At 37.7% G+C, this 144,179-nt stretch overlaps 2 protein-coding genes across 11 annotated transcripts; one reads left to right on the top strand and one right to left on the bottom strand.

Annotated features, from left to right (window-relative positions):
• Positions 1 to 1,915: 1,915 nt before the first annotated feature.
• Positions 1,916 to 66,234, bottom strand: HSF2 (heat shock transcription factor 2). 10 transcript variants are annotated; one of them, XM_054722369.1, is made up of 15 exons: positions 65,961 to 66,023; positions 59,764 to 59,930; positions 53,733 to 53,841; positions 53,450 to 53,577; positions 52,471 to 52,595; positions 50,637 to 50,712; positions 47,123 to 47,184; positions 44,845 to 44,932; positions 42,286 to 42,434; positions 41,627 to 41,866; positions 40,868 to 40,973; positions 35,900 to 35,953; positions 33,826 to 33,910; positions 33,237 to 33,410; positions 29,002 to 29,894 (listed from the first exon to the last, which is right to left on the bottom strand). In XM_054722369.1, the coding sequence occupies exons 3-15, from the start codon at positions 53,761 to 53,763 to the stop codon at positions 29,734 to 29,736; spliced, it is 1,479 nt and encodes a 492-aa protein (XP_054578344.1). In that variant the 5' UTR covers positions 53,764 to 53,841; positions 59,764 to 59,930; positions 65,961 to 66,023; the 3' UTR covers positions 29,002 to 29,733. The 10 variants fall into 10 exon arrangements, with proteins under 10 accessions (XP_054578341.1, XP_054578342.1, XP_054578343.1 ...); XM_054722366.1 differs by lacking the exons at positions 29,002 to 29,894; positions 59,764 to 59,930 and adding an exon at positions 1,916 to 2,269 and having other exon boundaries at positions 65,961 to 66,128; XM_054722367.1 differs by lacking the exons at positions 29,002 to 29,894; positions 59,764 to 59,930 and adding an exon at positions 3,915 to 3,951 and having other exon boundaries at positions 65,961 to 66,128.
• Positions 7,789 to 28,664, top strand: SERINC1 (serine incorporator 1). Its single transcript, XM_008138745.3, has 10 exons — positions 7,789 to 7,916; positions 14,311 to 14,472; positions 17,127 to 17,296; positions 21,602 to 21,681; positions 21,908 to 22,045; positions 23,503 to 23,672; positions 23,778 to 23,868; positions 25,126 to 25,270; positions 25,375 to 25,605; positions 27,109 to 28,664. The coding sequence occupies exons 1-10, from the start codon at positions 7,878 to 7,880 to the stop codon at positions 27,242 to 27,244; spliced, it is 1,362 nt and encodes a 453-aa protein (XP_008136967.1). The 5' UTR covers positions 7,789 to 7,877; the 3' UTR covers positions 27,245 to 28,664.
• Positions 66,235 to 144,179: the final 77,945 nt, after the last annotated feature.

Consider the following 144,179-nt stretch of genomic DNA (forward strand, 5'->3'; position numbering starts at 1 on the left):
TGAATAGTGTCTACATGTGACCTGTATAACTATAACTGTCAGAAAACTGTGTTCTAAATTGAAATGGAGTGATAAGTACCATAAATATTTGATTTCCTTTCTCCTCTTATTCTCTATGTATGCTTTCCATCTTGATGTCAGATGACCATTCTGGGAAGAGTAGGATGAGATTTCACATTTGTTAAGAGATGTATTTTTTTTTATTTTTAATGCTTCAGAAATGTTCAAGAAGTCATGAGGTCAGCCATTGAAAGTCTATAAAACACTGCCTAATTATAAAAGCTTTTTAAATCCTCACCATAAGTCTCAATAAAGGTTATTTTCATATTTAAAATTCAGTGTGAATTTATTTTTTGATCAGGAAATGAACTGAGAGTTGTCTTTAAGCTTCTATAATTCCCAGGTGTGTTTCTAATTTATTAGAGTCATGTCAGAACAGGTCTGTTGGAATTAAATTACCTTTGTCTTTCTTTACAACACATTTCCAAACCTGGGAGAAAAGAGATTCAATAAAATACCAGCAACAAGGTCCCTAGTCTCTAAAATATGAATAGTAAATAAAATGTTCTAAAGGTACACACAGATCTATTTTATGGATTTAGTTTTGTTATTCACTGGTCTAAATCTGACCTTTATGCATAAAAAGTAAATAAAAAAATAGCACAAGGCCATAGTCATAATCCCTTCTTCCCGGCATCTGTACAGCATTTATTCTGAGCCCTCCTGTAACACTCGCTACATCCTACAACCTACATTGTATTGTCTAAGTCTTATCTCCCATGCTACAACACAACTCTTTAAGAATGGCATATTCTCTTATTTATCTTTTTATTTATTTATATATTTTTATTGATTTCAGAGAGGAAGGGAGAGGGAGAGAGAGAGATAGAAACATCAATGATGAGAGAACTATCCTCTCTCTGATGTTATTTTAAAATCAGACTAAACTGATATAGCTACATGACATTTCATTTAGTGGATATTAAAACATAAAATTATTCATCATTCTTTTATGGTGAGGCATAAAGGTTGTTGCAAACCACATTGAGCTGTGAAATCCCCAGTTTATTTGAAATGCTGTGAGTCATTTTGAGGATAGAAGTGTGCCCAGCAATTTCTTAATAAGACCAGATCTCAAAATGTAGGTTTTAGCATATATTATACCCAACTAAGGAATCTTTGTGTTATCCACAGCTCTGAAGTGTGAGACACTGGGGGTCCTCAGATATTATTATTCTCCTAATTTTCTATCTTTACCACCCCAAAACTGACCTTCTCAAGAAGAGGAAACAGTTTGCAACTTTCAGCAGCCGAAGACCTACACTGCCTCAGTTCCTTTCTAGTAGACACTACGTCACCCCATAGTTAAGTGTGAGTGAGCCTTTAAGAGAAGACTTCCTTCCTGTTCCTGGGACTTCCCCACCCACAGATGATACCCCTTGACTATAGACATGGCCAACCAGGGTGATTGCTCTAGGCCAAATGCCCACAAAGGTATCCTTATTCAAAATGTTAGGATGCATTTCTTATAATTCTTTTTTTTTAATTATTTTATTGATTTTTTACAGAAAGAGAGAGGGATAGAGAGCTAGAAACATATGAGAGAGAAACATCGATCAGCTGCCTGCACACCCCCCACTGGGGATGTCCCACAACCAAGGTACATGCCCTTGATCGAACCCGGGACCCTTGAGTCCGCAGGCCGACGCTCTTCCACTGAGCCAAACCGGTCTCGGCTAATTCTTTTTAATGGAAATATTTTCTAGAACTGATACCAGAGCTGATTACCAATTATACCTGATAATTAAGTAGAAGCATTTCATATATTTTTCAAGTAATGTTTTAATAACATAATTTTCCACTGAATTTTATCTGCAAAGACAACTTTTAAAACAATATAAAGGAAATTACAGTTCAAGGCATTAGGGTGTCCAGTTCCCAAGCCCTCGGAAGCCTGTCAGTTGACCCAAAGTGCCAAATGCAGTCAGTACCAGTGTTTTATAGATATTAGTCCAGTTAACCTTCACATTAAAAACTTGACTGGTATCATGACTCTTCTTTTGAAAATGAGGAAACCCAGGCTTAGACCACTTAAGAAAGTTTCTCCAAGTGCCACTGCTAAAGGGTGCAAGGGCTTAAACCTAGATATGCCTTAATTTCCAAGTCCTGATGCTTACCCTCTTCTCAGTTTGCCTCTCCTACGTCCAGACAGTGCAGCTTTCTTGAAAAGGACAACCATCAGCAGGTACAGCAGGAATAATAGAAGAGTCTAAAAAGAGGAAGAAGGCATCATGTTGAAAGATTTGTGGATCTTTTAACCAAACAAATTGTGGTTGGAATACAGGCTCTGCCATCATTACATACATGGGCATGGAAGATCATGGAGTCAAAATCTGAGAATCGTCATTGTAATAATTAACTGCATAATCAAATCAAACTTTACTAATAAAAAACTAGTAAAGAACAAAAAGCAAATATTTTTTGAATAGTGATTCTATAAGATAAGTTCATAATTGAATATTTTTTTAGGAAAGAAAAAGGAAGCAGTCAATGATTTACACAGAATGTTTAAAAACTAAATTTTAAATTGGGTACTAGTAGTCAAAACTTAGTATCTGGTAAGTGAACTTCCTACCTAGATTATAAAAGTCCCTAAAGATAAGGTTAATTAAATTTTCATTTTACAAAGAAAGACCAAACTGGCTCAAAGACATAACTTAATTAAAAATAGATATCTATATCTTCCAAACATTTATTGAGGAATAAAACACACACACACAGCAACACAGATCTGATTGAGCCTTTCAAATTTATGGGGGGCGGGGAGACAAAGAAGGAGTTTATTGAGGGTATTATATAAATTGTCACTGAAGCTGCGTCTCTTTTCACAAAAGAAGAGTTAACCATTTGAATGCATTAGAGTAATTATGAAAGTTCTGGTTGAGGTATTATATGTGTGTTGAAGGAGAGGGCATTCCTAATCTGGAGAAACTGAATGAATGTTCACCAAACTCTTTTGTTGGCATGTGGTACTCTAAATATTTCTCCTCTACCCCAGGACATAATCAATAACCTTATAAATTAATTCAGGATTCTCAATCTTAAACATTCTGACTCATGTTGCAAGTGTCTTAACATATAGTTTCAAGGTAAAATTTGAACATCTACTAGTATATAGAACAAAACTCTTATTTGGAATTGAAATACTTATTTAAATATTAATATATGCAGAATCAACAACTGATTTTTAGAATAGTCAGCTATTTATTTTCTCAGACAAGATATTGGTTTTATTTATATAAGAGCTACCATATTTATTGGTTGGCACATATAATGCCTACACAAATCTCTCAAGCATAATGCCAGATTTTTATGAAGCTTTCATTCTGACTTTAACTACAGAAGGAAGGTCAAGCTGTGAAAGTCAAAAGAATTTATGACATTGTTCCACTACCAAGGCCAACAGAAGAGGGTATTATTGAAGAAGAACTGAAAAGCTCTTAAAGAATAAAAAGATCAATCCATTTGCAACAACTAACACTGGCCGCAAGCATTTTGGGGAAGGAATAAATGCATTTGAAAAATCTTATTTTACTTGTAAGTAAATATTAAATTAAAAATCCCCTGGGGGTTTTGAAAACGACAAATAACAGATAAGATGTACCTATAATGATGGAATTATTGGCAATCACACTTTGGGTGAAGTGTTTTGTTATTCACTTACATAATGCTCACAATCAAGCTTTATTCTTCCAGTTGTTTATCTTTCTGCTTCTCTCCTCAATGATTGAAAGCATCTCATGCGTTTTGTTGTCAAAACAACCATACTTTTCTGCAAGACTTGCTTCCTTCTCCACATCTCTTTAATCCCAATTTCCTCAATCAAGACTTCTAGAATAGAGGATGATTTGAATGCTGTGAACCTTTAAATTGTCTTGATATCCCTATAAGCTAAGAAGAAAAGTTTTTAAATTCTTCAAGGTTGCAAGGTATTTCTTAGTTAAAAATTCGTGGCAACTCATATTTCTGGCTTTCTAAAAGTTCTAATTCATGGCAACTCGTATTTCTGACTTTTTAAGTTAAATTCCAAAACAAGCCATAGATTCAGTTTTGTTTCCAAGAAAGTCACTTGTTCTACCGTAGCACATATAAAGGTGGTCAAATGTTTTTAGGTCCCATTCAGTAGACAAATGAAGTTATGCGGAGATGTTTCATCATAATATACCACATATAATCCTTTTATCACTGAGGAAGAAAAAATAAAAAATGAAATTTTGCTTTGTGAGCTAGAGTTCAACTTAATATTATTTTGCATTAAAGCTCTTTTATTTTATTGGCATTTAGGGGAGGGGGGAAGAGGTAGGAAGGAAACCCTACTGATTTTCTCAATAGATAATATAGATTGCATTTCTCTACATTTGCTGATATTACAAGGTTTAGCAACAGCTATTCATTTAGGGCTGTCAACATAATTTTTTTAATAGAAAATAAGTCAATATGGGAAAAATTAAACATGATTTCCAGATTTTTAAAAAAATATATTTTATTGATTTCAGAGAGAAAGAGAGAGGGAGAGAGAGAAACATCAATGATGAGAGAGGGTCATTGATCGGCTGCCTCCAGCATGCCCCCTACTGGGGATGGATCATGCAACCCTGGCTGGGAATCAAACCATGACCTCCTGGTTCATGGGTCTATGCTCAACCACTGAACCACACCGGCCTAGTGCTAAACATATTTTAGCTAACTGCCCTTGAATGATACAAAATGTTCTGTAAATGCCATTAGCATTTCTTCAAGTAATCATTCTCAAGGATTATAAACTAGTATATTAAACATTAGAAACATTTGAATTCTCTACTCTGTTATTTACATGATGAGTACTTGCTTTTGTTCTCTAAATTTATATATGTTCTGCCTGAAATAAATATTATATTTTTGTAGTCATCTGCTTCACTAGTATAAACATATCTGATTGTCATGGGAATTACTGGTTCAGATTTGGGCAAAAAAAAAAATCTGTGTAGAAAGAAAATTGTTCACTTGCTATTTTAATCATTAAGATAATAATTTAAGAGAGTGTTTGTACCTTTAACATTATAGTTTCTTCTTCTTTTTTTTTTAATAAATACCCAAATCTGTCTTCACTGACATAGCTTGTCTTTAATCAGGATATGCTCTTCCAATTCTAAGTTTATACTGACCCCTATAGGTTATTGTGTTCTAATTTATTTCTGGTTTATTCTCACAGAACATAAGTTGAACAATATTTAAATATGTTTACATTTAGAATTTAATTATTTTAGGAGTAAAGCCATAAAATACTTTTCATAGGCCCTTTCTCTCCTTATATTTTATGACATTAACTATGCACAAATTTCAGCCATCCTAATGTAAGACAATTTATTTTGGAGACCCAAGATGTTTTAAACCACATCAGTTTCAATGTTGGTCTACTGAGGACAGGGGAAATAAGTAGCATAATTTCTAATTAACATGATTTCTGATTAACCTGATTCTTTTCCTCAAAACCTGTATTATTCTCACAATTTTCATAGCTATAGTCCATTAAGAGATTAACTTTAAAGTTTATGCAGAGATGTGTATAAAAGCAGAAAAGACTTACGACCAAAGTAAGTCTGATTTTAGCTACACTTGGTGGAGGGACACTGATTCTAGGTTAAACAGGGAACTTGTAATGTGGCGTGCAAGATTCTAAATCATTTCCTTATGGATGTGGATGAGGGATTACAGGAGAGGGCGAAAGGCTACAGACTACTCACTTCTGGACATAGGCATTTCCAGAAACAAGTAGTAGGGAAGGACTGGTCTCGACAATACAGAAAGGAGCGTGACCCCAGCAACCTGCCAAGGTATCAGTGAAAATTTACCTATGCAATAGGAACTCGATACGTATCATATGCTTCCTAAAATCGCCAACCTTGCATGAGATAGAAAACCGATTTCTTCCTAGCCTACTCCTAGAGTAGCTCAGGAGTAAATGTGTGGTAGTTCCAAAGGCCCAATGCCACGAACTCCAGAATGTTGGTTCCATATTCCTCTATCATCATAAACCCTTAATGAAGACTAGAGCGTTATTACAAGGTGTTGGTAACCAACTTTTAGAAAGATACTTCAGTATTCACACTTGTTCTGTAGAAAAACATCAGCCATGGACTATGCGATGTGAATTCAATAAGGAGCCCAGCTATATTTTTCTTAAACTTGTACTTTAATATGAGAATTGGGGGTAATAGAAATGATCTCCTTACTGATCAGACAGTAATTTCCAGAGTATTATAAAGCAGAGATGTGTTTTGACCTTTCTTTTGACTCGAAGCCAGGCATAGATTGCCATAGAAAATATAAAGCTAAATATTTTCTTGTACATCGAAGATATCGTTTTATTGCCATAGGGGTAAGTTGTGAAACCAAAATTATTATTTGGGTGTAGATATTCTCATATACTTATGAGAGTGATAGTCAAGTCTATATTTCAAAGTAATTTATTCAGTTTCATAAGGGTAAATTTTGTGCCTAAGTCTCCTGGGGATTATGTTGGTTTAATTTAACTTTTATGAATGCATTATTGAATTTTTTACTATTATCAGAATAAGCTTGATAATCGTGCTTTACATTTTTCTCCAGTTCTATTTGGGAGCTTTGATTCTTTGTTTAACCATGTGTGAGAATGAACCCAGACTGTTTTGAGGAAAACCTTAAGCCTATCTATAGAATTCTCTCAGCCCACTCTGTGCATGTCTATTCTGACTTGTGTCTTGGTCATACTCATGGATTTTCCTAAGATACTATTAATTTTGTATTTATTTGTTGGACTAGTGTACTGTTTTGTTTGCCATTGAATCCTTCGTACCTGAGGCCTAAGCACTAAATAATCAGTAGGAGGTAATTTTATGTTGCAATAAAAGATGCTGTTCCTGTAATTTCAGAAATTTAAAAGTATTGAGTGTGCAAACTTCTTTTAATATCTTCATAGGATAAAAAATTAAAATGCATGTCAACAGCATACAGACAGAAGTGATACACCCAAATGAATGGAAATATTACAATAAAACTTGTCCCAGGCAGTGGGCTGCAGGAATAAACTTAGAAGGTAAGGGGGGGAGGAGGCGCAATAGTGGAAAAATCAAAAAACAAAAATGAGAACTAAGTGGAGGTAGGAGGGATGAACATCGAGAAAGAGAAAACAGTCCTCCCAAATCGGTAAGAGGTTTCTCTAAAGGAGGAGAGCAGAACAGCAACCGCCACCTCAGTTCTACCCTTACCTAATACTCCAATAAAAAGTAAGTAAAGGTGAGTTTTCCGCCCATTGCCTTCTTAATGTGGCAAGCTACCGTCTGCCCTACCTTAGCCAGACGCTATCAAACCGGGGTATTATTATTATAAATAATTTTAAAGCCTACTTTTATTGCTTTCAGAGAGAGGGAGAGGGAGAGAGAGAAGCATCAACGATGTAAGGGAATCGTTGATGAGCTGCCTCCTGCAGGCCCTCTACCGGAGATGGATGGGCGTGGAGCCGGGACCTTTCAGTCTACCTGCAGACGCTCTACCCACTGAGCCCACTGGCTAGGGCTCCGGGTATTAGGACACCCCCCTGGGAAGAGCCGGCCCCCGGGGCCAGGGTTGCGCATGCGCAGTCTCAGCACCACGCTTCCCTCGGCCTCATTCTCCCCCCCCCCTCCGCCCCCACCCGGGCGGCAGAGGACGTGACGCCAGGAGGGGCGGGGCGTGACGCCAGGAGGGGCGGGGCTCGCTCTGCGCCGGAAGTGGCTCGCAGATCGTAAATAAGCCCGAAAAAGCGGGCGAGGCAGTGTCTCCATTTTGTTGGCATTTGCTGCGCCGGCGAGGCCGTGGCGATGGGGAGCGTCTTGGGGCTGTGCTCCATGGCGAGCTGGGTAAGGCGGAGGAGGGCAGCCTTCGGGGCGCTGGCGTGGGAGGCGGAGGGGAAAGGGACGTGGGTGGGCGAGGACCGGCGGGTACGTGGCACCCCACCCATCAGGGAGTGCCTGCCTTCCCCATCTTTCCTTTCTCTTTCTCCTGCTCCCGCCGACTCAGCTTCGGGCTCGGGTTCGGGCTCTGAGCCGCCCGGGTGGCCGCGGGGAGCGGAGGAGATGGGAAGGTGACTCCGGTGGGAGGAGTGAAGAGAGCTGATGGTCTCCCCCCCGCCCCCACCCGTCTGTCTTGAAAGCTGCTCCCCATTCTTCCAGGCCCCCCCCCCCCCCTTTTTTTTTCCCTGTCTGCCTAGGCCATCTCGACACAGATCCCAGGCCCTCTCCTTTCCGGGGTGCTCCGTCTCTCCGCGCATCCCTTCCCGGCGGCCCCACTGCAGCGCGGGCGGCCCCGGAGGCCTGGGGGCCGCTTTGTTCTGTCGCTCAGACCGGAGGGCCCGCTGTCGGGGCCGGCCGGGCCGGCACCATGATGTGCAATAGCGTTTTGAATTAAGTGGTCCTGTCATGCGACCGGGCCCTCGACCGTAATGGTGTGAAGGAATTCCCATACAGCACCGCTCCGGGGCCTCAGGTAGCTGGGAAGGCGGTCAGTGCTGCAGCATTCCATACCTCGCCTCTTTTGACAGAAAGCATTCTCGTGTAATCTGAAATTTATCACGCGTACTCTGCATTTTGATTGGAGTGCAGCGTTAAGAATGAAACCGTTTTTTTCATTTTAATGGCAAGATTTCTTGATCTAGGTGGTACAAATAAACTTTAGTTTAAAATAACCGCCCTCTCCCAAATAAAAAGTAAACAAAAAAACATTGATATTACAGTTAATAAAGATTATTTGTAATTTGGGGTGAGATATTTGGATTCAAATCATATTCCTTTAAATCTATGAGTTCTAATTTCCACTTCTAGCAATTGCTTGTCTGACTTCTCAAATTACTTCATTATGTACATTAGCCAGCATTTTATTTTGCTTTTTTTTTTTTTCATAAAGTTCTTATGAATTGAATTGTAAATGTTAAATTTTAATAAAATAGTAAGTGGAGGTTGTTACTCCAATACAGGTCGTTCTTGTAATTGGACAGGGAAACTAGGTGTATTTATTTATTTTTTTAATCTGGGTTAGGGAATTTACTTGTATCTATTGACTTTTATACAAGAGAGGCATATTTAGTGTAATAAAATGTATTACAAAATAGTAAATGATTATTATAAGATTGGGTGTTTTTTTTTTGGGGGGGGAGATATAGTGTAATTTGTTTCATAAAGTTAGATTTTGTCCACTTATCAAGTGGGCATTTTTTTTTGTATATAGGAAAGCTTTAAAAGGAGATGTTTTCCATTTTGTTCTCATCTCCAGATCAGTGATGAGCAAACTTGACCTAAAGGACAATTAACAGGTTAAAGAAACAAGTTTTAAGGATTCGTCATGTGTGTGTGTTTTAAGTCAGAAAGATAGTAGCTTTAGTGGACAGTGTGGGGGAAATGATATTCCTGTATATGTTTTTAAAATTCAGTTTTCCACCTTTGTTGACCACAATACTGTGATAGAATTGATACTGCCTTTGCAAGGTACATTGGAAAGATAGTAACAAAGGGGCAGTTTTCTTATCTTCTAGTGATTAGATCCCTGGCAGATAAAGAAGTTAGGTGGCCAAGGTTATTCAGGGTTCTAGATTATTGTGGCCAGTCTAGGACTGTATTCTGTAGTATGCCGTTCCCATCATCTCCTCCCTTCCCTTCCTGGCGCCTTTGTCTCTTTCTTCCTGAAGAGTTGTAATGCAGCTGCACAGCAATTAAAGGAGAATTTGCCTTTTAATATACACGTCCATTTCTTCCGTAGTCTTAACAGCCAATATGCTCATTTACCTAGAGGTTTAAGTATTCACATTATTAAATTAGATCAGTTAGTTAAGTAAAAATCCCTTTTTCATTTCTAAAGGGAACATGAGTATATTCATATATTCAGCCTGCCATCTTTAACCAGAATCCCTTTGTGTTATTTTTTTATATGTGGCCATGTGGCCCATATGTTTTATGACCGTAATTGCCACAGTTGCTTAGTCTTTGCGCTAAACTAGTCATTGTTAAAGTGTGTTCCTAGACCCAGTAGCATCACCAGACTGGGAAACTTATTGGAAACATTGACTACGGCTCAGCATCCTGTTTTAATAAGCCCTCCACTTAAGTGGATTCAAAGCTAAAAAGGATACCTTTTTACCATGGCTTCTCCCCAATTTTTGAAAAATCTTAATGTCATCTCCTAATAAACCAAATTTTGTCATATAAATTTTTCAAAAAAGGATCATGGATGCTGTAATCCCTGAATTCTTTCATATTTAAAAATGTCTGTTAAATTCTTGAGAGACATCGTGGATTGGTATAATGTACAGTTAACAAGGGGGGATGGTTAGGGGCACTGACTCCTATGCAGTTGAAACTCCAAGTATGACTTCGATTCCCCCAAAACTTAACTACCCTTGGTATCTGAAGGGGTTTGGTACCAGGACCCCTGCAGATACCAAAATTCATGGGTGCTCAAGTCCCCTGTATAAAATGTGAGTAAATACATGTAGTCAGCCCTTCCCATCCTTGGACTCCCAGCTGCAGATTAAAAATAGTATCAGGCATTTATTGAAAATAATCCATATATATGTGGACCAACACAGGTTAAACCCATTTGTTCAAGGGCCAACTGTATACTAATAAGTACTTTTTTCATGTATTTCATGTCCATATATTTCCTTTTTTTAAAAAATGTTCAAATGTTTTTGCCTTTTTTTTTTCTAATTAAGCTTGATAATTCCTTATATTATGGATACAAACGAGTTATTAGATACCTGATTTGTAAATACTACCTTTAAGTCTGTGGCTTGTCTTTCCATTCTCTTAATGCTGCCTTTTAAAGATTAGTTCTTAGTATTGATGAGGCCCAATTTATCAATTTTCTTTTTTTGTGGGTCACACTTAATTTTGATAAGCGTCTTGTAAGTCCTTTGGGATCTCCATGTAGAGGATTATGTGTGAATGGAGGCACTGTTATTTCTTACTTTCCAGTGTTTGTATCTTGTCTTTCTTTTTCTTGCCTTGTTATATTGGCTAGGACCTCCAATGTGAAGTTGAACACAAGTGGTGAGAACAGGTATCCTTGCCTTGTTTTGGATCTTAGGGGAAATCATTCAGATTTTCACTATGAAGTTTGGATGGCTATAGATTTTTCGTAAATGCCCTTTATCAAGTTGAGGATATGCTACTCCTTTGTAGAAAGCTATATTTGTTTATCATGGGAAGTGAATTTTGTAAAATATTTTTTTCTAAAATACTTTTTCTGTATCCATTGAGATGATCATTGTGTGTGTGTGTGTGTGTGTTGTGTATGTGTGTGTGTGTGTTTAGTCTGTTAATGTGGTGAATTGCATTGGTCAGTTTTCAAATGCTTAATCAGCCTTGCTTTTCCCTACTACATCCCATCTGATCAGTGTGTTATCATTTTTATATACTCTTTTTAAAGATTATGTTTTAGAATAGTTTTAGTTTCACAGAAATATTGAGAGGAAGATACAGAGATTTCCCATGTATTCCCTGTCCCCATGCATACATAGCCCTCCTGATTATCAACATTTTTCACCAGGTTGGTACATTTTTTACAATTAATGAACTTACATTGACATATTACAATCATCCAAAGTCTATAGTCTACATAAGGGTTAACTTTTGCTGTTGGACATTCTGTGGGTTTGGGCAAATATTTAATGACATATATCCACCATTATAGGAGCATGCAAAATAGATTTATTGCCCTAAAAATCCTCCTTGCCTTGCCTATTCATCCCTTCACCTATTCCCCAACCCCTGATTTTTTTTTTTTTTTACTGTCTCCAATTTTTTCCCTTTTCCTGAATATCATACAGTGGCAATCATATAGTATGTAGTCTTTTCAGATTAGTTTCTTTTATTTAGTAATATCCTCTTAAGATTTCTTCATGTCTTTTCATGGCTTGATAGCAATTTTTTTTTTAGCCCTGATTAATATTCCGTTGTCTGGATGTGCCACGTTTTATTTGTTCATTTACTTATTGAAGTACATCATGGTTACTTTCAAGTTTGGGCAATTATGAATAAAGCTGCTATAAACATAGGTATGGGAGGTTAGTTCAACAATGGAAAATCAATTAATGTAATCCATTACATCAGCAAGTTTTTAAAAATCACATTATCATGTCAGTAGATGCAGAAAACACATTTGACAAAATTCATACCCTTGTTCATGAAAACTCCCAATAAATTAGAAGTAGAGGGAACTTCTTCAACATGATAAAGAATATCAACAAAATACCTACAGCTAACATCATACTTAATGGTAAGAAGCTAAAATCTTTCTCAGAATCAGGTACAAGGCAAGAATGTTTCCTCTCACCACTTCTTTTTAACATGTCCTGGTAGTTCTAGCTAGTGCAATAAGACAAGAAAAGGAAATAAAAGATAAAAGGTATACAGATTAACAGATGACATTATCATCTACGTAGAAAATCCAAAAGAATAAAGATAAAAAACTGGATCTCCTAAGCAGTCATAGCAAGGTTGCAGTATACAAGGTTAATATAGAAAAGTATATCACTTTTCTATATACCAGCAGTTAAAAATGTGGTATTTGAAATTAAAAATACAATACCATTTACATTAGCATCCAAAAAAAAAAAAAAAAACCCACCAAAACTGAAGTACTTAGGTATAAATCTTCTAAGTACTTAGATACTTGCAAGATCGATATGAGGAAAACGACAAAACTCTGATGAGCAAAGTTTAAATGGACAGATACTCCATGTTCATAGATTAATAAGACTCATTATTGTTAAGATGTCAGTTTCTCAAATATGATCTATAGGTTCAGTGCAATCCCAGTCAAAATCCCAGGAAGTTATTGTTTGGATATTGACAAATTGATTCTAAAGTTTATATGGAGCTACAGAAGACGCAGAACAGCCAACTCAATATTGAAAACCAAAGCTGGAGGATTGACACTACCCAACTACATGACTTAGTATAAAGCTGTAGCAGTGATCAAGACAGTGTTGTGTTGGCAAAAGAATAGACAGATAAGTGGAACAGAATAGAGAGCCCAGAAATAGACCCATGTAAATATAGTCAGCTGATATTTACTGAACACAAGTGGTGAGAATAGGTATACTTGCCTTGAGAATCAGTAGGAAGAAGAAAATACTTGTCTTAAAAAAATACTCTTGGGCTTTATTCTTGGACATAGGTGAGTTACTTGAAGAGAATTTGATCTTTTTGGTATTTGCTTTTAGACTTTGTTAAGTGAGACTGGAGTGGCCTTTAGTTTATGGCTGATTTTTCCCCCCAATAATGAGTAAACCCTTATAACTCAATGCCTCATGGATTACAAGGATTTTTCTTTCTGGCTGGTGGGAATTGCAACTCCTCTTCCTGCCCCCCTTCCCAAGGGTAATTTATTCAAATGTATGCACCAATCAGTGCTCTCCTGAAGACTCAAGTTGAAGCCCCTGCAGATCTCCAGGGCTTATTTTGTGTAGTTTTCTCTAGGATTCTCCCCAGTGAAGCTGTCTCCATTTCCCTGAACTCTCAACTCAGACTGCTGGTCTCAGCCTGGATCGCATACCCTGCACTGGAAACTCCCCGCAGAAAGATGGGCCAATCAGAGAGCTCACATTGTTTCCTCTCTGAGAAATTACTATCCTGCATTGCAAATCTCTTGTTAATTGTCTGAAAATCATTGTTTCATTTCTTTTTTCCCTTGATTAAGGCACTGTTTCTCTGTCTTGGCCTGAGATTATGTGCAGCTACATTAGAGAGAGTTAGCTGGCCTCAGTTCATTTATCTTACTTTGCCTAATTATCACTACAACCAAATCGGAAGAGGGAAAAGATAAGGATACCAATTTACTTCTTTTCCTCTGGAGTATTTGAGACTTCTCAGAATTTTGTGAATTCACTAGGATGATTTCTGGGGAGCTGGAGATGGGCTTGTAATCATGAATATTTCATCCCCACCCTGTCAGTCCCCCCCTTTTTTGTTTTGTTTTAGCTAAACATTGATTGCTGCTGGTGATTTTTTCCCTTTGTTGTTTTAACTGATTTTATTCATTTTGCTTGACATAGGAGCAAGCACTTTTATGTTTGACTTTGTTCAATCTTTACCCAGATGATACTAAGTTTTATAATTTTCAGATAATACATGTGAGCCAAATACCTTTTATCCCTTGGTACTTCCCTTAACTTCAGTTCTTTTTCTTTTTTAATGGAAAGAATGTAAATTTCCCCTTTATCATTTTAAACTATTCTTATGTTTAATGTTCTTCTCTCAGATACCATGTTTGTGTGGCAGTGCCCCGTGTTTGCTGTGCCGATGCTGCCCTAGCGGAAACAACTCCACTATCACGAGGCTGATCTATGTGTTCTTCTTGTTTGTTGGAGTGTGTGTGGCTTGTGTAATGTTAATACCAGGAATGGAAGAACAACTGAATAAGGTTAGTATTTTTTTTTTAAATTAACTACACCTATAGTGTGTGTATGCATGAAACTGATTTTTTGTATTGGAAGGAGAATAATGTACAAAGTAAAATAATACATAATCTCAGTTTTTATTGCTCATAATCTTAGGAAAAACAGACAATATAGGCGTCTTATTAAATTCTGTGATGGTGATATAGAAAATGTGCTGTGCTAATAAGAGAAAATAAGTAATTCTAACCAAATAAATGCCAGTTTCAGCGGGTGTCAAGGAAAAGAGGCCATTCTGAGAATGAGTAGAACTTTTGTATTCAGAGATTGAAAAATCGGAACCTGAATGAAGATAAAGAGCTTTTTGAACCTAGTATGTTTTGGGAAGATCGATCTGATAATTAGAAGTCAAGCAATTGCGTGTAGAGGCTATTGCAGTGATTTAATGAGTGAGAGTATAGAGGTTCTGAAATAAGACTTTGATTGTAGAAATGACAAATCTGGATTTAAATATCGGCAGTGATAGGATTATAAATAATAGCAAGGTTCTGGTCTTAGACAGCTGGGATGAAACTGTTGCTGTTAACCCAGAAAAAAGTAATAAGAAGAAAGGGTGTTATATTTTTAAGATTTTTTTCATGGAGCCAGGTTGTAAAAAGCAATGAGGAAAACACAATTTATTATAGTTTGTGGCATGTTGACTTGGGAGTACTGAACTACATATGTGGAGAGAGAGAGAGAGAGAGAGAGAGAATCAGTAGGAAGTAGAAAATATAAGTATGTAACTTAAAAAAGAAAGAGGGTTGGTAGAGAAAAGGGAACCTCTGAAGAAACAGTGAAGAAAAGGAGAACCAAGAGCATGTACTGTTGTGCAGTCTTCAGAAAGAGAGTATTGGACAGCGAGTTCATGACTGGAAAAAGCAGTTTCTTCAGAGTGTTGGGTCTAGAGGGGAGTGGGAGGGGAATTAGTAGGCCATGAGGAAATTTATCCAGTGGGTATAAAATGCTGATTTGAGGAGTTTTATAGTGAAGATGGTAGTCTTAGCAGGAAACTGAGTTAAGGAAAGGATTTTTTTAGAATGGGGCGATTTAGTAATTTTTATTTTGAAGAGTAGTCACAGATAAGAGATCTCATCTGTGTGTGAGAGAGAAAGAGAGGGAGAGGGAGAAGAAGGTGATCAAGAGAGGAAATACAGAAGTTAGCTACCTTCCAAAGCAAGATGAATGATAATAGAACATTTGATGCTGAAAGAGAATATTAATGTCAGAGAACCTCCATTTCAAAGCATATAGTTGTATGCTTGGAGTTGGCTTTTTGGGGTGAGGAAAATATGGTAAGTTTGGATAATTAGATTATTATGATTTTGAAAGTAGCTGGCATCATAGCTGGATGCTCAGTTAATGTTATTTCAAGTCCTGTATATAAGCAAATCATGCCAAGAGATGTTCATATGATTTGTAATGGATCCAGTTGACAATGGTTATAATAGTTTAGTTGGTGGATGTTAATTCTTATCACCAAATATTTCTACTTCTCTGCTTTCTGAAGTTCATCAAAGATTTGTATTTCCTAGAGTACTTGTGATATGTAGGGTCATGTCCCTAGTACTGGTCAATGAGTTGTGAGTGGATATGATACACCTCAGCTTCTACTTGCTGATGTAAGATCTCCTTTTCTATTACAACATGTGCAACATTTGAGATGGTGGCTTCTCCAGCAGCCTGGATTCCTGAGTTGACTGCACGTGAGCAGGAAATACACCTTTGCTGTTTTAAGCTGATACTTTGGGGTTGTAACTGTACCAGCTTAACCTGACTAATATAGATGGCTGAAGTAACTTGATGGAAATTGGCCTAGTGGTGTGCAGCTCTAAGGGAGTGGGATATTTAAGGGTGCTAGTGAGTACATGTTGCAGATTATGGGTCAATACATATTGCCAAAAGTTTAAATTGGCTTGGAAAGGTAGGATTTAAACTAGACCAAGAAAGGGCTTATTGACTGTGTAGAAACTACCAAAAGGAAGTAGTGCCTTCTTAGCTTAAATGTAATTTTATATTCTTATGTATACAAATAGTGTGTATAGCTCTGAGGACTACCCCCATTTATTTCACTTAAAAAAATTTATTTTTTTTGTATTCTGATTCCAATGTGACTTTCCGAAATGGTCATCAGTCTTTTTCAAGATTCTAAGTTAAAAAATAAAATCACTGCCAGTGATTATGTTAATCTGGATTTATTAATTATCAGAAATACCAGTTGTTATTTACATAGCATTGTTTTTGAAAAGCCATTATTATTCTCTTTAGGGTTTAAAAACTTACTCAGTTGCTCTGTAATTCTTTAAACTTTTATTGATTCTATTTTTCTCTTCTTAAATAGGCAATTCAGTATATCACAGCAGAATGCAAGTTTTAAAAAATTCAGAATAAGTCTGCAAATCAAAATAAATATTCTCTTTAGGATTTGCATTTGTAGTTTATCATGTGCTCACATAAAGTGAAAAATGAATTAAACTTCTATCTATAAAAATGTTCCAGACTTATCTTGATTACATATTTAGTATTAACTGAAAAGCAAACTTTAATTTTCTAAATTTTTACTTAAAGTACTTGATTACATAAAAATTTTATTTTTACTTGAAAAAATTCTAGATCACAAACTCTTGTTTTGTTGTATTAGATTCCTGGATTTTGTGAGAATGAGAAAGGTGTCGTCCCTTGTAATATTCTGGTTGGCTACAAAGCTGTATACCGTTTGTGCTTTGGCTTGGCTATGTTCTATCTTCTGCTCTCTCTGTTGATGATCAAAGTGAAGAGCAGCAGTGATCCTAGAGCTGCAATACACAATGGGTAAGTTTTCTAATATAGCCAAATGCTGCTTAATGATGGGATACATTTCATTCTGAGAAATGTATTGTTAGGCGATTTCATTGTTGCGAACATCCATAGGGTGCACTTACACAAACCTATATAGTATAGCCTGCTATGCAACTAAGGTATATGATGTAGCCTATTCCCCTAGGCTATAAACCTGGATGGCATGTTTCTGTACTTATTAATACTGTAGGCAGTTGTACATAATGTTAAGTATTTGTGTATTTAAACAAATCTAAACAGAAAAAATATGGAATAAAAGATAAAAAATGGTACAATTAATCATGAATGCAGTTTGCAGGACTGGAGTTGCTCAAGGTGTCAGGGAGTGAGTAGTGAGTGAATGTGAAGGCCTAGGACAGTACTGTAGATAAACTTTATGAATACTGTACACTTAGGCTGCACTGAATGTAAAATAACACAAGATTAAATCAAACATGAGATAAAATGATGCAATCAAGAGACATGGTAAACATGAGAGATATGAGGCTGCTGCTGGCATAACAACAAACTGTTTTACAGGAAAACTTGTTTTTGTAAATAGAAAAGACTACACTCTAAAATAATGAAGAGTATAGCATTCCCTGAAACTAATATAATATTGTATGTCAACTATAATTAAAAAAAATATTTTTTAAAAAGTATATTATAGTAAATACTAGAGGCCTGGTGCACGAAATTTGTGCACGGGTAGGGTCCCTAGGCCTGGCTGGCAATCAGGACCTATCTATGGGGCGACTGGCAGGGTGATCAGGGGACCCCTCCTGGCACCGCCTTGGATGGCCTGGGGCCTGTGGGCTGGGGGCAGCTCTTGCGTTGAGCGTCTTCCCCCTGGTGGTCAGTGTGTGTCATAGCGACCAGTCATTCCACCGGTTGTTCTGCTGTTCGGTCAATGTGCATATTAGGCTTTTATTATATAGGCTATAAGCCAATAACAGTTCTCTATTAGCATTATCTAGTTTATGTGCTATACATGATTGTACTAATATGTGCTGTACTTTTATACGACTGACAGCATAATAGTTTTGTTTACACCAGCATTGCCACAAATACTTGAGTAATTTGTTGCACTACAACATTACCTCAGCTATAATGTTATTAGATTAGGCCATATGAATTTTTCTGCTCCATTATGATCTTATGGAACCACTGTCCTATAGGTTGTTGGTCTGTTGGTGACCTAAATGTTGTTACGTGATGCATGACTGTAAACTTCAATATAGAAGTCTGGGTAGCCTGTTGTCAGTAATTTTGAATCTATCTAAATAAACATTAAAGCCAAATAAACTTAAACAACTTATAGAATATTTTGTTATTCATGAATGACAAAGTAAGAATATCCTCTTGTCTACTGGAGAATGTCAGACTTTGGAAACATAAACATTAAATGTAAGCCTTCGGTCATTTATTAGTATAATCTCTGATTTCTGGTACTCTGTTTGAAAATGTTAAATTTTATTTCTTTTTTTCCCCCCCATAAGTTAAAAAATTTTTTGAGTATTTGCTATTGCTTATTTACTTACCAGGGAAATTAGTCTGTAGTTTTCTTTTCTCGGGGTTAGGGTGGCTTGCAGGCACTGACCGGGCTGGCCTTGAGCTGGCGGTGAGCTAGCTGGTCGTGGCCTCGGTGACGAGGCTTCCCCTGTGCCAGTTGGGGCTCTCCGGAGCAGATGGAGGTAGGAAACCTTACGGACCCCCCCACACTACGCAGAGTGGATGCGGCCACAGCGGTGATGGAAAGAACTTCGTGCTTTCTCTTCTGCCTCTATGCAGAATTTGATGCTGTGGTTGGATATTTCGAGGACATTATTGTGGAGTTCCAGTTATGACAGAGAAACTTTATGGACAACTACTACCAGGAGTTTGAAGACACAGAAGAGAATAAACTGGCCTACATACCTATTTTTAATGAATATATTTCTTTGGTAGAAAAGTATATTGATGAAGAGCTGCTGGAGCGGATTCCTGGATATAACATGGTGGCTTTCACAACAACTTTATAGCACCATAAAGACGAAGTGGCTGATGACATATTTGACATGCTACTGACATTGACCGACTTTCTGGCTTTTAAAGAAATATTTTTGGACTACAGAGCAGAAGAAGAAGCCTGGGGACTGGACTTACGCAATGGTTTAGTGGTAACTTCATTGTGCAAATCATCCTCTTTGCTGGCTTTCCAGAACAATCTGTGGCACTATGTCCCACCTCCAGGCAATGAGATTGTTCTGGAGAGCAGCAACCAAATATACTGGGAGAGGCGTCGGCTAATGACAGAAGAATACATCGTGGAAAGACTAGCTCTGTTCTGCCACTCTTCATTAATGTTAAGTATTAATGGGTCAAAAAAACTACCTGACTTTTCCTGGGACCTAGTTATCCTGAAAAGCCTTGTGTGTCAGTAGATACCTCTCCCAGGGGGCTTTGAGTCAGGCTCCTCTGGAGCAAGCCCACATCCAGCATTCCACCTGGGCGCCTTCCACAGCATACATGGTGGCATGTCAGCAACCACCATCACCAGCCCTCTTTGTTCCAGAAGGCTTTGCATGAATATTGGGCACTCAGAGCTTTTTATATGCATCAAAGTTTCAGTTCTCAATGGAGTTTTTGACTGTTGGGGAATGTTTATGTGGGTATTACTGAAGCCAGGCGCCTGCCTTGACATTTCTGGAGCTCCTATTATCACAGCTAATCTTGGCTGGGAATCAACTGAGAGGAGATTTTCTTGACCTAAAAGCTACATGTGAAAATCAATTCCTAGTCTTACATTTGCAGTCCTTGTATCATTATGTCTTCTGCTGATCCTAATGGAGTCCCACTGTTTCTAGAAATCTCTCTTAAGCATTTTTGAAAAAAACATTTTATAGATGAACTAGAGGCCCAATGCACGAAATTCGTGCAAGAGTAGGCCTCCCTTCCCCTGGCTGCCGACACCGGCTTCCCTCCGGCACCCGGGACCTGGGTTTCCCTCCAGCCGCCGCCAGGCACCAGGGACCTGGGCTTCTCTCGCAGCCCCAGCTTCATCCAGAAGGACATCTGGTCTAATTAGCATATTACGCTTTTATTATTATACTCAGACTATCCTAGTAGATATAATATTGGAACTTCCATGATTACTCCCTTAAAGATGAAGTGTTATGTGCTATGTGCTTTTTAAAAATATATATATTTTTTTTATTGATTTCCGAAAGGGAGAGGGAAAGAGAGGGATAGAAACATCAATGATGAGAATCATTGATCGGCTGCCTCTTGTGCATCCCACACGAGATTAATTCTACTACCCAGGCATGTACCCTGACCAGGAATTGAACTGTGACCCCTGGTTCATAGGTTGACGCTCAACCACTGAGCCATGCAGGCCAGGCTGTGCTGTGTGCTTTTTAAAGAAAAAATGCTTTTTTTTATTGTGGCACTCCTGTTTTACTGGGCACTGATGAATGTGTGCTTATGCTGAAAGTAGAGTAACAGGTATTCTTTTCTTATAGCATGTTAAGTGTTTGTACAGATTTGCTTAAAACCCTTTCTGTATAAATCAGTTCTTTGTTAGGTATTCTGTTAGGGTAGGGACTCTGCAATTCTTTCTTATCAAAACCTTTCTACTAAGACAGTATTCCACTGGCCTAGCTCAGCATGAGTTGAAATAGCAAACAGTTCTCCGGTCATCTGCTTTGATTTAGTACATTGGCTTAAGTAAAAATAAGAATCTGTACTGATTTTTCACTTGGCTGTTCTGGTTTTAAAAGATGAGCTACAGACTATGTGTTTTTGTACTGATAGTGGTGCTTATTACTTTTGTACTGTGAGTTAGAACAGCAACATCAAAGGCCCTGGCCAAGTAGCTCAGTTGGATTAGAGCTTGTCCTGATACACCAGGTTGCAGGTTTTATCTTGGGTCAGGGCACAAATGAGAAACAACTAATAATGAATACAAAAATAAGTGAAACAACAAATGTTTCCCCCCCCTCTCAAAAATCAATAAACTTACTTAGTTGTACAATGTACATTATATTTTCATATATTATTGCACTTACTACCTGTGAAATGGAACTGAGTCTCATTTTATTGTAACCAATTAAATATAAAAATATTTTCCTTAAAATTGTCCTAAAACAGTGTACATAGTAGTCTTCGCTTCTCATTCTCTGGGTATCATCAGAAAAAAATAGAACAGTAACATGAAGTATAGCTATTCTTCAAGGTGCTTTTGAAAGATTTTATATATGACATTATTTATTGAATGACTTGTTTATTAATAAAAAATCATATTTCCTATTCTTTTAGATTCTGGTTCTTTAAATTTACTGCAGCAATAGCAATTATTATTGGGGCTTTCTTCATTCCAGAAGGAACTTTTACAACTGGTAAGAAATACATATTTTTAAAATTGTGTGATATTGATATTTTTTAAAGAAAGTTAAAAATTGCCTGGAACTATAACTGTTTGTTTCTTTGTTTTGTTTTCCTTTTCTCCCAGTTGGCAAAATCAAAGCATTTATGTAAAATTGTATTTCCCCTTTTGTGTATTGTGATAGTGACAAATAATAAAACTGAACCTGCCACTCATTTGTATGTTTTTTTTCCTTTCAGTGTGGTTTTATGTAGGCATGGCGGGTGCCTTTTGTTTCATCCTCATACAGCTTGTCTTACTGATTGATTTTGCCCATTCATGGAATGAATCATGGGTTGAAAAAATGGAAGAAGGAAACTCAAGATGTTGGTATGCAGGTAAGTTTTTGTCGTACAGAATATCTTCAAGATAGCTTAATTTTGAAGATGGGAGCAGTATGGAGTTACCTCAAAAAAGTAAAAATGGAACTGCCTTATAGCCAAGCAATTCCATTGCTGGGAATTTATCTGAAGAATCCCAAAACACTAATTCAAAAGCATATATGCACCCCTATGTTCATTGCAGTGTTACAGTAGCCAAGATTTGGAAGCAGCCCAAGTTTACACAATAGAATATTACTCGGCTGTACAAAGGAGGAAAATTTTACTCTTTGTGACAGCATAGATGGACCTGGAGACCATTATGCTAAGTGAAATAAGCCAATCAGAGAAAGACAAATACTATAGTATGATTTCACTCATATGTGGACCGTAATGAACAAACCGAACTACCAAGCAAAACAGCTAGCAGACAGCCCTGATGGGTGGGTGAAGGGTGTTAGCGGAAGAGGGATTAAGCAAAAAAAAATTAAAAAAGAGAGAAAGAACTCATGGACACAGCCAATAGTGTGGAGATTATAGGGGGTAGAGTGGAAGAGGCTATAGGGGGGGATAAATGGTGATGGGGGAAAATAAAGATTAAAAAAACCTTAATATTCCCCTTCTAGTTGTTTTTCTTCTGTATTTTGAAAATAATTTTTAGCATATGTGACTTTTATAAGATCTGTTGATACAGTTACCACTTTCTCTTTGGTCTGACCCCACCGGTCTACAGCAGGTACACTGCCACAGTGGAGCAGACAGTTAAAAAAATATATATATATATTTATTTATTTATTTAATATATAATAACTATATTTATTATATATTTAAAATAAATATATAATAAATATATATATATTTTTAAACTGTCTGCTCCACTGTGGCAGTGTACCTGCTGTAGACCGGTATATGTATACATACATATTTTTGTATGTATAAGTATGTGTGTGTGTGTATGTATGTGTATGTGTGTGTGTATGTGTGTGTATATACACATATACACACACACACATACTTATACATACAAAAATATACATATATATATTATATATTGATTTCAGAGAGGGAGAGAGAGAGAGAAACATCAATGATGAGAGAGAATCATTGATCAGCTGCCTCCTGTACAACCCCACACTGGGAATCGAGCCTGTAACCTGGGCATGTGCCCTGACCTGGAATGGAACCGTGACCTCCTGGTGCATAGGTTGATGCTCAACCACTGAACCACACTGGCCGGGCTAGTTATCACTCTCTAAAACCAATCATATTAGTATGTTACTAACTTGAAAACATAATAGCAGTGAGCTATATGTAAACAGTATAAAATTATCCTGTAATAAAGTTCAGAATATTTCCTCCTTTTATAACCTGCATATTGCTCACAATGTTAGTTGCTTAAATAGAAGTAAAACAAGATTAGGCAGTTTCTAGTATTTGTGATAAAATCTAATTGTCCAATTATATTTCTTCCACAGCTTTGTTATCAGCTACAGCTCTGAATTATCTGCTGTCTTTAGTTGCTATCATCCTGTTCTTTGTTTACTATACTCATCCAGCCAGTTGTTCAGAAAACAAAGCATTCATCAGTGTCAACATGCTCCTCTGCCTTGGTGCTTCTGTAATGTCTATACTGCCAAAAATCCAAGTACGCTCTTTATATAACTAGTTTGTATGAAACTTCTACTTTTCCGAGTTTTTCTAAATCTTAGATGATGTTAGAATATTTATCTCCATTGCTTATTTCTTGTAGGAATCACAACCAAGATCTGGTTTATTACAGTCTTCAGTGATTACAGTTTACACAATGTATTTGACATGGTCTGCTATGACCAATGAACCAGGTATGTTTTGTTTGCTTGGGTTTCTTTTTTTTTAATCCTGCAACTTTTATTTTTTCCAGAGATGGTCATTTTGTGAAATTAAACTATTTAAAGATGAAGACAAATGCATTATTTCACTCATATGTGGAATGTAAAAACAACAAAAGAACAACAAACTCATAGAGACAGAAAACAGATTGGTGGTGACCAGAGAGCAGTGGGTGCTAGAGGGAGGGCAAATTGAGTAAAGGGGATCAGCTATTACGGTGGGTAGAGAAGACGATTATACTCCTAGAGGAATAGAGTGTGGAAATAATACCATTGCCATGTGTGATGTATTGCTATATCCTTTTTAGTTTCTTTCACTAACAGAATTATAAGAAATTACATGAACATGACAAGAAATATACCTAAATTGCACAGTTCATATGATAAATAGGAAGAAATAAAATATGGATTCAGTTGAAGAAATAAAATATTCAGTTGTAGACAGTACAGTTTTTTTTCACTGAAGATTTTTTTTATCTATTACTACCTTGCAAGTGAATATAATTGAGCTTTGTAATGAATCTCTTTTTTCATGGGAATAGAAGCCAATATATGTCATTTGAGGTGATAAAATGGTTGAGGAATTAGTTTTCTAAAAATAAAAACCACCACACAAACTTTTTGGAAACTTTACTGAATACTTTCCCAACCCTACTTCAATTTTATCTTAGAAGAGTTAAAAAACTGAATAGGCATCAGGTCATTATGGCTTAATGTATTGGCACAAAGCATTTGCTAGCATTCTAATAATTGGTATTATGTGTAAGCTATTTCTTTTATAACAATGTACTTTGACAGATTGATAAAATTCCTAGTCACTATTGATATATCACAATATAAAAAGCTAGTGAATTTTGGTGTAGAACACCTGAATTTCTAAGTCAGCTAGAGATTCATTTATACTTTGAGAGCTTACTAATATTTCTCAGCTCTGCCTGAGGTTGAAAATGAAATGACTTAAACTTTTCTAAGCACTGCTATAAAATTAACAGTATAAAACTTGGAAGGTTTCATTATTAATATAAATACAATTTGTCTTAAAATATTTTGTTGTTATTCTTGTGCCCTTTTTCAGAAAACCTTTTTGAATTTGTAAGGGTATAAAGAATTAAAAAGAACTACAATTATACCTTGAAAAATAATGTTTTAACTATTCTAACATTAATTCAGATTGGTGGTGGGTACTAAATTGAATACTCAATTAGGTTATAATCTTAATTTACATTGCAGAAACAAATTGCAACCCAAGTCTACTAAGCATAATTGGGTACAATACAACAAGAATTGTCCCAAAGGAGGGAGAGTCTGTCCAGTGGTGGCATGCTCAAGGAATTATAGGACTAATCCTCTTTTTATTGTGTGTGTTTTATTCAAGGTAAGAAAAATTATGGAATTATTTTAGACAAGAAGTCTGTTCATTTATAAATGATTTTTTAATGCCCTTTTTCTTCTCTCTTCCTAAACTGTCTTTCCATTCAGCATCCGTACTTCGAACAATAGTCAGGTAAATAAACTGACTCTAACAAGTGATGAATCAACATTAATAGAAGATGGTGGACCCAGAAATGATGGATCACTTGAGGATGGCGATGATGTTCACCGAGCTGTAGATAACGAAAGGGATGGGGTCACTTACAGTTACTCCTTCTTTCACTTCATGCTTTTCCTGGCTTCCCTTTACATCATGATGACCCTCACCAACTGGTACAGGTGCTTATCTTTCGTGAAACTTTGCATGTGGAAATTCTGATAGCTTTATCTTAATTCCATTGCAAAATATGGTCTGAAGTACTTTTTATCCTTCTGTGTATTTCAGAACTATAGCGAAATGAATATTGAGATTAGCGTGCGAAATGCACTTTCCTTCCGTGCTTTTGTGGTAACATTGAAATATTTCTAAATCTTGTAGAGATTAAAATATATCTTCATGAAACTAACACTTCCTATAGAAATACATGTTGGTAGTTAATCCAATAGCTTACTTTTTAAATTCCTGACAAAATACAGTAAAAGATATGTCTTCTGGTTTGTTCAAACCTTGTCATTAAGGCTTTAAAATTGAAGTGTGAATACATTAATGTAGATGGGTCCATAGAACCTCTTCAAAACGAATTTATGCTTTTTTTTATTACTTCAAAACTAATCCATAAATCTTTTTCTGATGAGAGGAAGGTAGCAATTTATATTATTTTATTTTTGAAAATTCAAATTTTGTCCAAATGATTACTGAAAGAATTGAACTAAGATTCAAGGTGAACTATGTTTTGGGCAGTTCTGTTTTTATTTTTTTTTTTAAATATATATTTTATTGACTTTTTACAGAGAGGAAGAGAGAGGGATAGAGAGTTAGAAACATCGATGAGAGAGAAACATCGATCAGCTGCCTCCTGCACACCCCCCACTGGGGATGTGCCCGCAACCAAGGTACATGCCCTTGACCGGAATCGAACCCGGGGACCCTTGAGTCCGCAGGCCGACGCTCTATCCACTGAGCCAAACCGGTTTTCGGCTGGGCAGTTCTGTTTTTAATAAATTTTAATGCATAATACCTTTAACTTGTAATAAGACTTTAAGTACCAGCAAAAAATTACTCTGCTTCATTTCTTTGAGAGCAGCCTTTACTGGCACTTACTATTGAAAAATGAACATTTAAAAAAATTTCTTAAAATTTGAAGTTGTAAGAATCCACGTAGTTCTCAGTAATTCACAGCTTTTGGCTCGCAGGTAATAAGAGTAAATGTTAAAGACTTTCTATCAAAAGTATCCTTGCTATGTTTCATTAACACAAAAATCAGCTAGGTTTGGGATGTATATCCTTCCCAGTCTTAAATCTGAGAGGGGGATGAGGGAGGAGTGAGTTCCCTGTATATACTTTGAACAGATTATATTCTTTGTCTTCTGTGTTATAACATCTTATCTAGAGGTTATGCTCCATTTCTCTGCTATGTCATAACCACTAAGCTAGAAATACACAGAAAGCCTCTGAGTGTTAATGTAAAATAACTACTTTAGATGCCTGTCTCTTACTCCTTTAAAGGAAATTACTGCTTTTTTAGCTTCACATTAAAGTTATTACGAAAAACAAGGCAACAGATTAGTCAGCAACTATCGTATCTCTTATCACAAACTGTATACAAAGAACACTTCTGACGTAATGAAGTAGCTTGATGGCTCATCATTCAACACTTCCTTTTTGTTTTCTTTGAATTTCAGGTATGAGCCTTCTCATGAGATGAAGAGTCAGTGGACAGCTGTCTGGGTGAAAATCTCTTCGAGTTGGATTGGCCTCGTACTCTATGTTTGGACACTGGTGGCACCACTTGTTCTTACAAATCGTGATTTTGACTGAACAGGACTTCCGGCATGAAAGTCCCAGTTTGATCATTGCTTATTGGAAATTAATAGTATTTCCAACTTTTGTAAAGTTGTGTATGTGTGTGCTTCCCATAAAATTTCTCCAGTGTTCTGGCATGAGATTTTGCTGCTTGCCATTTTATTCATTCTTGCCAAGTGCATTGATAGGTGTGTTAGAATGAATCACAGAGGTTTTATGAGTATGGTGGAAAGTTAAGAAAAGTGGACATTAGGTTCATCTTGTTCTGTACCTGTGAAAATAATAGCAAAAAGAAAACTTGACAATTTGATTTTTAAGTTGTTAGAACTTAAGCTGTCTTAGAAAGTAGAAAAGGAAGTGGCTGCCTTTTGAAATACTTGATGCCTTGCCTTACAGGAGATTTCAAAGAACATGGGCTATTTAAAAATTATGTAAACAAGTCACTTAAATGACACTCGTCTGAAAAATCTTTTCAGGTTTTTCCATTATATAAATATAGGGAACTTACAAAGGTGGGGAGTGTTTGAGGGACAATAGTGTAGGTTATGATGAAGATTGAGACAGAGACTTCAAAGAAACTCAGATTGGTGGTGAGTACTAAATTACTCACTTAGGTTATAATCTTCCTTGGGTAGAGACGGCCTTCCACACCAACATAGTGAACTTTGTTTTGGTCATTGTAAACACGTGTGAAAGTAAGGGGTTAGTGGAGATGCTGGGAACTCTGAAGGATTTAGACAAAGGTTTTGAAAAGGATAATCATGAATTAGAAGGAAGTTGGTGAAAATCACCTTGAAAGTTCATTTTGAAAATCAAAGGTGTTAAACTTTTGACAGGACAGCAAGAAACTGCAAATACTGGGCTTCAGTAGATTCTTAGACAAAATCTAGTCCAATCCTCCTGTTATAAAAATGAAGCAACTGAGGCACAGACTTAACTCAGATAGCTAATTAGTGGCAAAGCTGGGAAGTCTTAGCCAAAAATAGCTGACATTCAAAACTTATTTCTATTTAAAAAACCACATAATAGATTTTACACCTGAGTACTGGTGGGTAATTTATGTGATGTGGATTGCTGTTGTCCAGCTTGCCTTCTACTTTTAAACTGAGGTCACGAGAATGATGGAATGCTGTACAATAAACTGCTTATAGTATACTATACAGTTCAAAAAGTGTTTAAAATGCTTTGTATCTGCTGCCACCTAATTAATATATATAGGTTATTATAATCTTAAAAATCAAGCAGTATAACAGCCAATTAGAAACTTAGTTACTTGTGTCATTAGTGAGTATATTAATCTACCTTTACTTCTTTTAATATATTTATTTAAACAAAATATAACAATTCAACTTAATTCCCCATTATTCTGTATTGATATTGTGTTCCATGATTTAAATGACTGTATTCTCTCTCTAAATAAAAGAATTAAGAGGAAGTGTGCAGTGTATTAATTATCAGCTCAAATTTAGGTGACTTTAATACTCAGAACTGTGTTCCTCCTGTGTACAAAAGAACCTGGCACTAGAGGGTTAACTGACCATTTTCTCTCCTAAAAATTGTTTTAAAGGTGATATTTACTCTTTTTGTCCTCTGAAAGTAACCCCTAACATTAGATCTCAACGGTGATTAAAGTTGGGTTCTGCTGAAGAACTTTTAGGTGGACCAAGCTTAGTTTGGAGAATATTTTTAATTCACTTGATAGATAATTCTATACTTGCTGTATCCTCCAGGCATTTTTTTTTTTCCTAAGTTGCCATTTGATGCTTCTTTCTCTTATTCTTAGGATAGTATTTTTTTTAAATCCCTTACTAAAAAAAATAAATGCTCTATTCCATATGACTTAGTTTTATTACATTTTATTCAACTACTCATTTGAAATGGTCTGAGTTCCTCCAGTATTATACACAAAACAATGTCCACAAAACTCTTGGATGTTTACCCAGAAGAACTAACGTTCACACAAAAAATTACATAAATGTTCATAGGAGCTTTATTGGTACTAGCCCAACAGGTGAAGGTTTAAACACAGTGGTACATCTGTATCAGGGAATACTACTATTTTAACTATAAAAAGAGTGAACTATTGGTACAACTTGAATGGATCTCCAGGGCAATATGCTGGGTTATAAAAACTAATCCCAAATGGTCACATATGGTATTGCACTTATATAGCATGCTTGCAATAAAATTAGAGAAATGGAGAACAGGTTACTGGTTCCCCAGAGTCAGATATGAAGGGATACAGGAATCCTTATGGATGGGTTAAGTGTTTAGTTTTGTAAGAAATTGCCAAACTATTTTCCAGAGTGACAGTAGCATTTCATAGTCAAATCTTTGATATAGGAGTTTGGTTTCTTTGAATTTTTGCATTTGATATCACTTATTTTAGCTGTCCTGAGAGAAATGTGGTATCTCATTGTGGTTCAATTTGCCTTTCCCAAATGGCTAATGGACAATATCTTTTCATGTGCATATATGCCATCCATGTGTCCTCTCGTGAAATGTCAATTCATGTCTTTTTGGCCTTTTTCTAATTGGATTTTTTTAAATTTGTGTTTTTTGAGTTTCTTATATATTTTAGATACTTGTACTTTATCAGATATGCAGTTTGCAGATATTTTCTCCCAGTCTGTAGCTTTGTCTTTCCATCTTCTTAACAGGGTCTCTGCAGAGCAAAAGTGTTTAATTTTGATTTGATTTCATTATCCTTGTCTTGCTGTCCTATGGTCGACTTGTATTTGGCCAGTGTTATTTATACCTTTTAGTATTGCCCAGTGACATCTCTAAAAGCATCCTTATTTACTGGGCAAAAGCTGTTCTACTCCTTCACCCTTGATTTTCTAAGATATATATAGCATAAAGAGAGCTTCTGTTAATTTTTTAGTTAGTTATTAGAACCAACAGGACCTATGTATGGAAGTGGCTCACTAATTGCAAAGCTGATGAGTTCAAAATCTGTAGCTGGCAGACAAAAACACATAAACTGACGTGTATAAGGCAGTGGCGCCATGGGCCACTCAGGTTGTTTTTGAGAAGGCATGGAAGATATTGTTGAACCTTTGGGCTCATAGAAATGTTCCCTTTGAAATTCCAATCTAAGTTAAGGTTAATGGTGAAAAGTTAACATTGACAGCATGTACTTTGACATATGTTGAAAATGGCACTTCACCTCTGTAGTCTTTCCCAAAACCTATAACCCCAGTCTAACCATGAAAAAAAAACATCAAGTAACCCCAAATTGGGGACACTACAAAATACCAGGCACTGTTCCTCAAAACTGTCAAAGTCTAGCTTATTTGTATTGTAGTCTGTTTGATACCAATTTCTTGAAATAGGTTGATTTGCTCTATTGCCCAATGTGCAACCAGTTCTCAAAAAAAAAAAAAAATCATGTATGTTTGAAACAAAGGTCTAGGTGCTAATTCTTAAATGTAGGATTCTGTGCATGTTCATCAAAACGTCATACAGCAAAACCAACTTTATCATAGGCTAATAGATACAAACAAAAGTTAATCTGGCATATATCTGGTCACAAAAAAATCACCAAACTTCTAAATAAAGACCCAAAATACTTGTAGTATTACACATAGAAATGTGTTCTATACATGCATTTAAGAAAGATTAATAAAAACAAGGTAATTATTTTCTAGTCTGCCTATTCCAGTTCATGTGCAGGTGGTCAGAGGCCTATCACAGCAGTTCAGGGCTCAAGGTGGGAACCAAAGTTGGACAGGAAACTTCCATCATGGGGTACACTCACACCCACACCCACACTCACTCTACTGAGACAATTTATTGATAGTGATTAACCTCACGTGTACATCTTTGGGACATAGGAGGAAACGAGTCCTGGGGAAAATCCACGCAGACATGGAGAGAACATGCAAACTACACAGTGGTCCCAGCTGGGAATTGATTTCCTCATCAACGTTATAACGAAACAACAGTGAATGAAATATTGGAGGACCAGCTGTAGCAACATACCTTGAAAAAAAAAACGGTTAGCTCTCTGTAAGTTACAGGCTACCTCCTATTTTATCTCTTTGAGGTAAAAGTTGGAGGGGGATGGAGATGGGAGTTATCCTCTAAATTAACTGCTTCATGTGGTAATTTGTTTTCCAAGTAGTACACAGAGACTTTCTCTGGTAAACACAAACTAAATTATTTTTAAAGGAATCAGTTTCTAGATCTCCAATTTCCATGCGTACTTTCCTAAACTTGATCTGCCTGAAAAGATGCCTCAGGACCAGGCTTTATCCCCCTTAACAATTATTCTTTTCACATTAGACAAAACAACACATTTTATCTATTCTGAATCTTAAAATGTCAACTTAAAATTACTAAGGAATATAAAGTTTTCCAAAATCATTTTAGAATACTTCCACAGCTGCAAAATGTCCCCAAGGAGAAGAAACTTTATCATATTCCAGTGAGGAAGGGAAGAGAAAAAGAAAAGGTCTCTAAAGTTCTCTAAGTTTCTCAACTCTTTTCACCTGAAAACATCTAGAAAGCTTATGCAGAAAACTGATCTGAGGTCTTTAATTATTTCACTGAGATCCCATTGTCTGAGCCAAATATTTTATAATCTTCTAAGGAAGGGTTTTCTACTCCTCTGTGCTAGGCTTTACTATGAATTTTTGCATCATAGTAAGAAAAATTCCAAGGTAGCAAGAGACAGAATATGGCCAATAGGGAAGCCACCTGTGTAATAACTCATTAAGTAGCCCCATAAAATATTCAGGCACCACACTGCTTCCAGCCCCCTGCCTGATCTTCAAGATGGACTTCTCTTACATTAAGTGGCTATAATCCTCTGAGCACCTGTTCCAAAGAGACTGACCTGACTTTCTCTCAGAACAAAAATTATAGGCCCTTAGAGGCATCCAGTGATAATGTTCTTTACTCATTTGGAACAATGAGAGGCATAATTCTCTCAGTTCTTTATTAAAAACAGAAAGCAAGCCACTATAATTCTTAAAGAACTATAAAACATTAAGTTTAGAGACTTTATATTCCTCCCTTATTGCAATACAGTCTATCTTCTGAGAAGAGGCACAAAGATCATGATGTAACTCATATTAAGGACAACACAGTTTACAGTTTAAGTCTACTTCATATAAAAAGGGAAAAAATGGTTCATGTGGATGTCACCTCCAAAGAAGACACATAATAAACACTAGTATGCAACATTCATTATATTTATTTTACTAAATATTATGGTTCAAAAAAACAAACCAAAAACTTTTACTTAAAACTAGTCCAACTAGGTGGATTGGGCTGACACCATCCCATCCCCTTCTAGGTATACAGAACTGGAACCATATCAGACAGCAAGCACTCATGTATACTTTGCCTTTCCTGATGAACATGAATGAACTTCTCTGAACCAAGAGAGACAAATGAAGTTTTACAAGATACAGGCACTTTATGTTCCCAGTTTTAAAAATAAGCCAAGTGAAAAATACTTAGTAAAAGTAATTGGAACAGAGAAAGCTTTAGTTCTACCATTAATTTTAGTGACTTACACTCAATGCCAACAGACAGCATCAAACAAGTAAAACAAACAAAAATTTAACCTGGGTTAATGGGCATATATATAAAAAATAATTCAAATTTACTACCATCAGAAAAAAATGCCCATCTGAATCCAACTTAAAGATATGCAATAATGTGCATTAAATCTTGTGTACCTATAGAGCTGAGTAATATCTGAAAGCTTTGCAAGACTGTGTGGTTAGTGAGAAAAGCAAAAGGTGCTTTTGATTCCACAGTATCCAATTAAAACAAAACAAAGCAATTTACAAAAAAAAGGGTACCAAATAATATTTTAAAATAAATAGTTCATCATTTTGATGAATATATACATGTAGAGTCCACTTCTTGGGAATTTAGCTATCTAAAAGTGGCATATCACTATCCAGAGGCGCAGGAGCCAGTTCACATAAATAGAACAGTGTGGCTTCACTAGCTTCGGCTTCAGTCAACGGCTCCAGGCGAACAAGCTTACTTTGGGTCGGTTCTGGGTCCAGGCTGCTATCCAGAAGCTCATCAACTTCTATGGGCTTATCTACAGAGGACATAACTTCTGATGATGCTGTGCTCCCCTGTTCAACAGCAGAAGCAGGGTTCCCATCAAGGAATGCAAGAAGTGGAAAGGCAGTGTACTGGATAAGCTGTTTATCTATAACAAAGATTAGAAAAAAAGCACTTTTATCACCAGCTTATACAGAGTTCAAGATGTAAGTGGAAAATACAAAAACAGAGATCTACTTATGTGTAATCACTAACCCAACGAAATAAGGTATTTGTCAGTAAATTAAAAAATGTTCAAGTCAGAATAGTCTTTTATTCAACAAGAAATGAAGGTTCTTTCTAAAGTTAAATAGAAAATCCCCACACACAACTTAAATTTTAAGAACTATTACCTCACCAATTCAATTTTCTCTGTATTCTGGAGCCATTATGCAGAGAACTGAGATCAATATATCTGTGTTCAATTGTTAAGTATGGCAAGAAGTTCATTGGCATGCATTAGCTTCTATGTAGGACTTTTACTTTTGAAATTCTATAGAAATTAGTATTACATTTATACCTACCTGTTTTGGGTTTAGACTTTCTTCCCTCTTCTGAAACTGGCTGAACTACATTGTTCTTGGTAGTTTCTAATCCTTTATTCTCCGACTAAAAGAGAGAAAAATAACAAAAATACTTTTTCATATTTTATATGTTCCTGAAAAGAGCAAAAAATAAAAACAAACCTGTATGTGAATATTGGTATATTATCTGACATATATGGGAAGGGGGAGCATCAGGAAAGATGTACTAGAGAGAGAGATTTGAGTAGAAGTGTAACAAGACTGATTTAAAAAGCTATTGCTGTCATCAAGTGGATGAAACAAAGATCCTGAACTAGGATGACAATAGTATGAAAAGGAGGGAGCATTTCAACAGCAGAATACATAGAATTTGTCAAGGACAAAAGATGGGAATAAGTCAAAGATGGCTGGTTTCAAACTTCTAATAGAGAGATCACTCTTTAAACAAACCAATTTTAAAGTTTTCATTAAAAATGTATTACACATTTCATTCACAGAGTAAATGAACACATTTAGAATAGTTGAGGATAACATGATGACATCCTAAAACTATTTATCCCTGTATTTGGAAGCCTCACAGTTGAGGTGGTTCTTCATTTCCTTTATGTGGCTCTTTCAGTTCTTTTCTGTCATTTAAATTGCTTCTTTCAACCAGTGATGTCTTCTCTCCTTACATATGATTGTAAGGGAATTAAATCACTAATGCTGTTAAATTCTTCAGTGCTCTTTTCAAGGATATTCAAAGTGAGGTGTAGAGGTTCACAACTTCTCCTAAATAGCTGTAAATCCCAGATAGCTGGTGCTGGTTAGGTACATATGGTGTAACAAACACACTAATTCCAGTAATTCCCTGATATTCATTGTAAAATAAAGCAGTATGAGTTTCAGGATTCAGAAACAATAACAATGCCACAATATAATAACAACTTACACCTTTCCAAAAATTTACATTAAAATATTTTAGTTAGCATTCACAATAAATATTAAAGCAATAATACCATTATTTTTATACTTCCTAAAATAGGTATTTTCCAAGGATACCACTAAAACATATGAGAACCAGGATGACAAATGGGTTTCAGCTCCCATGCAGACTCTTATTCATTAGTAGGGGCCACTTAGATTCCTGTACTGAGAAGTATCCTGATTTATTAGGAAAGAACATTATAATTCATGTCACATAATATCTGTCATGAGCAAGGGAATAGCAGTTGATGTGTCATTGTTCTTGGTAGTTTCTAATCCTGGGTAATTTAGAGTTGAAAGAATTTGTGAACTTTGAATCAGAAATTATACATCACTTTGGATGATTTATGTTAGGGGTTGGCAAACTTTTTCTATAAAGGCCAGTTAGTAAATGTAAGTATATATATAAATGTGTTCTCTGTCTTAACTACTCAACTCTGTAATTTTCGTGCGAAATTAGCCATAGACAGTACATGAAAGAACAAGTGTGGCTGTGTTCCAATAAAACTTATTTACAAAAGCAGGCAGCATGCCAAAATTTGTCATGTGGACCATAGTTTGCCTAGATTTATGTTATAAGATCCTATGGACCATTTTAGCACTATGTTTCAGTAAATATGGTATTATTAAATGTTAGACCTTAAGTTGAATGAACCCATATCTTGCATTTACTTAGTGATGTGATATAGTGTTTACTTTTTGTATACAGTATGTCATTCTTTATTCTTGGATCTCCTCCCTATTCCGAAAACCAATACCTTAAATACAGTTAAACAGCAAAATGCATATTGCTCCAAAATATATAGAAAAATTAAATTTGAGTTCTAGATTAAGTTTCAAATAATTTAATCAAGTGATCTCCCAGCACTTTGAGGGCTAATTTCATACTAATAGTTAATGGCACTGATAGTTAAGTGCCAGTAAAAGTGGGTAATGATTCACCCCATAACCCAAAGCTAATTTTTCATCTGGAATTTTACTATCTTGATCACACATATTAGGTAATATAAAATGCTTTGTAACTGGGAGAGGTATTGCTCTATGCTTACTAAGACTTCTTAGAAATTCTTATAGCTATGGGTCCTGAGCAACATGAATTAAAACTTACTTTTGTATTATTGATGTAATCTGTGGGATTCATCTGCACAGAACTAGTGAAAAGCTGAAAGACCAAACAAGAAAGATGATAAGTTTAAAAAATATTAAAAAGCTAACTGTATTCAAAATTTTTATACAGCCATGTTGGGTGAAGAGATGTAGTTCCTTGCACTAGGAAGCTCCCATAGAGTAAAATAAGTTGGGAAGAGAAAAGCAGAAAGAAAAACAGAGCAAGCTAGCCCATGAATTAGACATTATAAAGAATCCTATCATATATAATAAAAGGCTAATATGCAAATCGACCGAACGGCGGAACAACTGGTCATTATGACGCACACTGACCACCAGGGGGCATGCACTCAATGCAGGAGCTGCCCCCTGGTGGTCAGTGCGCTCCCACAGGGGGAGCGCTGCTTAGCCAGAAGCCGGGCTCCGTGGCAGCACTAAGGATATCCCCCGAGGGCTCCTGGACTGTGAAATGGCGCAGGCTGGGCTGAGAAACCACCCCCCTCCAGTGCATGAATTTTGTGCACCGGACCTCTAGTTTCTCTATAAAACTATAAAGTAAAAACTTGAGACAAATGGTGATTTTCCACAGCTCCGTTCTCCTTCATTTCCTTAATTTTTCTTCTCCCTAAATGCCTTGGGCCTTAAGTGCCAACCAGGACTGGGTTCACTGCCCTGACACTATCTTCCCTGACTATTTGCTAATCATGTGATAAATTTATGGAATCTGTTCTATGATAGTGGCTCCTAGATTACAAATAGTATACCTCCTTGCTGGTTCTTTTCACCTCGCCTAGCAAGGGAAGCTATAAATGCTAAAATCACTGCTTACTGTACTCCTCAGGCCAGCCAGTTTATAGACATAACTTTTGTTTAAACCTTAAGTGTCAAAGTCATTCATTCCATAGGGATTTATTGACCATATAATAACATCATAAAGAATATAAAATGAATACACTGTTCCTGCTCTTCAGGAGCTTACAATCTAAAATACAAGAACAACAGCAAACAGAAACATATGATCATATACAATCCATCTACACTAATAAAAGAGCTTAAGTGCCAACAAAGATGGAGGGTTGATTTGCATACACAGGCGCTGAGCCGCCAGGGGCGGGACGCTTGTATTGTTGCCATGGCGACAACACAGGCATTCCGCACCACCCCAGCAGCTCTGGGCCTCTGGGCAGCATGGGAAGGCGGAAAGGCGGCTCTGGGCCAGAGAGAAGGCAGAAAGGCGGCCCGGCCAGAGCGAAGGTGGTGCCAGCAGCCAGGAGAAGGCAGGCCCATTCTTGCACGAATCTTCATGCACTGGGCCTCTAGTATTATAATAATAATGAAGCTCAAAAGTACCAAGGAGTTAAGAGAAGGAAAGAAGAAAAACACACAGACACAAACGTACACATACATACACAGAATAAACAAAAGGTCTGGATAAAGCTATGCAACATGTATTAGTCCCTGGGGAATGATTAATGACTTGGAAAGGAAGGAAGGAGAGCAACTACCAAGAAGATGACCAGTCCAAATAACACACAAGTTCTAAATTGAATAGTAAGTTGTGTACATAAGGTTCAAAAAGTAAAGCAAGGCCAGTCAGGGGATAAGACCACATTCTCTCCGCAGTAAGAAGTGGTCGGAGCAGTGACATTTGGCAATTTCAGCATTTCCAGAGAACACACCAAACGATTCACAGAATACAATGAAATGCAGAGGCCACAGGCAGGTTCCTCCTCTATCCTGTCTAGATACTGATTACTCTCAAAGTCCCACATTCATGGTAGACCTAAAGATATCCCAGCTCCTTCTTTTCTTTCATTAACTTTATCACCTATTGATCTTTGAAGAGGAAGAGACTCGGTTCCTTAACTTTTTGCACTCGGATGTCGAGTGTGACTCGACACAGTTAGCATTAAATCCCGAGTAGAAGAAAAAAGCGAGTGCAAAGGGTTAAGAGTAGATAGCTATAGGAGACTGCCAGTCTCTGCAGTTCAGCTTAGAGGCCTAACCAGATTTTGTCCCTAATGGGAGTGGCATCTAAAGAGGCCCAACAGTGAAAGATCCCCACTCATTCTTTGCCCCTCTCCTCCTACACATTGACTCAGGATTGCCTTCTTGTATTCCCAGCAGATGCATGGTCTGAACTAAAAAAAAAAGTAGGTCACAGAGGAGGAGCTGACATAGTTGGGTTGAATTCTATGGTCAGGCCTCTTCTGCTGACTCCACATGGGATCACTCATAAATGAACTTTGCAGAGAGAACCCATGAACTCTTCAGCATACTTATTTATGCCCTTATCATCTTTGCCATCTCAGAGAACAAGGCAACCTACACATGAATTTTTTTATTTATAACAATACAGCATAATTCAAGGATGAGATAATTAAGGTCTTGTTAAGAGAGCCAATATTAGAAACAAAAAGTAGGGATGCTTGTGAATGTTATTTTGGAAAATACTCCGGACTTGGTGAATGATGAGATAAAGATCAGGAAGCCAAGATGCCTCTGTGATTACTATCCTGGGTGAGTGAAGTGAAGTCTGGTACCACTACAGAAAACTAAAAAGCTAAAAAGGGTATCTAGTTTAGAGAATAAAGAAAAATTTGGTGTTAAACAGAATCTAAGGCAAGATCTTATGACTCTTAAAGGCATGGACTTAGAATTCAAGCAAGTTTACTTTAAAAAGTATTAAGAGCGCTAACTGGTTTGGCTCAGTGGATAGAGCGTCGGCCTTTGGACTGAAGGGTCCCAGGTTCGATTCCAGTCGAGGGCATGTACCTTGGTTGTGGCCACATCGCCAGTGTGAGGTGTGCAGGAGGCAGCTGATCGATGTTTCTCTCTCACTGATGTTTTTAACTCTCTATCCCTCTCTCTTCCTCTCTGTAAAAAATCAATAAAATATATTTAGGAAAAAAAAGTATTAAGAGCTGGAGATATACATTTGAGAGCAATTCTACAAGCATAAATCCTTCAGAGAGGAAGGACAGAAAAAGAAAACGAAGAGAAAATAAGAGGATAAAAGACTGAGTACCTTGGGGAAGACCCAAGTAGAAGTAGAAAACAGCAGGAAAAAGAACAGTTTTTGAGGAAATGGAGAATGTTTAAGGCGACAGGAGATAACAAAGGTCCCAGGGCTTCTAAAATCAACAGAACAAGTTCTGTTTCAGAAAATCAATAGTGTAAATAATAATGCTGCTAATTACTTATAATTCTTGTAACAGCCCTTCTGGGCATTAGCTACATTTTATTGATAGGGAAACTTGGAAAGAGAGCTTAATTTTTCCAAGGTTAATAATAACATAGCTAGTATAGTAAGTAACAGGAGCCAAAAGTAGAACCCAAATCTGATTTAAAACAAATGTTCTTCCACTAGCCCAGAGACCTTAATTAGGGTGGGGGGAAGGGGGGAGGCAGGAAATCACAGCCTACTTCCTATGGATAAACCAAGGCAGCACAAGCTTAGAGTAAATAAGACAATACAGGGTTTCAAATGAAATACAGAGTAAAAAAGAAGTAACACATATAGCCACTCATTTCTAAATGAGTGAAAGGATTAGAAAAGCAGAATGGTACATGAGCAGAGCAACATATCAAAATGCTTTTTAAGATGGGGAAGCATTAAAGGCAGATGGGAAAGATCAAGGATAGGGAGAGAAAAACAAAGATGCAGGGGGCAGATGTACAAATTGGCTTTAAAGAGCAAGTACTTTCTGTAAGATGAGATTCCACATCTTATGAGAGGACCAGGAAGAGGTGAATTATCCTTTGTGAATAGGAAATAGTTGGCTGGATGAAGTCTTGAGGACAAACTAGTATGATAAATGTTTCAAAGTTGAATTAAAATAACCTAGTTGAAGATTACAAGGATTTGTAGAGGTAATAGGATTTTCTTTTTTTCTTAGTGATCTGAGGGACAGATATTCTGGGAACCTGGATTCAGAGTGAGGATAAAGACTGATAGAATCAAGAAGGGAAGTCAAGTTACTGTTAACAAGTTGAAGTAGATCATTAACATGGATGTTGAATTCACTTAAGATGGTAACAAAAGGTCGGCATGGAAAAGAAGTCTTCAAAGAATATGAAATCCATCCTGAGAGGCACTGATTATTTGGAAAAGGTAATAAAGTCTTGTGACACACAGACTGATGAGTAGAGAGATAAGGTGGTCAATTAAGATTGAAGAGTAAGAAACAACTAATTCCTTTTAGCCTCATAGAGCTCTTAAAATGACAAGACTGTACACTCTTGATATGAGAGAAGCATTTTAAGGAGAAAAAATATGTCAAAACCTTCAAAAGGCAGAAATATGTTCACAACAGAAAATGAAAATGGGGAGAGAACCAGATTCATCTGGATGGGAGCAGGTCACAAAGGAAGCTTTAGGCAAGGGGAGGAGGAGTAATAGTTACACAAGGGACAGGAACAAGAAAGGTGGTTAGTGCCAGGAATGGTAGATGAGATTCACAAACCAGACAACACTGGAGTCAAGTTCATAGAGGTGGTAGTGGGGACTGAAGCAGGAGAACCTTAGGACACAGGACATAAACATTATAAAAATATAGCAAGTATAATACATTTGAATAGAAAACGTTCTCAAAGTTAGTAAGTGCCTTTATGGTGTTTCCTGGCCACATATCTCTATTAGTAACTTCCACCAATTTCTATTCAATGACAGTTTATTCTAAAGAAAACCATAATACAGCAACAAGTCCAGACAAGACTTAACAGTACTGCTGAACAGAGTTGATATGTTGTTACAGGGGGATTAACTGAACTATTTACAGATGGGTAGTGATTACCTTCCTTCATTGTCTTGAACCCATCTGTTCAATCTTTCTGATAAACAAAACCATTAATTTTTTAAAAAATGCAAAAACAAGTGTAGAATACAAGAAAATGATATACTGATTTATAAATAACATGCACAGACACACAAACTACCAGTACAGCTAAGATTATTCAAAGTACCTACATCAACCAGGAGATCTGGGTCTATGCTAAACTGTCTTCCAGACAGCATGGCTTGAAAGTCCTCTAAACTGCAATCAATACTGTCAAGATAATCCAACAGCTCAACCCTAAGGAAAAAGATTAAAAAAAAGAAATCAATTAGATTTTCCTGTTTTTATGTTTAAATTATATTGCAATCTAGCAAGGCAAAACATTTCCAGCAACTTTGGAATCCTTATCAATTCTTATCTTAGAGGTCCTATTCAGTATTTGGGATTCCTAAAAATTTGGTTAACCAAGAACTCACAGCACTTTTACATAAAACTTCAGTGTTTACAGAAAAAAAGATTTTGCAAAAACAGTCTGATTTCTTTCTTTCCTCTATATTATAAATTATTAAATGTTTAACCTCTTATTACTGGTCATTGCTACTAATTTCTATGTGTTTTTTAATGTTAAAAATAAGTCCCTTAATAGAGATATGTTATTCCATCACCCTGATATAAACACAAATACAATCACATATATTTTATGGACATTCAAAACAAATATTTCATTAAGAAAATCTGAGGAACTCCCAAGAAAATCCCAAGACTGCTCTTGGAATGATTAATTCCTTCTCAAAACAGCATTTGTGGAGGAGCTCAGCTCTGACCAAAACACAGAAAGGTAGACTACATGGGTTCATAATGTGAAAGGAAGGTCAATCAAAGAGAAATAGACTATATGAAGTAAACAAAGAAAGAAAATAAATTTAGACAACATCTAAATGAACACTCACTTTCCCAAAAGATTGATGTTATCATTTAAAATGGAATCCATCATGGTAACAGGATCATCTGCAGTCAGACTGGAGGAGCCATTTAGCTGGATGGCACTAGACATGAGAGGACTAGTACCATCACTGCCTGAACTTAGGGATTCTCTGGCTGGCTCATTCTGATCTCCACTCTGAATGACTGGTGCATATTCATCTTCATTGTCATCTTCAACAATGACAATATCAGGGTACTGGCTACAGCTATATCAGCAATAGGAGAAAGAACCAATTACAGACCAATTCAATAAATTAATTCTAACCATTCATTTTCCTTGGGAATTCTCTCCCCAAACCACTTATCAAAGGCTTAAATTTCTTGGGGGAGTATCTTGATCACAAATATTGATAGTTCATACGATATAAGACCACAAAGAATCAATTAAAGCTGCTTAGCTACAAAATTTAAAAAATCAGAATTCTCATTAGTTTTTTGTTGAGTCTTTTTGCTTGGAGGTGGGGTGGGGAGGGATATCTGGTTAAATAATTCAGCTTAATTTTTCAGTTTAATAACCCAAACATGAGTCAGATATTAGTTCATCAGAGAATAAAGTGGTTTTGGATTTAGCTCTTTGGTAAGAAAAGCAACTATTTTCATAAATGTTATTTCACAATCTCCTTACTTGGAGGGATCAGATATAATATCTTCATTAGTTTCTGGAATAACTGGGATATTTTCTTCATCTGCATTATCATCAGTAACATCATAAATGATGATGTCATCTGAAATCCGCTCCCTTGGTTTTAAACCTTCAGTCCTACTGTGTGGAACCTAAACAATCAGGGAGAAAAAAATACATAAAAAAATGAAATTGTATTAACTCCAAAACATTATTTAAAAATGCTAATTGAGAACCTACTATTTACTAAATGTTGACAATACAACAGTAAGCAAAACAGATATATTCTCTGCTCTTCTTGGACTTAAACACTAATTAGTATTAGTAGTGCAGAGGTATAAGGTATATTCTGTGCATTCTACTTAACTATTTTTTTAAAAAAGGACCTTGAAGATGGCATGCCTCAAAATGCTTGTATAAGAAAGAGCTTCAAATTTTGAAGTATATTTCTATACCCCAAAGCGAAAAAGTCAGGATTTCACCAGAAATTTTCAAGCATAAACCAGAAGGGCACTGTGCTATTTCAACTCAAGATACTCTGTTTGATACATATTTTATTCTTACTCATTAAATGGTTTCAAAATAGAAAAACAAAACCAAAAAACTTCAACTATTACACAGTTAAATAACAGCCTGGCATTTTAGTAATGATTATTTTTAAAAATAAGCTACAGTCAAACCATAGGTACATTAACAAAAAAGCATTCAATTCTTTAAAGCAAACTGAAGTCATTATAATGAAAAAAATCTATCAATTTTAACACTAGAAAGTATAGAGGCAGAAGATATAAAATCTTTAAAAATATATAAATCTAGTTAAAATAAAAATCTCAAACAATCTTCAATCCTAAAAACAAAGTATTAGGTATTCTTGATTAGAAACAGTAGTGGGAAGAGGAACCAGATGTTAGGTTAACTCTGATTTTTCTGAGAACAAAAATCTTGAAAGTTTAATGATAAATGTCTAGCAGTATTTAAAATTCTAAGATTTGAAAGTAACAATGGTAACCAGATACTAAAGAAGTCTGGACCCTGGACTGGACTAATTTTCCATTGGATGTAAGTTTGACAAATTATCCAGAGAGCCTATGACAAAAATAAAGGTAAACAAAAATATTTTTTAAAAATATGTTTTTATTGATTTTTAGAGAGGAAAGGAGGGGTGAAGACAGAAACATTAACGGGTTGCCTCCCGCATGCCTCCCCCTGGAGAGAGCCCGCAATCCAGGCATCGGGGAATTGAACCAATGAACTCTTGGTGCATGGGCCAACGCTCAATCCACTGAGCCATGCTGGTCAGGAAACAAAAACACTCTTTAAACTTGCTATAGTAAAAAAGTCTAGTCTGTGAACATTTATGATAAAAGTTGGAAATAACTTTAACCAATGGATGAAGGTGTAATTATATTATCATAATATTCAATTAATATATAGTAATTAAGATTAAATAATTCTCGATTTAATAAATCTCAAAACCAAGACCAAGTGAAAAAAGCCACAAGGCAAAATGATATGTACAAAATGATATCATTTGTATGAAGTTTAGATATCCTATATAGTAAAAGGTTAATATGCAAATAGACCAAATGGCAGAACAACCGGTCGCTATGACGTGAGCTGACCACCAGGAGGCGTGTGTGGAACATGGCAGGTGTTGGCTGTGGCGGGATGGTGGAGCAAGTGAGCAGGGACGCCAGACCAAGGCCTCTGGTGGTTACTGAAAATTCTTTGCTCCCGCGTGTTGTGGTCCCGTCTTGTGCTCACACCCACTGCCAGTGCCAGCCCCGCTTGCACCCGCAACCGGCGCCAGAGCCGCCACTTGCAACCACTGCCAGTGCCCGGTGCCAGTCCCAATCACTCGGCACCATCGGTGGGTGCAAGCAGAAGCTGCCAGCCCTGATTGCCACTGAGGGCTTCTCCACCTCCCCCTATTTCTGAGGGGCGATCGGGGCAGCAGCTGCCGCTCGCACCCGCTGACAGCGCCGGCCCCACTTGCACCTGCTGCTGGCGCTGGCCCCAATCACTCCGCACTGTCAGCGGGTGCAAGCGGGGCCAGCGCGTGGGAGTGGCGGCGGTGGGAATGGGGCTGCTGGCAGACAGGGGACCAGGGGCTGCGGCGTGAGGGGCTGGGTGGGGACACGAAGGATGGGCCGAGACCTGCCACTGGGCATACCGCAGTCTCATGGCCCACAGTTCCTTTCAAGGTGCACGAATTCGTGCACTGGGCCCCTGGTATATAAATAACAACAAATATTATTTATGGATTCACAAATATAAAATGACTATGGAAATAATAAATACTAATTCAAAACCGATTATTTCTAGGTGACGTGAGACTGGATAGGGGGAAAGAAGCAAACTTGGGAACAGACAACTGAGACAACTATATTTATAATGGTTTAGCTCTTAAAATAATCTAATGCAAATAGAAAAAGTCATGATTTAATAAAGCTAGAGGATGAGCACTTAGATTATTACTCAATAAACTTCTATGAATGCATGAAATATTACTATTAATAAAAATTAGTTTGAGACAATGAATATAAAAGTTAAAAAAATTACTTTATGATGGTGATTATCAGCTGGTTCTTTGACTATGTGCTGAAACAGATTCTTCTTTTGGGCTCCATTAGTGTTCAGAAGTAGAGGCCTGAAAATCAAAAGATATCTATGAAATTCACTGAAGCAAACATACAAGGAATTTAAACTGCTTCTACTACAAATATACTCATGGTAATAATGAATAGTATGGATAAAATAAATTTTAGTAAGGATACAAAAGAAACTCTTAAAAATGATTATATCTTAGAAATAGAAACTGGGGGATCAGTGTGCCTAAAACTTATTTCTTCATTCATTTTTACTACTTTTGCTATAATAAATGTAATCAACTACTCTCTCCAGATATATTTCATTGCTCACTGAAGTATATAATTCTTTTTTTTTCCTTTTTTTTTTAATTTTATCATTTAAAGTATTACAAATAGTAGTACAAATGTCTCCCTTTTTCCCCATTGACCTTCCCCCGCTCCCCTATCCCCCAGCATATTCCCCCCCTCCCCCCGGTGTCTTGTGTCCATTGGTTATCCTTATATGCATGCATACAAGTCCTATGGTTGATCTCTTACCTACCCCCACCACCCTCCCCTGCCTTCCTGCTGTAGTTTGACAGTCTGTTCGATGCTTCTTTGCCTCTGTATCTTTTTTTGTTCATCGGTTTATAATGTTCTTTATATTCCACAAATGAGTGAGATAATGTGATATTTATCTTTCACTGACTGGCTTATTTTGCTTAGCATAATGCTCTCCAGTTCCATCCATGCTGTTGCAAATGGTAAGAATTCCTTTTTTACAGCAGTGTAGTATTCCATTGCGTAGATGTACCAGTTTTCTAATCCACTCGTCAGTTGGTGGGCACTTAGGCTGTTTCCAAATCTTAGCTCTTGTAAATTGTGCTGCTATGAACATAGGGGTGCATATATCCTTTCTGATTGGTGTTTGTTTTCTTGGGATATTATTCCTAGAAGTGGGATTACTGGGTCAAATGGCATGTTCCATTTTTAATTTTTTGAGTAAATGCCATACAGTTTTCCACTGGCTGCACCAATCTGCATTCCCACCAGCAGTGAAGGAGGGTTCCTTTTCTCCACATCCTGTCTAGCACTTGTTGTTTGTTGACTTGTTGATGATAGCCATTCTGGCATGTGTGAGATGGTACCTCATTGTTGTTTTGATTTGCATCTCTCAGATGATTAGTGACTTTGAGCATGTTTTCATATGTCTCTTGGCTTTCTGTATGTCCTCTTTCAAAAAGTGTCTATTTAGGTCCTTTGCCCATTTTTTTATTGCGTTGTTTATCTTCCTTTTGTTAAGTTATACGAGTTCCCTGTAAATGTTGGACATTAAACCCTTATTGGAGATAACATTGCAAATATATTCTCCCATGCAGTGGGTTTTCTTGTTGTTTTGTTGATGGTTTCTTTTGCTGTGCGGAAGCTTTTTATTTTGATGTAGTCCCATTTGTTTATTTTCTCCTTAGTTTCCATTGCCCTAGGAGCTCTATTGGTAAAGATACTGCTAAGACAAATATCTGCTATTTTGCTGCCTATGGCTTCTTCTAAGATTTTTAAAGTTTCCCATCTTACATTTAAGTCCTTTATCCATTTTGAGTTTATTTTTGTGTATGGGGTAAGTTGGTGGTCTAGTTTTAAGAACAGTGCTTACATGGTAAAAAATAAATAGGTAATAACATAAGAACTAGTTAGTGGAAGTAGATTAATTAAGGCCACTGCATAAGCTGTGAGCATAACCAAGCTTTGCTAAAATCTTAGCCTTACAAGATAATCTTTTTCTTCTTCCAAATATTCCTTTGTCTACTATTGTTCTTATGTATTAGTTGTAACAATGGTAGTAACTGACAATTATAGGTATCACAATCCATGGTTGACATCAGTCTTTTAAAGACCTTATGAGTAGATTAAACATATGATCAAGTAAAAAAGGTTTATTTTCTTTTTTAAAGACATGGCCTTTTTAAAAAAATTTCACTCAGGTTTCCTAAAGATACATTAAATTGCTAATGTAATAAGATGCAGATTCTTTATTAACTGTATGTACCTGTAAAGTGATCATTTAGGCTATCCTTATCTTTCAAAAACATGAGCAGGATGACAGCACGAGGAAGTAACATACTCTTGAAATCTGAGTGTAATTTAACAAGGGAGGACTGTTCATCCAGGAAAACAGGCGTACACTCAGCAAATGTAGGCCATTCATGGTTAAACACTAAAATTTTTGGTTGTCCATGTGTAGGTCAAAATGTTTTATCATAAAATCTTACCTTTTACGTTTCAAACTCACAAGCTGGTTATTCTGAACCAATGTAACAATAAATTGGACAATCTAAAAGGAAAATATAAATATAAATTTTTTCCATCATAGACTCCTAGTTCTTTAGTCCACATTACACGTCTTACAAAATTAATTCAAATATTGCATGTCCTCTATTCCAAGTCACATAATTTCTCCTATATTAACACATTTGAAATTTGGATGCATCTTAAAATTGGTATAGAAGAATAACCTGTGGTAAAGATGCTACTACCTAGGATAGAGATGCCTAACACACCCATCCACTTACATATCCAATATTCAGTTCAGTTGTTTTGGTGATACTTACAAGCATGCCTGAATACAGATCCCAACTTTTAAAATTCTTTCAAGAATATTATGATGCAAAAATCCAACAAAAACTGGTGTTTGACAGGCAACATTTTTCTTATACCAGGTAATATAATTAGAGATAAAAAAAATTGTTAACTCTTTGCCACTAAATTGCTTACTCAAAAGAAAAATAGACCATAAAATTTTCAAGTTAGGAAGTTTATTGGCTGATTCTAGAAAAATTGTTGAGGCACTAAGTATCTATCAAAGCTTCCTGCTGACAATCAAGAGAAGCTGATTTAATCTTCAAAGTGTGATTAAATTTAGAAGAAAACTATTAAACAGAGAAAGATATGCCACATTCCTTCATACTTTATGACAGTATTTCTTAATGGAGCAGAAGCACTGCATGCAAATTCTTAGCCCAACTCTAGAATTGCTGAAATTTGAAATTCTGAGGAGAGGGCCCAGCAATATGTATGTTTAGCAAGCCCTCCAGATGGTACTAATGTGAATGAGAACCATATATGATATGGTATGCCTTGAAATTATACTGTAACTTCCTAAAGGAGCTAAAAAAGTGAGTATCAGATGGAGAATGAAAAACAGTATAGAGGCTATGAATAAAGAAAAAAGGGATTGGGGGACAATATGGACTCTGTGCAGAAAAGTTTCTTGTAAGCTTTGTGAAATGTAATTTCATGATTAAAATAAAAAATTGTCAAATAGAAAAACCTATTGTATAGCTTTAATATTGTGTTCTCCCCCAAAGAAGTTACTAAATAGTTTGCCTTACTGTAGGGAGAGGCTATAGGGTTAAGCTTCAGACTGACCTGTTGGCAAAGCCACAAACAAGTCCCAGCTTGGAGGGCACAGCCCTCTTAGCATAATTAAGCTTGACCTTATGGCATCTCTAGATCTTTCCTGGGTAGCTAATGGGCTGTGGGAGGTGCAGCAAGTGCTGCCAAAACAAGTGAAACTCACAAGAACATTGTAACTATGGTGAGCACTACCTTGTTTACCTCTGACTATAAAATAAAGGCTCAGCTTGCCATCTGGATCTTTTCTCTGTGGCCTCAGCCAGGCACAGGAAGATCCACCTAGTCCCAGCTTATTCTCTTTGTCTTTTCTACATCCTTCGCTGCCCTCCCTCAGGCTTGCCGAACCCTTGCCTGTGCTGGCACTGCACACCTTACAAAGCAGTATGAGCTTTTTCATGGAAAAGAAATATAAACATTTCATTTTATTTTTAATAATTTATTAAATTTATTGGGGTGACAGTGGTTAATAAAATTATATAGGTTTCAGGGGTACAATTCTATAATACATCAGCTGTACTACTATATTGTGTGTTCACCACCCCAAGTCAAGTTTCCTTCCACCACCATAGCTAACCCTTCTTTCCCTTGGTAATCTTCATATAGTTGTCTGTCTATGGGGGTTTGTTTTTTTCCTTATTTTCTTTTTTCTTCTTTTCCTTAATCACTTCAAAATATAAGCTTTTAAACTGAAGAGTCAGACAACATTAGAGTATATGAAAAGGTTAGCCACTATATTGCTTACTCAAAAGAAAATGCTGAGGGCTGACAAAAATACATTTATGCTTAAAGATATCTTTAAAATCATTCAACTTCAATTATTTTTTTTATTTATAAAAAAGTGTTAGGGGAAAATTCTAGAAACATTAGTAATTGAATTTATGAGAACATGAATCACTGGCTAAATTTCTTCTGAAATTTGTTCTACATCTCAGTTCTTTTTACACTTCCGCCATCCCACTGCACATGTGGTACATGTTAGATGCCTCATCTTCTTTATAACCGGAATAAGATGAGGCATCTAACATATACCACATCTGACTTCTGCAACTGACAAGTTACATACACTATTTTCAATTAATCTAAGGCCAAGAGTAAATTGCAGAATTAAAAACCAATTCCAGGAATAGAGAAAAAATGAGTATATAAAGTCCCTAACCCCTAACAAAACACATATTCAAACTCAAATCTGAGCAGATAGAATGTTAGCTTTCATGAAAAATTGAAATGTTATATAAATATTTTACAAACTAGTCTTGCCATTAGGGGGGAAAAAACAACAAATTACAGAATATTGTAAGTTAATATTTAAGCAAAATATTGTTTTCTGAAAAATGAGGAACAGATTTTTAAAATAAAGTAACAGGTTAAGGTACATTATCGTTTAAAATCAGGTATTCTTAACAGGACTGCGTGTTGAAATTAGCTATGGAAAGTTTTGAAAATATATGTAACTTGGGACTCAGAATTAAATTTTATATTCAAACTTCACTTGCATGATAATTTTTTTTTTTTTAAAGCTATTTTGACTATAGGCCAAAGGTTGCAACTACCATTCATCTCTTTTCTAAGCCTGTTCCACTAGATTCAAATCCTGTCAGTCATAATGCTATTTTTAGCTAAAGACCTCTGAGCATGGACAAGCTGAAGCGCTCCGACTATGCCCCCCCCCCCCAAAGAAAACCCTGTTGTTTAAACTTAGAGTCCAATTTACTCACGAGCAAAAAATAGCTACCTTAATTACTTTTATGTTTCACCTCTTATTATATGAATAGATTAAATCACAAGGAAACAATGCAACAAAGGGATTCTCAGTTCCTCCAGCAATTTTCAGCTCAAATACTAAAATATAGAATTTATTTTACAACATTATATTAACTGCTTTTCTGCAAAGACTAATAATGACATACATTCATAACTCATTTTTTTTGAACTCATAATTTGGTCAACCGATTTGAAAATATTGTTTATCTTCTAACCTGTATCTATGCCTTTTAGAGTAAAAAAATAGTAAAAACAAATGAACAGAGTCCCCACATAATAAGGCTTTGTTTTTAATAGTAAAAACTGTGTAAGAAATTGGCAATGTATTAATTATGCATCTAAGAATAAAATATTTTAAAGTTGTTCTATCAGGCAAAAGGATCTTTATTAAAAGTTAATGACATATTAACTGGGAGTAAGAAATTACTATATTTTTATTAAAAATAATATTAACATTTGGCCTAATTTGTTTGATTTCATAATTTTACTTCTAACTGTGCACCTTATAAGAAACTAAAATCAACCACGGACTATTCAATAAAGTATTCTTTGGGTCACAAATGGTGCTTATTAAAACATGCAATTAAGATCATGAGGGAAAAAGCTTACCTTTCGAATAACTTGTTGCTGTTGTGCATGTTTTGCTCGTAATTCTGATACCTCCTTCCAAAGGGACTCATTCTCACTATGTTATCATTTATTTAAAAACAAAAACAAAAAAATAAAAATTCAGTCAGAAAGCCAGATCCTAATATATTTAATTAAGCATAACAGAGAATACCACAGATATAAAGAACTAGCTGATGGTTGCTAAAGGGGGGGGGGGGGAGGGGTTAAAGACATGGGAATAACAAATTTTTAAAAATTAAAAATAAAGATAAAAAATACCAGAGAATTTAAGTAGTTATTATTATATATTTTTATGAGCCAGAAAATCTTTGGTTCAATTATAAAGATGACAACTATCTTGACACAAATCTAGAATCATTCCTTCATAACTGTAGTAGCTTCTACTCATGACACTATATTCACAAAAACTTAAGGCTCATGCCTCCATCCATAGAGTAGTAGGCAATTTATTCCTCTGACAATCTGGTTCATTATTTCTTGCTTAATCTAACCTTTCAACTATGGCTACCAAGTGAATTCAGTACTTGTGCTTAGGAAACATTTCTTAAAGGGAAGTGATATTTACCTAGCACTTAATATGCTCCAGGCACTGTGATAAACATTTTATATGTACTAATCATTTCAAGTTCCCTCAAATCCATCAGGAAGGGAATTATTATCTCTATTTTATAAATTAGGACACTGAGACTCAGAGAATTGAGAAGACTTGCCCAAGATCACACAGATAATTTGCTAAGGGTTAAAGATGAACTAAAGTCTATCAGATTCTAAAACTGTCTATCTTAAGATCTGTCTCAAAAACAAGTATATGAAAACACTAGAAAATATTTGTCTTTGAAAAGCATATTCAAATATATGACAAATCAATTAACTGGACCAGGAGTAATACTTTCTTTTCCTTCATTCAACATTTATTGAAATTACATTATTATTGAATGTTAGCAGCAATGATAATGCTGAGAAGACATAAAAGATAATCCACCTATTACATGTTTAATATTCATTCTTTTGTTAATTTCCACAAAAGCCATCTTCCTCAATCCAAACTATTACAAAAAGAACTATATTTACAAATGGGGGGTATTGAAAATGAGACTTTCTTACAAAAAAAAATACTGTACTTTTTCTGACTTGTGTCCTTTCCCCCCTATTTTTTATGTCCTACTTTTTCCTAAGAGATAGGTCACACAGAAAAGTCTTTTAAAAGAAAGAATAGGTAGCACATGTAGTACTTTGTGTGCCCTCATGTGTGTGATCATATAAAAGCTAACCTCCCCTGGCTGGTATGGCTCAGTTGGTTGAGTGCCGTCCTGTGAACCATGAGATCACCAGTTCCATTCCTGGTCAGGGCACATGCCTAGGTTGCAGGTTCAGTCTGAAGTTCCATGCGGGAGGCAACCAACTGATGTCTCTCTCTCACTCTCTCTCTCTCTTTCTCCCTCCCTCCCTTCCTCTCTAAAATTAATAAAGATATATTTTTAAAAAAAGAAAAGAAAAAAAGCTAACCTATGTAGAATCCTATTTCCTACACTAATTTCAAGATCTACTCTTTCATCAAATAAGGCATGTGCATAATATTGTTTCAAAAGCTCAGGTTTTTATATTCTTTCGACCACCATCATGAAGATCCAATATTGGGGTAAAGTTTATGGCTATACATTAAAAATAAAGGGAACCAATATTTACAGAAAAATTATCTTTGACCTTGGCTTCAACATAATCTAAAAGTACTTAAAGCACTAACCTCCAATTCCCAACACACAACAAACACACCAACCCCATAACAGAATTATATTTGGAAATAATACTTTACCTTTTTAACTCAGAAAGCCTGGACTCAATAGTCTCTTGTTTTATTTGAACCTTCTGAGCACTACTTATAATTTTTGTTAAATCTTCCTGACGAATTTTATTTTCTTCTGGTTTTGAAGATGAAACCTTTCAAAAAGCATATTTAGCATGTCAAACAAATGCCATGACTGTAATTCAAAGCTTCCTTATTAAAGAGGATCTTATAGCATGTTCAGGAAGTAATCCAGTTCCAAAAAGACCTGGGTAAGATTCTAGGGAGAGAATACACTTCATAGCTCAGAGAGAGGATAAGGAATAATCAGTCTATTTTTTTTAAATGTGGGTAAGTTTCCAGTTTCCACAAACAGGAACACCTTAAGGGCTTTTTTCCCCCCCTTCATTTCATTCTGTCAAACTCCCTGTAATTTCCCCAAGCCTCTTTATTATCACATTCCATGTCTAATTAAATTTATGCAGTAATAGCTTCTTGTTAGGCCATTTTCTTTCATGGCCCACTGCCCTTTTACCTCTCTACCCTCCCACCCCCATTTTCTGGATTTGGTAAGATATTTTATTTCAGTAAAAAATTCATTTAAAAATGTACTGTTAAATGCCTACTATATACAAGAGACTTATTCTGGGCATTCGAATTCAGCAGTGAACTACATAAAAAACCCTCCACGGAATTTATATTCTAGTAGAAGCTTACATTTTTTTAAGCTAAATTAAAAGGAGTGAGCTATCCCAATCTGAATGACTCCTCATCCTCAGTCAGCATGCAAACATTTTCCTTCCCTTTTAAGGTGTTTGAGCACTCAGTATAATTCAGCACCAGGGGAAAAAAAAATAGTGGGAAATAATTAAAACTTTATTAGTCTAAGTCATCCTAACAAAGAACACCAATGTATTTCTATACATGCTCAAATTCAACACTGATATAAGTCTCAGCCAAGTATACAACATTGTAATGCCCTAATTAAATCATGTTAACAATACCCCACCTTCCTTTTAATGTTCTCCAACAAGTCATCCTGGCCTTGTTTGAAGTAAGGATGCTGAAATTCAACAGGACCATCTCGTTCCTGCTTTACAATTCCAGAGTCAATATGTACTACTTTACGGAAACCATCTGAAAAAGATTCAAAATTCAGATGACTAAAACAGAGAAGTCAAAATTTAATAGTGCTTCTATACAGTATATTTCCTCTTTATCATTCTAATAGGAAAAAACTGTTTAATCAGTGGCTGATGACAGTACTCCAAATAAACTGCTACCATACTCACACATATTCAGTTGCCTCACAAAGCTTGCCATGTTATTGTGCTTGAAGTATTTGGGAAGTATTTCTTTTGCAAACCTTTGTTCATCCAAAACCAGAAAACTTTGACCATTCTGAAAAAAATGAAAACGTCAAATAGTTAAGGTCCTCTGACATGAGATTGTATATAAGAACCCCCAAACCAGGCAATTCTTTTATGATAACTTCAGACCAACAATTTATAACTGTTAATGGCAACAGAAACAAACTCCAATTAAGTGCCAAAATGCAATTAAGCTTTTGATGCCACTTCAAAAGCTCAGGCCCAGCCAGTGTGGCTCAGTGGTTGAGCATAGACCTATGAACCAGGAGATCACAATTTCTGGTCAGGACATATGCCCAAGTTGTGGGCTCGATCCCCAGTGTGGGGTGTGCGCAGGATGCAGCTGATCAGTGATTCTCTCTCATCATTGATGTTTCTATCTCTCCCTCTCCCTTCCTCTCTGAAACAAAAAACAAGTAAAAAAAAGCTCAGGAGTACGTCTCAAACCAAAACCTGCATCATGCTCTATAGTGAAATATTAGAAAAATTCCTATTAAATCATAAGAAAAATAAATACAATATTTACATAGCATAATTATTTAATATTGTTTTAAAGCTAACAAAATTAGACAAAAATAAGATAAAATTTGAGAAAAGTACTATCATTTTTGTAAGCATAATTGTATCTTTGTACCAACTGAAAAACTACATGAGACTTTAGTAAAGTACCTGGTTACTAATTAATACTTAAATTCACTAGTGTTCTTTCATACCAAAAAAATAAACAACTTGAAACGTACTAGAATACAATAATCAAAACAGCATGGTACTAGCACAAAGACAGACAGACCAAAAGAATAGAATAGAGAGCCCAGAAATAAATTCTCGCATATACAGCCAAAAAGGGTTTTTATAAGGGTGCCAAGACCATTTAATAAGGAAAGGACAGTCTTTTTAACAAATGATGTTGGGAAAACTGGGTACTAACATGCAAAAGAATGAAGTCTGAACCCTTATCTTACATCATATACAAAAATTAACTCAAGTGGATGAAAGACCTACATTTATAAAAATTTTAGAAGAAACCATAAAGAGAGGCTTCATGACACTGGATTTGGCAGTGATTTCTTGGATAACACCAAAGCACTGGCAACAAAAGCAAAAATAAATAAATGGAGCTACCTCAGAATAAACACTTTTGTGTAAAAAACACTATCAAGTGTGTGGAAAGGAAACCCACAGAATCAAAGATAATATTTGGAAATTTTACAAGGAGTTAATATCCCCAATACAAAAAGAAACCTGACAACTCAACAATGGCAAAACCAACCAACCTGATTAGAAATGGGCAAAGGACTTGAATAGATATTTTTCCAAAGAAGATATACAAATGGCAATAAACACATGAAGAGATGCCTAACATCACTAATCATTAAGGAAATGAAAACCAAAACCACAATATACTACTTCATAGTCATTAGAATGGCTATTATTAAAACACACACATGAGAGGAAGGGCACAGAAAATAAGTGTTGGTAAGTATTTAGAGAAATTGGAATGCTTGTGCATTGTTGGTGAAAATGAAATTAGAGCAGTCATTGTGGAAAACAGTAGGGTGGTTCCTCAAAAATTAAACACAGAATTAACCATGCAATTCCCTTTCTATGTATATACCCAAAAGAGGTGAGATCAGGGACTTAAAAGGTTATTTGTATACCCATATTCATAGCTGCATTATTTACAGTAGACAAAAAGTGGAAGCAATCCAAATGTCCATTGGCAGGTAAATGGATAAAGAAAATGTGATACACACACACACACACACACACACACACACACACACACACACACACGAATATTATTTAGCCTTAAAGAGAAACTGAGACATGCTACAACGTATATAAACCTTGAAGACATTATGCTAAGTAAAATAAACTAGCCACAAAGGGACAAATAATGTATGATTCCACTTAGATGAGTTAAGAATAGTCAAATTAATAGATACAGTAGTTAGTAAGCTAGGAGAAAGGAGGGAATTGAAAGTTATTGTCTATTGAGTATGAAGTTTTAGTTTGGGAAGATGAAAAACATTCTGGACATGGATGGTAGTGATGGCTGCATAACAATATGAATGTACTTAATGGCACTGAACTATATACCTAAAAATGGTTAAAATGGAAGCCCTGGCCGGGTGGCTCGGTTGGTTGGAGAATGGTCCCATATACCAAAAGGTTACAAGTTCAATTCCCGCTCAAGGTATGTATACCTAGGTTGTGGGTGTGATCCCTGAATGGGGTGTGTATGGGAAACAACTGGCAACCAATTGATGTTTCTCTCACATGGATGTCTGTCTGTCACTCTGTCTCTCTCTCCCCCTCAAAAATCAATAAAAACATATCCTTGGATAAGGATTTAAAAAATGATTAATTTATGTTATGTATATTTTATCACAACCACAACAATTAAAACTTAAATGGAATAGAAGATTCCAATAACAGAAAAGTTTCTAAAAATAAAATTTAAAAATATACAAGACCTTTCATAAAATATTAAACTACTGAGAAACGAATACACGGTTGTAAGACGGTTAATTCTGCCTAAATTAACCAATACATTAAATTCTCTCTCAGGTGAAAAAAATACACAAAAACGATTTTTGGAGGCAAGGTGAAGAGCTGCTAACACAAGGAAATATTAAGTACTGAAGTTCATTTGTAAAAATATTTAACAATAGGTAAGAAAATACTAAAAACAATTGGGAGGTGTTAATCCTATCCCATACAGATGGTAGAATCATGGTGTTTACAAAACCATGGTGTTTCTTTAGTTTGGTACTAAAGAAAGGAGAGACTAGAGAAGACAGAGAAAGCAAATCTGTCTGAGAATTTAAAAGATAATTAAGTAAGGGTAGCATTCAAAGCAGGGGATATAATCAAGAGGGAAAAGGATTAATAAATTCTCCATTTGGAAGGAAAAAAGCAAAAGCTCTCTGCTACCTCACATTTTACAACCAAGCTTTTGGAAGCATTACATACATAATAAACCCAGAAGCCATACAGGTAAAAAGTAGTAAGTTTATTCATGGAGACTGCTACCTGCCTACCCTATTTCCAGACGCCTTTACTTTTTAAATTTATTTTTGTATCTTTCAAAACTAAAACTGTATATAGTTAAGGTGTAGAATACAATGATTTGATATATATACATACACAGTGAAATAACTACTAGTCAAGCTAATTAACATATCATCTACATCAAACTGAAAAGATTCTGCATAGCAAAGGAATCAACAAAATGAAATAACCTAACAAAATAAGAGAAGATACTTGCAATATTTTACCTGATAAGAGATTAAGATCCAAAATATATAAGGAGAGCATACAAGTCAACAGCAAAAAACATGAACAAACCACCAACAACACAATTAAAAAATGGGCAAAGGATATGAATAGGCATATTTCCCAAAATGACATACAAATTGCTAACTGGTATATAAAAAGGTGTCGAACATCACTAAACATCAGGAACATCGAAACAAAACCAATGTGGTATCACTTCATACCTGTTAGGATGGCTAATTATAAAAAAATGAAAGACAATGGGTTGGCAAGAATGTGGAGGAAAGTGAACCCTTGTATACTGATGGTGGGGGTGTACATTGGTATAGCCATTAAGGGAAACAGTATGAAGTTTCCTAAAAAATTAATAATAAAAATACAACTACCATATGATCCAGCAACCCTTCTGAGTGTATACACAAAGGAAATGAAATCAGTATCTCAAAGAGATATCAGTGCTCCCATATTCACTGCAACACTATTCACAGTAGACAAAATACAGAAACATCCTAAGTGTCAATCCATTGACAAGTTGTGATATATATCTCTATAATAATTAAAAAGTTGTGATATATATATATATAATAATAAAAGCATAATATGCTAATTAGACTGGACATCCTTCCGGACAAAGCCGGGGCTGCGAGAGAAGCCCGGGTTCCAGGTGCCTGCCGGTGGCCGGAGGGAAGCCCAGGTCCTGGGCGCCAGAGGGAAGCCGGTGCCGGTAGCCAGGGGAAGGAAGGCCTACTCTTGCACGAATTTTGTGCATCGGGCCTCTAGTAAGTGTATAAGTATATAAATGTACGTGATATATATATATAAAAAATGTTCCATAATGTCACATTATATATCTTTAAAAAAAAGAAAGAGATCCTGCCATATGCAACAACATGGATGATCCTCTGTTTTCTTACTGAAATATAATTTTGTTTGATGCTGAAACTACATTTCTCAGTCCCCTTACAATAAGAGGTGGTCAAATAACACACCTGACAAAATAAAAGTAGAATATATTCAGTGAGGTTTTCAGAAAAGCTTCTAAAAGGGGAGAGATTCAAACTATCTAATCCCTATATCCCATATCCCTGCTTGGAACTTGGAGCTAAAGACCAGTGCTCCAGCAAACCCCTGAAGTAGAGGAACAAAGTACGGCTGAAAAAAACAGAGGGTGACTGGGCATCTTCAGATGTAAGAGAAAAATACACTTTTTGTTACACCACTCTTGTTTGGATTTCTATTACTGTGTCTAAACTTAACTGATAATAAAATTATTAAAATAGATTAAATAAAGTTGAAAGACTATTAACAAAATTTAACTGCACTGATTAAAAATTTCTAACAAATGAAAAATCCAATATGAATTTTAGGGAGACTGTTTCATTTATAATTGAATATACAGCAAAACAAATAATTTTTACTTATTAGATTGGCAAAATTTAAGAAGTTTGGTAACTAGTGTTGGTTATTAGGTAATAAATTATAAATTCATACATTTCCCCCCATTTTCAAAGGACTTTTCCTTTAATTTCCTCTCAATTTACCCACCCCATTTGTCTTTTCCTTCACTGCAAAATTTATCAAACAAATACTTTGAAGTCTCTTTCTGCAATTCAGGACCATCTACTAACTTTCACTAAAAATTGGTTTCTGTTTCTCTCCACTAAAACCACTTTTTCTAAAATGTCAAATGACAAATTCAATGCCCTCTTTTCAGTCCTGATCTTCCTACACCTCTGAGTCATTTAATTTGGCATTACCGACAATCTCTTCCTCTCTACTTTTGGCTTTGAAGCTCTATAGATTATTGACTTTTATTTCTTACATTTCCTTTCAACTGCCTTCCATCTACCAAGAGGTAGTGTGTGTTTTGGTTTCTATCCTTGACCAAGGCATCTATTACACTCTTTCCTTAGGCAATCTCATCCACACCAGTGTATCTAATTACAGACTTTATTATGTGTGATGATTATCACATCTACACCTCTGCCCCTGACCATCTCAAATTTCACACTTGGATTTTCTATTGTCAGCATTTTAAAAAATATATATATTTTATTGATTTTTTACAGAGAGGAAGGGAGGGGATAGAGAGTTAGAAACATCGATGAGAGGGAAACATCGATCAGCTGCCTCCTGCACACTCCCTATGGGGATGTGCCTGCAACCAAGGTACATGCCCTTGACAGGAATAGAACCTGGGACCCTTCAATCCGCAGGCAGACGCTCTATCCACTGAGCCAAACCGGTTAGGGCATGAAATGTAAACTTTTAAAACTTTCAGAAGAAAAGGAGATGGAAAAGTATTTTTCTTTCTTTGGAGCAGGTAAGAGAACACATCCTGAAGAAAAAAAAAGCATAAACTTCAAAATAGACTATATATTAAGCTATACTAAAAATTAAGAACTTCTGCTCATCAAAAGAATGTAAAAAGATAAGCCACAAACTGAGAAAAGATATAGGCAGCACATATATTTAAAAATATATACAGAATATACAAGGAATTACTACAAATAGTAACAGATAAACCACCCAATAGAAAAATTATCAAACATTTCATAGAAGAGGAAACATAAATGGTTAATAAATATGAAGAAGTGTTTGAACTTATTAGTAATCGGGGAATTATAAATTAAGACCTCAAAGCTCCAAACTCCACCCTGAACACCAGTCTTACATCCAAACATCCTATTCAACATTTTCACATGAATGTCTTGGAGTGCAGAAGTCATTCAGGTTCTTCAGCAATATTTGTTGTCCTTCCTAACACTGCACTTCCCCATCTCCTTTAAAATTAGATGTGGCCAGCCTTGGCTGGGTGGCTCAGTTGGTTGGAGTATCATCCTGTACACCAAAAGGTAGAGAGTTAGATTCCGTCAAGGCACATACCTAGGTTGCAGATTAGATCCCTGGTCCAGGTGTGTAAGGCAGGCAACTGATGGATGTTTCTCTCTCTCTCCATCCTCCCCTTCCTCTCTCTCTAAAAATCAATAAAAACATATCCCAGGGTGATAATTAAAAAAAAATTAGGTGTGGCCATATGAATATGAAAACGTAAGCAAGATAAAATAATTTTCAAAGATTACTAGTGATCCATCTGTAATCTCAAAGTTAATATGGCCCCACCTGCATTTCTCCAAATCTTCCCACATCTCAGCAAATAGTACCATTATTCATCCTGTTGTTCAGGCCAAATCTAATTCTTCTGTCCCTCCTCCAATTCCAGCCAATTTATCAATAAGTTATGCAGATTTGCCTTGAAAGTAGTTATCAAATCTGACTACTTCTCACCACTTTTACTGCTACTACCCTAGTCTCAGCCACACTATATTCAACACCATAGTGGAAAACTGTGATAATCTTCTAATTAGTTCCCTCATTCCAATCTTCTCACCATACCCATAAGGCCTTATATCATCTGTTCCCATCTCCCTTTCTGACCCCACATTCTCTAAGGATACTCTAATCACCTGGGCCTTTTCCAATCCCATGAAAATGCCATGTTCAAGGCCTTTAGATGTGCCATTCCCCTTTAGTCCATCCTTTCTAATCATTCAAGTCTTGGCTCAAAAGTCAACTGTTCAGAGGAGCTTATTACTCTACCTCAAATACCCACAAGTCTGTCGTTTACATGCTAGTTATCAATTTATTGCTCCAAGTTAATTCTTCATTGTCTGCTCTGCAAACACGGAACTGGGTCCCATAAGTACCTTTCTTTTGCTAGCTGGCGTGGTATTAAGCTTTGTCAATGGAAGATACTAGAGAGATATTAAACGAGGAAAGGATTCCTCTTCCTGATGCCCTGTCCTTAACAGGCTCCTTCAGAGCAGCAGCTTCCCTTGACTCTCCCTATTCCTTGGGACATTTCAAATTCGAGTATCTCTAATATGACATCTCCCCATAAACAGCTTTCTAGGATACTCTAGGCCAGTGGTCGGCAAACTCATTAGTCAACAGAGCCAAATATCAACAGTACAACGATTAAAATTTCTTTTGAGAGCCAAATTTTTTAAACTTAAACTTCTTCTAACGCCACTTCTTCAAAATAGACTCTCCCAGGCCATGGTATTTTGTGGAAGAGCCACACTCAAGGGGCCAAAGAGCCGCATGTGGCTCGAGAGCCGAAGTTTGCAGACCACTGCTCTAGGCCAAAGGCTGATAAACATTTTCTTGAAGGGTTAGATAGTAAATATTTTCAACTTGTAGATCATAGGGTCATAAATCTGCCCTTGTAGCAAGAAAGCAACTATATAGACTATGTAATAAACTAAGCATGGCTAAATCCAATTAAACTTTATTTGCAAAACAGCTGCCTCATGGTCATAGTTTGCCAACCTCTACCCTAGAAGTTATATTTCCCAGCAAGTTCTGAAGGATGAATTTCCAGTAAGTTCCACCAGTGTGGCACCAGTAACTTCTTTGCCATTCAGTGAGAAGTAGTCATAACTCTCTCTAACAAGGCCAGGATCTTAAGACTTGGGGAGAGGACTCTTACTTTGGCACTCTGTTAGCCCTAGCAATGGTGGCTGCTTCTTAACAACTGTTACTCCTATATTTTAGAGTTTTCTTTACTCCAATTCACCAATATAGTTAGCAATTCTAGTAAACTTTTCATGTTAAAAAACTGCATTGACTTATGTCTCCTAACTGGACCCTAAATTGATACACTCTCTTTTGAATCATTTTCTTTATGGTACTTACACTAACTATATTATATTATTTGTGTTTGCTTACTTGTTAATTACCAGTGCCGTTCGCTAGAAGGTAAGCTCTATGAAGGTAGACATTCTGTTCACCACTGAATAAATTCCTAGTATTAGCACACTATTTGGCCATGAGAGATTCACAATAAATATTTGTGAGTAACTGAATAAATAAAGTGTGGTCATAGTAGAGCAAATTTTATTTTTAGAATTTCAACTCTTGGATTATATCAAATGAAGAGATGAATGCCTCTTGGTTATTTTTGCTCTCTCTCACACACACAACCCTCATTCACTCATATCATTCTTTGTCTCCACTTATGGTATTCCTGCAGTCACCACTCTAAAATTAGTAAATAACCTCTCTGAGTGCAAACATTCCACCTTACTGCTGTTTAGACCTGTGAGGCTCAAGCAATACAACCCAGGACTCACCCTACACACTACAAGGGGAAGAAAGCCATTACTTAATGCAGTGAGAGAAATGGGTAGCTTTTCTTTAGGCCTCATCCATAAATGTTGACAAACTTCTGAAGAGTAGTAATAGTTGTTACTGCTCAAACTGGTCCTCTTAAAGACATCTAAAAATTCTTACTAATAATCTAATACTTCAGCCCCCTTATTTTAAAACATTTTTCAGAATAGAAACTTGCAATATTCTTTTAAAAACAATCAGTCTACAACTTCTTAATGTTCAACAACCATTCCTTTTGAGTCTTGAGCTCATTCTCTTGTGTAGATACAAACTAAAAAATGAAACAAAAACTTCTCAATGAATCTTTCAATTTTTTTGTAGGCCCATCTAGGATGGCTTTCTGCCACTCTTGTGGCCTTTCTGGATTTCAGCAGGGAATACTGTAATAACCCGATTGTTGCTGAGAAGTTCAAAATGATACCAAAACAGTGGGAGGTTTAAGGACCTACAGAACAAACTCAACCAAGACAGCTAGAGAATACTGGACAAATTCTGTTTTTGCATTCTTTCCCTCCTATTTCCTGATTTGTCACTGCTGATTTGAGAGGGATAGGGAAGTACAGAATGCCAAAGGGGCACATGGATATAAGGTCAGGGGAAATCACTTCTTGGTCTTTTCAAACAATCTGAAGAACAGAGACAAAGGTAATAACACTGGCAAAACAACTTTCCAGTTTTCTAATTTTTATAGTGCTTCACTTCAACATAAACAAATATCAAATATCAATAGCAGTAAAGGCTGTTTCCCACAATCAATGGCAAGAACTTCCATTCAACTTCCACAGTCTCAACTCTGAGTATCAAGTTTCCTCAGTTGCTTCCAAGCTAAACCTGTGTCCTCTGTTTAGGACTCTTTTACAATTGAAACAGCTTTAGGTTGTCCAATATTACTCAGTCCCAATTCAGCAATAGACTACCTACCCACCAAGGCCAAAATAGCTACATAAAAGTTACAGGAACTGAAAGAACCAAAAAAAAAAAAAAAAAAGAAAGAGAGAAAGAAAAAAGAAAGTAAAAAGAAACATCCATGGGAAAAATAGAACATGTACAATGTGTTTTAAAGACACTCTGGATCTAATACTAAAGTTATATAAGTCTTGAGGAATATTAAGCCAAGCTTTTCAAACTATAGTTTGAAAGAGTTTTCTCCCATTGCCTTACACTCAAGCTAGAGGAGTAAATTATTTTCCACTAGTGGAAAAAGAAAAAAAATTGCATTAAAATTACCTTTTGAAAACATCTGCTGCTTCTAAAGGTCTTAATATGATTTTCACTGTAATAGTATAAATGCTAAATTACACCAACAAAAGTTCAGCCAAACAAATTTGAGGGAAAACAGAAACAACTTTTTTAAAATAGCAACTTCTAAAAGATGAGAGTAACTTTTGTTTTTTTCATCTAACATCATTGTTTAATTAAAGCTCTACCTTTCACTGTCACTGCTTTTGGAAAAATCTGTGGCAGAGTGAGACAGCTTCCCTAAGCCACTAAGCTTTAGCCCTAGACAACATTAATCCAGAATTGTCCACTGACTTGTGAAAGGGTAACACTTTGGTAACTAAATATTGTGTCAATCTATATTAAGTGTAGTGATGTTGCTGAAACACTGATCTTGAAGGTCAGATATCTATGTTAGATTCCCACATCAAATAATGGCTAGCTTTGTAATTATGAGTAACTAACCTGTCTAGGCCTCAAATCCTCATCTATATAATGATAAGGCTAAACTTGATGATTTCTAAGATTCTTTTCAGGTATAGTTCTATCTTTATCATTCTTACCACTCTCATTACGTATTTCAAGAATGTCATTGATTCAGCATTTATTAAGTATCTACTGTGTCCCTGGCATAGATATTGTCCCTGCCCTCACTGAATTTATATTTTAATTGTCCCAACATGTATTAGAAAATGTGTATTTAAGCTTAGACTTAATAATGGGATAAGAATGATTTTAAGTTGCTTATTTAGCATAGAATTCATAAAATGATGCATTTATGGATTAGTATGAGACTCCACATTTGATACTGCTCATAAAATAATACCAAAATACTTCGGCTGATGAGAATTTATTAGACTTGTCACCAACATAATGCCCTTTAATTAAAACCAATTGCCAATATATTTATGTACCATTTCTAGGCAATAAAAATAAGAAGGCACGTGCAAGCCAAAAAGGTATGATAAAGTCAGCTTGGATGGGGGGGGGAAGAGTCTCAGTCCAATCTCCAACATGAATGCAAGGCTGAGTAGTAGCAGCCTGTGCCCATCCATCCTTGTCAACTTTTAATCCTTCCGACTGATGAAAGCATGAGACATCTGTTTATTTTTAAGTATATGCAGGCAGCTGGCTTCCCTATTTTCACCTTTCTTTGTACAACTGTACACAATTCATCAAATGTTTAATACCATCAAGCTGACCATACCGACCTAACAAGAAAATTAAGTCCTAGAAGGAAGATAAAAAAAAAAAACACACACACACAAAACACAAATGACAGAAATGTAAGACAGAATATGGTGTTACAGTAGTCAAAGCGTCAACATAATTGCTCCCTGTTGAGACAAGCGTAAACAATGAAACAGAATTACAGGAAAGGAACAGAAAAGAAAAGGGCGAGAGAGGGGAGGTAACATCTACTCCTCACCTAGCAGGTGCCAGACACAGTGCAGCCCTCGGAACAAGGAAATATCCCACACAGATGACCATCTACACCAGGGGAAAGCCACTCCCCTTCACAAAAGGATTGCAACAGCCTGCGAGGGAATCCTAACGCCGACACACAGTTCATGTAAAAACCCTCCTGCTTTCAGCATCTCGGTTTGCAAGTGCAAGGCCACCCATTCATGTCCCCAACCTTGACGCACAGGCCAGACAAGATAAGGCGCTGACGAAGGCCCTTCATGCTTCGTGACAAGAGCTGGGATCCAACCCACGACCCAGGCGTTTCACCCATCCTCCGAGCTCCTCACCAGGTGCCTGAACGCCCCTTAGCACTTTTATGAAACAACCATAAAAAAACCCGTTCACACAAATGGCTCAGGACCTCCCAATAACAGCGTGCTGCTCTTTTCCACATACTATTTCAAAGACACTATTGACAAGCAGGGACCTGCCTTTGAACATCTGCCCCCCTCCCTGGCTGCTCTCCTCCTCGAGATGCACATCGGGGTGTGTGCGTGTGTAAGGGGGGAGAGCGGGTCCCCGAGGTGCATTTCTCCGAGGAACCCCGGCGTGGAGGATGCCGGCCCCGGGGCTGGGGCAGCCCGGTCACACCGCGCGAGGCGGGCGGGAGGACCGAGGATGAGTGAGCAGGAACGCGGGTCTCCCTCACCCTCGGCGCCCCCGCCGTCCCCGCTCCGGCGGGCCGGTGCCGAACGCCGACCCCGCAGGACCGTTAGGAGGCCTCCCAGGCCGCCCGGGCCCCGCGCGGGCCGCCCCTCCCCCACCGCGGCCTGGGCGCGCGCGGCGCCGACCGGGACCCCCGCGGCGCCCCGCGACTCCCCGCGCGAACAATAACACAGGGGGGTCCTCCCCGCGAGGCCGGACGCCGAGGCCCGCGCCGCCCCGCCACCCCCGCGGGGCCTCGCGTGGGGGGCGTCGAGCCGCAGGCCGCGAGGGACAACCCCGCGGGAGAGAGCGAGGGAGGAGGCGGCCAGCCAGGGGGTGCGGAGGCCGCCGGCCCCGGCCCCGTACCTGGCTCCAGGTGATGAACTCGTTGGTGTGGGTCTCCTCCACGAGCGTCCACAGCTTGCTGAGGAAAGCGGGCACGTTCGAACTCTGCTTCATTGTTAACGAGGCGCAGGGATTCCAGGTTCTACACCCGAACGCAGCAGTGGCGTCGGCGGCGACGGCAGCTGCTCCCCGAGAACGCCCACGACGCAGGCGCAGCAGCTCCCGGGCCCCGCCCCCCTCAGCCTCGCCGGGCGCGCAGCGAGGAGGACAGGCCCCACGGCCGCCCGTGATGGACAGGGCTCCACGCTCCGCCCGTGCGCACTGGTCCCGCGCCGGTCAGCGTTCTCAGCCAATCCCGGGCGCCCACTACGCGAACGAGACAAGCGATTGGATAACGAGGGGAGTCGAGGGGGTGGGAGCAGAAGCGGGGCGCTGCCTTCTCATTGGCCTTTTATACCAGAGCCCTGGCCGTAGCGGACCTTTGGCTGAGGGACCACGTTTGGCTGTTTCACGTGGGAGCGGTTCCTGGGCTGTGGCTACAAGAAGTCCTCACAGGCCTGAGCTTGGTGGGCAGGTGTGTTTTGAGCCAGTTAGCAGGAAAGAGTATAATAATTCAGATGGGAGAGGGGAGCGGCTTTATGTGTTAGGCCCTAAACTGAAACTATCTTAAAAATAATAAACCTAAAATAATAATAATAATAAACCTTGTTCTTAAGGTTTTTTTTGTTTGTTTGCTTTTTATTTTATTTTTAAAAATCTTCATTGTTGAGAGTATTACAGATGTCCTCTTTTCCCCACCATTGTCCCCCTCCACCTGGTTCTTGCCCTGCCCTAGGCCTCCACCACCCTATTGTCTGTATCCATAGGATAGGCGTGTATGCATATAAATTCTTTGGTTAATCTCTTCCCGCCCCTTTCCCTCTGAGATTCGTCAGTCTGTTCCATGTTTCCATGCCTCTGGTTCTATTTTATTCAGCAGTTTATTTTGTTCATTAGATTCCTTGTTCGTTTATTTTGATTTTTGGGTTCAATTGTTGATAGATATGTATTTATTGCCATTTTTATTGTTCATATTTTTATTGTTCATATATTTAAAACATCCTATATTTTATTGTTCATATTTTTATTGTTCATATTTTATTGTTCATATTTTTATTCATGTTTTTATTGTTCATATTTTATTGTTCATATTTTATTGTTCATATTTTTTTCTTCTTCTTCTTCTTCTTCTTCTTCTTCTTCTTCTTCTTCTTCGTCTTCTATAATGCCCTTCAACATTTCTTATAATACTGGTTTGGTGGTGATTAACTCCTTTAGCTTTTTCTTGTCTGGGAAGCTCTTTATCTGATCTTCAATTCTAAATGATAGCTTTGCTGGGTAAAGTAATCTTGGCTGTAGGTCCATGCTATTCATCACTTTGAATATTTTTTGCCACTCCCTTCTGGCCTGCAAAGTTTCTGTTGAGAAATCAGCTGACCATTGAATGGGCGTTCCCTGCTTTCCCTTAATCTGTTGGTGCCATTCTTCCTCACTTACTCATTGGGAATAAGAATATCTCTATTTTCACCCATGTAAAGTATTATTAATAACATAGTAGGTTTGAAAATGCTTTTAAAAAAATGAGTTAATAACACATTATACAACATTTAACATAGAATTTCTTACTTCCTGGATACATGTAAAGTAATGCCTAAAAAATGCATTCAATTTCCAATGAGCAAATATTTATTACATACTGACCTTTGTGTTCAGCACTGGTCTGTCTGCTGAAGCAAATCAGATATATGGTAGAATACATCTGATAAAAAAACTAATATTTGATGAGCCCTTATATAGACTCAGCTTTTTACATATGTTATCTAATTTAATACTCATCAACACCCAATGAAATCAGTCTTATCTCATTTTCCCAATGAAGTCTCTGAGGCTCAATGTGAATTAACTTATCCCATCATGATTAGTAAATAAGACAGGGTATTTACACCCAGGCCTCAAAAGCCTGTGCTATTTCCATTGTATGATGATGGCACCATCTAGATGCTTAAGATGCATATATTCTAACTCAAGAAACAACATGAACACAATGATCAGCAATCATTAATATTTTTTAAATAAGAGCTAAATTTACAGAATAAAATAAGTACTCAAAAAGTTTAGAAAGACAAGAGTTAAGTGAATTAAGGTGGTAAGGGAAGACTTCATGGAGGATGAGGACTTTAAGTCGGGTCTTGAAGTACAAATACACTTACATAGCTGAAAGGAAGGCAGACAACAGTGAGCAAAGATGAGGAGGGAAGGGAATGAGCATGGTCTGCCTATGAAGAGAGACAACTCAGGAGCTAAGATTGGTGTCTGAGGGGGAAATGTGGCCTACTTTCATGGCATTGTATTATTTCTGTCTGAGAAGAACAAGTGTGGTTAGATACAAGTAGAAACTCCTTTGGGCGTTAACCTGTACAGGCATTGGCCTGTGCTTAGTAGGGCCCCTTCCTTCCTTGTTTAATGCTCTGCTGTCACCATCTTGAAATTCTTAATTTTTAAACAAGGGATGCTGCATTTTCATTTTGCACTGGGCCCCTCAGGTTATGTTGCTGGTGTGTTTCCAGTATATTACAACTTATAAACCAATAGTTGTCAAAATTAAGCATGCATCCAAATCACTTGGAGAGAGAAGACAGCCAATATAACACGTGAATAAGAATAACTTAGGTAGTATTTACAATATTAAGAAGGCCAGGTAAGGGGCTAAGTGATTAACTAGATCATCTAGTGATGGCACCAGGAGATAGGTGATGTGTCTAAAATTTCATGTCTGGGCTTAGAATTGAAACCACGTTCTTTGTAGTCTGAAACATGATTTTTTTCCCCTTTACTCCGGAGGGCTTCTGTAAAAACAGATTGCTGTTTCTCCCCTCATTCCACTCAGTAGGTATGGGTTCAGGCTAAGAATTTGTATTTCTAAAATGTTCCCAGGTGACACAGATGCTGCAGGCCCTTGGACCACACTTTAAGAACCACTGTAATAAAGAAAAATTCCATCTGACCTTCCCTTACAAACATATACAGACTTGTTGTCACTCATCTCAACAAATTCCAGACATTCCAGGAATTATTTAAACTATTGTATTTTCTTATTCTATGAACTTGATCCTTAATGTGGATTGTAATTAATAAATTTATTGAAAACTTTATTGACTAGAAACATTTTGGGGGAGAAGAGAAAATCATTGTTGGTCATTTGCACTTATTTATAAAACTGAGAAGCAAAACCAAATCAAGCTTTTAAATTCACAATTATTTGCCACCCTCAATATCCCACAAATGTCAGAAGAAATAAAATTGAGGCAATGGCAACAATTTTTAAATGTTGACAATATTATAAGATACAAGTATAACTTTTTCAGAGTGAATTCTCTGGACTGCAAGATTTAAAAAATTTAGAACAACATTGGAAATATGAGTGACTCCGACCTTTGCCTACAAAATAGAAGAGAATATTGTGGAACACTTCGGTGCTTCAAAGCATCTGATTCAGACTGTACAAATTCTGCCTAATCAATTATGCAAAAATAGTTGGAGCAGCAGTGCAAACAGAACTTTTAAAGATTATTTTCAAGTGCAACATGACTGAAGCCAGAGGTAAATGGCATAGAGTTTCCACCCTCATTCCTGTCTGGACAGTGTTGATTTTGTTCAATTTTGGAATGACATAGGGGACCTTCGGCAAATCCCTTGACACCTAGATCTTTCTATATAAAATATGAGTGAAAATACCTGCTATTCTCCACTTCACAGAGTGTTTTGAAGGATCAGATAAATTGCTTCTCCCTCCAGTCCACCCTCACAATCATTACAGATACCTTTCCAAAACACAAATCTGAAAAGTTTACTGCCTAATTTAAAGCCATCCAGTGACATCCCATAATTTTCAGAACAAATCCAAAACCCTTAAGATAGCATAAAAGACCTTCTGTGATTTTATGCCACCTACCATTCCAGTCATTGTCTACCTCTCCTCACAACACACATTACCTTTAGCCACACTCAACTGCATGTATTTACCTTACTAGCCATGTTCTTTCACACCTCTACATATTTCTGCAAGCTGTTGCCTCTGCTTGGAGAGCCCTTCTTCTCTATTTTCCTATAAGTTCCTCCTTAACCTTCAAGGTCAAGTACACTTCCATATAGACATCACATTTTTTGTGAGGCCTTCTTTGGAGTCCTCTATTATAGCCCTTATTAAATCATATTGTAGCCGAAACCGGTTTGGCTCAGTGGATAGAGCGTCGGCCTGCGGACTCAAGGGTCTCAGGTTCGATTCCGGTCAAGGGCATGTACCTTGGTTGCGGGCACATCCCCAGTAGGGGGTGTGCAGGAGGCAGCTGATCGATGTTTCTCTATCATCGATGTTTCTAACTCTCTATCCCTCTCTCTTCCTCTCTGTAAAAAATCAATAAAATATATTTAAAAAAATAAATCATATTGTAATTATTCATTTGCACACATCCTATCTAATAAAGGAGTAATATGCAAATTAACCATCACTCTGCTACACCCACAAGCCATGCCCATAAGCCAATCAGGAGCAAGTATGCAAATTAACCCCAACCAAGATGGCTGCAGCCACAGATCCAGCAGGAGGCTTGGGTTTCCTCAGCAATGGAGGAAGCCAAGCTTTCCACACACCCTGGCAAGCCCAGGCCTCCACTCAAGGTTACAAAGTTTTAATTATAGAAGATAAATAAATGCCAACAAAAATGGCAGCAGCCACAGAGCTGGAGAGAGCAGGAGGCTTGAGTTGCCCCCGGCAATGGAGGAAGCCAAGCTTTCCACATACCCTGGTGGGCCCAGGCCTCCACTCAAGGCTACAAAGTTTCAATTATAGAAGATAAATAAATCCCAACAAAAATGGCTGTGGCCATGGAGCAAGCAGGAGGCTTGGCTCCGCTCCAGGCTACAAAGTTTCAATTATAGAAGATAAATAAATCCCAGATACCAGGGCCTCCACTTGGGTTGCCGGGGGGTGTGGCCGGCCTGCAAAAACCACAGGCCCCTCGCTCAGGCTGCCCCATGCCCCACGGGAACCCCCACCCTGATCTGGGACACCCTTCAGGGCAAACCAGCCGGCCCCCACCCGTGAACCAGGCCTCTATCCTATCTAATAAAAGAGTTATATGCAAATTGACTGTCACTCAAACACACAAGATGGCTGCCCCTATATGGTCAAAGATCCTGCCACCATGTGGACACAAGATGGCTGCCACAAGATGGCCAGCAGGGGAGGACAGTTGGGAGGGACCAGGCCTGCAAGGGAGGGTAATTGTGGATGATCAGGCCAGCAGGGGAGTGCAGTTGGGAGGGACCAGGCCTGCAAGGGAGGGCGGTTGGGGGCGATCAAGCCTGCAGGGGAGGGCAGTTAGGGGTGACCAGGCTGGCAGAGAAAGGAAGTTGGGGGCAACTGGGCCTGCAGGGAAGGGCAGTTGGGAGGGACCCAGGCCTGCAGGGGAGAGCAGTTGGGGGCAGGGACCAGGCCTGCAGGGGAGGGCAGTTAGGGGCAAACAGGCTGGCAGGGGAGCAGTTAGGCATCAATCAGGCTGGCGGGGGAGTGGTTAGGGGGTGATCAGGCTGGCAGGCAGAAGCGGTTAGGGGCAATCAGGAAGGCAGGCAGGTGAGCAGTTGGGAGCCAGCAGTCCTGGATTGTGAGAGGGATGTTCGACTGCCCGTTTAGGCCTAATCCCAGTGGGATCGGACCTAAACAGGCAGTCGGACATCCCTCGAGGGGTCCAAGATTGGAGAGGGTGCAGGCTGGGCTGAGAGAACCGCCCCCCCTCCGTGCACGAATTTCATGCACCAGGCTTCTAGTTTTTCTATATTAGGCTATGAAAATCCAGCATAAAGACTATGTCATATTTATATTCATTCTCATCTACAATGGCTGTCACAGTGCTTGGTACACATTAGACTCTCAATAAATACTTGTTGAATTAATCAATGAATGCATTAACCTGAGCACTAATCATTCATTTAACTTTCATGACCCTCAAATTTGATTAGTTGTTTCTCCCATATGCTCCCATAGCATGTGGAACTTGACCTTTATGGTGTTCACCGCACTGCTAATGCTCATTTACTTCTCAGAATCCCTCCATAGCCTGACAGATTGTGCTTGCATCTTTATATTTAGCAGTAAACACATTATTAATAATACAGGAACTGCTTGAGAAATATTAGTTGAATGAATAATTTTAGTTTTTGAAACCCTTTGGATAAAATATCCTCTACCTAGTAAGGAAACTCCTTACAATTAAATCTCAGTTCATATAAACTCTTCAGTTAATCAGAGAAGACAATGAAGACAAGGAGAGCGTAAGGATAGCTTAACAAAGAGGCTATTAGTGGAGATTGAAGAGCTATTAGTGGAGCAAATATGAGAATCCTGACACTAATGCCAGACATTAATGGAATGTCATAGAGTGCCAGGCTTGAGGTCATTTGTCTTTGAAATAAACAACTCTTTGGTGACAATGGCAAAATGCTTAAACACCCTATAGTATAGTATAGTATAGTATAGTATAGTATAGTATAGTATAGTATAGTATGCTTTCGAATAAGTTGAGAGCTAGAAGACTGTGGAAGTTAATTTCTTAAAATTTTCAAGAAAAAAATTTCTTTTGGGTGCAAAAGTCACTGTCTGGAGGAATTTTTAGTTAGGAAATGTGTTAGTACCACTTGCACTAGACTTGCACTGGGACCGTTTTACAGGAAAATTCCATTGTATGCCAAATTTGCTTGAATCCAACCACTCACCCAATTAAGGGTGACAAAGAAGTCCAGGTTTGTGCAGGACATTCTGTGTTAGTACTGAAAGTACTGCCTCAGTACTACCTCAGCCTGGGCAAACCAGGGTGATTGATCCCCAAACTCCAGCCTCTTCCAGTTATTGATGCTGGACAGGAAGCAGGGACTCGTTAAGCTAAGACGGTAACATGTATAGCAACCAGTGCACCTGAGGGATCTAAAACTTGAGCGCAGCTCTTAGCCTATCTGGAAACGAAGTGGAGGTACTCTTTCACAGGCACCCTTACAGCCAGCTGATAAATGAAGGAATCTATGTACCCCCACAAATCAAGATCTTAGTGGAGGCCCAGGCCCATGCAGAGAGATGTTGATGAGAAAGAAAACTCAAGGCCAGAAAACTTAAAAGGACTGGAAGCATTAGAAAAATGTTGATTAGCGGCATGGCCTGCGATATAAGCCTTCTGTTATTTCCACTAAAATAGTATCAAGCTAGGGCGCCATTCCCTGGGACTGGTCTTGCTCCAAATGGAGGTGGTGGCCCAAATAGATGGTGTTTGGACGTGATCTTTCTATGTAGTGGGGTTAAAGGATTATTTTATTCAAATCATTTAATGGCGAAGATCGGAGGCCCCTTAAAGATGAAATGAACTGGGTCATATGGCTTAAGTACAGAAGTCTACTCATACCTTCAGTATAAAATTAAACCGGAGAAATTGGCTTCATTGAAGAGGTAGCCACTGTCACAGATGGGTGCTGTATCTGAGAGGTAAGAGGTGACAATGATAGGACAATTCTGACCTCTTTAAATTTTAGCCAAGTACTATGAGCAGCATTTAGGGACTAACTGGAAAGGGAGATGTCCTTTCTACTCCGTGTGCCCCAAGGGCAGTTCTGTACAGCAGAGGTCAAATAGAGGCATCTTAGGACAGAATTGGTGACTTCTGACCTTTCAGAGAGAAGTCTGGCATCGTTTGAATTAAGGAACTGCAAGCACACCTGTAAGAACTGCTAAGTCTTTACTTATAAAGCCCTTATATATATGGTTATTGACACATTTGCTATAACTTTTATTGATTATTTTATTTTATTTTATTTTTAGAGAGGGAGGAATAGAGAGATAGAAGCTGCCTCCTTCATGCCCCCTACTGGGGATAGAGCCCCGGGCATGTGCCCTGGTTGGGAATCAAACCGGTTACCTCTTGTTTCATAGGTTGGCTGTCAACCAGAGCTACACCAACCTGACTATACTAGATTGGAGTGGACCCTAAGTCCAATGACTAGAGTCCCTATGAGAGGACACACAGACACACAGAGGAGAAGGCCTTGTGAACGTGGAGGTAGCGTTTGGAGTGATGCCACCACAAGCCTAGGAATGCCAAGGACTGTTGGCAGCTACAGAGGCTGGGAGGGAGGTATGAGACAGATTCTTCCTCTGGGCTTCCAGGAGGCACCGACCCTATCATCACCTTGATTTCTGAATTCTGACCTCTCTGTAAGAGAATGAATTTCAGTTGTTTTAAGCTAAAAAACGAAAGAAAGTCTACAGGGATTGATTATGGTTACACTTGCACACACAAAAATTACTTTTAAATACAGCTATTTAAACAGCAGTACGTACTGTGATAGTTCATTGAAATTTACACCCTAGGGACAGTTAGTTAACATCTGAAATACCCTAATTAGGAATGCTTTCTCCAGGAGTGGTTAGTCAGCATTTGAAAATCAAAAGCCCGCTCTAGGAAGGCTTTATCTTAGAAGTTTTATGAGGATAACAGAAATGGAAAGAATGGGTTTTCTTTGGTGAAATGAATGAAGATAATGCGTATTGACTAGGAACTGTTTTGGAGCTTCCATTCTTCACTATAGCACCTTCAAAACATCGAGCCTCGTAGCCTATGCTTTTCCGTAGGTACTCTAACTTAGCTTCTCGTAGGTCCTTTGTTCAAAGTGCTTTTCAGGCCAGTCCAGAAGATTTGGGTAGCCTGGGTCAAAAGTAAAAATGGAGGCCCACATACATATTTTAGAACGTTTGAAGATCACAAATCAGGTTAACAAGCTGTTAAATAAAATATGTTCTATTTTCCTACCTGGACAAATATATATTCATAATAACAAATTTGAAAGATACGTGTAAAGTTATAGTTTTTACAAGACACTACATTGGCAAAAAATCCAAACATATCAAATTTAATTATTGTCTGGTGTCCTGTTGATTGGAAATTGGTGTTTTAGATGACTAATAAAATAAAGACACAATATAATTCATAAGGCATATGTTTAGCCTATAAATTTGTTTTTTCCTGCTTTTATTTCAGCAACATTATTAGGCTGTCATCAAGATTTTTATATAATCAGTGTTTTATTGATGGTAATGATCAAAGTATTAAAAAATGTAATTGTATTCAAAGCATAATTGTATTTAAAATCCAAATTGAATATACAGGGTGTCCCAAAAAATGTATACACACTTTAAGAGCTGATAGCTAAATTTTGAAAATGAAATGTATTTTAATAAACGCTGCCTTTATAATTCTTCAGTGTATGTATATATATTTTGGGACATCCTATATTTTATAAAATGTTATTTAAATAATTATAAAAATTTGAAAGAGTAAAGTTATATGCATGTTTTTAAGTTATAAATTATTCATAATTGTGTAATACAATTAAAAATTAAGTATAAATTATAATTAATACATTTTAAAATTTAAATGTGTCCACCCTTTGGCTATTGTGAATAATGCTGCTATGAGTATTGCTGTATACATATAATTTTATGCATTTTGTTTTTCTCACTTGGCAATGCATGTTAAAAATCTTTCAAGTCAACTGACATAGCTATAATTTACTTATTTTAATGATTCATGGTATTCTGTGGTGTGTGAGCAGCACAAAATATTCAGCCATTCTGCTACTGGTGGGCATCTGCTTTGTTTCAAGGCTTTTATTTATTTATTTTCACTATGAAAGATGCTGCAAAAAAAAAAAAAATCCTTAAACATAAGTCTTTAAATACAGGTGCTTTTATTTCTCTGGGTTATTGGATTAAGATTTTCATGTATAATTTGCATGGCAAATCAATACTTTCCATTATTGTACCCGCATCTGAAAAGAAAGTGCAGCCGATTAAAAAGCCCCACATTTGAGCCAACAGAATGCCATTGTGTACGAATCCAATACTGTGACGCTACTAGCAACCAGAAATGTCAACATCACGTTTCTATGGCAATAGCAAATATTTAAGCTTGATAGAAAAGAATCTAATATTCGGTGCTCAGCAGAGCTTTGGCAGATAGAAATTAAAGGAGATACCTTTTAAAAAACTACCTTCATAATGCATGAATGCAAAGCCAGGAAATTGTAGATTTTAATCCATATGACTCTGAGGGTACTGATGGCTGAAGATACATTCCATGTTGCTCCTGGCCTGTCTCGTTCCGGTGTACTTCCACTGGCTTACATTTATAATTGTCAGTAACCGGCTCCTCCAGTCCCTACTCATCCGAGAGGCAAGAATAAAGAAAAGGAATTAGTGTTACAGAGATATTAATTGAAATGGAGACAGTTTCATTCTCAGATAATTTAGTTACATTCTCATAGGGTCATACCCAGTATGATATATATTTAGTTTTCTGATTTGGAGCTTTTTCACTTTAAAGCCCACGTCTTCTAACCACTTTGTTTAGGATTTGCCTTCAGAGGACCCTAAAGGAACCCGAACCACAGCTGGTAGCCCAGGTCTCACATCTGATATGTCAGGAGAGAGTGCGTAGCATTTCCAGTCCATAGTGGCAGCCTTTTCTTCAGACTCTCTTTACTCCTCTGGACCCTATAACTAGGGTTCAGTCAGAGTTTTCTGATTTGCACTTCAATTTCCATGCTAGGCCCAGAGCTCTGAATCCAATACCTACCCCCACCCTTGGCTGGGCTGCTCCTTTGCCCTTGGGGTTGGCCACAGGCCAGCTAAGACTTTCAGAGGCCAATTTACAAGACTATTATAGTAAGTATAAGAAAGTGCAATAAAGTTCTGCTTTTTTCACGATGACTTCTTTGATGCTTTTTGAAAATATAAAAATACGCAATAAACAACAACAAGAAAAAGAAATACATACAAGAACATGTTTGGGTTCTTCTGCTTTGCCTAATGGTTAGTTAGGTAATTAGGTGCTCCGGTCCGGAGTCTAGCTTCAGCCTGATAGATGATCCAGATGCTGTTTAGGCATTCTGGGCTGGATTGTGTTCTCCCTCCTCAAATTCACATGTTGAAATTCTAACTCTTAGGACCTCAGAATGTGACTGGAGATAGAGCCCTTAAAGAGGTGATGAGGTCCGATGAACGGGCCCTAATCCAGTATGACGGGTGTCCTTGTAAGAAGAGGTGAGGACAGGGATGACTCACAGAGACCGACGGGTAAGCGTGCGAGGACATAGGGAGAAGGCAGCCTCTGCAATCCAAGGAGAGAGGCCTCAGAAGACACCTAACCTGCTGGCACAAGGATCTTAAACTTCTAGCCTCCACAACCGTGAGAAAAGAAACCTCTCTTGTTTAAAACACCGCGTCTGTGACGCTCTGTTAGGGCAGCCTTGGAAAACGAATATCCTAGGGCAGCATTGCAGCAACCCAACTCTTCCCTGGCTTCTGTTTTGGGGGTATCAGTACCGGCCCAGGTAGGGGCCAGTTCCCCACAACCATCATCTATGTGATAGGATCTGCTGGGCATCTACTCCCACTGGCCTGTAGCCAGGCTCCCTCTCCTAACCTGGTTCTACCTGCTCACTCTCCCTCCTACCCTGCCCCCACCCCCACCCCTCTTGCACACTGGCCTTGCTGGAAACCCTGAAGCAGAGATTACTAAAGTACTCTCTGCAGGAGGTCTGTGACCTTCAACTGCATCAAAACCTCAGCTTATCCCAAAACTCCAACCATTCTGCATATTAAAGCAACTTTAATAAAAATATTGACTAACTAGTTGATTTATAATGACTGGATAAATTGACAAACACATTTTTAATGGCTATTCATATTTTCATTTTAGTCATCAAAATTTGTAAGATAGGCACTATTCTAAGCTTAGGTGAATATTTCTCTATATTAAATTTAAATTATTTTTCTTTGATACATTAACTAGAAAATATTTAATGAATTATGCAATACTTGATACTTAAGAAGAAAAAAACTTGACCATCAATATTTCGGATGTAGTCAAACCATGTTTTCCCTTTCCTAGCCTCCTGCTTTTATTTATATATTATTATTATTATTATTATTTTATTTTTTTATTGATTTTTTACAGAGAGGAAGGGAGAGGGATAGTTAGAAACATCGATGAGAGAGAAACATCGATTCAGCTGCCTCCTGCACACCTCCTACTGGGGATGTGCCCGCAACCAAGGTACATGCCCTTGACCGGAATCGAACCTGGCACCTTTCAGTCCGCAGGCCGATGCTCTATGCACTGAGCCAAACCGGTTAGGGCTTATTATTATTATTATTATTATTATTATTATTATCATTATTTTTATCCTCACCCGAGGATACTTTTCCATTGATTTTTATTTTTATTTTATTTTATTTTTAAAAATTCTTTATTATTGAAAGTTTTACATATGTCTCTCCATTGATTTTTAGAGAGAGCGGAAGAGAGAGGGAAAGACAGAGAGAAACTTCGATGTGAGAGAAACATCGATTGGTTGCCTCCTGCACGAGCCCTGACTGGGGCCTGGGCCGGGGAGGAGCCTGCAACCGGGGTATTCCTCAAGGCCCATGCTCTATCCACTGAGCCAAACAGGCTAGGGCAGCCTCCTGCTTTCAAATTATCCTTTAACAAGTCACTACGTGGCTTGATGCTACTTATTTTTAACTGCAAATATACAGCAAAACCCTGCCGAAGCTCTCCATCTCCCTCCAGTGAGTGCTTATCTCCGAGCTCATCTATTACTGCCCCCATTTCTTTCCAGGTGTCCTGGGCTTCTTAGGGAGCTCACACGCCAGGAACACGTGTTCTAAGGCCATTTGCACTGACCGCTGCCTTCCTCAAATGCCTTTTTCCTACATTTCCTCAGAGATTTCCTCTCTCTTAAAAGTCTTTTCTCAAATACCATCTTTTCTCTGAGCCCCCTTCTGACCAGGCTATTTAAAATTGCAGCTATTTTCGCCATCACCTCTCCATGCACCCGTAATCCCTTTCTATTTTTTCTGCCAGCGCAGGCAGGGATCTTTGTTTTTTTCATGGATGTATCCCCAAGTTCTAGAAGAGTGCCTGTCACATTGTAAGTGCACCATAAATATTTGTTGAAAAATAAATGAATGAAGGAGAGGAGCAGATTTTTAGGTAATGCCCCATCAACTAAGTGTACAGCCAGAGCTGGCTAAAGGGCCTCTCATAAAGGCAGGTTCCATTCAGTGATAAAGTAATTCAACTCCAACAAATAAATGGCCTACTCATGGGGTCAAGAAAGAATTTAGGCTGACCTTTAAAAACATGAAATAAAAATGGAAGTACTTTATTGTTATTATAAACTTTGTTCCCTCAATAAACACCTGCCCAAGGGTTACCATACCACCTGTAAAAAAAAAAAGCATTTATTCCACCATTGAAAAATGTCAATATTAATATTTTGGTGATATTACAATTAATTTGCTGAACTCTAACCTTTTAAATCAGTTTTCAACATATGATAATTCTTGCTAGATTTCCTAACATTTCCATTTTGCTTGTTGTTTTCACTTTATTTGTGCTTTCATAATTGTTCTGACTATGTAATATATCTGTTCACTCCAAAAAAGAAGGGTGAATGGAAGGTACTATAGAAGAAAGAGCACATGGAATTTGGTAGACATGGATTAGAACCCTAGCTCCGTCATTATTAATGACAACATAAATGTGGACCTCTCTGAGCCTCACTCATTTACAAAATCTCATAAGGTTGTTGTAAAATTTTAATTGAGTAATGAATTTATTGTGGATAAATACATGTGTAATAGTGGATGCCTAATAAATGTTTTCTAATACTGTCAAAGAACCCTGAAAGAGTAAGGTACTGTTTATTTGAGCCATTCTTCTCTGATACCTTCTCAGCTTCTTCACAATTTTCACTTTCCACTAATGAATGTTCAGGCTTGCATTTCATAGTAGTCACTCATTCACTTATAAGGTATGAACTACATTGATGAGCTAATGCTTTCTGAGTGCTTATTAATATGTTAGTTCCATGAACAAATCAAGTAAATATACAATACAACTTCATGCTCCCTGCCAAAAGGAATTTATGCTCTAATGAAGACACATAATGAAAATGCACAACATGATTGGGGAGTAATTAAATATTCACTGGGTAACAATGAGCAGGAGTACAGTGAAATAAAAGATTAGAGTAGGTTGTAGAGATTCGAAAAAGTTTCATGGAAAGAATAGAGTATTTGAATAGGCCTCAATTAACCCTTAATATAACAATGCCAACAATAAGAAACGCTTGCAGGGTTTAATACTAGTATGTTCCAGGAACAGTTATAAGTATTTTACATTTATTACCTCATTCAATTCTCACCAAACCTCTACGAATTAGGTACTATTATTTTTATCCCATTTTACAAAGGAAGGAAGAGGCATATGAAGGATGAGGATTAGTAATTATGATATCCAGTCTCTCCCCCTGAGTCTACAGAAGGCAGAAAAGACTTGCTGGCAGGCAGAGTCTGTTTTAAATCCTGCAGAGGAGCCATCCCTATTGTCTGGCAGATAATGTACAAAATTCCCTGCAATACAAGCCCATGCTTAACATACTTAAACTATTCCCTCTTTCTCCTCATTATTATTCATCTTGTTCTCTCCATTTACACTCATTGATATCTAAAAATTTTCACTTATAATCCCATCTCCCTGGAGAAAAAGATTATGTTTTTCTGATGATACTGATATTATACTGCCTTGATAGTTATTTATATCTATTTACTATCATATTGGGAGCAGCAGAGGAAAGGAATCATGCCATTTTCATTTTCATATTCCTTATTGTTACCTCCCAACCCTGGTGCCTGAGACATGCCATATGCTGTAGGTATGTGGTAAGCATTCATAAAATAAGTAAATTATAGAATATAGCCAGAGGCATTATTCTTCCCACTTTACAAAAGTTGAAAAGAGGTATTTCTTTCAATAAATGTGAAAAGAGAAAAAGAAATTTTGAGACAATGGCTAAGATTATAGAAGGAAGAAAACTTATGGATGGGAGAAAAAAGATAAAGGGGAAAATTAGTATAAAGAACATTACAAAAACAAGAGCTGAAATACTATAATTGGAACATAAAATGAAAACAGGAAAAAAATAGGAAACATTTGGAGAAAAATAGTTGTAGAAATGAAGGAAAAAAGGAAAAACAAAACACAAAGAAAAGGCAATATGTGAAAAAAAAAAGTGAGAAAACATGAGACCATAGAGAGGAGTTAACAGGAATTTAAAAATGCTCCATTTGTGGGCATAAGTCTGTAATTGGGCCACCCTAACAAGTCCTTCCTTCTTAATAGAAGTCATGAGTGAGATGATTTGTTTTGGCCTAACCCCCAAGACTTCCCCTAGGTGGAAAGTCTTCCTATAAGGAGCCCGAACTCTGCTCTGATTGGTGCAAAGGTACTTGTAACAAGAGTCATGGAGGTGCTAAATATTTGAAAATGATGTTTCTAAAATATTTAAAAAATAAATTGACAAGATATTTTCCTAATTATATTTACCCAAGACTTAATCTTTGGTAAGAATGTGCTCCATTAAGGATAGCTTGACATTTTTATGCTACTTTTGAGAATAAAGAGGTCTCCCAATTATTTCAATCAATGTGATTTGCACACCCTCAGCGTGCGGGGTTTTCCGTATGCCTGTTGGATACAAATTCAGGTGTGGTTTGGCGGCAGTGAAACCCTAGCCTCACTGACATTCACCATCTGGCTAGTGCCTCTGGCTCCCTCTGCTGTTCATAATGTGTTACTGCTGCGACCTGTAAATGCATTATTTTTGGCGGCTGAGTTAAAAAGAAACACAGCAGAAAAAAAGTTATTAGAAGAAAAACGTCTATTAAAGAAACCTGAATCTCATTTTAAGAGGCCCAAAATGGTATTTAATATGATTATTTCCTAATTTCCACCTTCTCAGCACTGCAATTGCACATTCTTAGCAAAACTATATCCCTGAGTACACTTCAGAGTTGTATTTCCTAGGATCAGATTTTCTCCCCTTCGTTAACAGTAAGACATGAATGCACAGTAAGATATATTTCCAAGGCAAGGGAAACAAAGGAAAAATATACAAATGGGACTACCTCAAAGTAAAAAGCTTTTGCACAACAAAAGAAACCATCAACAAAATGAAAAAGGAGCCCACTGAATGGAAGGACATATTTGCCAATGATACATCTGATAAGGGGTTAATTTTCAAAATATATAAAGAACGTATCCTACTCAACACCAAGAGGACAAACAACCTAACTAAAAAACAGGCAAAGGACCTGAATAGACACTTCTCCAAAGAGACTTAATTTTTTTTTACACTAATTAGGAAGAGAGGATATAGTGAGAAGAAATGAAGGCATAGAGATGTAGTCCTGATTAAGTGACTTTAATATATCATAGTAAAAGGAGCGAGCCTCTTCTAATTTTAAAAAAAGTGTGTTTACTTAATTTAAATATATGCCATAAAACAGAGTTGCATATTAAAAATGTTTACTCACAGAAAGTAGTGTTACTGTTAACTTAACTGACTTTGCTACATAAGGCTCAGAAAGATACTTGATAAAAATGTTTGATGATGGACTTTGATGCTTTTTTTACTCTGGTAATAAGACACTTAGGTTTTGAAGTTTTTATAATCTACATTTCAATTTTTCTATCAGTAATACTTTTTTAAAAATATGAAAAACAAAAGAAAGAAAGGTTTTTTTGTATCGCTGAAACTATTTATTGGTAACACAAGTGTCATATTTAATTTAAAATAATTAGATTTTAGCTTAATGTCAAAAGAAAATCTAGCTGAAGGCTCTCTAATTTTCTAAGGGAAATTAGAGTTTGATTTATGTTCAAGAAGAATTTTAAATAATTGCAACTATAATTATTCCTGTTAGATTCCAATTGGCATCTGACTTAATTTAGATAAGACTGGAAGTAATATTCTATCAGGGCTACATTAAAATTCTCTCAAGTTTCTATATTATAACTTGATTAGATTGTTCAGTCTCTATAACCAGTACAAGTGTTTATGTTCAATAGAAATTTTGTATTTTTCCTCTAGGTGGCGCGCAAGGCACATTTATGTTGGAAAATCAATAGGCAATCGCAAAAGCCTGTCTATATTTTATTCTGCATCTGAATAAAACCAAATCTCTTCTATCTATCTATTATATTTTAATAGTTAAGATAACATTATGCCATATTTTTAGATACTGGTATGCATGCAATAACTGCTTGGAGTACAGTAAAAGGCAGGTATAATATTCTTCTTAGCATGATAAAATTAATTTTTAGCCCTCTTTAATAAAATTTTTGATATATCATATCTATTTATTTTGATATATCTATTTAATATATCCAAATATTGATATCATCATCAACTATACAACTATCAATGCAGAATGAAAACAGTTCAACATTGAAGATTAGCTCTTCAAGGTGTGCATTGTTGCCAGGCCTTCATCTACATCAAACAATTCCTATCTCTCTCTTAACATCAGTGAAAGGCACAGGAAGTCTGAATGCAGTGGCACACATAGTTTAGATGATCTTTCCTCCATGCTTGTTAACATGGGTTGGAAGCATCCACAAGAGTGCAGGGCAGGCTTTTTGTAGAAAATGGTACAGCAGTGGGTTGATGAGCACTGGTGTGACTGGACAGAATCACTTTTTAGGTGTTAACATGAGTTTCAATAATTTTTAAAACTTAGGTTGCCTTTCTGAGGAAAGTAGTGATGTTCAAATAACCCTAAAGACTTCCTTTTTAAGATGAATTCTAAATAATTCTTTAAGATTGCATTTCCCCCCCTGTTAAATGACTAATTGACCCAGAAGTTTAAGACTATGGTACTTAATTAAGCTTTGTGATTCTCAAATTAGAATCTTCTTTATTTCTTTCTTTATAGTGTAGATAATGTGGTGCAGATATTTTGTGAACAATCCACTTTTTGCAGATATGAGGCATTAGTATTATCATGATAAATATTTCCTGAGAACCTTGCTATTCCAGGGTCTAGTATTTCAAGGAAGACTTTTCTAAATCACAGATACATAGCACAGACCTCTGGAGCTCAGAGTTCTGTTGAGATCTCATGTAGAAAAGAAAGTCTCACAATGGGCTTTGAAGAAATGGGATGAACAAAGGCTCAGAGGAAGAAATTCCTCCTTTCCCATTCTTTTCCTCTTCAGTTTTCCCTCCTCATTATCATCCTGATAAAGTGTAAATTATAAAAGAAATCCATGCCAATACAAAAAAAAGTTAAACAACATGGAAATTAATAATGTAAAAAATAAAATTCCCCCTCCTTATTCCTAGCTCTCCCTAACACATTCCCTAGAGGTATCCATTATTAGTTAGATGTGGACATTCCCTGATACTTTAATACATAAATATTTATATATTTTATGCCAATGTGATATAGCCCTATATCAATACTGCAACTTTTACTTTTTATTCTTTGCTGTTTGCAAAAATATTTATTAAGCGATTATAGGATTATGTCGGCATGTTTTAACAATTCTAAATTCAGGCAAAAGTTGAAAAAGGCTTTGGCCAGGTAGTAGCAGAAGATGGGTTGACATGAAAAGAATTTTTAAAGAAAATTTGATTAGATATGGGGGTGGGGTGGGGATGAAGATAGTGACAATGGAATCCAGTTGTGTTTTTCTTTTTGTGAGAAAGTTAATGTTGATTTCTTTAACAGATGAAAGACTAGTTTACCAGTTTCTTCTTGAGTGAGCTTTGGTAGTTTCTATTTTTAAGGAATTTATTAATTTCACTTAACTTCTTGAATTTACAAGCATAAAGTTGTTCATTCACCACACAGGGATGGGATATATAAGTTCCCACTAGTTTTAAACAGTTGAAGATATAGATTTTGTTCCCACTAAGAAAATGATACTGTTTCTTTCCTTCCTTTCTTCCCTCCTTTCCTTCTTTCTTTTTTTTCTAGATATTTTTTTATTGTTGATAGTATTTTTAAATTTTTATGCACACATCTCTGAAAAAGAAGTGTGGCACAGGGAAAGTACCTTCAACTTTGAAATTGTGCAGACCATCATCAACAATCATTTAGTGAATATCTACTGTGTGCCCAGAACCGTTTTAAAAGCTGAGACTACATTAGTGAATTGTACTGAATCTGCCCTAATGAAGATAATACCCAAGTGAATGAAGACATTATTTGATCTCTGGCCTCCAGTTTCCTCATTTCTAAAATAAATTTTCCTAAAATAGGACTACTGTGACTTAATGAGATAATGAATGCTAAATTCCTGGCACATAATATGAACTCACAAGATGGTATTTATTGTTATCACTGCTAGTGGCCTGGTGCATGAAATTCGTGCATGGGGGGAGGGTTCCCTCAGCCCAGCCTGCACCCTCTCCAATCAGGGACCCCATGGGGGATGTCTGACTGCCAGTTTAAGCCCAATCCCTGTGGGACTGCTGGCTCCTAACCGCTCACCTGCCTGCCTGCCTGATTGCCCCTAACTGCCTCTGCCTACCTGCCTGCCTGATTGCTCCTAACCTCTCTGCCTGCCTGCCTGCCTGCCTGACCACCCCTAACTGCCTCTATCTGCCTGCCTGATCACCCCCAACTGCCCTCCCCTGCTGACCTGATCCCTCTAACTGCTCTCCCCTGCCAGCCTGGTTGCCTCTAATCGCCTTTGCCTTGGCCCCGCCACAATGGCTTTGTCTGGAAGGACGTCCAGAAGGTCTCCTGGTCTAATTAGCATATTACTCTTTTATTAGTATAGATATTCTTTTTGGTTCATGACTAAGCTTTTTCATTTCTTTGAAGTTTACTAAATTCCAGGTAGAGCAGGCAGAAGTCTGAGGTTCCGTGGCAATCTGCACAGTTGCATGCTGCTCATTCATAGCTCTCTGTAGCTACCCAAGAAGGTAATTCACATTTGCCTGTTGAAAATTGGCGATGAGCCTTCTCTAAAAGTTCTTTAAGGCTGACATTTTCTCTTTGAGTGTATGAAAAACACCTTTCCCTTTCTTAACTTCCTTGCACACAATAGCCTTTTTGCCTTACTTATTACTTGGGTGGCTTTGGCAATGTTCCTGGTGTCCATAGATTATTTACTTGGTAGAGTAGTCAGAAACCAGGTGTAAGCTGCAGAATTTGTTTTCAGCTAGAGAGTTTTATACATGGTTTCTCTCCTATGGTACATGTCAAATCAAAGGCAGTTGAGAAAGTGGGGAGAAGGCACAGGAAGAGTTTAGCATGTAGCAGATCTTTATTAGTCTATATTAACTCCATTTCATAATGGCAATATGAAGGCTAACAAAACCATTTCTAGTTGATTTATGCAGTTATGGTGAATCACTTTGCTTTTGGCCTGGGGCCTTACAACAGCCACTATGATAACCACTCAGAAATGTGCTGCCTAGCAGGCTGTCATGCTTAAATAATCTACTTTTGTTACTTCACTCAGCAGTAATGTGGCTTTGAGGTAAATGAATCTAACGCCAAGCACTCCTTTCTAAAAGTAAAGCAAAGTTCAGAGTCTTAAAGGAGTGGATATCTCATTTTAAAAGGCTCCTGAACATTGACTATTATGTGGATTATTGCCGTCTCAGCATGATAAAGCAGCAACCAACACTTGCATTTTTTTACTATAAATCAGAAAGTGATTCTGGATTGAAAGTAGGTTTGAAGGCTTTTTCTAACATTTTCATGAGTTACTGAGGTTTTGGTAACTGAATATATGTGGCTATCTTTGGAACTTATACATGTAACTAACTCGTGGGTTTCTGGAGAAGCCATCAAGAGGTCATAGATTATTCAAGCCAGATAGTTCACTTGATGACAGATTGATTTCAATGAGGTCAACATGACTTAGCTCGCTCTAGGTACTAGTTAGTGTCACACAGAAAATGCTGTTCCTTGGCCACATACTGTATTCAAGCTTCTGGTTAGCTGTTCCTTATATACTTGTTCCAAATTGAAGGTTGGAGCAAATGCTTCTAATAATAGAAATCAACTTGAAGTTGCATCTTGTGATTACTTGTTGTGATCTCATCTGTGGAACCAGCCTATTGTTATCTGTCCCTTCTAGTAGGGAAATGCATGGAAAGATAAGAGAGCAATTAAAAACATAATTCAGAAATTTGATGCACTGAATAGTTTGGGGATTTTTCTAAATTGCTCAATACTAGTAGTTTATTAGTTGTATGTGCATCAGTGATATTTTAATAATAAACAATAATCATGGTGTTTTCACAGGATAATTTAATTGTTAAAACAATTATGTAAGGCCCTTGCCAGTTTGGCTCAGTGGCTAGAGCGTTGGACTGTGGACCAACGGGTCCCAGGTTCGATTCTGGTGAAGGGCAAGTACCTCGGTTGCAGGCTCCTCCCTGGGCTCTGGCTGGGCATGTGCAGGAGGCAACCAATTGATGTGTTTTTCTCACATGGGTATTTCTTTCTATCTTTCCCTCTCTTCCGCTCTCTCTAAAAGTCATTGGAAAATATTCTTGTGTGAGGATTAAAAAAAAAATTATATAAGTATTTTCTCTCTAGCTACCAGTAAATTTAATTAAATGAGATTTTATGATGTTTTTAGTAAATGCAACATACCATTGTCTAATTCACATATTTAGTTGATTACCTGCAGTTTCAGTGGCAGCACAGTTCTGTGCAGAAAGATTGGGTTTGGAGTCAGAAAAATTTAGGTTTGAATTCGCATTCACTCTATCTAAACCATAATAATATCTTTACTAACAGCAGGTCAATAATATTTCTACTTTCTAAGGTTGTGGCAAATATTGATGCCCTCAGCATCAAAACAGGAACCAAATAGTTGCTCGATGAATTGGGTGACTTTTTCTCCTGAGATTTTCAGAAGTACAACAAGGGGGATTGACCTGTTTTTTTTTTTTTCTATTGTTGTATTTGTGAGATTTAAACTGTAAGAAAAAATATAACCCATGACACTATGACTTCTTGATAGAGAAAACATCAAACACAGACATAGTACTTTTTAATGTTGGACGTAAATGTGAAATATATTTTTATTTTTCATTAGCTCAGAAGTCTGTATTTAATTTTATCAAAGCAAAAAAACTAACGTCTTCAAATTGAAATTCATTTTGTTACTTTTCTAAAGGTATTTTATAAGAAATGTTAATTTTATTTACTTTATTTAGAGATGCATGCACAAAAGGGTTTTAAGCAAAAAAGAGCACCCACCTACTGTACCCGAGAGACCAAGCAAATCTCAGCCTTTATCTTGCCTTGCTATTGTTATATTTCTATTGAGGGCTTGGGAGTTTAGGTGTTCAGATTTTTATTCTTCCCACCTTATTATTATTATTATTTTTTAAAATATATTTTATTGATTTTTCACAGAGAGAAAGGGAGAGGGATAGAGAGCTAGAAACATCGATGAGAGAGATACATCGACCAGCTGCCTCCTGCACACCCCCCACCGGGGATGTGCCCGCAACTAAATGTACATGCCCTTGACCGGAATCGAACCCGGGACCCTTCAGTCCGCAGACCGACGCTCTATCCACTGAGCCAAACCGGTTTCGGCCCCACCTTATTATTTATGCCTAGTTTTCTCATCTGGGATTTGCTATGTAAAATAGAAAAAGAAGAGGAAAAAGATACATTGACCTGGATTTGAATCCTCACTTTTTCATGCAAAACATTTTTTTTTTTTTACCGTCTCTTGATTTATTTCCATATCAAGCATCCAGTAAGTGCTTTGCACAAAAACCATGCTAGCTTTGAAGCACTTAAATTAGTGTTTTGGTTTCCAGTGGGGAAGGACAGAGTTTATGTGGTTTGTTACTGGAACAAGATGTACATTTGAGACTCTGGAATTCTACTATGATTTTTATCCTTTTTTTTTGTAGCAGCTATCAGCGTTGGGGTATTTTATTTATGTTGTTGTTTGTTTAATTTATCTGTAAAGCAATTGAAGTCTGCAAACAAAATGAGTTTTCAGCTTGTTAGAGCATCAATGTTGGCGATTTAGAATGTGGCATTATTCTTTTGAAATAGTACTGAATCAGTACTTTACAATCTAATTAGTTCTGTGCTCCTGGGAAATCTTAAAGTTCTAACTTTGTATAAAAATCCCATGAGACTTCTTGATGATAGTAGTTCTCCAAGAATATTACTAAGGTGATAATGTATTTGAGCTGTATCTACTTTTTTATTTTGATAGTTACTCAGCATCATTTAGATTCCCCATGTCCTTTCAAATTGTTAATATGTTATTTCTCTGTTGCTTGAATTCAGGTAATTTCTTTTTAGCGAATTGCTTCAGTAGCTATAATATTTCACCCAGGAGCATCTCAATTTTACAGGTGAAAATGAAGTACCTGTATCTTATAAACGAAGCTTAGTTAGAGGATATGAAAGTTAGGGTGATGTTTATGCTAAAGATCAAAATACAATTATTGTTAAATCTGTTCTCAGCACTGGGACCACAGTTAAGAAATAAAGAAGCTTTTATGGTAAACAAAGTGTAGAAGACATTACATTTGGCTTGTTGTCTTAACTCTATGACAAATTTGCCATATGGTTCTGATGAATCTATCTGAGCTCAGTCTTCTCATCTATGAAATTACACCGTGTTCCATGAGATTTTTTCCTACGTTAGCATTATGATTTGAGTTGGATACCGATATCAAACTACTCAGTGGTAAGAAACCCAGAAACATTCGAGTACAAAAGACTCAGTTTGAAATGCTATTGGGAACTAGGATAGAAAACAATAGTTAGGGGGTACTTGAATCTGGAAATCAGATACCCTGCTAGGACTCCGGAGGGAACACATGGCCAAGGATAAGGTTGGGCAGAGGGTTCAAAATCTGAGCAGTTCTGAATTTAAGGGGCTATCAAGAGCCCGAGTGTAGGGAAAATAAATAGAAGAATAGACTTAAGGCACCGGCTCCAAGGACACTTTAACAGTTGAGGTAACACTTTGCCTTCCCTGGCCCCTCATGCACTTCCTATTCAGGTATAACCAATCCAAATTTTGTCTGGCTTCGGAACTGAAAGAAGAGAAAGCAGAGCAGGAATAGATTGCTGATGTAAACTGAATTTAGGTAAAGAAGAAGGCAGACTAATCCTTACAAATGTAAATCAAGCCAGGTTTTTTCTTAATATGTGATTTTTAATGAAAGATGCTTTCTTTCTTTCGTGTTTTTTTTTTTTTTTTTTAAAGATGCTTTCTTAGACACCATTGAATTTGGGTAAGTTAAGTTATATCCACATAACCTTCAAGTGGATATAACAACTTAAATTGATAATTTTCCTGGTGATAATAAATTAATTTTTAAAAAGTACTGTCAAGTTAATTACATAAATGTTTTGAAACATTTCACATCTCTGAACTAGGAATATAAATTAGACATTTGGCCCTACCTGGTTTGGTTCAGTGGATAGAACATCAGCCTGCAGACTGAAAGGTCCCAGGTTCGATTCCAATCAAGGGCACATGCCTGGGTTGCAGGCTCGAACCCCAGTAGGGGGTGTGCAGGAGGCAGCTGATCAATGATTCTCTCTCATCATTGATGTTTCTATCTATCTCTCCCTCTCCCTTTCTCTCTGAATTCAATAAAAATATATACTAAAAATTAAAAAAAATAAATTAGACATTTGATGTCTCCTATCTTACAAAAAGTAATCAATCCAACAAAAATGTAGAAAATGACCTGGTATAAACCAGTCCTGTCAGTAGAAGAGGTCACAGTGACATTTGCTTAGGAGTCAGTAGAGATGGAAATAATGTCCCATGTGAGTTGATTGTTTTGAAATGTGATAAAAATTATCATTGATGTAAAACAACTCTATTAATTGGATGATCACAGGACATATCCATCATATGTTTCAGGACAGCTAAGTTTTGCTGTGGGGCAAAAGGGCAGAAAATATAATGGATGGCAATTGCGTTTAGGTTCTAAAGAAAATAATCTGCAGAAAGATCTATGCAATATATAATTTGTCCAGATTAGTTTTCATTTGGGGAAAGGAGTTTTGAAATATTCCCAAAGCAGTTTACTCATCAATTGAAAGTCCTCCGGAAACAGAACTATTGGGAAACCATGGTATGTAGAAATGAAAAGCTCCCTCAGTTAACCAATGTCACCCCAATATGTTCAATAAAAAAATAAAAGAAACCAGCCCTGCTTGAGTTTAAATTTAAAAATAACTTAAATCGCTAAATTTACTTGGTACAGTTAAGAAGTAAACTTATTGATTTTTAACATTGCTGTTACATCTGAAATAAACTTATGTGATATTCTGGTAAAACATCACCCTTTACCTTTTCCCCTCTCTGGCCTTTTGTAGCCAACTAGGTTCTAAGCCCTATTGATTACCCATCTAAAATATATCTAACATCTAACTCATTTTTTCATGCCTGTTGCCATCCTAATTAACTTCCCTCCATACCCCCCCAAGCTGCCATTGCCTTCCTAACTTATTCTCATATTCTAATTCAGTGGTCATTTCCACACTTCCCTTTATTAATTGCCTCACTATTAAAGTTTTGAAAGGTCCTAATAATAAAATAAATTGTATTTATAAGGTGTCAGGGGACTTAGTTAATCTATCCATGTTTTATAAATGTAAGATGTATAATGTGTAACTACAATAAAAGTTTGATCCACATGTAATAAATAATCAGCATAATCACACCAAGCACATATGCTCTTTTAGCATCCTGCACAGACCTCCATCTGTGAGTGAGGTTTCTTGGGGTGACGGGCTGCATAACACTGTTCTAAACCATTTAAAATGAAATACTGATTTCATTGTGTCTAGGAAGATTATATAAGTTTATTGTTCAGACTGGATCACTTTGTGTGTTTTTTTAAAATATATTTTATTAATTTTTTACAGAGAGGAAGGGAGAGAGATAGAGAGTTAGAAACATCGATGAGAGAGAAACATCGATCAGCTGCCTCCTGCACACTCCCTATTGGTATGTGACCACAACCAAGGTACATGCCCTTGACCAGAATTCAACCTGGGGCCCTTGAGTCCACAGGCTGACACTCTATCCACTGAGCCAAACCAGTTAGGGCAAGACTGGATCACTTTGAAAAGCGAAAGGGGAGATATTAGTGATTATTATAATTGTGCCTGGACAGTGGTGTAAACTGGGACTGTCCCAGGCAAAGTGGATCATCCTAGTCATTCCACTCCCTTCTACAACTCGGTGCTTCCACCACCTATAAATAGAAGTAAACATTTTTTTTTTTTTAGCTTGACATTCAGGAACCTTGGTAAGTTAGGGTTTTCTTCTACCCTTTAAATCCCTCTCATCATCTAGACACCACCCTACAAGGAGCTCTGGAGGTGATGTTAAATGCAGGGAGGGATTTCAGATGGCAGAGACTAGAAGAGAGAATCTTCACCTGAGATGAGAAACACAGAGGCAGGAGAGATGGACAAAGCTACCAACTTCATGATTATACCAACAGTTAATAGAAGGGGAGCTGGTATGTCAGGAAAGGTGAGTCATGGAGAGAAAAATGAGTAGGTTGGAAACAAGTCCTGGGAGAAGTTGGCAGCAATGGCAGCAGTAGAATTCTGAATATTGTCTATCCCTGAAAATTTGTTATTCGGAACGGTCCACCATCTAGCAGCATTGGCATTGCCTGGAAGCTTTTTAGAAATGCAGATCCTCAGACCCCACTCTAACTTTTATCCTATATAATAAAAGAGTAATATGCAAATTAACCATCACTCAGTCACAAAAGATGGCGGCACCCATAGCCACAAGATGGCGGCGCCCGGTCCCCTCGGCGCCGCTGGAGTGTCCAGGCCTATCACTGACCGAGCCTGGACAGCAGGGCATGGGGGCTTCATCACAGGGCATGGGGGCTTCCTTAGCATGGCAGTGGTGGGGAAGCCTCAGGCCTGGCAGATAGAGCCCAGACAGCAGGGCATGGGGGCTTCCTTAGCATGGCAGTGGTGGGGAAGCCTCAGGCCCGGCAGGCAGAGCCTGAACAGTAGGGCATGGGGGCTTCATTCGCACCGTGGTGGCGAAGCCCCCAGGCCCGGCAGACAGAGAGTGGACATCAGGGCATGGGGGCTTTGTCTCCATGGCTGTGGCGAAGCCCCCAAGCCCCGCAGAGAGCAGAGAACCACGGGCAGTGGGCCTAAGCCATCAGTAGGACATCCCCTGACAGCTCCTGGATTGGAGAGGGTGCAGGTTGGGCTGAGGGACCCCCGTGCATGAATTTCGTGCACCGGGCCTCTAGTTTTAATATATTTTTTATTGATTTCAAAGAGGAAGGGAGAGGGAGAGAGAGATAGAAACATCAATGATGTGAGAGAATCATTGATAGGCTGCCTCCTGCACGTCTCCTACTGGGGATTGAGCTGGCAACCCAGGCATGTGCCCTGACAGGGACTTGAGCCCTGGACCCTTTAGTCCACATGCTGAGGCTCTATCCACTGAGTCTAACCAGCTAGGGCCTCAGGCCTCACTCCGGACCTGCTGAGTCAGACTCTTCATAATAACAAGACCCCTGGTCGATTCCTTTGTGAAGCCCTGGCCTTGAACAGCCGCTTGTCTCGCCTCCAGATTTCATGATCGAGCTGGGTTCTGGTGTATGAGTGGATCTCTCTGAGTTGAATATTCAGGAGTGACAATCAAAATATCTGGTAATAAAGACTGGCTGATAAACTTTGGTTTGAAATTTAGCCTTATTTCCCCATTTTTCTTAGTGCTTCAAATGATAGCATAGGTCTTGTACAGACTTTCACAAAGGTGTGGATGGAGGAGACTTGAGCTCTGTGTGTGCTAGGATAATATTTGCCAGGGAATGAACTGAGATTTAGTAAGAGTTGGGTGGAGAATAACTGAAATAATCTAATTATGGATGAACCAGCGTTTTCAAGTGTCTGTTCATGTCATTAAGATCTGTAAGGTTTTTGACCTTAGATATATTCTTGCCAGTTTAAAGTGTTGCAGGACAGGAAAAACAGTGGGCCATCTGGTTTTACTAAACACTTTCGCACGTACAAGGACAAGATGTATTACTTGGAGCAGCTGGGAAGTGCACTGTTGGAAGAATTTAGGACACTTCTCTATACAAACTGTTTCTCAAGGATGAAGAGCTTGGCCTGTATCAAAAATTAAAGCAATTTCTGTTGGAAGTACTTCTGATTCTTTCTTCACATGCGTCAATTTTCTGTAGGTGGTTTATAAATAAGCATTTACTTAATTAGAGACGGTATCTCACGGTTTGAGCTACACACAACCACTCTTGCACCATTCCCTTAATGGAATAGAAGACTTTGCTATCCAAATCTTCGTTAAGTGAATTGTTATATTTTTCTTGCTATTTTTATTAGTGAATTAAAGAGGACACCTGGCTAGAAATCACATGTTGAAAAAGATTAATGATACATTTCTGATGAAACAATAACTGTATTGTTCTGTAGGAAAAAAGACAACAAAAAAAATTCAGTATATTCTGCTGAAAGAAGCACTTTGGGATCCCATACTATTTTTTAAATTTATTTTATTTTTTTATTTATTTTATTTTATTGATTTTTTTACAGAGAGGAAGGGAGAGGGATAGAGAATTAGAAACATGGATGAGAGATAAACATCAATCAGCTGCCTCCTGCACACTCCCTACTGGGTATGTGCCCGCAACCAAGGTTCATGCCTTTGACCAGAATCGAACCTGGGACCTTTGAGTCCACAGGCCGACACTCTATCCACTGAGCCAAACCGGTTAGGGCTAAACATATTGTTTTACTACAGATGTAGCAAACTCAGGAACAGGAAAACATTTCAATGTAATTTCACACTTAAATACGTCAAATTTGATCTAACTAGTCTTCAACAGACTTTTTTCCAGTGCTCCCTGTATAATTTGTCAATGGATGCTTTGATCACAGTTAATGGTAGCACAAAAATATAAGGCCAAACTACCAATTTATATCTTGAAGGACAGGCTCAAACAAATGTTAGCTGGCATATACCGTATTTTCCGGCGTATAAGACGACTGGGCGTATAGAAGATTTTCCTGGATTAAAAAGTTGTCTTATACGCCAGAAAATACAGTATATTTGTCTAGTCACAGGCACGATTACTCTGCAAATAGTAAAGTTTGTTTCTTGATTTTTTGTATTTGATCCAATTGTTCATTTAACTAATAATCTGCTCTTGAGGCAGCATCATAAAAGCATTCGTAAAATACTGACCATTGTAAGACGTTTGCTAGCTGATAAAATTTAAATGTAATTTAATAAGAGGAGCAGGATATTTAAACTGGGGATCAAGAGAACTGGTGAAAACAGAGAGAAACATCGATGTGAGGGAGAAACATTGATCAGTTGCCTCCGGATGTGCCCTACCTGGGGATTGAGCCAGCAACCTAGGTATTTGCCTTGACTGGGAATTGAACCTGCAACTGTATGGTGTATGAGACAATACTCCAACCAACTGAGCCACCTGGCCAGGCCTTTATTTAATCTTTTGTACAGACTCTTACCTGGGGTTGACTCATTGGTATAATTTCCCAAGGTATCAAAGGATGTTCTTCAGCTGTAGGTAGTAGCTCAGAGGCACTCAGTGGGAAAGTAGAAAGAATCTTTCTGTCTTTTGCCATTCTAAAAGATTTCAAGCTTATTTGAATGAAATCAACATTAATTGGATTCTACTCTCCCTTTCATTAAATTCAGGCTGCTTGTAATGGATATTTGTTTGTTTTAAGGGGCCAGAGGGCTGACCAATACCTGAAGTCCTTCGTATGTTCTTGGAATTCCCCTGTGCAATTAGTCTTGGTGAGAGGCAAAGACTGTTGTTCAAATGACAGAGGCTGAGAATGCTTGATGTTTGCTTTCTCAGGGTTCCTTTCACCTAGAATGTGAGCACATGACCAGTGTTTCAGCAATTAGACAAACACATCCTCCTCCAACTTTAAGAAGTTACTGATTCAAAAGAGCAAGCCCAGGAGAAAGTCTACTTTGGTGATGGGTAGTGGCAACAGCAGTGGCAGTAATACCAAGTTTCTTAGACTAGCAATGGCCTTTAATGTCCAGTGGCAGAGCAACTCATGGCCTCCAGTATTTAGTGGTAGAAGCAGCAGTGACTTCCTGGATGGATTTTGTAGAAGAGGGTTCCTTGCCCTCATATCCACCTGTTCTCCAACTCAGAGAATTGTGAGCAGCCATTTCATTTTTCTTTTTTTTAAAAAAAATTCTTTATTGTTTAAAGTATTGCATATGAATCCTTTTCCCCCCACCGACCTCTCCCCCCAGCACATTCCCTCACCCCCCTACTGACTGTGTCCATGGGTTATGCTTATATGCATACATACAAGTCCTTTGGTTAATCTCTCCCCCTCCTCCACACCGCCCGCCCTCACCTTTCCCCTGAGGTTGGATGGTCTGTTTGATGCTTCTATGTCTCTGGATCTATTTTAGTTCATCAGTTTATGTTGTTCATTATATTCCACATACAATTGAGATCATGTGATATTTATCTTTCTCTGACTGGCCTATTTTGCAATAAATTCAGTTTTTCCTAAAACCAGAGTCAGTTTATGTTGTTTGAAATTGCAAACCCTAATTGATGAGTGCTCCATGGCCCTCTGTCTGCTCTATCTACCCGTGATGCCCTTTTTATCCTGCTCTCTCCTTGTGCTTTTCTCCATGTTCTCCACTCCTAGTGGCACACGCAAACGGACAGTGTGGTACGTTTTGTTGTCATACATCTTACATTGACAACTAGCTCTGCTGCCACCTGGAGGTGACCCTTTCTCACATGTAGGTCTTTGAATGATGTATAAAGCAGAAGCCACTATATCTGAATAGACAAAGATCACCCACAGGTTTTGTGATGTTTCACTTATATTCTGTAACAATTTCGTTAAATTGTTGTTCTTACTAGTAAAGAGAATGCTGTAATTAAAGTCACAGTGAACTTCATCAGTGTTGGAGGTAAATTTCTCAGTAGACAGAGGTGGCGATTTGCTTGTAAAAATACAAATGAAAAGAGCTGGGGTGCTAACGGATCATATGCTTCCCATGAGTTAATAGTGTAATGCAGCTAGCTATATGAGGGCAGTAACTAAGCCTTACCTGATTTTGAATCCCTAAGGCCTACCTAACCTAATAATAGTACTTAGTAGGTAGATATTTGGTAAATGTTTGCTGAACGAATAATTATTGAACTACATTAAAGCTAGCTTTATGTCTGGTTGTAGTAATAGGAGTCTAGAGTTTATAGTATAAGATGATTCATACCCAAAATATTACATCTGCTTCTGAGTACCATGCTTTTAGAGTTGCATTGACAAAATGCAGAAGAAAACACTGGAAACTCTGTTGAAGAAAAACCGAAAAGTGTGTTCTATGGGGAATGTTATAGTGTAACAAAGAAGGAAAAAGGGAGAATTTAAACAGGCATTATCTTAAAATCCTTATGGGAAAATGAAAAAGTAGAGATGCTGCAAAGTAGTAAATTGTTGTTTAATGAAAGAATTTTCTAACCAGTAAGGCTGTCCATTGAAGGAGTGGGCCTCCCCTCATGGTGATGCATTTCCTATCACTGGAGACTAGATGACCATTGGTCAGGGATGCTGGGTAAAGGGGTCTTCATTGCATGGAAGGATTACTTAAAAAAATTTCTGAGCCTGGCCGGCATGGCTCAGTGGTTGAATGTCAACCTATGAACCAGGAGATCAGAGTTCAATTCTGGTCAGAGCACATGCGGGCTGGATTCCTAGTCGGGGGCACGCAGGAGGCAGCCAATCGATGATTCTCTCTCAGCATTGATGTTTTTTCTTCTCTCTCTTTCCCTCTCCCTTCCTCTCTGAAAAGAATTAAAAAATATTTCTGATTCTTAAGCACATTAGGGCATGGGCTGCAGATTTTTGTTTTTACTATACTATTCAGAAAATATTTATTGAACTTGCTATTTGTTAACTTTTAAGGAGTTAATGCCTCCTTAGTTTGCTTCTGTAAATCTGAATGAGCCAAAATGAAAGAAGATGAGAGAGGTCAGGCCATAAGGATAGGAAGGACCAGGACTTTTAAAATAATTTAGGAGATTCAAAATTTCCAGTTAACCTCTAGTTGTTAAATTTCTATGCAATCCTCTTACTGATTTCTCTCTACAAGAATACATAAAGAATTTAGAGATACTGATGAAGCAGAATTTTCTCTCAGTTTCTTTTAGTTCCTAGTAATTACAATTAATTTGCATTTCTGGAAAACATTTTGTTCAGTTATTCACTCATATCCCTTACTTTTCAGAATAGAAAAATTTTGACATATCTGCCAAAACATGGGGACACAAAAACTTACTCTTTTCCCCCCAAAAATACTTACTATTGTAAGAGTATATTTTAAATTCATAGATATAAGAATCATTGCCATTAGAGGTTTGTTGGTATTCAAGGAGAAATTTTACTTTTGAAGTGATATGATAGTGCAAACATTACCTCTGCAATATAATGATTTCCTAAGGGAGACATGGACTCTGATAATAAGATTGGCAGTCATGATGACAGTACCTAGTATATCCAAGGAGAGGGGAAATAGTGACAAAAGCTCTTGGAAGGAGATGAGAAATATCAGGTTCAAGAATTTCAAGGTACATTGCAGTCTCTAAGGACCTTTATATTAAATCAAAGAGTAAAGGTTTTGTACACAGACAACATAGAGTTCTGAAAAATTTCTCTGTGACAAAATTGCTGCAAAAATACATAGAAAAACTAAAAAAACCCCAAAACAATTCAATTGATGTTTATTATAACTTTTCTCCTCCTACTTGTCCCTGGTAAATTTGAGAACAAAGCCAGTGCTAAACAAAGAGATTGTTCTGGGCATGACAATGTGAAGTAAAAGATTTTCTGTCTAATATTTCCCACATGTCAGACTAACTAAGTTTATTGTTCAAACTACTTTGATGGGGCAAACAAGTTAATGAAATAAAAACTAGTAGTGAACGCAGTAAGTTCATTATAATCGGAATCTCCCATTGTCTTACGTTGCTATTAACTGCGATTGCATTGCCATTTCTCTAGGGTGGGACCTACAAGTTGTATTCATGTAAAGCTATACACAGTTTTGCCCTCAAGCCAGTTTTTTTAGGCTGCTATTTTCTGAACATTTTCCCTTTATCATCAGTTAAAAATTTTTTTTGCTACGTAGCAAGAATATATGTATTACATGTGTAAGTTCTAAAGTATATATAATGTGCACCAAGGAACCTGTCATTGAATTAGAAAGTTTACCAATATTTTTACATCTAAACTGGGAGCTCACTTTCTAGCTCATCGTCTGGGCTCCTCCCTATACCTTGAGAATCAGCACAGAGATTTATCATTTCCCTGCCTTAAATTAAAGAAAGAAATCACATATGTACGCATGCCTAAGCAATATAGTATTATTTTTGCTTCTTTTGAGCTACAAATTTGTATCAGACTGTATATGGCTTCTTTTATTAATTCTGATTTTAACTTTTTTTTTTTTACTTAATTATGTGAATAAGAGGCATCTATTTTGTGGCAAGGAGTAGTTTTGTCATTCATACTGTTTTATTATCCCAATGCGTGAACATACCACACTTTATCTGTTTTAGATAATCATTTTCTAATTCCATTTTATTATGACACACATTGTGATTGTGAGCCGTTTGGAGCGCATGTGGAAGAGTTTCACAGGAATATACATGGGAATTTCTTTAGGAGTGGAAAGTCTAGGTTATGGGATGTACACATATTCAACTTTACAAAGTAATGCCAAACTGTGTTCTAAGGTGGTTCCATTTGACCCCTTTCCTCATATTGCATGTGTTATAGTCAACCCTATCCTCTCCAACGCGTAATGTTGCCATATTTCTTATTTTTTTGTCATTCAAATTGACATAAGCAAAATATTTTATTATAAATGTTAAAAATCTTAGACTTTTCAAACAAAAAAGATAGTAGTAAAATGGCAATCAAGGAAAAACTGATGTTCATTCATCAGTTTTGTGAGGTACTTATACTGAGAAAGAAGGGAATAAAAGAGACAATTGTTTCTCTTAGAATGAAGTGATGCTTACTGTAAAAAAATTTTCTGATAGATCTATCTACACTAAAAAAAGAGTAAGATGCCAATTGACCGCACCTTCAAGACACCCACCAGCCAATCAGGAGTATGCAAATTAACCCAACAAAGATGGTGGGTTAATTTGCATATGCAGGTGCTGAGCAGCCGGGGGCAGGACGCTTGCATCATTGCCATGGCAATGACACAGGTGTTCCGCACCGCCCCAGCCACTCAGGGCCTCTGGGCAGCGTGGGAAAGCGGAAAGGCAGCTCTGGGCCAGAGCGAAGGCGGTGCTGGCAGTCAGGGGAAGGAAGGACCATTCTTGCACGAATCTTCGTGCATCGGGCGTCTAGTCTAAAAATAATAGTACTTTAGACCAGTTATGGGTTATTCTTTTGAGGTGCCTGTCCATCACACTGAGCAGATTGACTTAGTCCAGGTTAATAATTGGGGTAAGGGGGAAAAATTGTGTTAGAAACAGACTGGAAACTCTTTCATGCTATAAATGGAGTATGGCATTGTCTTTTGCTTTATTATGTAAAGTTTACAAACTTTACTTTAAAAAGCAGTCATTAACCTCTCAAAAGTAAACACTGAAACCTAAACATATACACAATCTTAAAATTACACAAGTTAGTTTGCCTCAATCAAGCTTGGGCCTTATTTGCTGATGATTGAAGGAAGCTGTTTTATGCCTTTCTTAGAATAGTTTTGTATTTCTTCACTCCTTTTTATCCCTTCTTCCAACCCCAAATAGTCACTACCTCTATGTATTTGATCTATATTTTTTACATTTTGTATGTAAAAATATGTATTATATTTGAAATATAAAAGTTATACAACTTTTACTATAAAAGCAGATTTCTAAAACCAAACTAAGCTAATATTTGTACCTTACCCTTTTATCAATTATATTATTTTTGATTATCTAAAAAAAAATTAGTGATTTTTAAAATTTGGTGTGTTTTTTTCTTTTATTAAAAAGAAAAAAATATGGGAAGTACTAAATCAGAATAAAGAATCAGAAAAATAAATCACACAAAATTCTGTCTTCTGTGCTTGGTGATGGAGACCAACCCATAAGATGTGGGCCTTCAGGAATTCTCAAATGTTATTGTGCCTAAGAATCATTTTGGAAGCTTGTTAAAAATGTATATTTCTGGTCCTTTCCCTCAATATATTAATTCCAAAGGTCTGAGCTGTGCCCAGGCATACAGTTCTCAGCCAATACCTAATTATTGTTTCAAGTAGGACAGAGACTTGGGGATCAGATTGACCAGGTTCTGGCTCCCCAGATCTGTGTGATCACATATAAGTACCTGTTCCTGAATGCACTGAATCTCGCTTTCCTTATTAGTAAAATCCCTACTTCATAGAATTATTGGGAAGATTGAATGAGAAGATGTATGAAAAGAACTTAGCAAAGGGACTCATCTGAGTTACAAACTCACAAAGTGAGAGTCTTTGTTAGTCTGAACAAGCAAATCTGGACCAACTTTGCTATGTTTGTGCAATCCAATTGGGCAATGTTCAAAGTAGGAGTCTGGGGATAATTGAGGAGTCTAGGAGGAATAGGCTTATGATGAAAGGCAGGAATAATTCAGCATTTACAACTGTATAAAGTTAAAAGGTTTAGAGTGGTTGTGGAAAGAGACATAGCTGAAGGGCATACAGAAGGCATTGCTGACCAACATACAGAATAAAATGATTACAGTATTTGATGCAACAAGAGGAAGGAAAGGGAAATTGCAATAGTTTTCCTAATAAATGGTGGGGAGAATTACCGGTCATCCTGACATGTTGGAGGGAACACTAATTATTTAAAATAACTAAAATACCATTTCAACAAGAGCACACACACAAAAGCTGCTGTCCACTTGCCCTTTGTTGATTAAATAATAATAAAAAAAACCACACCAAAGAAATTTGTCTCCAAAGGAAAAAAACAAGGACGTGCTAAAGAATAGAGACCATCAGATTAGAGATCCAGATCATAGAATTATTATTATTTTTAAAAGCCACAGATGTGGACTGAAAATGATGAACTATATCTGTTTTCATAGCATTTTAGTGGCCTTATTAATTTATAATATAATTAAACCAAAAGTCATTGTTTTATTGCTTTAGTTCTAATGGTATTTTATATACAAAATTTCTATGAAGTGCTTGAATAAGGAGTTTCTGAACAATTGAAAGTCACTGTTTTTGTAAAAGTTTATGTAAAATGGGGTGTATGAAGCAAGAGAGGTAAATGAAAATTCATTAAAGTGAATGTACTGGAAAAATAAATTATTTTTATGAATTTCTTATTCAAAATTTGAACCCCAAAGGAGAGGAACAGATAGTCTTTTAGTTAAAACAGCCTGGAAAGCTTTATGTGTGAGCAGATAGTGAACTGAGCTAAGGCTGCCAAAAGCCAATCACAAAGTCTCCCCATCCTCATTCCCCAAATCCTATTCTAACAAAAAATTAACAGTTTAATGGAACACTGACCAAGTCAAGACTTTCAAAATCCACCCCTTTCAAAACCCGTCAGTTTACCAGAACTAATGACTGTAGCTGACTTTCTTTTCTTTTTTTCTCTGCAAAATGTTTTTTTTTTTTTAAATATATATTTTATTGATTTTTTTTTTTTTTACAGAGAGGAAGGGAGAGAGCTAGAGAGCTAGAAACACTGATGAGAGAGAAACATCGATCAGCTGCCTCCTGCACACCTCCTACTGGGGATGTGCCTACAACCAAGGTACATGTCCTTGACCAGAATCAAACCTGGGACCTTTCAGTCCACAGGCCGACGCTCTATCCACTGAGCCAAACTGGTTAGGGCTCTGCAAAAAGTTTTAAAAAATATTTTTAAAATTAATTTCAGAGAGCAAGGGAGAGGGAGAGAGAAACATCAATGATGAGAGAAAATCATTGATCAGCTGCCTCCTGCCCACCCCCTACTGGGGATTGAGCCTACAACCCAGCCATGTGCCCTGACCAGGAATCAAACCGTGACCTCCTGGTTCATAGGTTGACACTCAACCACTGAGCCACGCAGGCTGGGCTGCAAAAAGCTTTATTGTTTCATTTGGTCCAATGCATGGGAGAGGGCTCCAGGGTGGTTAAAAGAATGGCTAGTAGTTTCGGGAAGAGGCTCAGGTAAAGCCAGACCCCAGGGGGATGCAGAGGGGTCTCTCAAAGGCCTCTGGGCTCCAAAGGCTCCTAGTCGGGCTTGAGGGTGAGCTTTTCGAAGAGAACTCACCCAGCCCCGCCTGGGGGCCGGCACCTGTGGAGGTGAGTCAGGTGTCGCCCATCTTCTTGATGAGTTTCACCTCCTCACCCCGGAAGTGGTTCTGCAGGAAGTCCCAGAGCTGAGGGGCTGCGTGGGCAGAACCCCAGGCCTGCAGTGCCTCAAGGGCCTGGTTCAGGGTCCTCTCCAAGGCCAGGGCGGCTTCCACAGTGCCCTGAGTTTTGCCCACTCCTCTTGGGGAGGCTTCAGCTCATCCTGGAGAGAATTCGGTCCTGGAAGAGAATGCGGCCACCGCGCTGGGCTGGTTTTGCATCATTAAGATGCTCAGTGCCCTCCCACGTCTCCACCAACTCATGGAAGAAGTGGCCCATGCCTTGGAGAGCCACATCATCCAGAGAGAGGTGGGTGAGGGAGGCCCGCAGAGGCAGGTTGGTGTTAGGGTCTCCGAAGGAGGGACGCACGAGGCCAGAATGGTGAGGGATTACGAATTTATTCGATCATCCGCACACCAGCTGGCTGAGCCCAGATGGCTCCAGCACCCAGTGACGGGAGTCATGGCTTTAAAGGACTCTAGGCGGGCTTTTCCTGGGCAGAGACTTCTCTGTGCAGGTCCGGGTTCTGGGAAGTCCGGAGGGGAGAGATAATGGTCTTAGCAGGTGGATTGTGGTCTAGGCCAGTGGAATGCCCATGGTGAAGTGGCCTAAAGGTCAGTTCCCAGGGGCGGGGGTATTGATTCAATTGTTCGATCAAACCTAACACGTGGCCAGGCCATTGACTGCAGCCTCCACCTCGGTGGGATAATTCAGAGGAATTTGGGAGCTCATGGTTGTGGCAATGAGGAGTTAAGGTGTGTTGGCTGGTCTCCGGGGTGGTGCCGTAGGTGGTGATCTGTCCTGACTTTCTTTTCTACTGGTGTAAGCTCTGAATAAACCACATTTGATTAATTCTTTATGTGGTTGTCATCCTTCTGACAATGGGGATTAAGGTTAATTTTCAGTCTTACTTCTTCACGGCCACACGGGGATGGTGTGCCACTTGAGACCACAGAACCTGTGTGTCACAGCATCGTCTCCATACGTGTACAGGCATGTTACAAAACATGCACACAGATTCTTTCAGCAAGCAGCTTCACCCAGCAGAAGCACTCTGTAAACTGCTTCAGTATTCTAGCAAAGAGAACTCCAGAGAAAGTATCTGTACGTTGAGAGGTTTGGTTCATTTAAGGCGTTTGTGTCATAACTTCACTGAATCCTAGTTTGTTTCCCATTTCACTGCTATTAGTCTACTCCTTGCTAGTCTTTCCCCGAGGATATGGACCCTACCTCGTACCTTTATTTCTTAGTTCTGAGGAAGGGGGAGAAAGAGTAAGAGAAGGGGCAAAAGTAAGTCTGAGCTGTAAAAATAGAAAAAGGTACGCTAGTATAATACAGAGTAAAACAAAAATCAAATGATTTGTAACTGTTAAGAATTGCGTGACACATTGTAATGCTTTGTAAATGTCTATAATAATAAAAGCATAATATGCTAATTAGACCGGATGTCCTTCTGGACAACCTTCCAGACGAAGCTGAAGCTGGGGCTGCGAGGGAAGCCTGGGTCCTGGGTGCCAGAGGGAAGCCGGTGCCGGCAGTTGGGGGAAGGAAGGCCTATTCTTGCACGAATTTCGTGCATCGGGCCTCTAGTTTTAAAATAAATAAATTTGTCATTAATAAGAACAGTATATGCCCTTTATGTTCAAATTAAGCTAATTTTCCTCAGCAAGGTAGGGAATGGGATGGAGAATACCTGAAGTCAGATAGGTAATATAGTTTGGTAGGTTCCTAAAATTCTGTTCTCAAGATTTCTCCCACATTCAATGGCCATTGTGATGAAAACTTTTAACGATGGAGGAATTGACTTTTAAAGAGTCCTGGTAAAGGATTGTATCTAATCTAGGGGACCATTTAAAAATGTCAATATGTTATATGGAACGTATGACATTATATGTTAGCACCCGTTACTCTTGAATACTGATTTGTTTTAGGATTAAGAGTTTCAAAGGACATGATGCTGAGGGAATGGGAGTAGTTACTCAAAGAGGGAGGGGAGTCATAAAAGAGCTGTAGGTGAAGGTGGAATACAAAATTTACTCACATCGAACTTTTGGGTAGATTTGGCAAAGCATTTATCTATGCTGTTCATTACATGCATTTTTTTTCCTTCTTGAACAGTATTTGATATTTCTTCTTTTAATTCCTCCTCCCTCTCTCTTCCTTTCTTCCTTCCATTTCTCTTTCCTTTTACATTTATTTAGGGTAGAACCTTATGATTAAAAATCCTGTTAGAAAGTAAAGTTGAAAGTCTATTGGCACAACTTAGCATTTGTTCATCTCATAGATCAAAATAAGTTTAAGAACTCTGGCAGACCTCACTGGGGAGAATGTAAGATGGGAGAATGCCAGCTCACCTCGGGAGAAAAGGTTTAGTATAACTATGACCTGAGAGGATGAGTAAGTCTCACCCAGATCACAGCAGGCCTGGCTGCAGTCTGATTACCTGGCAGTCCGACTTGTCTGGGGCTTAAGGAACAACCCATTAAATGAGGTCAGCAATTGTGAAGAGAAGAAAACCTGCAAAGGAAAATACCTCAAGTTTTGAGCATAGTGTACTGGATGCTGAGAATCATAATAAAGTAAAGGGAGCTCTAGAAATTGATTTATTAACAACAGCTAATCATTATTAAGCACTTGCTCTGTTTCAGGTACAGTTCCAAGAATTTCCATGTTCTAATTAATTTATTCCTTACAACAACCCTATGAGATGTGTTAATTTTATCCCTAATGTACAGATGAGAAACTCGTCAATATTAACAATGCAGTGACCTCCTTGTCCATCTCTCATGGTGGTCTGTGTGAGAGTTTCTCTAGGGTATATACCTATAAGTAGAACTGTTTGGTCTCAGGGAATGCACATCTTTCTTTTATTATTATAAGGCCAGTTATTCCCTAGAGTGATTACATCATTTTATCGTCCCAGCTGTACATGAAATCTCCCATTACTCCATATTGTCTGGCTTTTAAACTTTTGCCAATTCAAGGGGTGTGAAATTGTCTTTGTAGTTCTCTGACTACTAATTTAACTTAATATTTCTCTGATTACTAATGTTTTATCATTTTTTAATGTTTATTGGCCACTATGTTTTCCTTTTCATTTACTCTTTTTATTCTATGTTCATTTTTATTAAGTTGTACTTTTTTAAAAATAAATCTTTATTGTTCAGATTATTACAGTTGTTCCTCTTTTTTCCCCCCATAGCTCCCCTCCACCTTGTTCCCACCCCACCCTATGCCCTTATCCCCCCTCCACTGTCCTCGTCCATAGGTGTAAGATTTTTGTCCAATCTCTTCCCACACCCCCCACACCCCCTTCCCCTGAGAATTGTCAGTCCACTCCCTTTCTATGCCCCTGATTTATTATATTCACCCGTTTATTCTGTTGATCAGATTTTTTATTCACTTGATTTTTAGATTCACTTGTTGATAGATATGTATTTGTTGTTCATAATTTTTATCTTTACCTTTTTCTTCTTCTTCCTCTTCTTAAAAAATACCCTTCAGCATTTCATATAATACTGGTTTGGCGGTGATGAACTTCTTTAGCTTTTTCTGATCTGTGAAGCTCTTTATCTGACCTTCAATTCTGAATGATAACTTTGCTGGGTAGAGTAATCTTGGTTGTAGGTTCTTGGTATTCATCACTTTGAATATTTCTTGCCACTCCCGTCTGGCCTGCATAGTTTCTGTTGAGAAATCAGCTGACAGTCATATGGGTACTCCCTTATAGGTAACTAACTGTTTTTCTCTTGCTGCTTTTAAGATTCTCTCTTTGTCTTTTGCCCTTGGCATTTTAACCTTTTGCACTCGGATGTCGAGTGTGACTCGACATGGTTAGCATTGGTAGCAGCTCGAGAAAAAAGCAAGTGAGTGCAAAGGGTTAATTATGATGTGTCTTGGTGTGGTCCTCTTTGGATTGCTCTTGTTTGGGGTTCTCTGTGCTTCCTGGACTTGTAAGTCTATTTCTTTCACCAGGTAGAGGAAGTTTTCTGTCATTATTTCTTCAAATAGGTTTTCAGTATCTTGCTCTCTCTCTTCTGGCACCCCCATAATTCTGATGTTGGTACACTTGAAGTTGTCCCAGAGGCTCCTTACACTATCTTCATATTTTTGGATTCTTTTTTCTTTTTGCTTTTTCAGTTGGGTGTTTTTTGCTTCTTTGTATTTCAAATGTTTGACCTGATTCTTGGGATCCTCTAGTCTGCTGTTGGATATTTGTATATTATTCTTTATTTCAGTCAGTGTATGCTTAATTTCTGATTGGTCCTTTTTCATATCCTTGAGGATCTCACTAAATTTCTCAGAGGTTTCTAGAAGATTCTTGTGTAACCTTATAACCGTGGTTTTGAACTCTATATCCAGTAGTTGGCTTTCCTCCATTTCTTTCATTTGTGACATGTTTCTTTGTCTCTGCATTTTGGCTGCTTCCCTGTGTTGATAGAGTGGCCTTGTGTGCTAGGTGTCCTATAGGGCCCAGTGGCTCAGCCTCCCCAATTACCTGAGGTGGACACTCTTAGTGCACCCCTTTGTGGACTGTGTGCACAGTCTTGTTGTAGTTAAGCCTTGATTGCTGTTGGTATCACTGGGAGGAATTGACCAATTGGCTGTGAGGACCAGCTCTGTCTACACTGGAAGATCTTTGTGCAGGAGACACCCTTATGGGGCAGGACTTTCTTCAGTGGGGCTTTGGTGCTCACTGAGTCTGCCCCTTGAGTGTGTCTCTTATGGATGTGAAAAGTTGTAATCTGGTATGGTCTCACACTGACCACTGGGTATACTGGCTTTTGGATCTCCAAGGAGGTGCAAAGTCAGCCACTGCCTGAGGCCACCCAGCAGGAGCTACAGAGAGACCTGCAGATTCAACCTCTTTGTTTGGGGTTTGGAAGTGCCTAGATGAGGCCCAGCTGTGAAGCAATGCAGGCTGCTGCTGCTGGGCCTTAGGCCTTCTTTTGGAAGCTTTGGAGCTCTCTGACCCAGATGCGGTTTGTTAGGTTTTAGGTTGCAAAAGGACAGGCCATTCATATGCAAAAGCCGCTGTGCACAGCTTGGGTGGGGTTATAAACTGGGTGGGTAGGGGGTCTCAGGGAATCACCAGGGTGGAGCAAACAGCAATGGCTGCCAGTCAGTCCTGCCCTAGAGAGGTCCCCAGGTTTCTGTGTCCCACTGCCCTGTGCAGGAACAATGATCTCTGCAAGCACCTCTGAGAGAAAGCCGCCCTTGTGTTCTGGCCCGATGCCAGACAGTCCAGTTTCTCCTCATATGACTCTGGGTCCCCAGAGTCTCACCCAGAACTGGAGTTCAGAGCAATTGGGAGCTTGTATCTCCCTGCCAATTGAAAAAAACAACAGTGCACCCAGTTGCCAGCCCGTTTTGCATGTGCCTCTGCACCTCTGCACCTCCACACCTCCTACCAGTCTCAGTGCTCTTTTTTCTTTCCTTCTAGTTGTAGAACTTCCACTCAGCCAGCTTTCCCATGGTTCTGGATGATATTTGTTTTGTCTTTTAATTGTAGTTTTGATGTGGTTGTGAGAGGCAGCAAGCACAGGTGTTTTCCATGCCACCATCTTGGTTGTTCCTTAAGTTGTACTTTTTATTGATTAGATATTATATGCTTTCACTACTAACTTTTTATATGCAGTGCAAATATTTTCCAAGACGGTCTCTCTTCCTTCCCCCTTCCTGCCCCTCCTCTATCCCTCCCTCTTATATACATTAGTTTTAAATTTTAATACAGTTAATTTATCAGTCTTTTTCTTAATGGTTTATTCTTCCTACTATGAAAACCTAAAGATATTTTCCTGTGTTTAATAATCTCATCTTTGTCATGTTCAAGTTCTCATATGTACATGTCTCTGTTTCTGGGCTTTCTTTCTGATCTATTTTTCTTTTTCTGTTTTGCCAATTCCTCATTGTCTCAATTGCTTTTTAGTCAGCCAAGATATCAGTAGGGTGATTCTCCATACCTTGTTATTTTTCTTCAGTATTATATTTATTTATCTTGAGTCTTACTATTTTTCTTCAATATTATATTTAATATTCTTGGGTCTTTGCTCATTCTTATACATTTGCTAATCAGTTTTGTTAACTTCAATGAACTGACCTGTTAGTCTGAATGTAACTGAATGATTTAATAGATTAATTTTGGGGTATAGGTTTCCATTTGTTTAATAGGTTATCTTCAATATTTTCCAATAATATTTTTTTACTTCTTCATGATATCCTTTGTTAGATTTGTCTCTGGTATCTTCTTCTTTTTATTATAAATGGAAGCTTATTTTATTTTTAGTTTGTTGTTGGTATATGGGAATGCAGTTGATTTTCTGCATTGATTGTTACACTGACCATGCATCTAGCAACATTGCTAAATTCTCTGATTAATTATAGTTATCTGGCTGTCAGTTCTCTTGGGAGAATGAAACAAAAGGTATATATATTTCATATATATACATATATACATACGTATATATACCATATAAATAACATATAAAACACATATAAATAACCACCTATATATCTATGTAGTCATATATATATGTTTATATATATATGTATGTGTGTGTGTGTGTGTGTGTGTTCTTACCTTTTATTCTTGTCTTACAGAGCTAGAGCTAGCTGGGACCTCCAATACAATATCATATAGTATTGTTGACTGTGGGTATCCTTAGCTTTATTCCAGGCAGAATTCTTCTAATGTTTTATAATTTAGTGTCTTCTTTGCTTTAGACAAACAGGACATTTTTCGCTACTTTCAGATAGGCTAGGTTAGGCTGTGATAACAAATGGCCTGAACATTTTAGTGGCTTGCAAAGAAAGGTTTATGTTGGGCTCATACTTTTTCTTCCTTATGGGTCAGCTATGGCTCTTCCCTCATTACCTTATGCCAGGAAAAAGGGTGATGGAGCTGTCTCTGTCTTTTTTTAAATATATATATATATATATATATATATATATATATATATATATATATATATTTATTTCGGAGAGGGAGAGAGAGAGAGAAACATCAGTGATGAGAGAGAATCATTGATCAGCCGTATCCTGCAAGTCCCACACTGGAGGTTGAGCCTGCAACCCCAGCAGGTGCCCTGATTGGGAATCGAACCCTGATTTCCTGGTTTTATAGATCGACACTCAACCACTGAGCCATGCCAGCTGGGCATCTCTGTCTTTAATATGACCATTTACATGGCTGAGGGAAGCAGTTCATGGTGAACACTGTCTTGGCTCCTAACGTTCCTGCCGGAGCACCATGTGTGGGGATGGGGATGGTGGTACACATCTCCTTTGCTTACATTTATTTGACCAAAGAAGGTCTACTGGCCACACCTGATTTACACAGGCTGGGAATGCCCAATCCTCCCTTAGGGACAGGGCATCATAAAGAGAGGCTGAAAATATTTGGACACTAATATAATTGCCCACAATGAGTACATTCAACTTCTGTGAATTAAAGAGAGGCTTTAATTCTTTAGAATTAAAGTTAAAATTATTTTTTGAAACAGCTAGCACATGTCTCTAAGTCCTTAGTTAAGCATGCAAGTTCTTCCATTGACTGACTTCTGCCTCTTTCTCTCATGTGACCTTTTCACATGCTAAACTATTGTACCTCTAACTTTCCCAAATAAACCTCACTGTTTCATCTCTCAAGACTTAATGCCCACTATTTTCTCTACTTTGAATGCTTACTTTATCTGTTTTGTGAGTCATTAGTATTTAATTTAACAACTAAAACCTGCTCAGTCTCCTTCATCAACAATGTTTGCTACTTTCTTTTGTACCATAAGTATTGCCTAATATATTCTTCTATCGTGCATGTTATTGTGAACTTATTGGTTTGTCTAAAAGAAAAATACAGATAAAACATTAGCAAAACACCTGGCACATAGGTTGTATCCAATAAATGCTGCCCATTATTATTAGGATTATTGTTCATTGTGTTCTGAGCTTCTTGAGGAGGGCAATGATGTCTGGTCTATTTTTACATGCCTAACAACACATAAAGACTCTGGTACATGGTGGGTGCTCAGAACCCCAAATCTCTCCTTTACTTCATTAACCCTAGTCATCCTTTTGAATTATTGGTTTTTATATTTAAAATTTCAATTTGAAAAGAAAATCATGAAGATTCATTTTTTTTTTACATCTAGATTAACTTACAAGCGATTTCCACAAACTGCCATCAGAAAAAATAAATCCATTACTTAGTTGAAATGAATAGCATTCCCATAGCAAGATGATTTTGGATGCCACTTTAAGAGGACAAAGTGTTTTTGTGTTGGTTTTTTTTTTCACCATGATATTAGTTTTCTATTGCTGCATAACAATTTACCACAAACCTAGTGGCTTTAAACAACAGTCGTTTATTGTTTCACAATTATGTGGGTTCAGTTGGGTACTCTAGTCTCACAAAGCTGAAATTAAAGGGGCAACTAGCCTTGGCTTCTATCTGGAGGCTCTCAGGGGTGGGGGATGGGAGAGAGGCAATCCTCTTCAGGTGCACTCAGGTTAGCAGAAGTCAGCTCCTTGTGGTTGTAAGACTGAAGTCCCTGCTCCCTTGCTGGCTGCTGGCTGCTGGCTAGAAGTCGAGGTCAGCCTCTAGAGATTATCTGCATTCCTTGGCTCATGCCCACTTTGTCTTCAGCCAACAATGCTACGCTTAGTCCTTTTCCTGACTTTCTCTTCTGCCACCAGCTACAAGAGTTCTCTTCTTTTGTGGTTATATTATATTATATTAGGGTTTGTGTGATTTCCCTATCTTATGGCCAATGGTACCACACAATGTTATGTAATCATGGGAATGATATATTATCATATTCATGAATTCTGGGAAGTAGGAGGACATCTTTGGAAGACCATAGCTCTATCTGCCTTGCATTATATCAAGAATCTTGAAGGATGTATTTAGGACAAGCAAAATGGGAAATGTTTTTAAGTTATATTCTGGGGAAGAACTGTTTGACCTGTATTGTAGGTATAATTTTCACAGATGCTTATGAGGAGATGGACTTCTTATTTTTATCCTGTGCTGAGTAGCACAACTTTCAAATTGGAAAAATGCAGCAGGATTTGTTTTCTTTCTGAGTGCTTCATTTTTACTTACTAACATAGATAAGGGGGGGGGGGCAATAATTACACATGGGGAGATTTATAAGAGAGTTCCTAACTTCTATACATTTTTTTGTCTTCCGATTGGGAAAAATTTTGTTGTAACTTTCGTAAATAAAAATATATACCTGGATATCATTATTAGTTGATCATTTGCTTTTTGGAACAAATTTCTTTTGGCCCTCACTGTGTCAGGTACTTTATTGTGGGGCTGAGAATATAGCCATGAACAACTAGATCTGTACTTTTCACTCCCTGAAATTAATGTCTTCCAGGAAAGGTAGGCACCAAAGAATAATTATGAAGTGTGAGCACTCTTAAGATGGGAAAGTGTGGAGGTGACAGGAACTTAGAGCATGGAGAAGCCTACCCTAGCCCAGATACTGTGAAATTCTGGGATGACAAGCAAAAGATTAGAGAATGTTTTGTTTAAATCTAGTGGAACTGACCTGCACCTCCAAAGGGAGTCTCTTGGTTTTGCAATTCAAAAGTGTTATCAAGGTTCTGGAATTCCCCTACTTAGCAAATATTTATATTCCACTTTCTAAGCTAAAACCCTAACTTTTAAAATTTAAAATACTTGCATCTAGCATTCATGATCTCATAAAATAGTATTAAATATTGTGTTATAACATGAGATAAATTAATGGCAATTTGAAAGAATGTACTTCTATGCTTCCTTAATTTCTTCCTTAAGCTACTCCTTTTATATAAAAAAGAAAAACAATAATACACAAGAGAAAAAGCCAAGCAAAACCAACCTACTTTTTTTGTAAAATAATTTATTATAAGATTTTTCCTTGGTGTGAGACATTGTAAATATAACTACTTTTAAATTTTAGAGGCTTGCTATTTCATTCTATAAAAATCTCAATTGACAAAATTATTGTCAATCGAAAAATTAGAATAATGTATAAAATACTGTATTTTTCCAATTTAAAAATAAATATATTTTTAATGCAAAATATCCTTATCAAAAATGTTTTCATTATATGCTACTTTCATGATTAGTACTAGCTTATGCTTCAGTATATTCAGTACCTTAAGCCACAGCCAGGTTAATTGTGAAATGGTTAATTTCCAGAAAATGATGAAGATTTTAAGCATAATCTCAGGCATATAAATTATTACCTGGAGGGAAAAATTTGTTCAGAATGCTTCAAACAACACTGGAAATGATGGGAGAGGATGGAGAAAGAGGGAAAAGGGAAAGAAAAAGATGTGAGTTGAAAGAATAACTTTTAATAAGATCCAAAGCATGGAGGCATAGAACAGACTGACATACCTCGATGTGGGAATCAGGGGACGAGAAGAGGTAAACCAAAGAACTTATTTACTTATACACATAGCCCATAGACATGGGCAATAAGGTAGTGAAGGCCTGGAGTGTGGGTGGGTAGGGGCTGGGAGGAGAAGGAGGAAAGGGGGTGAGGATGGGAGATGTATATAATACTATCAATAATAAAAATATATTTAAAAAAAGAAAGAACAATCTTTATTTACCAACACTGATTATGAAGTTTTTGCAAATGTCCCAAATGATGTAAAATGGTCTAGGCCAGTGTTTCTCAAAATCTGGTGTTTATACAAATCATGTAGGACCTTTTTAAGATGTAGATTCTGATTCAGTAGTCCAGAGGTGTGGCCTGAGATGGTGTACTTCTAACAAACTTCCACAGACTGCTGGTCTATGCAGTAGACAGGATCTAGAACTGTGGTTCTGAACATTGACCTATATTAGAAACACCTGAGAAAATAGACAAAATCCTGATGCTCAGCTCATGCCCCTAAACAATTAGAATCTTTGATGCTGAGACCCAGGCTTTAGCTTTAAAAAAATTTCCCAGGATATATCAATGTGCAGCAAAACTTGAGAAACCACTGGTCAGAGGATTATTGTCCCACACCATTGGCAAGAGCTGGTGGATTCACTCCAATGGTACTTGAGAATCACTCAGACACTGAAAGTCAAATTACCCCATTAAATAGACTGCAGCTGAGAAAACACTGTGCACCACATTATTTAAATAAGAACCCAGCATGCATAGGATATGTTTGGCTTCATAGGTCCTCAGAAATGTTATTGTTTCTGTCCTTGCATAATTTTGCTATCGAGTTCCTGCGCATAAGTACATCTTGGGAATAGTGGTTGAAATATGAAAAATAGGCCATTACGTTTCTCCCTGCATGAGCCTGGAGTGATCATAAGGCTGATCTCTTCACGTGGACTTGTCTGATCTTTTCAGAGATGGCAGAATTATCTGAAGAGAAGCTGCTACCAGATATTAGAAATTTCTCTGCTGCCATTTTGCACTAGGAACATTGGGGTCCCTTTGTGGCTGGAAGCTGGTCACATTCTCACCTCCACCCTCGCTGGAAAATGAATTCTGTGTGCTTCCTCACAGAGCTCACCAAGGTCTCCTACTGGAATGTCTGACGGAGTGTCAGGATTGCTCCAAACTGCAGGGATATTTTCCGTGTTGGCAAGGCAGGCCTTAAATGATGGGAAATTCCTCAAACACAGGGAGGGTATTCGAAACATGCTGGGACAATAGAGAGAGAGGCCAGCTGCCTACTACACTTCCTAGAGTCCTCCTTTTGTAATTCAAGTTAGGATAGGCAGCATCAATTTCATTCAGTGTCAGTGAACATTGATGCAGGGTCTACTGCATACTGAAGGTGTAACCAAGTTCAAGATAAATTGGTGTAGAAGTGCCTACAGTTTGTTCAGTATAGATTCACATGGATTGTTTTAATGTAGTGTTGCAAAATGTAATGGATTGACATATAGACAGAAGAGGAGTTCTTAGTTGCACAAACTGTGGGCAGTGCAAAGTGGGAGAAAATAACATACCATTGTAAAGCTCATTTACTTTGACTTAAATCAGGTATAAGGAAATAGCTAACATGTATATTTGTGTTTATATTTGTGTTTTTCTGTAACTCTCTCGCCAAATATTATATCCATTCTTCAAGGGAAAATATTTATATTTTTAAATTTTGCTGTTATTCATAGTACCTAGCATATATAATAAGTTTCCAAGTATTTTTTGTTGAGTTGAATTATTTTGGGAAATGTATAGTCATTGTACTCCAAAAACACACCCATATTACTATGTAAATAATATTACAGAAGAAAATGCTATTTTATTTTTATTTATTTTTAAAATATATTTTTATTGATTTCAGAGAGGAAGGGAGAGGGAGAGAGAGATAGAAACATCAATGATGAGAGAGAATCATTGGTCGGCTGCCGCCTGCATACCCCACACTGGGGATTGAGCTCACAATCCAGGCATGTGCCCCAACCAGGAATCAAACTGTGACCTCCTGGTTCATAGGTTGATGCTCAACCACTGGGCCACGCCAGCTGGGCAGAAAATGCTATTTTAAATCAGCTTGCTCCTTGACCATTACAATGATAATTAACAGTTTTTAGGCCGGCAATTGAAAGACTTAAGATTGTTATAATTTTTAGGAGGTTAAGCCTTTCTAACTCAAGTTATAGCTGAGACAAGATTTATGTGAAAATAAATTTTTAAAATTGGTGTTAATAATTGTCATGATATCAGCAGCTCTTCTCTTTATTATTGTTGTTATTTCATATTTAAAGGATACTTTTCCAATACCAGGATTGAGTATGTGACCCATTCATGACTAAGAGGGTAGAAATGTCCCAGAGGTCTCTTATATACTTGAGATGCCTTCTGTCTGAGGATCTATATTATTCAAAATTGTTATATGCCCACATTTTGCTTTTAGGAATTTGTTAAAATTTGAGCATGTTTATCCATGACTATAAGCCTCTTTCTTATAATCATTCAGTATATTTGATAAATTGAAATATTTGCTTATGATTTTATTCCATAATTCCTTACAGTATGAAGACATTTTTTTCCCTACATCAGATGATTATATTTGCCTTGGAATTTACAAAATTATAAAAAAAATAATATTAGCCATAATGAAATACTATATTTTATTGGGTTAGGTAGAATACCTCACCTTATTTGTGGTTTAATTGCATAATTTCTATTTAAAAACTTTTCTTTTTGTTTCAGTGTCAAAGTTTGGGAGATAAAACTAATGGCACTAGCCCTGGCTGGTTTGGCTCAGTGGATAGAGCATTGGCCTGTGGACTGAAGGGTCCCGGATTCGACTCCAGTCAGGGGCACATGTCCTGGTTGGGGGCTTGATCCTCAGTAGGGGATGTGCCGGAGGCAGCCAATCAATAATTCTCTCTCATCATTGATGTTTCTACCTCTCTCTCCCTCTCCCTTCCTCTCTGAAATCAATAAAAAATATATTAAAAACAAAAACAACTAATGGCACTAAATGCAGAGTAGTTCAGGAAGAGGAGTATTATTTGCATAATATCTAGATAACAGCTGCTTAGCTGGAAGCAATTCAAATTATATGTGTCTTTGTCTTTTAATAGCTACCATTACCTCAACTAAATGATAGCAAGGAGCTGCATTTTACTTGATTTACTACAAGGTTTGTTGCAACAAAATTATTTACAACAGACAGCAACATTTTTAGTGGAGGAAAGCACTTTGAGGTCTCAGCATAGCTTCTAGAACAACATTTACTAAGAAGTACAAAGGACCCTTGCAGGAGACTCATAAAATAGTTATGTGTCTTATTGGTTTCTCAATATTTTTGCATCAAGAACCTAAATTACTGCTATAACGAGCTATACATTTTATTTTTCACTGTTCATAAAAATAAAGGATAAAGTAGTTCTCCTGGCTGATACAATTTACTGAATGCCAAGGACTCATTTTCATTCAATGCTAATTTTGTTTATGCCCCAAATAATTAGGATGTTGTTTGCCCACTAGAATGCCTGTTTCGTTATTTTACCAGTAGGTAATATTGATAGTCAAATATCTTAGATTTAATCAAAATATAAAGCATGTCTTGAGAATAAAATAATATTTTTAGGCAGTTAAGAAAACATTAATATTTTTTCCTTGTTCAGCCATGAATCAATTATTACATAAAGAAGGTAGATATTAAAGCTAAGGAAAATCAACATGAATTTAAATAGCATCAGTAAGTCAACTTTTAAAATGTAATAATGGTTTAAAAACTGTTAAGAGGGCCTGGTTATACTGTTTCATTGGAAATTTTGCTAAAGAGAATAGTATTGGCCAATACTTTTTCACATATTTTATTAAATTTCTCTAAATTGTTTTATTGAGAGCTTTACAACCATAGTCATCTGTAATTTGAGAAAGTATGCACTTTTAGCATATTAAAACCGCATTAAAACATTTTAACCATAACATTTATTCATAATTCCTAGAAGTTAGTATGCTTTATCTTTGTTTTTCCCTTCCTGTTATAATTTACATGTATACACATATTTTAAAAGAATTCTAGCTAACTGTGGTAGATATGGATCTGTTTACAAGCAGATCGTACCTAAATTTTCTCTGGAACAGCTCAATTTGCGTTTTGCATTTTCATTCATCTCTGCTGTTGCAGTGGATTGAGGCTGGAAGTTTCCTGGAACTCTCTCCAGCAGATGCCAGAGTTCTAGGGTCTTACTCAGGCATGCAGGTGTGTGTGGCAGCAATGACATTCTGTGTTCCCAGAAGTTTGGCTCTGTCAGCTCTGGCAGTTTTCTGCCTCTTGGTTGCCACACTTGAGGCATGGGGATCATTTGAAAGACTACATCTCTGCCTAGAGCAGGGGTGGGGAACCTTTTTTCTGCCAAGGGCCATTGGGATATTTATAACATTATTCGCTTAATGTAATTCACTTCTTGTAAGTTTATGTTGCTATGAAAAAAGCTCCTAGATTTATTGAATTTCAAGTCTGACCTGTGGTTACCTTGGCAGGGGGAGACCAAATGATTTCTAGGGCCGTATACAGCCCGAGGGCCGGACGATCCCCACCCCTGGCCTAGATGTACCATAAATTCATTTATTTCTTGAATATTGTTTTTTCTCTGGTGCTTTATAAAGCAGAAAATATTCTCTTCCTCTCTCAGGACCCCCAAACGTCTATTTGTTGCTTTTCCTTCCTTTGGTTAGTTGGTGGTTGTGTAGAAGAGAACGCATCTTATTCCCCAAATCAACATTGGGTTTAAAGGTTTAGTGTAGCAGTGGGTAACTGAGTGGTGACTAATGATTTCTATCTTTCTCTTCTCCTGAATCACCTGCGTTATAACTGGTTCTACTGTGGTAGATTACATGCTGGACCAGCTCTGGGGTTAAATGAGAATGGACAAGGTGGAGGTGAGATGCTGTTCCTAGCAACAATCAAAGAAAGGCAAAGAAAAAGAGATGGAAGAGGAGAGAAAGCTTCCAATTAATGGAATGGTGAGGGAAGGAGAGTTTTACTGTTCAGTCTGGCAGCACATGGTTCGGTGATTTCCTGTGTATTCAAACATGCAAACATACACACTTTATAGAAACCAGTGTGCTGCAGATACTTTTTGAAGTGCATCTATAAATGCATCTTTAAAACCTGAAAAGTGGTAGCTAAGAGACTAAGACCCCACCAAATAGCTATGTGTCTCTTTGCAGACAGATGGAGACAATGTGTTGTAATTCTGTCCAGTGGATGGTGGACAGAAATGATGTGTGCAAATTAGAGGCCTGGCCATAAGTTGTCCTTTATGACCTTCTAGCTTCATTTTCTACTGCCACAGCAATCTCGGAGCCATGAGTTAAGATGGAGAGAATCCGAATCCCTAAGTCACCACATGAAAGAGAGAAGAGATACTTTTAAGCGCTCCTAACTAATATCAAGAAGTGATAAACAAACTTTGGTATGTTAAGCCACTGATATGTGGGGATTTATTTGCTGTTGCAAAATAGGCTATCAAATTCTAAGTAATACAGTTCGAAAGTAAGATGAATATTCTTTTGAACTGCTATTCTGTTACATGAATTTTGTGTCATAAAAATCTTCACAGTAATTCCCCCTTTAAAAAAGGTGGGTATCAGTTCTTTTATTTTAAAATTATAAATCATCTACTGCAGGACAGGTTTTTGACAAAGAAACTGAAAGCCAAATTGTTAGTCATTTCTGCCAATTGAAGAATGACTTTGAATAAAGATAAAGCATGTTAGAAATTACAAGTTAGTGGAGAAATATGATTCCACTAGAAAAAAAGAGTTATGAACAATGTTTCATGGCATGTCTATTTCATAAAATGAGGTTTTCTCAGTATCTAACGGTTAGAGACAATTTCTTGTCATTAAAATTTTATTTAAATGTTCTCTATTATCTCAGTAAAGTTTAGCACCTACTATACAGAAATCTTTCTTAAAAGCCCCATATTTTATCGTTATTTGGTATAGCTATTTCCCCAAACCTAAAAGATTTAAGTTGAGGAAATTGTGATGTTTGGGATATAGAAGGTCTTAGCAGTTCCTTTAATCAGTTTATAAGTGACAAGAATTCAATGTAGAGAGTATTTTTCTCTAAATAAGAATTTAGACTCTCTGGGGTTTTCCTTCCTGCCTTCCTTCTTTTCTTTCATTCCTCTTTATATATTTTTTTTATTCTAGAAGAGTTTATTGTCTATTTTATTATCACTTGAAATTAAGGTCCTATAAAAATACTTTTAAAGTATTTGAAATAGTGTTTGTAAATCCATTTAATTTTTTTCTATCTCTTCTGAAATCCTTTCACAGCGTTAAGATATTAGAAGTATATTCCTGTGCAAGCCAGAAGCCCAAGAACTTAATGCTGACTTTCCTTTCACTACTCATTTTTATTCTTCCTAAATATCTCTTGAATATATCATTTTGGCTTCAGTCCTATCTTCACCACTGCCTACCTCATCTCTTGCCTGATTTTTTAAGTCAACTCCTTCCTGTGACTGAGGCATTTCTCAGATTTCTCTCCAAGAGAGAATCAACCATAAAGAGGCCGAGCCAAGGACTAATCACAGAGGGGTGGTAGGGCTTGGTCTCTGATGACCAGTGTGGAACAACCTTTATGAACAGTTTTTGCACTGGGAGGCTCTGTATTGGGCTGACGGAGACTCTAAGACATATAGCAGTCTCAGGCCTTTCTGCTCATTCCCTCTTTCTGACCTTTCTCTTTTAAAGGTTGCATTCGTGTATTGCAGTCTGAAATCTTTCCTTGGGTATTCAAGTTCCTTCTCTTTTGAAAAAAAATATTTTTATTGATTTCAGAGAGGAAGGGAGAGGGAGAAAGAGATAGAAACATCAATGATGAGAGAGAATCATTGATCAGCTGCCTCTTGCATGCCCTAACTAGGGATTGAGCCCGAAACCCAGGCATGTGCCCTGACCAAGAATCGAACCATGACCTCCTGCTTCATAGGTCAGTGCTCAACCACTGAGCCATGCGGGCCGGGCTCAAGCTCCTTCTCTTTATCTTTCAAATAGATTACCCTAAATAAATCTCTTGCACTTCTAATTCCATCTTGGCATCCACTTCTTGGAAGACCTGAACTGATACACTTCCAAACTGCTTTCCTGTTTATTATTCATTCGTGCTCCCCTTCAAACTTCACGATGAAGCCAGAATATTTTTATATCACCCTGTCATTATTTGGTTAAAACCTTTCATTGCCTTCCCATTCTTCCTAAGACAGTGACCAAAATCATTAATATGGTGTAGAAAGCCCCCACAGTTCTGGCTTGGCCTCCCACGCCAACCTCATCTGGCCCCAAGCTCTACACTGGCTTTCTTTTACTTTAATGAACGCTCTCTTCTTTTTCCATATAGTTCCGTCTGCCTGTACACTTCTCTCTGGTAACTTCCTTTTCTCTTTTAGGACACAGCTTAAACATTTCTTCCTCAGAGAAGTTTTATGTGATATCACAAACTATATTATGTCCTCCTGTTTTGTACTATTGCAATGGTCGTTCATCATAAAATATATCATGGCTGTGAGTTAACATTTATTCATGGTGCTTTGAGGAGAAATCAAATCTCCCAGTAGACTGAGATCTCCGAGACGATGGGGTCTTTGCTTTGGCTTCCTTGTTCATAGACTGCCTGCTTCTCGCTGTGTCCTCACATGACAGAATGGGCAAGGTCACTCTTTGGGGTCTATTTTATAAGGGAATTAATTCCACTCATGACGGTTCTGTCTTCATGACCTAATCACCCCCCAAATGTCCTACCTTCTGATACCATTGCATTGAGGATCGGGAGTTATCTTATGAACTTTGGGGAATACAAACAGTTTATGGCAATAACAAAGCTTTGATTACAAATCTGGAATTACCTGATACCTCTTTCACTGGGTGTAGACTTGAGTTCTAGTAAATCTAGTAGTGAACACTAAACTTGCAGCTCATTTGGAATATGCTACATGGTTTCAATTATATAGTTTTTTTTTATTTTAATTTATATTGAATTTAGTTGGGTGACATTGGTTAATAAAATTATATAGATTTCAGGCGTACAGTTCTATAATACACCACCTTTATTGGGACATTTGGGAGGTGATTAGGTCACGAAGACAGAACCTTCATGAGTGGGATTAATTCCCTTATAAAAGAGACCCCAAAGAGTGACCTTGCCCATTGTGTATTCACCACCCAAAGTCAAGTCTCCTTCTGTCACCATTTATCCCCCATTTACCCTCTTCTACCTTCTCCATCCCATTTCCTCTGGTGATCACCATACTGTTGTCTGTGTCTATAGGTGTTTGTTTTTTTAATTAATCCCTCACCTTTTTTCTCCCAGCTCCTCAATCCCCTCCCCTCTAACAGCTGTCAGTCTGTCTTTGTATCTCTAAGTCTGTTTCTATTTTGTTAGCTTGTTTTGTTCATTAGATTCCATGACATAATTGAAATCATATGGTATTTGTCTTTCTGTGATTGGCTTATTTCACTTAGTGTAACACCCTCCAGGTCCATCCATGCTGTCGAAAAAGGTAGGATTTCCTTCGTTTGTACAGGTGAGTAGTATTCCATTGTGTAAATTTTATAGCTTTTCTATCCACTCATTTACTGATGGGCCGTTGGGTTGCTTCAGTAATATAGTTTTAATGGAAGACTTTTTATCCTCTTTCATTGCTATGTGGCCCGAAAGTCAGTAACAATGTCACAATCAGGTTTAGCTGTCCTTTCTTGAACTGACTGCTTCTCTAGAAATGAAATCTCAAATTAGTGGTCTTTACTCATGCCTAACTATATATATTTCATGTGAATGAAATAATAAGCTTTAGAAAAAGGACTGAAATTTCTGGGCAGTCTTTAAACAAAACTACAATCTATTCTTTTGAGAAGTCTCATTCGAAGATCAAAAAACATGTAATTAGGAAATAGGCTTCAATTTCCAGACATAATCTTTAGTAACTGTTTGAAGAATGTGTATTTGAAAAATATATAATAATTCAAAATTATAATTTGCTTAATATTGGCTCCTTTGAACAAGTGGCAGATTAGCAGTTTAGGTTCTAAATCCTATACAGCTGTTCCCTCACATTCTGTTTATGATTTGAGACAGCCAATTCCACTGTTAACTTCTTGAAAATGGGGATGTGTATGTATGTGTGTGTACATGACATGAAGCTCAAATTTACATTTCTAATTAAAAAAAATGTCCAGATATTCATAAAATGTGGGTAAGAGAAGAGATCATTATGTAAACTAGTAGCCCTGTGCACGAATCCGTGCGCCAGTAGCTCGCTAGTAGCTCGATGCCACCCTCCAGTAGCTCTCCGCCCGCTGCCCCACCCTCCTGTAGCTCCCCTGCCCCCCCATAGCTTGCTGCCCTGACCCCTCTTGTAGCTCTCTGCCACCCGCTTGTAGCCATTAGCTTGCTGCTGCCCTCCTGTAGCTCTCCACCCATGGCCCGCCCTCCTGTAGCTTCCTCCATCCCCCTGCCGCCCCCCTCATAGCTTGCTGCCCTGCCCCCTCATGTAGCTCTCTGCTGCCTGCTTGTAGCTCGCTGCCCCACCCTCCTGCTGATCCATGATCCCGTTGTTAGGCAGTCGGTTGTTATGCTTCATGGCGTAACGACCATTTGCATATTACATCTTTATTATATAGGATGTTTCCCAGTAAAAATATTTTTAAAAACCACGACTGGATGTAAAATATATGTGATAGTACTTTAGCTACCCTCCAAGATGGCCAAATTGTTGTTTACCATTCCTGCAGGAGAGGCAGGATATATAGTGATTGGGAGCTGGGGTTGTGGAATTAGGCTAACCTTGGTTAAAACCTCAACTCTATCACTTTCTATTTGTGTGACCTTTGGCAATTTAGCTAATATCATTAAGAACCACCTTTCTTATCAATAAAAGGGTATATATATATATGTAATAATAATATAATATATATATTCAGATGATTCTTATAGACATATAGTAGAGTTTAAATGGGAATGTGTGCAAAAAAGGGGGTTAGCCTAGTGCCTGGAACATAATATGCTTTCTATTAACATTATTATTAATATTTTTATTAATATTTTATTTTTCAATCTTTTCCTAGAGTAATGATTAGATTTAGAAATGTCAAGCCTCAGAGTTCCTCTATTTTTGCTCTATATTTCTTTTCTTTCCTCTCTTCTATTTCACTAAATTATTTATAGGAAGAGTACCAGTATATAGAGGATGGATGAAGTGGCTTAGACAAAATTGAATTTGATTCTCTCTCATGTGATAGTCAGAGGTAGGTGGGTGGTTCAAGGCCCTGATCAGTGAGGCGATGTAGGAGTCTGGTTCCCATTCGTTATGTTGTGCTTGGATGAAGTCTTCTCTTACCTGGATGAAGCTGCTTCCCTAGCACCTTGCCCATGTTCCAGCCTTTAGGATGGGGAAAGGAGAAAGCAGAGATCAATCATATTTCTTTTAGAGGACTGGCTCAGAAGTGGCATGGTTTATTTCTATCTACAACCCACTGATCAGAATATAGTCACATGGGACATCTGTCTATAAGGAAGGCTGTGAAAGGTAGTCTGTTGTATGATTTGTGTCAGAAGAAAATGCAGGGTTTCTATCACTAGAGTGAAGGGGACAGTTAGCAAGCAGTCTTTGCCACAAATACGGTGATATAGTGCAAAAACTCTATTGGATCAGAGGTCAAGATCAGTGGGAATAAGACTTGCATCAGTTTAAAGTAGTTTTGTGACCCCGAGATCACTGAGCTTCTACAGGTCTCAGGTCTCAGATTTCTCTATGCCTTACTGCCTAACTTCTTCACTGCCTAGGGTACCCCTTAATTCTTTATTATGTGACATAATAATAATTAACTTTCACTGAGCCCTTGCTATATGCTGGACACTAATCTAAATATTTTACATGTGCTATTTCATTCAATATTCTCAACAACTCTGTGAAGTAGGCACTATTAGCCTCATTTTCTAGACTGGAAAAACAAAGCCTGGAAGTGTTAAGTCACTTGTGCTATGGGATTTGGTTTCAGATTTTTTAATACCAGCAACCAGTTTAACCCCTCAACTGCAAAGTATTAATTTCTTATTTCTACTGTAGCAATTTACCACCAATTTAGTGGCTCAAAAAGGCACACACATTATTTTATAGTTCTGGAGGTCAAAAGTCTGAAATGGGTTATATGAGGCTAAAAGAAAGATGTTGGCAGGGCTGGTTCCTCTTTCCAGTTTCTAGGGCCCACTTGCCTTCCTTTGCTCATCCCCGGCAGCATTGCATCAGTCCAAACTTTGTTTCCATCATCACATCTCCTTCTCTCTCCCCCTGCCTTCCTCGCTCACTTGTAAAGACCTTGTGATTAAATTTAGGACCCACCCAGCTAATGAAGGATAATCTCTCCATCTCAAAATCCTTAACTAATTATATCTTTATAGTCCCTTTTGCCATTTAAGGTAATATATTCACAGTATGTCCAATATATGGACATACTTGGGGGAGCCATTATTCTGCCTACAACAAATTTTTTTTTTCGGGTTAATCCTCACCTGAGGATATATTTTCCATTGCTTTTCAGAGAGAGTGGAAGAAAGGGTGGGGGGTGGGGAGAGAGAGAAATATTGATGTGAGAGAGACACATAAACTTGTTGCCTCCTGCACATACCCTGATTGGGGGCAGGGAGTGAACCTGCAACCTAGGCACATGCCCTGGATCAGGAATCAAACCTGTGACCCTTTGGTCAACAGGCCAACACTCTAACCCAGGGGTCCTCAAACTTTTTAAACAGGGGGCCAGTTCACTGTCCCTCAGACGGTTGGAGGGCCGGACTATAGTTTTAAAAAAACTATGAACAAATTCCTATGCACACTGCACATATCTTATTTTGAAGTAAAAAAACAAAACGGCAAAAACCCCCGCATGTGGCCCGCGGGCCATAGTTTGAGGATGCCTGCTCTAACCACTGAGCAAAACCAGCCAGGGTGCAATTTTTATTTAAACCTCACAATACCCTTATGGAGTATGTATTCTATCCACTTTAATGACGAAGAAACCAAGGCATAGAGATGCCAAACTACACCAAGGTAATACCACTGATAAGTCATAGAGCCAGAATTTGAAGATGAGCCCTCTGAATTCAGATTCTGTGCAATTAGTGCTTTTTTGCCATACTGCATTTAATAGTAATTTATAAGTGCTAATTAAGTGGTTATAAGAGGAATAATTAGATAATGATTAAGAGTACTATGAAAGCCGAAACCGGTTTGGCTCAGTGGATAGAGCGTCGGCCTGCGGACTCAAGGGTCCCAGGTTCGATTCTGGTCAAGGGCATGTACCTTGGTTGCGGGCACATCCCCGAGTAGGGAGTGTGCAAGAGGCAGATGATCGATGTTTCTCTCTCATCGATGCTTCTAACTCTCTATCCCTCTCTCTTCCTCTCTGTAAAAAATCAATAAAATATATTAAAAAAAAGAGTACTATGAAAATATAGGTAAGGTCATGAGAGATACTTATTACCGTTTGTACCAGTATGTTACTTGATACAAGAAAGCGAATTTACTAAAATTATTTTAGGTTTTAATTTTTTATTAAATGTATCTGGTTTTAAAACATAAAGTCTAATATCTCAGAGATCATCTGGAAGTTTCTAATAAACGGAGATTTCTTGTATATTATTTATTGGGAAAGTAGGCTGATACATCATATCTGTTTACCATATGAGATTTTTGTCCTTTGATTTCAGAAAAATTGTTGAATAGTTAGGATAAAGTTCTTTTAAGCCTGTAGATGGCAGCAACTTTCTGTGATTGGGTATTTGCTCCTCGTAAACACTTTGGTTGGAGAGCGCCTGAAGTTAGATGTAAGACTGCAATCTGCGATGGCTATGCACTAAGGAACTCAAGTGGAGGTGTATTTTCTACTTGGCTTTCCAAAAGCAATTTTCCGTTATTGGTTTTGAAAAGCTATCCCATACCATTTATTTGAATAAGAACTGAATCATATTGTCTGGATCTGGAAGGAAAAGCTGAACCAAAAGCAGGGCACTCGCAACACAAGTAATGTCAGGGAGCCTTCTGTTATCATCCTTTGACATTATATTTAGGCAGTTACACACTTTTTCTAAACACAGTGACCTGCATGATGTATGTGGCATTCCAAAAGCAATGACCCAGTAAATTTACTAACAGTTCCAGTAAATTTGCTTCACGGATCCCGCGTCTGAAGCTTGCCTTCTGCTCCTGGCATTTTCTGCCTAATATACCATGTAATATGGTTTAAATTGAGAGTTTTATTTTGTCAAATCATTCACTGGAGAGGCTAGTGAAGCCTTTTACTGTGCATTAAACACATCGAAGCCACTGATGGTCTGCGTGCATTGCTTTTGAAGGCTTTATTAGCGTTGTCAGGGGAAAAAGTCACCTATACTCCTATTGCCTTTCAAACACATTTACTTCTATATTGTGTACACTCCTTATTTTTATGTTACGTTGCATAGAAGTATTAAGATTGCTATAATTGAGAGAATGCCTCATGATCTCTCACTATCTCTCTTTTGCTTGATTTGCTGATACCGATAAGAAAGGAAGTTCCCATTAATATGTTTAAATTGAATTATAATATTAGTTCTTCAGGTCCTCAAAACTTTGGAACTGTCCCAGCACTGTTTAAATTTAAAGAAATAAATTTGTGAATTTGACCCTCCAAGGGCTGCGCGCGGGCTAAAAGATAAATGTTGGCATAACTGTATTTCTTAGGTTGGTTTCTGACATACTTTTTTTTTTTTTTTTTTGTCAGTGAATCCAAATAAATACTTTTGGAAGCAGGACACCTTGTTTAAAATGCAACAAGTCACCCAGCCGGTGTGGCTCAGTGCTTAAGCATCGACCTATGAACCAGGGGGTCACGGTTCAATGCCCCAACAGGCCACATGCCTGGGTTGAGGGCTTGGTCCCCAGTGTGGGGCATGCAGGAGGCAGCCAATCAATGATTCCTTTCTCTGAAATCAATAAAAAGCATATTTAAGAAATTGACAAGTTTTTATGAATATTCATGTTTACTAAGGCAAAAATGAGAAATGAGATGAGCCAAAACCACTTATTTAAGGGGGCTCATTTTATGTAGGTAGTTGGTCCTAAAGAGAAGACCAAAGCTACTGAGCCCCAGGGAATTGCCCCATAATTAGTTTTGCACTGTCATCAATGCAATGAGCATAAAGTGATGTACAATGTATATAGCAGAATGCCTTTACAATTCTGACATACAAAAACAAGAGAAAAATCTGTTTTCTGTTGATTTTATAAAAAAGTTTCTTTATATAACCATGTCTAGGAATATGATTAGCACTACAAAATTATATTGTAGTGAGATGCTTAATGGAATAATATCTATTATACAGCTGTCACCCAACTATTTTTTTGGCAGAATTTTATGTTTTAGTAACACAAATACAATGTGCATACAATCTTGTCTATTCGTTTTCTGCTCTGTGCAGCCTGGCATCAGGATTGGTAACTCTGATGGCCAGCTGGATTGCCCTTTCTTTAAAAAAAAAATATTTTTATTGATTTCAGAGAGGAAGGGAGAGGGAGAGAGAGAAACATCAATGATGAGAGAATCATTGATTGGCTGCCTCCTGCATGCCCCCTACTGGGGATCGAGCCCACAACCCAGGCATGTGCCCTGACTGGAAATTGAACTGTGACCTCCAGGTTCCTAGGTCAACGCTCAACCACTGAGCCACACTGGCCGGGCTGGGTTGCCCTTTCCATAGTGGCTTTCTGGGTGTGAGAGGAGACATTGTGAGCAATGTCAGCACAGAATGATTTGTTGCACATCAGCAGCACTTCAAGCTCCTTGACATTGTGGACCAGGAACTTCCAAAAGCCAATGGGCCAGCATGTGCTTTGTTTCCTGTTACTCCCATAACCAGTGCTGGGCATCAAGATTTGTCCCTTGGATCTCCTGTACACCCTATTACCAATGCCTCTGGGTTTCCACCAGTTACATTTAATTTTGACATATCGGTCTGACTGGTGCCGGGGAACTTCTTGGTCCTCTTTTTGACAATCTTGAGTTTCATGAGGGGTCTGAGGGCAGCCATAATGCCGAGTAGGAGATGGCTGCCACCTCCATAGGCAGCGCCAAGGAGAAGCCACCCAACCACTTTTTAATGGTTTAAAATAAAAGAGACTATAAGAATAGTCAGTTGCTGTCATTTATAGAAGTGTTTAATGAACCAGAGAAAAGTATCCTTACTTTCTCTATCCTTACTGGCATCATATTCAATAACACAGCTGAAATAAGCATCAGTGGTCTAGAGGAATTTGATTTTAGTGCCATGAATCAAATTTTCTACAGGTCACTTCCTAGAGCCATAGAGATTATTCCCATTTTTTAAAAAAATATTTTTATTGATTTCATAAAGGAAGGGAGAGGGAGAGAAAGATAGGAACATCAATGATGAGAGAGAATCATTGATCGGCTGCCTCCTGCATGCCCCCATATGCCCTGACCTGGAATTGAACCATGGCCTCCTGGTTCATAGGTTGACACTCAACCACTGAGCCATGCCGGCTGGGCCCAATTTTAATTAGGTATTAGAAACATGGAATTCATGAACTAAATCTTTCATTTAATAAATATTTGAGTGACTACTTTATGTATCAATTTACTAGTGAATAAAAGAGACATAGGTTTTACTCTCATGAAATTGAGGTTCTTCCAGGGGAGTGGGAAATTAAACAACTAATTTCATGGAGTAACTTAAACAAATTATAACCATGATTTTTTTTCTATAATAATTTTAGATGAATAGCTGTTTTGCTTGAACACAACAGTACAAAAGTGATTTGGTCATCAAAATATCCCCAGACCCAAGTATATTCTGAATATTATTATATTTCCAAAATTCTCCAGGTGGATAAAAATGCATTACTTAAGAAGCATTCAGCTGCTGGTGCTGCTGGAAGCAATCTTATTTCATTTTCCTCAGAGAGCACACTTGCTGCTAATTTTGTTTTTGTATTGAAAGTCAGCATTAAAAAAGTTTGACAGTCAAGGTACAAAGGAAAATCACATCAAAGAGTCTGTATTGATATATCTGGAAGCAACTTAATATTTAGGCATCCAATTTCTAATTCTCAAATATACTTAAAAATAATATTAAAAGTCTTTGAGTATGGAAAAAGTCATAAATTCCTGTAAAACCTTGTAAAATTATTTTCCTGGTAGCTGACTAAAGAGCTGAATTATACCCAAATATACAGGTAAAAAGTCCATTCCCTGTACCCATTTGGATCACCATCACTGGTTGAACATGAACCAGAATAAACTATAAGGGAAAGGTGACTGCTTCATACATTTGACAGGAAATTATGACAGACATAAATCAAACAAAAATAACTGAGGAGGCTTAGAAGTGAAATCTGGAGTAACTGTTAAAACAGAATAACTTCTCATTAGTTTAGTAGGGTCCAGATTTTCAGTATCCTTTCCTCAATCTGTCCATTGGTATTCTACAATAGAGAGAGCACCAAGCAAATGTTTAAAGTAGGTGACATGTTTTTCCATCCTTCCTTGCTACCTTTGTTATAGTTTTTCCTTTGCTCTAAATCACTTTTTAAAAATACATAGTTTTTATTGTTTTCAGAGAGGAAGGAAGAGGGAGAGATAGAAACATCAGTGATGAGAGAGAATAATTGATTGGCTGCCTCCTGCATGCCCCGCACTAGGGATGGAGACTGCAACCTGGACATGTGCCCTTGAACGGAATCGAACCTGGGACCCTTCAGGCTGCAGGCCAACGCTATATCCAGATATCATTATCATTCAAAGTTCATTGTTCACATTAGGGTTTGCTTTTTGTGTTGTATATTCTAGGAGGTTTTGACATGTAACCATTAGTATTATACTGAATACTTTCACTGCCTACAAAATCCTTTGTGCTTCACTTATTCACCCCTCCCTTCCCCACTAACTCCTGGAAACCACTGACCTTCTTACTGTCTCCATAGTTTGCCTTTTATAGAATATTACATAATTGTAATAAAAGAATATGCAGCCTTTTTAGATTGGCTCCTTTCACTTAGTAATATGCATTAAGGTTCCCTTCAGGTCCTTTCATGGCTTGATAGATATATTTTTAGGGCCAAATAATATTCCATTATCTGGATGTACCATGGCTTATCCATTCACCCAATGAAGAACATCTTGGTCGCTTCCAAGTTTGGCTATTATAAATAAAGCTTCTATAAATATATATGTGCAGGTTTTTGTGTGGGTATAGTTTTCAACTCATTTGGATTAACACCAAGGATTGCAGTTGCCAGATTGTATGGTAAAAGCATGTTTGGCCCTAGCTGGTTTGGCTCAGTGGATAGTGCGTCGGCCTGTGGACGGGAGGATTCTGGGTACGATTTGGTTAAGGGCACATATCTCGGTTGTAGGCCCGGGCTCATGCAGGAGGAAACCAATTGATGTGTTTCTCTCACATTGATATTTCTCTCTGTCTTTCCCTCTCTCTCCCACACTCTCTAAAAAAATCAATGAAAAATGATCCTCGGGTAAGAATAATAATAATAATAAAAGCATGTTTAGTTTTGTACAAAACTGTCTCCTAGAATGTCTGTACCACTTTGCATTCCCTACAGCAGTGAACAAGAGCTCCTTCTACTCCATATCCTTATCAGGATTTGCTGTTGTCAGCATTTTAGGTTTTCATCATTCTAATAGAAGTTTAGTTTTATATCATTGTTTTAATTTTTAATTCCCTAATGACATATTATATTGAGTATCTTTTCATGTGTTTATTTGCAATCTGTATATCTTCTTTGGTGAGATGTCTGTTCAGGTCTTTTATTCATTGTTAAGTGGGTTGTTCATTTTCTTAAGAGTTTTTAGAGTTATTTGTATGTTTTGGATAACATTCCCTTCTTCCAGTCCCTTCTTCTAGCTTGTTTTCTCTTCTCCTGACAACATAAACTTATATTACATGTGGTAATATAAGAAAATATATAATAAAATCTCCCCATCTTAGAGATTGAGTGAAGGCACTGTAAATAATGTATGAGGTATGTTTGGATCTTAATTCAAACAAAGCAACTTTAAAGAGACAATCAAGGAATGATGATTATTTTGTTTATTGTGATAATGGCATTATGATTATGGATGAAAAGTCCATATATTTTTTTGATATGAATACTGCATTATGTAAAATAGAAATGACACAATGAGCATAAAAGGCAAAAAAGACAGATGAAACAAATGTGGCAAAATTATGATAATTATTGAATCTGGTTAATAGTTCATTGAGTTATTTATTATCTTTACTTTTGTTTATGGGGTTATATTTTCAAAATAAAAATTAAAACCCAAAACAATGAATATGTATTATTGTATGTATTTTTCACTTGTGTAATATTAAAAAATATTTTAAATATTGGGTATGTTTTGGAACCTTCTGGTTAATCAGCATTGTTTATTTCTCTACTCATCTCTTTCATGCTCTGTTTATTATCTTTAAAAACAGCCTGCTGTTGTTTTATCAAGTAAAGTCTCTGAAGAACATTTGCTTTAGGGATTAGCTCTGGAAAATTGAAATTTGATTGTACCTGTTACTAAATAAACAAGTGGTTTCTGCTAGGATTCAGTAAAGTTGATGGGAAAAATCCACAGCAAAAGGGAGAGATGATAGAAAAAGCAAACAGGAGAATGATTCAAAACCAATTATATAAATTTGAAATTGTAACACATATACCTTTAATATGTAGCTATTTTAGATACACATATACACACATACACAGAGTTCTATGTTTCTCCCCTCTAAACTTTTTGTCCCTAGGTAATAAGCATGGAACACACATTATAAGAGAGAAGGTATTTAGTAATTACATAAATATTTACATGCATTTAGATGAATTTTTTTTCCATGCAGAGTACATAACAGACTTCAAAATACTTTTTAAAAATTCTGCATTCCACTTATACTCAAAATTGCACATTGAGATCTGCAAATTCAATGGAAATTAGAGTCTGTTTCTGAAAACAGAAAAATATGTGGGCACTTATCCTAGAAGCTGGCAAATTTTTCTTGGAGACTTTGGATAGTAGAGCAGAAATCAGAGTCCTGTTTCCTTCATTATTTATTGGGCTTCGTTTATGTGCTAAGCACTGGGAATACATGTTGTCAAGCATGGTGCAGATGGGGTTTCTGATGTCACAGAATATATGATATCAGAAGTATAGATATTACATTTTTTCAACTGTTAAGAATTAAAAGAAAGGTGATACAGGGCACTCTGAGGACACATCCAAAGAACATGACATGGAACCAGTGGTCATTGAAAGACTCCATGGGAAAGTGAAGTTAAAGCTGAGGCTTCAGGAGGAGTAGAAGTGAGCCAATGGCGTGTTGAAGGGATGCTGGAAGATGGGGGGAGGTTGGATCATTGTGAATAGGTAGAGATCAATATTTCAAAGTTCTGGAAACGAGAGAGGCCATGGTGAATATGGGGAGCTGAGAGATTGGGAAAGCAGGAAAGTTTGGTGATGGAACGTAGGCAGCCCTGATCCTCTTATGCTGTAGAGTCTACGTTAAGATGGTTTAACCTTATCCTAGGGCAGTGGTAAGCAAACTCATTAGTCAACAGAGCCAAATATCAACAGTACAATGACTGAAATTTCTTTTGAGAGCCAAATTTTTTAAACTTAAACTTCTTCTAACGCCACTTCTTCAAAATAGACTCGCCCAGGCCGTGGTATTTTGTGGAAGAGCCACACTCAAGGGGCCAAAGAGCCGTGTGTGGATCGCGAGCCGCAGTTTGCCAACCACGGTCCTAGGGGAATGGGAAGTTAAGCAAATGTATTAAAGGGGAGGAATCACAGCACTTAAAAAAAATTCATTTGTAGAGTGAAAAGTAGATGGAATTGGGTGTGATTGGGAGAAAGAGGATCAGTTATGAGGATATTGCAACAATATGGGTGGGAAGTCAGTTAGCTTGGACAAGGATGGTGGCAGCAGTGAAAACAGAGGAATGATAAATAGCAGGATAAGAGAAACAGGAGGCAGAACTGACAAGATTCAGGGGAAATGTAGATATCTATTGAGCTGATCTCTCTTTGGCCCCGGTCTGGGAAAGAGTTTAAGAACTGAAAACATTACTGGTTATTTAAAAATGCAAATGTTGCCCTAGCTGGTTTGGCTCAATGGATAGAACGTCAGCCTGCAGACTGAAGGGTCCAGGGTTTGATTCCAAGCTCGTTCCAGCTGTGGCCCAGGCATGTGCAGGAGGCAACCGAACAATGTGTCTCTCTCATATTGATGTTTCTCTCCCTCCGTCTCTCCCCCTTCCTTCTACTCTCTCTCTAAGAATCAATAGAAAAATGTCCTCAGATGAGGACTAACAACAACAACAACAAAAATGCAAATGTTAGTTGGGTTAAGGTTAGGGTGAGGGTGATGGCTAGGGTTAGGGGCATATGAACACTTTCAAGTAGGCAAATAATTTAACAGCTATTTTCACAAGTTCTGTACATATTTTGAGTGGCTCCGAATGAGCTTAAACAACCTTAGGGCATTATCAAATTAACACCAGAATATCATTTTGAATGAAGTGCCAAAAATATTGTTTGATGCCTATCTAAAGGCTATATTTTCCTAAATTTTAAGAGGAGATGCTAATCTTCCGCCCCACCTGATATCACAGGAATTAAGTCAGTCTTATAGACTCTGTAAAAGAGCTGCATCCTAAGTAAGCCCCAGTCCACTTGAGGGAATGTGTTACACTTGATTGTTTTTGAAAGATGTCTTGACTTATAAAAGTGTCAAACTATACAAAACAAATTAAAGAGTTTCTGAATAGCAGCATCATGCCTCTTGTGATATATAAAATCAGATGTTCTGGCACTCTTTTGTCAGCTTTTGCCAAAAATTTGATTTGGACATGAGCCTTCTGGTTGAGGGCACCTGTTTACTTTACTGAAGGGATTTGACAGCTTCCCTCCTGGGCAGTGCTGTACCCATCTCTGCAGACACGGCTTGCAGAAAAGTGAGTATGAGAAATATCATTCTCATGAAAATAAGCTCTAGCACTAATGGGCAGAGATGCAAATCTTACTAAAAAGCCAGCAAAAATCAGTCTATAGACTAAACATGACTTTGGTATGGCAGTAAAATAAATGGAATCATTTTTGCTTTTCTTCCATTTGCCTGGGTTAGTGATTGGAGAAGCAGTGACAGAAGTGAAGAAGAGATTGTCACTGAGGCATAAACATGTTTTTGAGATACAAGGACAGGACACTAAACCCATTATAGTCTATGGTAAATAACATTTTTGCAAAGCAGGTGAAATCTGAAAAAGATTTGCAACATTATGGTACAGAACTTGAGATTTTACTGACCATTGATTCCAAATGTTCCATCTTACAGACATTCTTCACTTATCCCTGCTTACTTTCTTACAAAGCCAACAACCCTCTAAGGCATCACTCAGTTGTCTATGTTCTACAGGTATGTGGTTCATTGAGATGAGGGCAGACAGCTGAGTGATTTGAATGCATACATATTACCCTTTCTTTATACTTTTGGGGGGAATACACTTAAGGTTTTTGTCCCTATTATATTCTACTTGAGCAATTCTCATACATATACTTAATGATGGGTGGATAGTAACTAGGTCTGATTTACATAGCAGTAGACTGAGAGGCAATGTTATGCCGTAGTTATTATAGATGTCAGATTACAGTTGACACAGAATATGGTCCTACTGTTGATTTCCATGTCTCCAGCCCCACTGACATGTTTACTAGTAATTTATAGTATTTATATGCCCACTAAATACCATCTTGTAACATTTACTTTAAATAGAATATTGATTTTCCCGAGAAGATGTTACACATTAAGTTAAATATCAACCCATTAGCAAATGATTAATTTATCTGATTACCTATTGTAACCATTGTTACAAATCACAGGGTAGGTCATGAGAAAAAAAGTGAATTTGGGTTTGGCAGAGAAGAATAGTAGCATTAGAAACTAGAGTTGGTAGGATCTCATGATGAGGGTTATGGGGAGTGTTGAACTGGGCCGTGAGAGAGCCACATGCCAGCACTTGCAGGGTGGAGTTCTAAAAAATGTGTGTTGGGCAAAAATGATGGACTACAGCAGGGGTGCCATTGTAGTGTAGCTAGTTAAGGGCCATATCTTTGGAATCCAACAAATCTGGGATAGCACCCTGCCTCTGGCACATAGTCAGTGCTTGTCCCTGGGAAAGTCACTTCACTTCTCTAAGCCTTGATCTCCTCAGTTCATGTGATCCAAGTACAGAATACAAGGCTATGACTGGGTATTAAAAGTAGAATATAGGTACATGAGAACGTATTTCTTTCATAAGCATTATTTATTTATTGCTTAAAGCTATTTATTTTATTTTTTGCACCCATATTTTCTTATTTTCATCACTTATTTTTCTATTCCCATGAAATATTGCAGAGAACTAGTATACCGACCATACCAAGAGAAGTCACAGTGACCTATAAAATACTGTAAAATTGGCAGGCCTTGGTAAAATTGGGATGTGTCATGTTTCACCACTCCAAACATGACTCATTCTAAGAGAGCTGTCCACTCCACAGTTTCCTAACATCATCTCTCATGTATTAATTCAGTTTAATTCATTTTCAAGTAATAGAAATACTAAATAAAACTGGCTTAGGCAATACATGAAATTGACTCACTCACATAACTACAATGCCAGACAGGTGAAGATTGATCCAGTGAATTTTCAAATGCCACCTGGGACCTAATTTCTCTCCATCTCCTTTCTCTGCATTATGTGTTATTTCTTCTGTCTCTACAATTTCTAAGTGGATTCCAGTAGCTTCCTGGGTTATATATGTTCTTGTTCATGCCTAGCATGAAGACAAGCCTATGGCCCACTTTTCTAACTGTAAATATGAAGGCTTTCAGGTTTTGTCACTTGCCCATCTTTGGACCAATCTTTATGGCCAAAGGAAAGAAGGTGCAAAATTAACTCTTCTTAGGTCATATGTTCCACTCTTGGACCAGAGGTGTCAGTTTCATCTGAACCACATGAATCTACAAATTTAAACAGGAAATTATTCAAATAGGTGAATAGAAGAATAAACAATGGATGGAAACCCAAAAATGTTCACCACGTACTCACTAAACAAAACCGGAAGGAATGGCTCTGTCAGAATAGAATTTCTGGGATTAATGCTAGGTGTTGTAGGGGAGTTGTTGGACACAGGTGAGGCAGGGCTTCCCTGATGTTATCATATCACTTAATTGTCCGAGAGATATGAGTATAGCTAGCTGTAGGGACTTTTGGCTGAAGGCTCAATTTTAGGTTTGAATTCTGGCTCTGCCATTTACAAGCTGTGTAACCTTGGGTAAAATCACTTATTTTCTATGTCAACTTCCCATAGGTAAAGAGGAAGTAATCCTAATAGTAACTATAAGGCTGTGCTGAAGAATAAATAACATCATCTAAACAAAATATTTAGTATAGTTCCTGGCACATTTACAAGTAGGGAGTTAATAAATGTTAACTCTTACTAGGATTGTGTTCATGCACTTTTTCCAGAAATCTCTAAATATGCTCTAAGCCTAGATAATGTGACAGTTTATGAAAATGTTTAGCCATAGTATTTAGAGAATGATCACCTCCCTTTTTGCATGATTAATTTGTCATGGTCATTTTGGGAGTAAGGGCCTTATGCAATCTATCATTCTTGAGAACTACTGAGTAAATTCCATCAAATTTAGGGTGACCATTTAATTCTTCCTTCAAATCAGGACACCTTTAAAAGTGAGGGGAGGCACTTAAACAATTAACATGCAATAATTGCTCAAGAAGAGGTATAAACTAGAACTTCCCCAGTGAAATTGTTTCAGTCTAGTGATATTGAGTAAGACAGAAAGCTTTAGAGCAAAATTGCCTAGGGACCCCACAGAGGCAAGGGATTCTAAAAAAAATGTTTTCCCTTCTTTTTCCTTCTGCAGTGTCAGTGAAAACTGGTGAGCATTAAGCATTTTTGATTTGTTATTTTATTCTATGTACAATATTGTTATAATGATTCATATATCCACACAAATATTATAGCAGATGTATTTTTTCTTAATTTGAGTTCATCTGTAATAGGAAATTGAACCAACCCAAACACATTGGTATGGTTATATTTAACTACATCTACAGTTTTAAAATAATAAAGCTGATTAACTTTCATTCTGTTGATGAACAACTGAAGTCTGAACTTGGAGTCAGTAACAGTGCATTAATATCAGGTTTCTGATTTTTGAACCATTAGACTTACTTGTTTTTGCTTGCCTTTATTTTCCTATGAGTTAAATATAACTTATACCATCAACAGTCAAATACTCTCTAACCCTTCTTTGACTTGATCTCATAGAGTTAAGATGATAATATAATTATCATTCACATTCTATTCTAATAACTGCATTACTTTAAGTATCTTAAGTGGATAACTAAAAATATCAGTGTTTGTATAATTTTCTAGTTAGTTAATTTATAATTTGTGTTGTCAACAAGTGATTTAAGAAATAGCACAGGAATATCTACAGTTAAAAAGATAAATGATTTAAATTAATTTAAAAGAAGCAAAAGAAAATGAGTTTTGGTAAAAGATGACCTCTGGAATGATGTTAGAACATAAAATATAGGTCATGAATTTATATCTGCTTGTTGAAAAAGATACATAAATATGTCCCTAAGCTTTTGTATTAAAAAAAATCTATAATAATAAAAATAATAAAAATTTAATATGCTAATTAGACCAGACATCCTTCCAGACATCCTTCTGGACAACCTTCTGGACGAAGCTTGGGCTGCGAGGGAAGCCCAGGTCCTGGGTGTCTGCCGGTGGCCAGAGGGAAGCCCGGGTCCTGGGTGCCAGAGGGAAGCCAGTGCTGGTAGCTGGGGGAAGGAAGGCCTACTCTTACACGAATTTCATGCATTGGGCCTCTAGTAAGAAAAGGAAAAGAAAAAGGAAAATAAAATAAAAGGAGAGGAAAGAAAAGAAAAGAAAAAAAAAAATCAGGTCTAACAGTCAGAAAGTCCATAAGCTAAAAACACAAAAGCACAATTTTTTCCTATAAAGACAGTAGAAAAAATTTTCTCCCTATAAAAATGTGCATACTATGACTTCCTCCATTTCTATAAGATTAGTAATTCTATCATCTAATAATACTAGATAACATTTTTTCCCTAAGTTAGTGATTCCAACACAAAGAAACCCAACAATTTTCCTTATTTTTTAACCCATTCATATAGCATCAGGGTTGCCTTTGCTATAAAGCAAACCCACTTCTGTGATTATGAGTTGGCACGAATTATACCTTAATTATACATTAATGTGCATGCTAAAATCAAGACTAAGCAGTTCATATATACATATATATATATATATATTAATTGGAGAATATAGGACAGGACAATTGTCTGGAAAATTAGAAATGAAAATAAATGTTGGGGTTTAGGAGCTCCAACAAATTTCTTCCCTGTCCTCCTTTAACTTTAGAAATAATAGAAATGTAGACTTAGATTCTGATAGGAGACTTAAAATATATGAATTTGGAATACTCTTTGACCTTAGGCCAGTGGTTCTCAGCCTTTTTAATGCCGCGACCCTTTAATACAGTTCCTCATGTTGTGGTGACCCCCAACCATAAAATTATTTTTGTTGCTACTTCATAACTGTAATTTTACTACTGTTATGAATCGTAATGTAAATATCTGTGTTTTCTGATGGTCTTAGGCTCTACAGCAGCGGTTCTCAACCTGTGAGACGGGTTGAGAACCACTAGTAGGGTCGCCGCCTAAGACCATCGGAAAACACAGATATTTACATTAAGATTCATAACAGTAGCAAAATTACAGTTATGAAGTAGCAACAAAAATAATTTTATGGTTGGGGGTCACCACAACATGAGGAACTGTATTAAAGGGTCGCGGCATTAGGAAGGTTGAGAACCACTGCCTTAGGCCATAATCAGGCCTGTAAAGATGTAACACCATGAATTAAGCTATGATATCTCCCTGGCTTTGGTAAACTTGCTTTAGAGATAAGGAGTGTGTTTTCTGAAAAGAGGATGATCTAAAAAGAGGAGCCAAAATAATTGAAGTTAGATTTGGCTTCATAAAAAAACAAAAAAACAAAAAAACAACACCTAAAAATAACAAAGACTCAAACAAAGAGAAATTTATTTCGATTTCGCATAAAAGAAGTCTGGAGGTAGGCTGAACCAGGGCCAGCATTGTGGTTTGGTGGTCATTATAATGATAATCAAAAAGTCAGAAATAAGGTTCAATGCAAGAACAAAGTGAAGAAAAAACTTTAAATAATGTTGATGGTATGATAAAATGATGAAAAAAGTCATAGAGCTTGGATGCCTCATCGTTGTTTAAGCTCAGTGGCTCAGGTCATAATGTTGCAAGACAGTTTTTGTTTGTCTAAAAAGAGAAAAAACCCTGATCCCCAAATAGTCCTTTGTTTCATACCTAAGCAAAATTGTCACCAGCAGTGTTGTTTCCACATATAAGATACTAGTAGCAATGAAGAGAAAGGTCTATTTTGAATAATAATTTTGAATAATTGCTATATTTTTGGGATACAGGCAAGAGTCTGAAAAAGAAATGTCAAAACACAGTAGATCAAACAAAATGGATATTTGATGTAATAAACCAGAGGATATTGCTGAGCTATTCAGGAACCCGTTATTTGTATTTTGTTCTGCTATTCCCTAAGGTTGTCTTTGTCAGGTGAACATTGGCTCAACACCAGGTCTACTTCCTAGGCTGTGAGATGTGGAAAAGAGAAGTGAAAGGCAAGTGATTTTTTTTTTTTTCTTTTAAAGAGGGAAGGCTTTCCCAGTCAGTCTGAGCATCGACCTATGAACCAGAAGGTCCCGTTTCTATTCCAGGTCAGGTTGCAGGCTCAATCCCCAGTGTGGTGAGTGCAGTAGGCAGCCAATCAATGATTCTCTCTCATCATTGATATTTCTTTCTCTCTTTCCCTCCCCAATCCACTCTGAAATAAATAAAAATATATTTAAAAAAATAAATAGAAAGGGAAGGCTAAAGTTGCACAAATTACTCCTGCTTAAATACCATTAGCAGGAAACCGATCAGATGGGCACACATAGCTGCAAGGAATGCTGGGAAATGTAGTCTCTAGTTGAGTGCCCTCATCTTAAGAAGTTGAGTGTTTCTGAATGGAAGGGAGAGAGAAAACAAGAGAATATTTAAAAGTCTCTGCCACTGCATGTAAACCTATTGCTGTAATGAAGTTTTATTTTGCAGGATATTCTTGTATGATGGTTTAATTGAATAAATGAGGGACCTTTGGCTCAGGGAGAATTAAGGAGACATTTTTGAGGTGGAGGTATTATTACTTACTTCCTTTGCATAATGATTGTTAGAAATGGGGAGCATTGGAGTCCTGATGCTGACATCATCTTGGTGTAGAGTCCTTTTGAGTCATGTTCAGGATACAGGTTCCACATCAACTAGAATTTTCTGGTAGTTTAGGGAACAACTGGTTAAGTACTTGAAGAATTTGACATGACCAAATGAAACAAATTTAGTTTTATTTTCATAAGACTTCTTTGAGGGACCGATAATTATGTAAACATCTCAAGTTTTTTCTTATATTTTTTGCTCTGTTTAAATTCCTACCTATTCAACTTTAATTCCTTCTAGGAAGATAACAGAATAAATCCAACCTACTGGGAGAAATTTGTGTGTTATCAATAGTGGTATATAGGAATACTCTCAATATTATTGACTTTTGATTAGAAGACTAGAAGCTATATTTCTAACATGGCAATAACATAGGGTACCCCATGAACAACTTGTTCTAAGTTTCTGATTTAATTTCTTTCATAGTGTAGCTTACTAGTAATATGTATTTAGAGGAAATTTTGGTAAATTAAATAAGCTTAGTATATCAGAAGCCCTATATAACAGTTAAGTGCATAGTCATTTATATGTGGATTTTGATCACCTTTTGGGGTCAGGTTTGCAAACAGAAATACATGCTACAAACTTATCTCTCTCATAAAGTTTCTTTCTCAAATTCTTGAGTAGACTCCTACAGAGCTATGATATTTGTGTTTGAAAGGTCATATCCTGATTTTGCCTATGGAGCCTTTGCTTAGAGTTAGAAAATTTTTACAGCTGTAGTGAGCCTATAGCTTGCTGAGGATGATCAACATGAAACACTTGATCACTTATCCAAAAATAAGAATTCTAACAGTAAGGGGTGGTAACAGCTGAAAAGCATGCTGGCATCAGGGACAATAATTATGCTGATATAGAATGGTTTTAAAATAAATTCTTTCTGTTGGGGGTCACTTTTCTTTGTTTTTTATGAAAAGAAGAATTTTGTTTGCCTGAGTAAAAACCAACCTTTATTTCTAAAGGATTAATATCCTGCTCTTTATTAACTACTGAAATTTCTTTTTTCCTTCTTGATTTGATATCTTTATATTCTCTCTCTATATAAAAGCCTAATATGCTAAATGTCTGACCATTTGACCGGTTGCTATGATGCGCACTGACCACCAGGGGGCAGACGCTCAGACCAGTAGGTTAGCTTGCTGCTGGGGTCTGTCAGATCAGGACTGGGCAAGATGGTTCCTCCCTGACCGGCCAACCTCCTGTGCACCAGGCCTCCAGTATACTATATTATTAAAATTGATATTAAGTATTTGCAGGATCTCTTATGTGTTATTGATTATGTCTGTTCTTAAATCAACACCAAACCCTCATCTTAAATACATAGACAAATTCCATTTATTCTCCTGCCCTCAAAGTGTAGTGAGGGTAGGACAAAAGTGAGCCTGGATTAGAGGTAACGAGTGCTACTATATTAAGTAATGGTATTATTATTTACTACATTTGTCAATTACTTCCCAGTGTTTAAATTTCCCTCTATTTATGATGCTATCTACATGGTCTTCCCATGCTTATGGGTGTCTTGTACTATGCAAATTAAAACACAAAGCAGTACCAGATCAGCCTGCTGGTAGCATCCCACAGATGGAGGCCAGACTGAGACTTAGGCCTGCTCCCCTTAGGGCCTAAGCTGGCAGTCGGACATCCCCTCAGGACTCCCGGACTGTGAGAGAATGCAGGCCTGGCTGAGGGACACCCCCTCTCCCCCGCCCAGTGCATGAATTTTCATGCACCGGGCCTCTAGTTCAGAAATAAGATGCATTGTAAATGACTAGATCTTTGCACATCTAATCTAATAATAGACAAATATGCAAATTGACCATACCTCCGACACACCCACAAGCCACGCCCACAAGCCACGCCCACCATCCAATCAGAGCGAGTATGCAAATTAACCCAAACCAAGATGGCTACAGCCACAGAGAGCAAGGTTTCCTAGGTAACAGAGGAAGCCAAGCTTTCTGCCAGCCGTTGCAGGCCTAAGCCTCCACTCAAGCTACAAAGTTTCAATTATAGAAGGTAAACAAATTCAAACAAATGGCGGCAGGATGGAGCTTGAGAGAGCAGGCCAGGGTTGCCGCCGGAAACGGGAAGCAAAGCTTTCCACACACCCTGGCCGGGCCCACCCGCTTAAGGCAACAAAGTTTCAATCATAACCCCAACACAAATGGCTTCGGGCCTCGGAGGGAGCCCCAGGCTTGGCTCTGCTCCAGGCTACAAAGTTTCAATTGTAGAAGGAAAATAAATTCCAGATACCAGGGCCTCCGCTTGCATTGCCAGGTGGCGTGGCCGGCCTGCAAACCACCACAGGCCCCTCGCTCAGGCCGCCCCACGCCCCAAGGGTACCCCACCCTGATCAGGGACACCCTTCAGGGCAAACCAGCTGGCCCCCACCCCTGTACCAGGCCTCTATCCTATCTAATAAAAGAGTACTATGCAGATTGATCATCACTCCAACACACAAGATAGCTGCCCCCATGTGGTCAAAAATCCTGCCCCTATGTGGACACAGTATGGCCACCACAAGATGGCCAGCAGGAGAGGGCAATTGGGAGGCACCAGACCTGCAAGGGAGGGCAGTTGAGAGGGACCAAGCCTGCAAGGGAGGGCAGTTGGAGGTGATCAACCCTGCAGGAGAGGGCAGTTAGGGGTGACCAGGCCGGCAGAGGAGGGAAGTTGGGGGCAAACAGGCTGGCAGCAGAGTGGTTAGGGGGTGGTCAGGCTGGCAGGCAGAAGCGGTTAGGGGCAATCAGAAGGCAGGCAGGCAAGCAGTTGGGAGCCAGCAGTCCTGGATTGTGAGAAGGATGTCCCAGGGATAGGGCCTAAACGGACAGTCGGACATCCCTTGAGGGGTCCCAGATTGGAGAGGGTATAGGCTGGGCTAAGGGACAACCCCCTTCCGTGCACGAATTTCGTGCACCG

Source organism: Eptesicus fuscus, chromosome 10 (genome assembly GCF_027574615.1).
Source record: "Eptesicus fuscus isolate TK198812 chromosome 10, DD_ASM_mEF_20220401, whole genome shotgun sequence".
Lineage (NCBI taxonomy): Eukaryota > Metazoa > Chordata > Mammalia > Chiroptera > Vespertilionidae > Eptesicus > Eptesicus fuscus.

What these genes read in the sequence shown, in the direction of transcription:
- HSF2 (XM_054722371.1), bottom strand. Translation starts at nt 66,053, where the DNA reads ATGAAGCAGAGTTCGAACGTGCCCGCTTTCCTCAGCAAGCTGTGGACG. An exon ending in GTGAGTTTGAAACGTAAAAG is followed by an intron (nt 44,933 to 47,122) that starts GTAAGATTTTAT and finishes TTTGATTTTCAG; the next exon opens with GCCTCTACTTCTGAACACTA. An exon ending in AAAGTCTAAACCCAAAACAG is followed by an intron (nt 33,411 to 33,825) that starts GTAGGTATAAAT and finishes TCTTTGTTATAG; the next exon opens with ATAAACAGCTTATCCAGTAC.
- SERINC1 (XM_008138745.3), top strand. Translation starts at nt 7,878, where the DNA reads ATGGGGAGCGTCTTGGGGCTGTGCTCCATGGCGAGCTGG. An exon ending in CTCAAGATGTTGGTATGCAG is followed by an intron (nt 22,046 to 23,502) that starts GTAAGTTTTTGT and finishes TTTCTTCCACAG; the next exon opens with CTTTGTTATCAGCTACAGCT. An exon ending in TTGTGTGTGTTTTATTCAAG is followed by an intron (nt 25,271 to 25,374) that starts GTAAGAAAAATT and finishes CTTTCCATTCAG; the next exon opens with CATCCGTACTTCGAACAATA.